Here is a 120,439-nt window from a genome sequence, read left to right as displayed (position 1 = left end):
CATCTTCAATATTTATAAAAATACAATTAAATTGAAAAACTAAATTAGTTATACACTAATATGAATTATTTTTCATTTTATTTCACTTTAAAGCACTTTTTTAAATGTTTACTTTATGAAATTATTCTTCTTCTGTTTTATCTTTAAAATTGGGCATTCACATGAGAATGATAGTTTGTCATTGAATACGAAATAAATAAACATATGAAAAACAAACGTAAAGTTATACAAGCTTTTGTGTGAGATTTTTATACAATCGCTCTCAAATGATGTGGCGCTTTAAAGCGCTTAGAGGATGTCAAATTTTATTATCTCTAGATATGAATGCCACCAACCGTTATAGAAAGAGACCAATACTGAATTAGAAAATCGACATTTCTAATTCAGTATTGGTCTTTTCTGACATGAAGCGGACATAGTCCACGATGCTCCCCGAACCGTAATTACAGAAACATAGTTTCCAAGCTCTTCTTTAATCTCTGCAGCAATCTGTATTATGGACATTTGCGGAATCACTCTCACTTTTTTACTGTTTGGCTGTTTAAATATCTATGACCAATTAAATGTTTTGCATTTTCCAATATTAATGCTTCCTTGAAAAGCAGCATGACTCTCCGAATGAAATCTATTGATTATATCTAGCTTAATCTAGCATTTCTTAAATATATATTTCTTGGTTATGTAAATAAAGACTCATTTTATCCTAGAATTCTGCGAATTCTTTGATCCAGCTCACCAAATATTGAAATCAGGACAACAAATTTCTAAGATATATTAAAAAAAAATAATATTCGGAGGGAACATCAGCATCCCATATTTTGGGGGAACCCTAATGTACATATACATACATACATACATATGTATATATGTATGTATGTACTTCTAAACTGTGACATTGTATCGTTATTTACAGATGTGATTTCATTCGTTTTGGTTTCTTGTAAAAATGATTACTATGTAGTAGCAATTGTTGCCTCAAAATGTTGAGCCCAATTTCACACCACAAATGCACAATGTGTTGGTATATTTTTTTCTTTAGTTTCTTAACACAATCCCATTTATAAAATGTTTTGGGATGAATTGTCTACGTCCGTCTAACAGTCTGTGTAACGGTCTGTTATGTGGTTAATATTTGGTTTGGATGCTCATTTCTTTGTGTTTTTATAACATGTCTACAAATGTACGATATTTATGTGGGTTTTGTATGTATACTAGGGATGTAACGATTGCTCGCATCCGCATATGTTATTTGCTTACTTTTTTACATTCGCATTAGCTTTTCCATTCGCTAAATCTTTCTTAAACTTTAAGATAATTTAAATGTAAACGGTTTTAGAGAATGAAAATTAAAATTCCCCGCGCTGTGTTTTAGTTGTATACTATGAAGTAGAAATGTCGTTACAACTCGATTTTTCATCGAAATAAATAATGAATTTTTGTCTTATCTATTCAAATTTACTTGAATTCTACTACATATTTGCATTCGCATTCCCTTTCGCATTTGCATTCGTAAACAGTTTTGCATTCGCTACACTGGCATTCGCAACTTCCCTAATATATACAATGGGACTGAAGTCGAAGTGCTTTACGTGAGTACCTGCCATGTTGGCCTATCTCACGGTGATCTTTTTCAACCACTGGGTGAGCTTCGTGACGACTCACCACCGCCCCTTCAATCTTCAATGAAGAAATCAGGTGGCAATTTCTGTACATGGCTAAAGCCGGTCCATGTAAAAGCACTTTGCTCAAGTGTTCGAGCTATCTTATCTCTTGCCATAGTAGTCCCGATGAGGAAGAACAGGTGTCATGAGCAAGCTCAATCTAATCCCGACAAGGTAAAACTGTATATATCGCTCAACCACACTACTGAGATGGCTCTGTTGATTCGGTAACAGCACCTAGGAGACGTAATTGGTAGTCCGAAACACGGATCATTTTAATAGACAAGACTTATTTCAGTGGCCACAAAGACCCACTGTGATAAGTTGAGCATGTTTTAGAGTAAACTCCAACATACTCAACCATGAAAGGAAAATCACCGATAAATTAAAGAAAGGTCAATGACGGTTTACATCACAACTCCTCCTCCATCCTGCTAAAATATCACTCAACACATCATAAGCGATCAAATCACTCCATCCGTCAAATCCATCAAAACATCACTACACCAGAAACTCCACACCGTATATCCAATCTTTGCATTATCAGCTCAAATGCAACATTTTATTAATCAACAGTCATGCTCTGTGGTTTGTAGCGCTCCTAGCATCTGGGAGCGATAACAGAAATGTATCTTGAAAATTATATTTCACCGATTTAGGTTTCAACCACAGCCAGGAACCTCAACCAACTGACCAACCAGGACAAGTCCTGTGGACATCTGGCCACCCGTAGTACCAGATTATATGGTGCTCTGGTTAGACCTCTTTTCAATTCATGTAAGGACTAGGCCAGGCAGTGCCCGGGGTGCATACAATGGGACTATAAAATTTATTTAATTTTTGAAAATACAAAAATATATGTATATCACTTTTGACCGAGCGTTAAAAAGTGCCCGCTGAATTTCGCTATTAGAACACTAAAAACGGCTTTCACGTAGCGATATGGTCTTATTTTGGCCATTACCCTAAAATACAATCTATGTGAGTCACGATACCAATATTTTGTATATTTTTCCTTTAGTTTAAAAGTTGTAAAATAATGGAAATTTTGAATGTCTGGATATTGTTTTTATTACATAATTACTTATGTAGAACCTATTTTTGACTTTTTTTAAAAAAAAAGTATAATAAAAATATTGGTTCACCCTATTTCTGGTTTTGTGGTGGTAACAATTGAAGTTAATTAATGAATGTTTTTGAGTAGTATATAGTCTAAGTAGTATACATCGTAAAGAAAAATCATGTTTTCATGTCAACTGTTAAAGTTCTGTTGGTTAAGTTTTCATTGAACATGTCTGAACTAAAAAGATCATAGTAAATTCTATTTTAATGTTTCATACTCCTAGAGGTGAACGAGAAAAATGTCACTCTTAAACCAATTGCGGGTGATTATATACCCAGATCGAAGCCTTTATCACATCTTAATTATTTAATCAGAGTTGGATAACATGATGCGATAGGTTATTAGAATATTTAGGTTTAATCAAATTATTGATCGAAGTTATAATATTATTCGGTATATTGGAGTTCTCGTGTATCATTGCTTATCTTTCTATTTTTTAAATTTGAGCTACGATCGCTTATTTCACACTCTTAATTTCATATATGTTAACTTCATTTAGGATTAAGATATTTGAAATGTTAAAGAATTTTTCAATCACTTGTTTGTTTATAACAGAATAATTAATAGCTACCCTACAAAAATTGATACTACTCCTCAAACACGTGTAAAGAGTACTCCTCAAAGGACTAGGACTAGTCCAAGACTACTCCAAATATATGGAAAACCTACTCCATTTAATATTGTGATGTCCTAGGTGAGGACCACGTCATCCATCAATGTATTACAACGGAGTAATCCCATAACTAGTCCCTTGATGAAATTATAGGAGTACATGATCCGCAACATTGTCCTATGTAATGCATTCTATGGACCATGTTGTTTTCAAAAATAATAAACATGATCCATGCCTGCATTACATAGGACTACTAAACGGATCATGTTCTCAGGCGAGTAGTTTTTGGATTACCTAAATGGATTATGTACTCCAATAATTTTTGCATGGTACATTAGGATAGGTTAGGTTGATAGGAGGATGTATACTACATCAAATCCGGAGAAATACACCTAGGCCACTATCGGGCCTGTTGTGCGCTCCAATTGAAGAAAAAAATTGTTCACTGAATGTATTATTTTTCCATGTTCAGAAACTCAGTTTCCTGGACATAATTCCTAAGAATCTTCCAATCAGTGTTGGTTAAGAATGTTATTTCCGGAATAACATCACTTCCAAGATACTTGGATCTAACTTCGACGAATACCTGGCAGTGGCAAAGAAAGTGCTCCAGAGTTTCACTGTCCTCTCCACATGATCTACATTCGTCTGAATCCGCACGTCCAATTTTGTATAGATGTGCACGTAATCCTGTGTGTCCACTCAGATCACTCTCATCAGGGTCACCCCATAAAATCTTTGTGGTTCTACCCACCGTTTCATTATTCCAAGAGGCCTTATGGGATTCTCTCATCCATATTTTTAATTCAGCTTTTGTTGCGTCGAATGGTTTTGCGTTTGGTAGGTTAACTACATCGAGCTCCCTTCCCTTTAAAGCTATTACATTCGCCCTTTCGTTGCCGACTACTCCCGAGTGGCCTGGTACCCATATGATGTAAACCTTACCTCTGGGAGAGTATTCAGTTAAAGCTTTCTTACAATCCAATACTGAAGTTATTTTATTTTATAAAAAGGTTTATTTATTATAATAACTTCTTTGTACAAAATTTATTTGTTGAATGAAAAATTATAAAGACAAGTTTGAAAATAAAAAAATGTAAAACTTGATTTAAAAACATAATAACATAAAGTAAATAATACAAGTTTTTAAAAGAAATAGAAGTATGTAGTGATACACTACATTACTCCCCCACCAGTAATAGAATTAAAAGAAAAATAACTTATTATTGAATGTGGAAGGTTGTGTTAGGTTTATTATTTGATAGTTGTGTTGATTTGTCAATATGTGCTGGTTTTAGTAGATCAATTGAGTGAGTTTTAATAACATTACCACATTGGATATTAAAAGTGTTTTTATTCTTTTGAATAACTTTAAAGGGTCCTTCATAAGGGCATTCTAAACTGTTCGGTCTAAGTATTTTAACAAAAACATATTCACAATTCCAAAGATCTTTAGGTATAAAACAATTATTACTATTACTATGATGAATAACTTTGCTTTGAACTGTATTAAAATGTGATCTTAATCTTTGGAGTAGTTCATCAAAAGTTGGAATATTATTATTTTTAACTACCATATCACCAGGTAGTCTCAATGTTTGACCATAAACTAATTCAGAAGGACAACATTTGAGTTCTTCCTTTATGGTTGATCGAATTCCCATCAAAATAATGGGTAATTGTTCAGACCAATTTTTCACATTGTTACTAGATTTAAAAGCAGTTTTTAATTGTCGATGAAAGCGTTCAATCATTCCATTCGCTTGCGGGTGATAACTGGATGTATGGATTTTATGTGTTCCTAAAAGCTTCGTTAAATCGTTATATAATTTAGATGTAAATTGTGTTCCTTGGTCAACCGTAATTTTAAGTGGAACGCCAAATCTAGGGATATAATTGTATGCGAAAGTGTTCACTATTGTTTGGGCTGTAATGTCTTTAATTGGGTATGCTTCCGGCCATCTAGTGAATCTGTCAATTATTGTCAAAATATATTTATTTCCATTTGAAACTCGAAAAGGTCCGACGATGTCCATGTGTATGTGTTCGAACCTTGCTTGGGGAATATTTATTTTCTCAATGTCAGATTTGGTATATCTTTGGATCTTTGATTTTTGACAAGCCATAAAATTTATATCTTTTCGCATTGATGGCCAAAAATATTTACTTTGTATCAGTTTTCGTGTTGCACGAATTCCTGGGTGTGATATAGAATGTAAATTATGAAAAACTGTTTTTCTTAAAGAGAGTGGAACAAAGGGACGATTAGTTTTATCTAAAATATCACACCATATTTTAAAATTATGTGATGGAATATCAACTTCTTTCAAATTATTTTTCGTTTTCTTATCACTTATAAGATTTTTTAATTCCTCATCTCCTTGTTGTTCTTTATAAAGTATTTCAAGGTTAATAATTTGGTTAGAAAAAGCAAAGATTTCAGGCGGTCTAGAAAGTGTATCGGCTACAATATTATCCTTTCCATTTATAAAACATATATTTGAAGTAAATTGGGCTATGTATTCTAAATGACGTGTTTGTCGTGGTGATCTTTCAACTTTAGAATCCAACACATATGTAAGGGGTTTGTGATCTGTTAGAATTGAAAATTCTCTTCCCTCTAAGAAGTGTCTAAAATGTTTTACGGATGAATAAATCGCTAAAAGTTCTCTGTCAAATGTAGAATATTTGCACTCAGTTGGAGTTAATTTTCTAGAAAAATATGCAAGTGGTTCAACTTTATTGTTTTTACGTTGTTGTAAAATAGCTCCAATGGCTAAATTAGAAGCATCTACAGCTAAAGTTAGGTAAGCGTTTTTATCAAAATGAGTAAGTAAAGTTTTCTCGGAAAATTTAACTTTCAGTAAATCAAAAGCTTTTTCAGCATCAACATTCCATACTAGTTCTTTGCTTTTCGTTTTAGAAGCTTTGGTTATTATTTCATGAAGAGGCGAAAGAAACTTGGCAACCATTGGTACATATCGATGATAATAGTTTATCATTCCAATAAATTTTTGTAGTTTTGTTATCGAATTTGGTTTCTGATATGAAAGGATTGCATTAATTCTTGCATTGGATGGTTTTATACCCTCAGCCAAAATCTGATAACCTAAAAATTCGAGACTTGATACTCCAAAAATGCACTTTGATGATTTGATATTGAGACCATATTCGTCAAGTCGTTGGAAAACTAGTTTAAGATGTTTCAAGTGTTGTTCTTCATTTTCGCTAGCAATTAACACATCGTCTATATAAGTGAATACAAAATCTATATCAAAGAAAACTTCATCGATAAATCTTTGGAATGCGCACTGTTTCTAAGACCGAAAGACATTCTGGTAAATTCAAACATCCCAAAAGGTGTAGTAATGGCTGTTTTATGAATATCATCTGCAGCCATGGGAATTTGGTGATATGCTTTTACTAAATCAATTTTTGAGAAGATTCTCTTACCTCTAAAATCTGTTGTAAGATCTTGAATATGAGGTAAAGGATATCTATCTGGTATTGTAATGCAGTTTAATCTACGATAATCCCCACAAGGTCTCCAATCGTTAGGTTCCTTTTTTGGAACGAGATGTAGGGGGGAAGATATATATGAATGTGATGTTCTACAAATACCAGATTCTACCAAAAATTTTAATTCGGATTTTGCGATTTTAAATTTTAAAGGATCTAATCTGCGAGGTTTTGAAAAAGGAGGATTTCCTTTAATTTCAATTCTGTGAACTGTATTCTCTTTAATTGGTTTCGAATAATCTGGTTCAGCAGTAATTGAAGGAAATTCTGTTAAAAGTAAATGTCCTTAATTGGTAAGATTTTAAGTGAATGTATTTCTGAAATTCCTAATGAAGCAATAGTAGAAATATTTGTATTTGAATCTTTAATTAGTTTATTTTTTATATCTATAATAATACCGAATTTTTCAAAAAAAATCGGCTCCTAATATAGGATGAGAAATATCAGCTAAAATGAAAATGAATTCGAAAGTTCGATGAAGACCTAAATCAAGTATCAATGATTTTGTTCCATATGTATTAATAATAGAACCGTTAGCTGCAGATAGTACTATATCTGAATTGTTTTTGAATTTACTATATTTAGATGCAGGAATTACCGAGACTGCTGCACCGGTATCAATTAAAAATCTTAAATTATTATGTTTATCAAAAATAAAGAGGCGACGTGATTGTTCATTTTGGGTCCCTTTATTCGTCGCTGCAATATTGGGATAATTTAGTTTAAATTTTTGGTGTTATTCTCAACGAAATTGCAAGGAGAAATGCATTTTGAAGCTTTGTTGCCAAATTTCTTATGGTACCAACAAAAGTTAAGATTTTTATAATTTCTTTGATTTCTATTTTTGCTATTTCTATGATTCCTTATTTCCGATACTTCAAGAGATAATTTATCTATATTTTCTGCTAAACTTGAGGTAATTTTAATCAAATTATTGAAGAGATCTGAAGATAATGTGGAAGTAGATGGACTAACAGAAGATATTTGAGTTTTATTTGACAATTCATACATTTTATCAGCTAAGGCTAATTTATCAGTTAGACATGTTAAAGTCGATGCTGTAAGATGCATTTGAATAGCAGATGGAAGCTTTCGCATCCACAATTTTGTTAAGAGATCATTATTTACCATCGAATTATTTATAGCAAGTTTCTTTAAATCATGGAAAAACTCAGATGGTTTCCTATCTCCAATATCAGATTCGTTGAGAAGTTTTTCAAAACGAAGATCTTCACTCATAGAAAAACGTTGAAGTATAATTGTTTTAATATATTCATATTTATTTTCTAAAGGTGGATTGTGAATAACATCTATCAATTTACTTAGAACTTCTTCAGATAATGAAATAACAACAAGTTGATATTTAGTTATGTCGTCTATAATGCCTTTAAAATTAAATGTTAATTCTGTTTGTATGAACCATGTTTCAGGACAAGAACTCCAAAATTGTGGTAATTTTATAGAAACTTGTGTTGGGTTATGGGTTTGAGTGTTTGTACTTGAAGTGCTATTAGTAAATGGAGTTGATTGAGCATCCTGAAATTCTGTATTATTTGTATTGTTGTTTTGTGTTGTATCTTGTTCTCTCATTGATCGTGTAATAACCATTTTGGAAATATGTATGTAATGAATTACTGGTGAAGGGTTTACAAACAAGAACTTGTTCTATTTAATGTTCACTATAATTGTGATAAAATTACTATTTATAACAACAATTAAATATGTATATAAACAAACGTACTTATTTATTAATATATACCTAATATTTATTCTTTATTTTGTAGACTGATTTAGTGATATCTTCTTAAATTGAATAATTTCTCTTGATAAACAATCTTGAATAGTTTGAGATCTTGAAGTTTTCTTGAATTGAACAATTTCTCTTGATGAAGTATTTTGAAGTTTAATGTTTGTTGAGTTATTAGATTCAAGTGACAAAGATTTGATATATTTCGTTTTTTTATTTTTTATTTATTGATCCAAGTACCACATATATATGTAATTATAAAGCTGGGTTATTCACAATTGAATGCTGAATTTGTAATGATTGCTTGAGAATATTGTTATTTAATTTATATATTTTTGCATCTATTTAATTTTTGCGTTAATTTATTTTTTTTTTAATATTGGTTCGCTATTTATATTTCATATAATTATTTGCAGGATCGCCAATGAAGTTATTTTATTTTATAAAAAGGTTTATTTATTATAATAACTTCTTTGTACAAAATTTATTTGTTGAATGAAAAATTATAAAGACAAGTTGAAAATAAAAAAATATAAAACTTGATTTAAAAACATAATAACATAAAGTAAATAATACAAGTTTTTAAAAGAAATAGAAGTATGTAGTGATACACTACAAATACGGTCTTAGATTTAATTCTATCACCTGATATCGCCCTAATTGCCTTCTGGCTATCGGTAAATATATTAAGCCCTGTGGGCGCCATATTTATTCTAAACCAATTTACACATTCCGTTAATGCTCGTACTTCTGCCTGGAAGCTTGTGTTATGATTAGGTAAACGGTGGTATATTTATGTTTCTGGGTCTTCAATATAGAATCCCAGGCCCACTTTGTCCCCTAATTTAGACTTCGTTTAAAGCGGTTTCCACCGATCGTCCCTTTACATAAGCATGCTGCTTATATTTAAGGTCTTTGTATGGTATACTGCTTTTAACCATGCTATCGACTATCCGTTCCATGATTTTATGTAGGAAGGACGTAAGACTTACCGATCGATAGGACTTAGGTGTCGCATAGCTAGGTTTCCCTGGTTTGGGTATAAATATTACCCTTGCATCTTGCCATTTAACTAGGGTATATGCCAATTTTAAGCATGCTGTGAATATCTGTGACAGATGTACGGAAACCAGTCCCGCCTCCATCTGCAAAAGTGCCGGGAAAATGCCATCCGGTCCTGCAGCTTTATAGGGAGCAAAGCTCTTGATTGCCCCTTTAACCATGTCAGATGTAATTACTATTTCCGTGTTACCCTCCCCTTCCTCCAAAATCGGTTCATCTATGTTATTCGATATACCGGGTGAGAAATGAGAGTCCATTAGGAGTTTCTTTGTCTCCTCCATATCCTCAAGCCTCCTGCCCGTGTCATCGATCATAGATTCCGGTTGGACATGAGTTTTGGATAGGAATTTTGTTATCTTCGATACGTCATTTACGCTATCCACCTGTCCCCAGTTACCCAGGGTTTTTCCTGGGCAGATCTCCGCTCTCGCAGAGGGCAGCTGTCCTCGAACGATTCAACTAGGGCACTTGTGAACGGTTCCACTTTGGTATCTCTTTATTTCGACATTGAAAAGTGTCCTGACCTAAACGGTTCTTTAGCAAGGTCCCGAACATTGTCCAATTAGTTTTAGACTTATTCCGAAACTTTATGGGCTTTGGTGGTGGCCTTAGTATTTTGAATCTTATGTACCGATGATCAGAAAAGGAGTGCTCGTCCGAAACTCTCCAATCCTTAATTTCGTTTATAAGCTTTTCTGAACATATAGTTATATCTAATACTTCTTCTCTGATTCTATTGACGAAGGTAGCTTTATTACCTAAGTTCAATGTTATCAAGTCTTTAGTATTAAGGAAATCCATGAGGGCTTGTCCCCTGCGATTGTTGTTTGTACTACCCCAAGCTACATGGTGGGAGTTGGCATCACAATCTATTACAATTTTCTTATTTTTCGTTTGTGCCTCTTCAATCAGTTTCATCAGATCCGACGTTGGTGATAGTGTCGGAGAATCGAAGGGCAGGTAAACAGATGCAAGGAATATGTTGCCACGACCTTGCTTTAGCACCGTTGCATCCGATGTTGATAATCCTGTTGAGAGGAGAAAACATAAGTTCTTGTGACATAAGATACATGTTCTCGGCCAAGACCCTGTATCAGAGTACAAAAGTTGGAAATTTAAGTGATTTAATCCAGAAACCTTGTTGGTGTTAATTTTAGCCATCAGAGCGTTGGTAGCTGTCTCGCTCCGATGGAGGTTTATTTGAATAACATGGTACATTGATGCTCTAGACTTTTTGTCATTAATTTTCCGCGAGAATATCAGCAATTTAAATTTTAGGGCACCCTAATGTACAGATATACATATGTATGTATGTGTGTATGTATGTATGTATGTATGTATGTATGTATGTATGTATGTATGTATGTATGTATGTATGTATGTATGTATGTATGTATGTATGTATGTATGTATGTATGTATGTATGTATGTATGTATGTATGTATGTATGTATGTATGTATGTATGTATGTATGTATGTATGTATGTATGTATGTATGTATGTATGTATGTATGTATGTATGTATGTATGTATGTATGTATGTATGTATGTATGTATGTATGTATGTATGTATGTATGTATGTATGTATGTATGTATGTATGTATGTATGTATGTATGTATGTATGTATGTATGTATGTATGTATGTATGTATGTATGTATGTATGTGTATGTAATTCGTTGTCTTTTTGCTTTTACATTTGTAAAACCAGTTCACTGTTGATACAACTAAATGTAAGCATTGTTGTCCTGCAAACAATTGTTTACAAATCATTTTCCCAATTTAGTCATTCGCTTTTTACAAAAATATTGTATATGTATGTATGTAAGTATATACACACATTAGGGTGACATTGTGATATATTAAATATATTAAAGCTGTCGCTAGATTGAATGTATCGAATTTTACATCAATAATACTAAGCATAAACAACTCTACAAAAGATACGTTCACAACTATCAAATATTTAACAAAAATGACGAGACCTGTAAAAATCGACAATTTAATTTCCTTTAAATAAATATTTGTTGACTCAAACATATCTTTACTATTAGTTTCGACATTATTTGCAAATACTAGAATGACTAAGATCAAGGAAACATCTACAAAAACATAGTGGTTATCTCTTTTTCGCCAAATACTTGATAGGTGAGAACGTATCTTAACAAACCAAAGAATAAATTTGACTTTTTGGACATCTCGAACAAAAAAAAATAAGTGGTTCTTTGATCAAATTCTTATTATTTTTTCGCTTCCTTTGTAAGTAAAATTTTTGCTAGGAAGATGAACTGGCACAATAACCAGCGCAAATCTAAAAAAAATAACTAGAAATTGTTATTCATAACTTTCATTGCCACATTAATGTTCATAATATGTAGTAAAAGCCAAAAGATGGTAGATTAGATGTGTTAAATGGAAAAATGTAATTAATATGGAAAAAATATATTTTACTGATGGTCACCGATTTGGATAAAATTTGGTGAATATGATGAGAGAAATATTGTAAAGAATATAAATGTTTGTTGAAATAGAAGTTATGGATTGTTGTGTGCAAGATATGTACATAGATATGTATATGCACACAAACATACATATATACATATATGGGGAATTTCGTGTCAAGTGACCCAACTTTAAAAATCGATGTCTTCCGATTTCCTATTAAAAGGTAAGGATCTCTGGATCAAAATTGGTGCTCCTTTCTCCAACCCTTGAAGGTAAAATAAAAAACTGTATTTTGGTCAGGAAAGACATTAAAGTTTTATTTCTATCTAATTACAGTTCTGGTGATTTAACGGTAGTTGCATTAGAGAGACAAGGGCACGGGTCATTGATATTACTTTGGTGGGGAACACTGACTCAGTCAGAATTCTTGATTGGAGTGTATCACTCGAATGCTCATTCTCCGATCATCACAGAATAATTTTTACCATATAACTTACGCTGGCTAACCAGTAATGTGATTGATACCATACTACCTCCAGAAGTGGATGGACTACATGGAACACAAGACTTTAACGACTCAATAGATTATCTATCCAGGACTTTAAGGGAAGCCTACTATGCTTCATGTGGGGAAATTCCGGCAACCATGGTGGAATCCTAAACTGATACAGCTAAGGAAATAATAAAGCGAAGAGGGATCAAAACCCGTTAAACTGGGACGATTATGGTCAAAGCTTCAATACTTTCAAGAGGGAAACCAGACGAGCTATGAAGGAATCTTGGAAGCGTTTCTGTGAGGAGCTGGAGAGTACCACGGAGGCATCACGTCTACGTAAGGTGCTATCCAAAGACCCCGGTACTCCTAGATTCCTGATGAATCCGGATGGTAACTGTACTGAAAGTAGCACCGGAACTACTTATGGAGACACACTTTCCGGGTTGCAGAGATGATGAAAATGAAGGCTCCACTTTGGAGAACCTTCTCGAATCCACATAAGTGAATTAGTCAGTTCCATTCTTAGTATGGAGAAAATTTCGTGGGCGGTGTCATCCTTCAAGCCCTATGAATCTCCAGGGCCAGATGGCATATTCCCAGCACTACTCCAAAAATCGATCACCACCAACATGCCATGGCTAATTATGATATTTAGGAGCAGCCTGGAAACAGGATATATTGCTAAAGCATGAAGAGAGGTTACAGTGGTTACAGTCATTCAAGACCAGAATACCGACAAGGGATGATAGGGCGGCGAACACTGTCACTGAATCTCGAAAATTCAACTATACATATATACTTGGACAACCTTGCATCAATCAAGGCTCTTAACTCCAATGTTATTAAGTCGAAATGTCTTCTCAATTGTATTCAATCATTGGCACAACTGACACAACATGACGTTGAGTTGATATGGGTTCCAGGACATGAGAGCATCCGGGGAAATGAAATATCTAATGAATACGCAACCAAAGGGTCATCCCTAGACTTAACCTTTGTGCAAAAGGACATTCACACTCCCCTGACGACCCTATCAAAATTGATAGATTATTGGTCTTTGAGTGAGACGGAACTCAGGTGGTCAAATATCACCACTTGTAGAATATCGAGACTGCTCTGGCACACTCTGACAGCAGATAGAACTAGGACTCTCTTGTCTCTTAGTAAGAACTCGTTTAGGCTTCTAACTGGTATAATTACTGGGCACTGTATGATTGGACATATGTCGGAACGTATGGGCTACCCAAGCTATAGCTTGGGTATACTCTAGAAGCTGCATGGACGAAGAAGAAGTGGAATCGGTACAACACCTTCTATATAACTGCCCTGTAGACTGACCGGATCTTATATGGGGAGAAACAAAATGTCGGAATCTTGTTCGTCTTAACCCCACAAAATGATTCCCCTTTCCAGATATTTGAGCTCGATTAATAAACGTTAACACGCGTCGCTCAAAGCTTAAAAAATCCAAATTTTTGGCCAAAAAGCTAACATATGAAGCTATAACTCCAGAACGGTAAATGTGAATGTTATTAATAACGTGTCTCAGATCACTTAATTATGAAATGTGAAAAAAATTAACTTATTTTGGAAAATATTCTAATAAATATATTTTATTACATAAAATATATCTATATTTACTCGAATATAAGTTTTTTTCCTTCTTAACTATGATCAAAAAAAAAAATAGTTTTTAAGCGGCAGTTTCAAAACTCTATTTTCAATTTTTTTAAATCTTTGGTAAACAAATTTTAAACTTTTTGAAATATCACCGGGGGATTTGTAGTCAATAGATTAGGGAATAAAACAGTGAAAAAATAGGTCAATACCTCTTATAGTTAAGCTGTACCTGCGATTTGAATTCTGCGAATTTCGCGAAAAACAATTTTTTTTGTAATATTTTAGAAAATATGTCCTAATTATTTACTGTTATACATTTTAAACAAAATATTTACGGAATATTATCTCTCAGATAATATAATATATGTCCCTGAAGTTATATATAAATCGGAAAATCCTAAGGCGTAAAATTTGGAGGTCAAAGGTCAAATTTAGCAATATTTGGAAATTCTCATTAAAACATGTAGAAATATTATTTATTTGTTTGCTATATTTTCTAAAAATAACAGGAATTTATAATATATGTTCCGATATTTAAAATAACAACAACAAAAAATAAAATTAACCCTTTATTTTATAAAATTATATAGAGCATTATTAAAATTGATTTATTGAACTTTAGGAATATATTGGACCCAAGTGCTTTAAAGGGTTAATTTTTATTTTTTGTTATTGTTATTTTAAATATCGGAACATATCTTATATATATAAAATTCTAACGTTACTGACTGACTGACTGACTGACTGACTGATTCACTGACTGATTCATCATCGCACAGCCTAAACGGTTGAAGCTAAAGAGCTGAAATTTGGACAGGAGGTTGGTCTCCCGCCAAATAGATCCACTAAGACGGGATTTTTGGAAATTCGAATGTTTAGGGGGTAAAAAAGGGTAAAAACGGGTAAATTCGGTAACCTTATATCTCCTAAACTAGAAAAGATACAAAAACAGTTTAAAGCTTATCGCCGTTCATTTAAAAAATAAACGGACAGGTGTCTGGTACTTTTTTAAAATTCGGCCCCTTTAGGGAATAAACGGGTAAAAACTGTATTTTGGTACTTTTTTCGCACCCCATGTATCTTTTAAACCAGTGCACATTCAAAAAATATTTTTGACTCCTTCATAACTTAACGAAAAAATAAAAATATGAATTTAGTACTTTTTGGATATTCGGACGTTTAAGGGGTTAAAATTGTACCTATTTTTGGTACTTTTTTCATAAAACATTGTTTTTGGTTTATTAACTTATACATATGAATACATAATAAGGGGCTCCCACTACGATGTTGCAACTTTTTGGAATAGAATTTTTATTTCGTTAATGGGGAGGAAAAAAGTACCAAAAGGGGTAAAAATGGGAAATTTGATTTTATTCAACCACAATGATCGAATTTAGATAAAATTTTTAAATTTAAAAACACTACATATCCTAATGGGGTGTTATTTGGAACCCCGGTACCAAGTGATATTTTTTGGTACTTTTCATTCTCCAACTGGTCCTTTTTGAGTTTTCTATGATATTGAAATAGAAACATGAAATTAATAATAAAGGGACTTTTCGCTACTTTTTCGTTCTACACAGGTACTTTTTTGAGTTTTCTTTAAAATTAAACCTAGAAACATGAAATTAAGCATGTAGAGCTCGGAGTAAATGAGAATCTATAAAATGGGACTTTTTGGTACTTTTTCGGTCTTCAAAAGGTACTTTTTGAATTTTCTATAATATTGAACCTAGAAACATGAAATTAAACATGTAGAGACCGGAGTAAATGAGAATCTATAAAAGGGGACTTTTTGGTACTTTTTCGTCCTTCGACTGGTACTTTTTGAGTTTTCTGTAAAATTTAACCTAGAAACATGAAATTAAGCATGTAGAGCCCGGAGTAAATGAGAATCTATAAAAGGGGACTATTTGGTACTTTTTCGTCCTTCGACTGGTACTTTTTGAGTTTTCTATAAAATTTAACCTAGAAACATGAAATTAAGCATGCGGAGGCCTTAGTTAATGAGAATCTATAAAAGGGGAATTTTTGGTACTTTTTCGTCCTTCCACTGGTACTTTTTGAGTTTTCTATAAAATTTAACCTAGAAACATGAAATTAAGCATGCGGAGGCCTTAGTTAATGAGAATCTATAAAAGGGGACTTTTTGGTACTTTTTCGTCCTTCGACTGGTACTTTTTGAGTTTTCTATAAAATTTAACCTAGAAACATAAAATTAAGCATGTAGAGCCCTTAGTAAATGAGAATCTATAAAAGGGGACTATTTGGTACTTTTTCGTCTTTCGACTGGTACTTTTTGAGTTTTCTATAAAATTTAACCTAGAAACATGAAATTAAGCATGTAGAGCCCTTAGTAAATGAGAATCTATAAAAGGGGACTTTTTGGTACTTTTTCGTTTTTCGACTGGTACTTTTTGAGTTTTCTATAAAATTTAACCTAGAAACATGAAATTAAGCATGTAGAGCACTTAGTAAATGAGAATCTATAAAAGGGGACTTTTTGGTACTTTTTCGTCCTTCGACTGGTACTTTTTGAGTTTTCTATAAAATTTAACCTAGAAACATGAAATTAAGCATGTAGAGCCCTTAGTAAATGAGAATCTATAAAAGGGGACCTTTTTGGTACTTTTTCGTCTTTCGACTGATACTTTTTGAGTTTTCTATAAAATTTAACCTAGAAACATGAAATTAAGCATGTAGCCCGGAGTAAATGAGAATCTATAAAAGGGGACTTTTTGGAACATTTTCGTCTTTCGACTGGTACTTTTTGAGTTTTCTATAAAATTTAACCTAGAAACATGAATTTAAGCATGTAGAGTCCAGAGTAAATGAGAATCTATAATAAGGGACTTTTTGGTACTTTTTCGTCCTTCGACTGGTACTTTTTGAGTTTTCTATAAAATTTAATCTACAAACATGAAATTAAGCATGTAGAGCCCAGAGTAAATGAGAATCTATAATAGGGGACTTTTTGGTACTTTTTCGTCCTTCGACTGGTACTTTTTGAGTTTTCTATAAAATTTAACCTAGAAACATGAAATTAAGCATGTAGAGCCCTTAGTAAATGAGAATCTATAAAAGGGGACTTTTTGGAACTTTTTCGTCTTTCGACTGGTACTTTTTGAGTTTTCTATAAAATTTAACCTAGAAACATGAATTTAAGCATGTAGAGCCCAGAGTAAATGAGAATCTATAATAGGGGACTTTTTGGTACTTTTTCGTCCTTCGACTGGTACTTTTTGAGTTTTCTATAAAATTTAACCTAAAAACATGAAATTAAGCATGTAGAGCCCGGAGTAAATGAGAATCTATAAAAGGGACTTTTTGGTACTTTTTCGTCCTTCGACTGGTACTTTTTGAGTTTTCTATAAAATTTAACCTAGAAACATGAAATTAAGCATGCGGAGGCCTTAGTTAATGAGAATCTATAAAAGGGGACTTTTTGGTACTTTTTCGTCCTTCGACTGGTACTTTTTGAGTTTTCTATAAAATTTAACCTAGAAACATAAAATTAAGCATGTAGAGCCCTTAGTAAATGAGAATCTATAAAAGGGGACTATTTGGTACTTTTTCGTCTTTCGACTGGTACTTTTTGAGTTTTCTATAAAATTTAACCTAGAAACATGAAATTAAGCATGTAGAGCCCTTAGTAAATGAGAATCTATAAAAGGGGACTTTTTGGTACTTTTTCATCCTTCGACTGGTACTTTTTGAGTTTTCTATAAAATTTAACCTAGAAACATGAAATTAAGCATGTAGAGCCCTTAGTAAATGAGAATCTATAAAAGGGGACTTTTTGGTACTTTTTCGTCTTTCGACTGATACTTTGTGAGTTTTCTATAAAATTTAACCTAGAAACATGAAATTAAGCATGTAGAGCCCGGAGTAAATGAGAATCTATAAAAGGGGACTTTTTGGAACTTTTTCGTCTTTCGACTGGTACTTTTTGAGTTTTCTATAAAATTTAACCTAGAAACATGAATTTAAGCATGTAGAGCCCAGAGTAAATGAGAATCTATAATAGGGGACTTTTTGGTACTTTTTCGTCCTTCGACTGGTACTTTTTGAGTTTTCTATAAAATTTAACCTAGAAACATGAAATTAAGCATGTAGAGCCCTTAGTAAATGAGAATCTATAAAAGGGGACTTTTTGGTACTTTTTCGTCTTTCGACCGATACTTTTTGAGTTTTCTATAAAATTTAACCTAGAAACATGAAATTAAGCATGTAGCCCGGAGTAAATGAGAATCTATAAAAGGGGACTTTTTGGAACATTTTCGTCTTTCGACTGGTACTTTTTGAGTTTTCTATAAAATTTAACCTAGAAACATGAATTTAAGCATGTAGAGCCCGGAGTAAATGAGTATCTATAATAGGGGACTTTTTGGTACTTTTTCGTCCTTCGACTGGTACTTTTTGAGTTTTCTATAAAATTTAAATTACAAACATGAAATTAAGCATGTAGAGCCCAGAGTAAATGAGAATCTATAATAGGGGACTTTTTTGTACTTTTTCGTCCTTCGACTGGTACTTTTTGAGTTTTCTATAAAATTTAACCTAGAAACATGAAATTAAGCATGTAGAGCCCTTAGTAAATGAGAATCTATAAAAGGGGACTTTTTCGTCTTTCGACTGGTACTTTTTGAGTTTTCTATAAAATTTAACCTAGAAACATAAAATTAAGCATGTAGAGCCCTTAGTAAATGAGAATCTATAAAAGGGGACTTTTTGATACTTTTTCGTCCTTCCACTGGTACTTTTTGAGTTTTCTATAAAATTTAACCTAGAAACATGAAATTAAGCATGTAGAGCCCTTAGTAAATGAGAATCTATAAAAGGGGACTTTTTGGTACTTTTTCATCCTTCAACTGGTACTTTTTGAGTTTTCTATAAAATTTAACCTAGAAACATGAAATTAAGCATGTAGAGCCCTTAGTAAATGAGAATCTATAAAAGGGGACTTTTTGGAACTTTTTCGTCTTTCGACTGGTACTTTTTGAGTTTTCTATAAAATTTAACCTAGAAACATGAATTTAAGCATGTAGAGCCCAGAGTGAATGAGAATCTATAATAGGGGACTTTTTGGTACTTTTTCGTCCTTCGACTGGTACTTTTTGAGTTTTCTATCAAATTAAACCTAGAAACATGAAATTAAGCATGCAGAGCCCTTAGTTAATGGGAATATATAAGGGGACTTTTTGGTACTTTTTCGTTCTTCGACTGGTACTTTTTGATTTTTCTATAAAATTTAACCTAGAAACATGAAATTAAGCATGCAGAGCCCTTAGTTAATGGGAATATATAAGGGGACTTTTTGGTACTTTTTCGTTCTTCGACTGGAACTTTTTGATTTTTCTATAAAATTGAATCTAGAAACATGAAATTAAGCATATAGAGCCCGGAGTAAATTGGAAACTATAAAAGAGGACCTTTTTGGTACTTTTTTGTTCTTCGATTGGTACTTTTTGATTTTTCTATAAAATTGAACATAGAAACATGAAATTAAGCATGTAGAGCCCGGAGTAAATAAGAATCTATAAAAGGAGACTTTTTTGTACTTTTTCATTCTTCGACTGGTACTTTTTTCAGTTTTTTATAAAATTTAACCTAGAAACATAAAATTAAGCATGTAGAGCCTGGAGTAAATTAGAATCTATAAAAGGGGACTTTTTGGTACTTTATCGTACTTCGACTCGTACTTTTTGAGTTTTCCATAAAATTAAACCTAGAAACATGAAATTAAGCATGCAGAGGCCTTAGTTAATGAGAATCTATAAAAGTGAACTTTTTGGCACTTTTTCGTCCTTCGATTGGTATTTTTTGAGTTTTCTATAAAATTCAACCTAAAAACATGAAATTAAGCATATAGAGCACGGCGTAAATGAGAATCTATAAAAGTGGACTTTTAAGTACTTAAAATTGAGTACACATATACAATCATCATTTCTTCAAATTAGGGAATTACCAATATTTAAAAATTTGTAATCTTTGTAATACATATTATTTTTTCCTTGCTAAATGAAGAGCCAACATATTTCTCATTCTATAAAAACCCTCGCTAACAAAGTAGCGGGTAATAAGCTAGTATTATATATTCCTGTAATTTTAGAAAATATAGCAAACAAATAAATAATATTTCGACATGTTTTAATGAGAATTTCCATTTCAGCATACATATCGGAAATAGTATATGTATTTAAATGTGAACGTTTAAAAAAAGTGCCCAGCTGACGAACGGTCATCGCTGAAATCAAAACATAAGTATGTATAACAAATCAAGCTAAACAAAAATACTATTTTGTAAATTTTTTAGTAAATCTAAAAAAAGTTAAAGACACAAATTGCCAAATGTCAAAACTTTTTCATCTTACATGTTACAGACACCTTAAAGCAGATAAATATGGGGTAATGTGTATATTACTTTATCTTTATTTTTATTAATTTAATAATTTTCCGCATAAAAATGACTGCATTTCCGTTTTTTCCTAAACAACAATTACATATATGAATTATACTAACATATACACATTTCTATATTTCTGGGTTTAAGTAGATTTTTAGGTCAGTACAACAATACTTTTGCTAAAGCAAAACAATATAAATTTTCATCTGTGAAGAAAAATTTATATTGTTTAATTTTAGAAAGTTCACAATTTTCTTGGAAATCATTTACTCAATACTAGGTTAATAGTTAAAAAAATATTTCCAGACTTTCAAACAAGTTTAAACTAGGGCTCAAAAACATAGTTGTTTAAAAATACTTAAAAATATTTTTACGTTAACTACTCTTGTTATAATTTAATTGTCTTTAAGTTTAATATATTTTAATAATAAATGCAGCCGCAGAATCCGATGTATACCTATTGCCCAAATAAACGCAATCCTTGACCAGCTTCGGGAAGTAAAGTATATTTCAACAATAAACCTTACAAAAAGTACTCAATTCATGTCTGAAACTTTAAAACACTGATCCCAGATAGAATATCTTGGTCAAGGCAACATTAAAGCAAATATCCGAAGGAATCCGTTGCACGGATGGCTCTAAATTGGGAGGCTAAGTCGATAGCAGGACGAGCAGCCTCTTCAGGCTAGTATGATAGGTATTCTGAGTGGACAAACAGCTATACAAAATTGAACGTGAGGATTCAGATAATGTATAGCTTGTAGAGAGGACAGTGAATCTCTGGAGCACTTTCTTCGCCACTGTCAGGCTTTCGCTGCAATTAGATCCAAATGTCTTGAGAGTGATATTATTCCGGTTATAACATCCTTCATGAACACTGATTGGAAAATGCTGCGGAATTACGTCCAGAAAACTGAGTTTCTGAACATCGGGCGATAATACAATATAAGGTGTTGTTGTTATTGTATAGCTTTTAAATTTCGATAAAAATTTATTTGTTCAAACAAGTCTTACATATCTAGCACATGTAGTCTGTCCAGAGATCATCCTTATAGACCCCTCCAAAATTGAGGCAATAAATGCGACGGCGACATCAAAAACAATATGGGAGCTTCGTAGAGTCCTCGGAGTAGCCTCCTGGTATCGATGATTTTAGACGAAAATACTCTTCAACTTAGGAGCAGTGTCTGTTAGTCTTATTAAGAAGGATACCACTATACGGACATGGCCGGTCACCGGCCATTTAAAAGATTACAATCGGGAGACCTGGCACGATGGTCACTAGAGTTACAGTAACAATACGATTTCCAAATCGAGTATCGGCGAGGAAAGCAGCCAGTGTGTACAAAACCAAAAACGAGCACAACAAAACTCCAATTTTTGATGAAATTTTCAGAGGTTTACGATTTTTTCTCATATCTCCGATATTTATAAACCGATTTTGCTAATTTTAAATAGGAAACTTCCCGAAAGCATGTTTGACAGAATTGTTGAAGATTTGGATCCTAAAGATGTCTGGGGTCTTCAGAAAATTGATTTCAACAAGCAGACAGACAGACGGACATTGCTTAATCGGCTCCGCTATCTATGCGTCGGAATATATATATATTTTATAGGGTCGGAAAATTATATTATAGAAATTACAAACAGAATGACAAACTTGTATATATCCTTCTCACGAAGGTGAAGGGTATAAAAACCTCTACTGATTTTATTTGTTCATATTTCTGAGCAATTTTTTTTCCAAAAGCGGAATAGTTTGTTATGATTTCAAGTTGAAATTTTCAACATATAATTTTTAAAGTTCGTTATATAATAATTGTATGAAATCGTACTTGAGAGACTGAAAAATAGTTCGTTTTGTCCGAAGATTCGCTATAAGCGAGTTGAGAAGTAGTTCGTAATAACCGAGTTTGTTATAAGCGAGTTTGACTGTAGTATTTTTAAGCTTGTTATGAATGGTAAAATCATTTTCTAAAACGGACCTTAGATGGAAACCATGTTCAAATACAAACCGATTTTGTCCATTTTCAAACTGCAACAATATAGAATATTTAAGGAAATTGTCTCTTTACCTCCTAGGTTTAGGTTCTATCGTAAAAATATAATAAATAAACATTTTATAAAAAGTTCGGTGCTCGGTCAAAATTTCGCTGAACATTGACCGAACTTTACTTTTTGCCGAACTTCGTACCCGAACGTTCTCTTCAATATAATGCAAAATCTCCTAAACTTATATTTTTTTCCTATATTAAAACGTAAAATTTTGAAATATTGAAAAATCTAATTTATTTTTATAACATACTTGTCTATATTTCGAGCCAAAAAAAGTGGAAAAAATAATACAGAAATCTAAATTTTACCCAATTTTCAAGATGTACCTTATACCTTTTATCGTATGAAATCATTGACATAAAATTTTAAAAATTTCAAAAAGTAAATTTTTAGTTAAAGAAATGTCTGACAGTTGATGGGTTCTAAACAGAAATAATTATGATTATGAAAAATAAATTAGTTGTAAAGCTATAAGGTAAAGTATATTTGTACCTTATAATTCATTCGAGGTGTTTTCATAACTGTTTCTATTACTTTTTTTTACTTGGAACTCAAGATTGGGGACATGAGTCAAAATTATTCTGGCAACACTGTTGTTGTGTTTTGTGGATCTTTTAATACACAGTGACATCTAGTAGAGTGTAGTAAGAGAAAGATTACAAGATGACTATTAACTTGACATATAGATGGCGCTGTTTTCATGTTACCTTTTTTTATTTTATTACTTTAATTTTATTATTCTATAAGGCTCACGAATCACAGAATTCGGGATTTTGAAAAATGGAATTTTCGACATTACATAAATTTCATTACTTTATACATAAAAAACTTAAAATGTTTCTTTCCTATGTTGTTTGAAAACGAAATGAATTAATTTTGTGGAAATAACAGAAATGATATACATATATGTATATTAGGGGGTTCCGTGGACAAATTTTTTGTTGGAATAGTTTTTAGTTTTCTAAAAATAACTGAACATTTTCAGAATTTTAAATTAGGTCAAAGTTTGAGTCAATACTTTTCGGCCAACATAACTATGAATTTATGCTATTGGTTTGTGTCCTTAATAAGAGCTAGTGATATATGATGACACAAACCATAAAACAATACAGACATAAACCATGACCATGCAAATTTTGGCATAACATAATTCGTGTTGAATTTAATATTTTAATCAGCACGATTTTTTATTCATCACGTCGAAATGTTTTCCACTTCCCCCTTTTTGGACTTTTTTGTCGTGGGTCTTTTCCTTTATTTTGTTTTTTATTCATTAAAAAAAACTCGTTAATCAATTGTTATATTTTTTAAACGAAAAAAGAATATAGGAATCTATATATATAAAATTCTAACGTTACTGACTGACTGACTGACTGACTGATTCACTGACTGATTCATCATCGCACAGCCTAAACGGTTGAAGCTAAAGAGCTGAAATTTGGACAGGAGGTTGGTCTCCCGCCAAATAGATCCACTAAGACGGGATTTTTGGAAATTCGAATGTTTAGGGGGTAAAAAAGGGTAAAAACGGGTAAATTCGGTAACCTTATATCTCCTAAACTAGAAAAGATACAAAAACAGTTTAAAGCTTATCGCCGTTCATTTAAAAAATAAACGGACAGGTGTCTGGTACTTTTTTAAAATTCGGCCCCTTTAGGGAATAAACGGGTAAAAACTGTATTTTGGTACTTTTTTCGCACCCCATGTATCTTTTAAACCAGTGCACATTCAAAAAATATTTTTGACTCCTTCATAACTTAACGAAAAAATAAAAATATGAATTTAGTACTTTTTGGATATTCGGACGTTTAAGGGGTTAAAATTGTACCTATTTTTGGTACTTTTTTCATAAAACATTGTTTTTGGTTTATTAACTTATACATATGAATACATAATAAGGGGCTCCCACTACGATGTTGCAACTTTTTGGAATAGAATTTTTATTTCGTTAATGGGGAGGAAAAAAGTACCAAAAGGGGTAAAAATGGGAAATTTGATTTTATTCAACCACAATGATCGAATTTAGATAAAATTTTTAAATTTAAAAACACTACATATCCTAATGGGGTGTTATTTGGAACCCCGGTACCAAGTGATATTTTTTGGTACTTTTCATTCTCCAACTGGTCCTTTTTGAGTTTTCTATGATATTGAAATAGAAACATGAAATTAATAATAAAGGGACTTTTCGCTACTTTTTCGTTCTACACAGGTACTTTTTTGAGTTTTCTTTAAAATTAAACCTAGAAACATGAAATTAAGCATGTAGAGCTCGGAGTAAATGAGAATCTATAAAATGGGACTTTTTGGTACTTTTTCGTTCTTCAAAAGGTACTTTTTGAATTTTCTATAATATTGAACCTAGAAACATGAAATTAAACATGTAGAGACCGGAGTAAATGAGAATCTATAAAAGGGGACTTTTTGGTACTTTTTCGTCCTTCGACTGGTACTTTTTGAGTTTTCTGTAAAATTTAACCTAGAAACATGAAATTAAGCATGTAGAGCCCGGAGTAAATGAGAATCTATAAAAGGGGACTATTTGGTACTTTTTCGTCCTTCGACTGGTACTTTTTGAGTTTTCTATAAAATTTAACCTAGAAACATGAAATTAAGCATGCGGAGGCCTTAGTTAATGAGAATCTATAAAAGGGGAATTTTTGGTACTTTTTCGTCCTTCCACTGGTACTTTTTGAGTTTTCTATAAAATTTAACCTAGAAACATGAAATTAAGCATGCGGAGGCCTTAGTTAATGAGAATCTATAAAAGGGGACTTTTTGGTACTTTTTCGTCCTTCGACTGGTACTTTTTGAGTTTTCTATAAAATTTAACCTAGAAACATAAAATTAAGCATGTAGAGCCCTTAGTAAATGAGAATCTATAAAAGGGGACTATTTGGTACTTTTTCGTCTTTCGACTGGTACTTTTTGAGTTTTCTATAAAATTTAACCTAGAAACATGAAATTAAGCATGTAGAGCCCTTAGTAAATGAGAATCTATAAAAGGGGACTTTTTGGTACTTTTTCGTTTTTCGACTGGTACTTTTTGAGTTTTCTATAAAATTTAACCTAGAAACATGAAATTAAGCATGTAGAGCACTTAGTAAATGAGAATCTATAAAAGGGGACTTTTTGGTACTTTTTCGTCCTTCGACTGGTACTTTTTGAGTTTTCTATAAAATTTAACCTAGAAACATGAAATTAAGCATGTAGAGCCCTTAGTAAATGAGAATCTATAAAAGGGGACCTTTTTGGTACTTTTTCGTCTTTCGACTGATACTTTTTGAGTTTTCTATAAAATTTAACCTAGAAACATGAAATTAAGCATGTAGCCCGGAGTAAATGAGAATCTATAAAAGGGGACTTTTTGGAACATTTTCGTCTTTCGACTGGTACTTTTTGAGTTTTCTATAAAATTTAACCTAGAAACATGAATTTAAGCATGTAGAGTCCAGAGTAAATGAGAATCTATAATAAGGGACTTTTTGGTACTTTTTCGTCCTTCGACTGGTACTTTTTGAGTTTTCTATAAAATTTAATCTACAAACATGAAATTAAGCATGTAGAGCCCAGAGTAAATGAGAATCTATAATAGGGGACTTTTTGGTACTTTTTCGTCCTTCGACTGGTACTTTTTGAGTTTTCTATAAAATTTAACCTAGAAACATGAAATTAAGCATGTAGAGCCCTTAGTAAATGAGAATCTATAAAAGGGGACTTTTTGGAACTTTTTCGTCTTTCGACTGGTACTTTTTGAGTTTTCTATAAAATTTAACCTAGAAACATGAATTTAAGCATGTAGAGCCCAGAGTAAATGAGAATCTATAATAGGGGACTTTTTGGTACTTTTTCGTCCTTCGACTGGTACTTTTTGAGTTTTCTATAAAATTTAACCTAAAAACATGAAATTAAGCATGTAGAGCCCGGAGTAAATGAGAATCTATAAAAGGGACTTTTTGGTACTTTTTCGTCCTTCGACTGGTACTTTTTGAGTTTTCTATAAAATTTAACCTAGAAACATGAAATTAAGCATGCGGAGGCCTTAGTTAATGAGAATCTATAAAAGGGGACTTTTTGGTACTTTTTCGTCCTTCGACTGGTACTTTTTGAGTTTTCTATAAAATTTAACCTAGAAACATAAAATTAAGCATGTAGAGCCCTTAGTAAATGAGAATCTATAAAAGGGGACTATTTGGTACTTTTTCGTCTTTCGACTGGTACTTTTTGAGTTTTCTATAAAATTTAACCTAGAAACATGAAATTAAGCATGTAGAGCCCTTAGTAAACGAGAATCTATAAAAGGGGACTTTTTGGTACTTTTTCATCCTTCGACTGGTACTTTTTGAGTTTTCTATAAAATTTAACCTAGAAACATGAAATTAAGCATGTAGAGCCCTTAGTAAATGAGAATCTATAAAAGGGGACTTTTTGGTACTTTTTCGTCTTTCGACTGATACTTTGTGAGTTTTCTATAAAATTTAACCTAGAAACATGAAATTAAGCATGTAGAGCCCGGAGTAAATGAGAATCTATAAAAGGGGACTTTTTGGAACTTTTTCGTCTTTCGACTGGTACTTTTTGAGTTTTCTATAAAATTTAACCTAGAAACATGAATTTAAGCATGTAGAGCCCAGAGTAAATGAGAATCTATAATAGGGGACTTTTTGGTACTTTTTCGTCCTTCGACTGGTACTTTTTGAGTTTTCTATAAAATTTAACCTAGAAACATGAAATTAAGCATGTAGAGCCCTTAGTAAATGAGAATCTATAAAAGGGGACTTTTTGGAACTTTTTCGTCTTTCGACCGATACTTTTTGAGTTTTCTATAAAATTTAACCTAGAAACATGAAATTAAGCATGTAGCCCGGAGTAAATGAGAATCTATAAAAGGGGACTTTTTGGAACATTTTCGTCTTTCGACTGGTACTTTTTGAGTTTTCTATAAAATTTAACCTAGAAACATGAATTTAAGCATGTAGAGCCCGGAGTAAATGAGTATCTATAATAGGGGACTTTTTGGTACTTTTTCGTCCTTCGACTGGTACTTTTTGAGTTTTCTATAAAATTTAAATTACAAACATGAAATTAAGCATGTAGAGCCCAGAGTAAATGAGAATCTATAATAGGGGACTTTTTTGTACTTTTTCGTCCTTCGACTGGTACTTTTTGAGTTTTCTATAAAATTTAACCTAGAAACATGAAATTAAGCATGTAGAGCCCTTAGTAAATGAGAATCTATAAAAGGGGACTTTTTCGTCTTTCGACTGGTACTTTTTGAGTTTTCTATAAAATTTAACCTAGAAACATAAAATTAAGCATGTAGAGCCCTTAGTAAATGAGAATCTATAAAAGGGGACTTTTTGATACTTTTTCGTCCTTCCACTGGTACTTTTTGAGTTTTCTATAAAATTTAACCTAGAAACATGAAATTAAGCATGTAGAGCCCTTAGTAAATGAGAATCTATAAAAGGGGACTTTTTGGTACTTTTTCATCCTTCAACTGGTACTTTTTGAGTTTTCTATAAAATTTAACCTAGAAACATGAAATTAAGCATGTAGAGCCCTTAGTAAATGAGAATCTATAAAAGGGGACTTTTTGGAACTTTTTCGTCTTTCGACTGGTACTTTTTGAGTTTTCTATAAAATTTAACCTAGAAACATGAATTTAAGCATGTAGAGCCCAGAGTGAATGAGAATCTATAATAGGGGACTTTTTGGTACTTTTTCGTCCTTCGACTGGTACTTTTTGAGTTTTCTATCAAATTAAACCTAGAAACATGAAATTAAGCATGCAGAGCCCTTAGTTAATGGGAATATATAAGGGGACTTTTTGGTACTTTTTCGTTCTTCGACTGGTACTTTTTGATTTTTCTATAAAATTTAACCTAGAAACATGAAATTAAGCATGCAGAGCCCTTAGTTAATGGGAATATATAAGGGGACTTTTTGGTACTTTTTCGTTCTTCGACTGGAACTTTTTGATTTTTCTATAAAATTGAACCTAGAAACATGAAATTAAGCATATAGAGCCCGGAGTAAATTGGAAACTATAAAAGAGGACCTTTTTGGTACTTTTTTGTTCTTCGATTGGTACTTTTTGATTTTTCTATAAAATTGAACATAGAAACATGAAATTAAGCATGTAGAGCCCGGAGTAAATAAGAATCTATAAAAGGAGACTTTTTTGTACTTTTTCATTCTTCGACTGGTACTTTTTTCAGTTTTTTATAAAATTTAACCTAGAAACATAAAATTAAGCATGTAGAGCCTGGAGTAAATTAGAATCTATAAAAGGGGACTTTTTGGTACTTTATCGTACTTCGACTCGTACTTTTTGAGTTTTCCATAAAATTAAACCTAGAAACATGAAATTAAGCATGCAGAGGCCTTAGTTAATGAGAATCTATAAAAGTGAACTTTTTGGCACTTTTTCGTCCTTCGATTGGTATTTTTTGAGTTTTCTATAAAATTCAACCTAAAAACATGAAATTAAGCATATAGAGCACGGCGTAAATGAGAATCTATAAAAGTGGACTTTTAAGTACTTAAAATTGAGTACACATATACAATCATCATTTCTTCAAATTAGGGAATTACCAATATTTAAAAATTTGTAATCTTTGTAATACATATTATTTTTTCCTTGCTAAATGAAGAGCCAACATATTTCTCATTCTATAAAAACCCTCGCTAACAAAGTAGCGGGTAATAAGCTAGTTATAAATAAAATTGGTTACGAAAAGACCGCAATTATTTTATGTATAAATCCTTAATGTTTTGACAAATAGATGTCAGTAGTGTTAACAATTTATTATAGCGCATGTTCAATACAATTTTCCAGTAAAACTCACAATGGTATTGAGTGTGGCAACACCGTTTTCTTTTTTACTTGACAGTTTAATAACGTAAACAAAAACAAATAACAACAAACACTTTCTTCTACAACAAGGTAAAACAACTGATAAGAAAATATGTAGTATGTATGTATGTATGTCGAATGTACGAAACAAAACAATCAAATAGGAGTAAAAGCAGAGTGATAAAACAATACCAATCCTTATGGGAATAAGTTGCATGGAATTTGGGATTGAAATGTCTGATTTACAATTGGGAAACGAAAATTGCTACTAGAACGAGTTAGTTGCACATAAGACTTCTAAGCGAAATGTTATTTAGCATTGAGTTCGTACGGTAGCGCGCTTTTTTAGAAAATCAAAATTTACACATATTTCGACAATATAGAGTGCCAATGTTGTTCGCTTTTAAAGTTGGCATAATTAAACATTCGGTTATTTATAATGTATACCTATTTATTCTTCAAAAGAAATGAATTCAATTTGAAAAAATAAAAAAATATTTTTTTTAATATACTGCGGCATCTAGTGTGCAAAAAAAGCAACAAAGTCTATCAATGACACAGTGTATAGTGCTATAAAAAACCAGCAACAACTATTTAATTAATAAATCGGTTTGTTTTGACAAATAGATGTCCGTAGCGTTAATAACAATTTCTCATAGCGCATGTTCAATGCAATTTTCCAATGTCAAGAATCCCATAAATCCCCGAGTTGTATTAGTATGGCATCACTATGTACTTATTTTTTACTTGACAGTTTATTGACAACTGTCAAATACTCTCACGCTCTTGTTCTGCTCTCTGTTTTATTCGTTTATTAAAATTCGGTCGTTTTGCTTGTGATTTGTGAAAAAAAGTAAAAAAATAAAAAGTGGAATCAATTTAAGTTAGAATTTACTCAAACTGAATAAAATTCATGATTAATTATGTGAAAAGAAATTCAGAATCAAATGTTTTTAATTGAAAAGAAGCAAACATTCAGTAGAGTGTTAGAAAATAAATCTGTGTTTATGGGCTAACGCCCCCAGTGCTGCTGCCGCCACTAAACGACCAGAAGAAGAAGATGTTTCGAAAGTATAGAAATTTCTTCTTCTGCTAAGGAAAGCGAAAAAAACCAAAGAAAAATTTATTCAGTGGTGGAGCTGCATCAATGTTATTTTTCCTTGGGAAAATTAAATACAAAAACAAAAATCTAATTGAAAAATGTGCAATATTTGGAATAGATACAAAAAAACACAGCAACTATGTTTCCGAAGTTTCCTGCTTTTCTTTGATTGCTGGAAAATATTACGGATGCCACAAAATGTTTGGCATCCCTTAGATGCAAGTAGTAAAATATAAATTATTCACAAAAAAATATTCAGAAAAAAACGAAATAAATGATATAGTTTTAACAAAAATAATTATAATAAAAGAAAAAAAAAAAAAAAACAAGAATAAAACATAATCAAACCAATGACAGGCTCCTGTCGCATACACAGCAGTGACAAATAGTTGTTAACCCTTCAAAACCGTGTTAATGTGCACTCGTCCCACCTTCACTGGCACCTCCTCACCGCCACCCTACAACCACTACAACTATTTTTACAACTATTACTCCTCAAAAATATATAACGACTGACTCTGTAGCTGCTACTCCTACTACAGCAATTACGAATCGAAACTTTACCTTTTTAATACCACTCACCTACAAACATACAAACAAAAACACAACAACTCACTTAATTTAGAACAACTGTGCAACAACAAAACCAAATATAAACGTAAAAAGAAAACATAATAATAACAACTAAAGTGTAGAAAGAATTTAAATAAAATAATTAAAATAAATTAAAAAAGAACAAAATGCAAGCTAAAAAACGTTACATACTTGTGTTTGTATCCTGCGCATTTCTGGCGTACTGTTATTTTGGTGGTTACCGGCTGAAAAATGCAGCACATCGTCGTCGCGGCTCTTCATCTTCGCCTTCAATCGAAGGTGACAGCGAGTCTCTGGATCATTTGCCTAGTTATCTTTCAAATGAGGCGGTAAATGACTATTTAAGTTCTATTGGTCCAGAAATGGCAGAAACAATCTCTAAATCACGAACGGGAGCAGAAAACTTGCCAGCATCTGGTGAACAAGCACCTGCGAATGCAATAGCAACATCGTTGTCAGCACGCTCCTGTCGCATGGAGACATGTTTCGATTTTAGCAAATGCTACAATGAGTTTCTCATTTATGTCTATCCACCCGAACCGCTTAATTCACTGGGTGCTGCTCCGCCAATTTCACCCAATTACCAAAAGATCATTACCGCCATACAAGAGTCACGCTATTATACGCCAGACCCGGAACGGGCTTGTCTTTTCGTGTTAGGCATCGATACTTTGGATCGCGATTCGCTATCAGAGGATTACGTGCGTAATGTACCGTCTCGTTTGGCTCGTCTACCTCATTGGAACAATGGTCGTAATCATGTTATATTTAATTTGTACTCGGGCACTTGGCCCGACTACGTTGAACATTCGCTTGGTTTCGATACGGGCGAAGCGATTTTAGCTAAGGCCAGCATGAGTGTACAACAGATGCGACCAGGTTTCGATATAAGCATTCCATTGTTTCACAAGCAATTTCCGTTACGCGCCGGTTCTACAGGTCTGGCATCGTCCATGCATTTTCCATCAAACAAAAAGTATCTGCTGGCTTTTAAAGGCAAACGGTAAGTTTATTTTTTATGTTTTGTGAAATATATGTATGTATGTTCTTTTAGTTTAGCGCTTGAAATTGTGGGGAATCAAAGAATGTTTTGGAACGAATATTCGTCTGAAATGGAATATACTCGTGCTTAAGAAATATCAATTTATTAACTTCAAAATTTATATTCTGACGCCTGATAACATAAGAATCTAAATATTTTAATATATTTTAAAAGTTTGCTACAACCGTACATTTTTTAAGTAATTTAACATATAGTCACCTAAAACGTAAACGCCCCTATTTAACATTTTTCAAATTTTTCAGGAGAAGCAAAAAACTACTAAAACTAAACTACTATATAAAATCGATTTTGAATTTTTGGTTAGTTAGAGCCGTTTGCGTTTCAGGTGACGATATTTGAGAAAAATGTATTATCAATTTTAAATTTATACGAAGGAAAATTCCTCAACCTGCTTTGTTTTAAGATTGGTTAAGTTTTGACCCACCTCTCATGCAGAAAATCTGTTTATATTATAAACTTTATAGTAAGTAAATCTTTCAAAATTAAGCATGTATGTATGATAAAGTTCTACAAAAATTATTTGTTTTCGATATTAATAACTTGTTTAAATTTACTAATTAACAACCATATATTTTAAAAGAAAATTTATGGGCTCGATATGGTCTTATTCAAGTTCAATTAATAAATCTATAATTGTTTATTGAAAAAACTCTAAAATGAATTCAAAACTTTTTGAAATTTTATTGAAACACTCTAAAATATAATTAAATATAAAAATTCGTGAACATGTTTTGATGTCGAATATAAACCTATTTAGTAGTCTATTGTACGTAGGAAAATTCGTTCCCCTTAATTGCTGATATTTTTTTTTTGAAGAATACCACAATTATCATTGATTCTAAAGGGAATTTAACGCCAAATTCTTCAATGAAACTGAATGGAATCCATAAAAAAAGAACAGAAAAAAGAAAACCTTAGAGGTTTGGGAGAATTTCTAGAATTGGGCTGAAATAGATGTTACATTTGTCAGAACACATTACCATTTGCTTAGCATAGAAGTTTACTCTAGTTAGTCCAGTTAGAGTTAGTTAGAGTTGGTTTCATAATCTCATAATCTTCTCAAGAAGAAGTAAATTTTTGAGATTTAAAAAGTACATTCGTACTCTATGACAGTCTTTGAGATAATCTTAACGATTACTCAACAAAACCCACAGCAAATCTTTCAAGTCCCATCTGAGAGAGGACATGATATTATTGAAAGCACCTTTGATATCGTAGCAACAAGACCTTGTCTATCTAATCGAATGTGAAAATCATTCTGTGCATTAAAATTTTATTTTTATACCCTACACCACTACAGTGGGGATGGTATTATTGTTTGTTGATGTTTGTAACACTCAAAAATATTAGTCCTACACCCACTTTCTGATACGATTAAACTGCATATGTATGTATTTATGTCCATCTGTTCTACCGTATGTGTGTCCATGTAAACCTTTGCAAGTTTTCAAACAAATTTGATGAAATTTGGTACATACTCTTCTTATGACCCAAGAACGAAAAAATCCAAAATTTTAACATAGTCACTGGTGTAGGGTACCATATGGTCGGCCATACCCGTCTATACTTGTTAATTCTAAAATCGTTCATTTCGTAATCTTGAGACTTTCCAAATGAACTCTTTTTATTTCCAACTACGAAACAAATTTATTTAAAGATTTTTAGAGGTGAAAAGTTTATCATCTCGTCTTCTAAAATATTTGACTGTAGTCTTTAAAGCTTTTGTTTTGCTGTGATGGTGAAATAAAGAATGTTTGGTTAAATATTTTATTCTCATATAAATTTTTTAATTTATGAAAAATAGCTAAAAGAACAATTTGAATTAATGTTAATAAGAAATATTCATATTTATATAAATACATACAAATGATTAAATATGTTTGTATGTATATGCCATACAATTCTATAAACCAACTTAATAAGTACATATGCAGTAAATGCTTGCAGACAAGCAACTTGAAGATCATATAATTTAATAAATTTGTCTTTACATTAAGCTTATTAAGATGGTACACATAAATAAATTGTGTTTATTGTAATATTCCAATTTACAATTGAAACTAGATTCAAATACATAATATGTATTTATTTATATATACTTTTACTTTTTGCCAAAACTACTGTTGAATTTTAAAATATTTTGTGATGCCATCCTAATGATGTTTTTTTCATATAATTTTTCTTGCATATAATTGGATTTTATGGCCATTAATTCGGAGAAACATTATTATTAATAAATAAACTATCAACGAGTTAAAATTACTAAACCCTAAAATGCTTTGCTCTTACATAGTCGATTCAAATTAAAATTGCAACTTTGTGGGCTTTGTATCCTGTTACATACTATGTGATCGACTACAAACTTGAGTTTTACAAGGAAAAATTTTAATTGTTATATATAAATTTATTGTAACTCAAGAATTGTCGCCATTAATATAAAATATTTTCTACACAACATATAGTTTGCATGTTTTAGTTTTTGTCGTTATTGAAATTCTTTAAAATAGAAATTTGTTTTAGATTTAATTGAAATTATTGTACACATCCTACATGAACAAAAAATATTCCTCTTCGTACGTGTTCAAAGCTGGAGGTAAGAGTAAAGAAAGAAAAGAAATAAATAAATTTGTCTGACTTTGAATGAACAACGGAAGAAGAATGAAATTCTTTCGATTAATTTAGAAAAAAAATGAGCCAAAGATTTGCATTGTGTTGTTTGAACATTTCTATTTATATAATAATAGAAATGTTTGATTAAATTACTCACAGCTTGTTGTAGTTTTGAAATTAAGTTGTTAATTTGTATTTATTAAATTGTATTTATACAAATATATAAATAAACTTTTTAATATTTTTAATACAACTATCCAAACTACAACCACCTGTCTTACCATTTTATCACTTATAAAGATTGAACCCACCAAAATCGAAAAATTTTAAATCGTTTATAATTTCAAATCTAAGTAACCAATTAAAAAAAAAATAAATTTGAATAGCCTATAGTCTCCTTATTTAAAGCCAAATAAAATTTTTTTATTGTTTATTTCGTTTTGAAAAAATGGCTTCAGAGCTTAGTCGGATAAAACTTATATTCCTTAGTGCATTGTCCTCTAAACGAAATTTTTGATAGAGTCACAGGTGGTAATTATAATTAAAAAAATTTAGACTAAGTAGATATCAAACTTTAATTTGTTTAGTATTTTTACTTTTTTGAAAATTTAAATATACTATTACTATTATGTATACTTATAGTATTTTATTTGTTTTCTATTAAATATTACTTTTATGGTTTATTGAAATAAAAATATTTTTTTAATATTTTAATGGATAAAAGTAATAAAAAAAATTCCATATTTACGGTCTGCCTCTGAAATTGAGACAATTACAGCAGTGAATGTTAATTTAGCACATATTTATATTTATATTATTTGACATATCAAAATTTATGTAAATTATTTTAGCAAATAATATTTGGTCAATCGAATATTCAATTATCGGATAATGAATCACATTTCCTACAGCTTTTTAAGAGAATTTTAATTGAAATCTTTTTCTGTGCACTAGTGTAATAATGCATACGTTGCATTCTTTTTTTAAAATGTATTTCTTTTTTATTTTTATTTTAATTTATTTGCTTCTTGTTGTCAAATATAATCAAATATATCATATTCATCTATAAAAAAAAACTTAAACGAAATCTTCCGCTAATATTATCTGTCAACTGCTCTAGTATTATAATCTTAAATCATAAACAACTAAAACAATGGGGAAGCAAATTGAACTTTTATAACGATTTTAGCAGACACTGACATACATATGCATCTACATATTTATAATTTGTATATACAAATCTAAACACATTTGCTGCAATAGGGTCATAACTTAAAATCCGGTTATTTTCTTAAGTTCCATAAAATTCTTTCTGTGAAAAAATCTTTGACATAATTTTAACTTTACTGCCCAGGAAAAATTTCAGAACTTGTTCTAAAAACAACTAGTTCTAGAACGAGTGCAAATAGAACCAATTCAGATTCTTAAACAACAACGTTGGAACTTCGGAACATTGTTTTGGTTCTAAAATACTTCTAAAGAGTTTTAAGGAACTAGTTTTTTGACACTAGTTATATATTGATACTACACTAGTTCAATGGAATGCGTACTAGTTCCGAAACAACTTCTTGGAATCAAAAAATTAAAATTTTTTAAACTTATTTTTATCGAAATATAAAATGCATTCATATGTATATTTCTGCATACAACTGAATTATAAGGCTTTAAAAATATTCCCCAGTGAATTGTACCGAGAGAATGGAAAGTTAGCTGCTGGTTTTGTATATCCTGTACAAACAATTTTTGATATACGTGTGGCTGAATGATCATGAATATTAAGATTATAAGACATTGGTATGTAAGTTTTCTTAACAAAATTTGTACAATATTAATAATTCCTTAACAGTTTCTCAAAATTGGTGCTAATCCGCTGAAAAAATAACTGTTTTTAAATTAAATAAGCGTATACGTTCTCTAAAGCTTCCCTAGAACTAGTTCTGAGGTTGACAAATTCGAACAAAAATCATTGATTAAAGAACTAGTTCCAGAACCGTTCCAAAGAATGAGTGTCGACTCCATAATGCTTCCTCAGAACCAGTTCGAACAAAAATCATTGTTCTCAACGCCAAAGTAGAACGAGTACAGGCTATAATCATGCGTTCTATAACTAGTTGTGGAACTAATACAATTTTTGCTGGATATTATTATTAAAAATGTAGCATAAAATCAATTAGAAAATTTACTATATTTTTTTTTGTAAAAGTGTGGAGGGAGAAACTTAGCTCTTTAGCTTCAACCGTTTAGGCTGTGCGATGTTGAATCAGTCAGTCAGTAACGTTAAAATTGTTTATATATAGATTAGAAATTATAAGAATTGTATGAGTTGTATACGTCATATGTCTCATATAATAAACTCTCCGACATTAAACCAAGATGAATTCAAATTAATATAAGAGTTATATATTCGGCTGTGACGGATCTTGTACATATACAGTGCTGTGCAAAATAATAGACTTATTTTTATTTGTTTTAATTATTTACTCAAAAACTAAACTGAAAATACAATATTTACAATAGTTCATATTTTTACTAAAAGTTTATTGTACGTATAAATTTGCAAACAATTATTTTTCTGTTGTTCAAAATAATAGATTTTTTGAAACATCTTTAAAAGAATATTTTTTATTTCATGAAACACCAAAACAAAATTACTTTTTTTATTCATATTATAGAAGTTTAGAATCAAGGTGCTTATCATTCTTGTTTAAAACGCATAGTATACTTCTCACTAAGGAGAACTACCCAGTTTTCTTCGACCGGTTTTTTGCTACGGAGTTTTCGAATGTTAGAAAAAACCCGGTTTGCTGCAGTCGAATAATTCGGTTTATTGTGAAAATGCATTTTTAATATGCGGTCGTTAGTTTTTAAGACTAATATAAACATAAAAACAATTTTCTGGAATGGGCCTTATATGGGCATTGGGTCGAATGTGGTCCGATTTTAAAAAGAAAATTTACAGAATTATTTGTAGATCCTTAAAACATACTCCTGACTAATATTATAACTAGAGTCCGACCGAACTCAAAATTTTGTTCGGTGCCGAACACCGAACCCGAACTTCGGTAAATTTGAAAGTTCGGCCGAACCCGAACTTTGTTCGGTTTTCAAAGTTCGGTGAACACTAACTTTTTTTAAATGAAAAATAATACTTTTTTATTTTTGGTTTTTAAACGATTTATTGACAATGATATAATTATCTGTAAGAGCACGCTGAGAAAAAACATGGTTGTAATAACCATGTTCTAAGAGCAACATATTATGATTAAAATTATGATTGTAGTCTAAACATATTATCGTTATTGTAACAATTTTAAAATATCATATGATTAAATACCGTCAAAACATCATGATATTTTTGTATTTATCATAATATTGTTATACATGATATTATGATCCAATGTGATAAAAATTTCGTTTTAAATATGTATCGAAATCAAAATGAATTTTATCGAATCAGTAAAATTAGTTTTTAAAAAAATAAAATATATATATACAACACTTAACACAATTCGCAAATTTCAATTTGCCAATTTATATGAAATATTGGTTCATAAAAAAATTTAAGTATAATTTCATAAAAATTAAAAATACTAGTATTTTTAAGCCTGTTATGAACGTTAGTAATTTTCTAAAGCGAACATTATATGGTGGCCATGTCCAAATGTAAACCGATTTTGTCCATTTTGAATACCAATCAAACTGCAACAATAGTTTAGGTCCTATCGTTCTTTCAAGAGACTGACAGACTGACTTACTGACAGACATGTCTACAAATCAAAGGTTTATAATCGAAACTAGATAATTCAAATTAAATGTTTCACTTTTCTTAGCTTTTTAATCAGTTTCTAGTTAACAGTTTTTCAAATCAGCCGAAAAAATGAACGGTTACAAAAGCGTTTTGTACCTATGTATATCCGAAATTTATTGTACAGCCAGGATGTATGATAACTTCTGTAAACAGATTTTCAGCATTTTTAAAACTTTTTGATGATATAAAAATATGATAAAAAAACATTTTATAAAAAGTTCGGCGTTCGGTGTTCGGTCAAAATTTCGCCGAACACCGAACATTGACCGAACCTCACTTTTTACCGAACTCCGAACCCATACCCGAACGTTCGGTAGATTATATTGATGCATAATCGGGGCGCTTACGAGTATTTAAGCGGGGCTATGTGGCTAAAAGCAACTAATCACCATCTTTCTTGGGCCATAATAGTGCTATATACCAAATTTTTTCCAGATATCTTTAAGCTTCTGATCTGTAATTTAATATTAATCAACTCCGTAAGTGGCTTTGAGCCTATTGGAGTCCTTTAAGCTTAGTTAAGTACTATTATTTTTGGTTTTTATCCAGCAAAAAAATTTTGAAGCTATTCAAGAAGAAGGGATACTTTCACGATTTCTTTTGAACGTATTCAATATAATGCGTTTTAAATACATTCCTATATTCTAATAAATTTGTCAGAAGTGAGCGCATGAAAAATTTGTATCCAATTCACTCATGTAACTGTAATATAGGAATTGTAATATTTCACTGTAATTTGGTATTCTCTTAGGATTTAAATGAAACGTGAATTTTAAACCAATAAATATTAAAAATAACATTAATTCTATTAGGTTTTTGTATATAATATTTGTTAAAATTAGTAATATCAAGTCAATTTTTAAATCTTACTTAATAAGAAAAGGAAAAAACCAAGTTGACTGACTATTTAACGGATTTGAAAATATAATGGGTATTTTAATGCATTTTAAAATCAGTTATTAATTTTTTATTTTGTTATCATACATAATTTTTATCAATATCACACTAAAAAATTAATTTAAATAGTAAAAATTAATTCATAGTACCTTCAATAATGCATTTTAAAATAAATATAGTGCACCAATGAAAATTCGCATTAAAAACATCGAATGTTCATTGGTTATAAGCACTCATTTTAATGACGAATTATTTTCCAAATACGAACCCATGTCACGCTATGTTAAAATCATGCATGTTTCACCTAAATATGAACCAGTTCATTATCAGTTAAACCCATGCATTTACTACTTTTTTTGCACGTCTTTTTTTGCTGGGTACTAACTAGGGTGATCGACTCGGTTTTTCAACCGGTTTTAAACCCGTTTTTTTCTGCTTTCCAGTGTCGGTTTTTTCTAAATGTTGATTTTTCGAATATCGAATAATTCGGTTTTTTCACTTTTAAAAAACCGGTTTCGAATACTTTTATTTGCTTTGTTTTCTAAGATAACTTAAATTAAATTTTGAAAAAAATAATAATACAGCACGTCTAAAATTTAAAAATATTCGAGTCGAGGAACTAGAGTTTATTTTTCTAAAGCACCTTTGGTTAAACTTTTTTGATTTTCTTAATTAATTAAGAAAAATTATTTGTAAAATTGATTGGAATAATTGTTTGATAAAATTTTACCAATCTTAAGATTGTATTCCAATTACAATAATAAATTTGCGGCTGAAATATTATGGAAGTGTTGGAATGCCTATGAAAATTGCCAGGGACTTTAGAATAAGCTGGGATTACATAGTATCTTATGTTTAACAAAGTGTCCCACTTTTGTCCTAATTTTTTATTACATTAAAGAAATAAAGTAAATCAGACGACTAGATCTAAAGTTATAATCTTTTAAACTGTCAAAAATCAGTTCGGACCATGTTTTATTAATCAAATTTAAACATAAACATTAATTTTTTCAAATTAAAATAGATTTTTTTTAGTTATAATAAAAAACCGGTTAACCGGTTTTTTCCGAATTTGAAAAATATCAACCGGTTTTTTTCAAATGTCAACTATTCGAACTATTCGAAAACCGGTTTTTGGAAAATGTCGAATAATCGATCACCCTATTACTAACATAACCTGACTCACATAATATAAATTGTAATGGTTTAGGGTATAAAATTCAATATAATTCCTGATTTTTCCAGTTGATGATATACAGCGTCTCTCATAATTATTCAAATTTGGGTAAACTATAAAAAGAAACCAAATTTAATAATATATTTTGTGTGCAAAACAAATAAATTAATTTGTTATATTGTCTAGATAGTGCTTATGTTTGATATCACGCTTTTTAAAACTTGAAAAATTTGCATTGACTTAAATTAATTGTGCTTTTTTAAAAAAAGTCCACAAAATTGCCTCACAAACGTATACGTATTTTTCCTGTATTTCATATTTGATCATATTATACGCAACACAAATTTTAGAATCGAATGGTTTTTATGCGTAATATTGTTTTAAGGGGTTACTATCCACGGAAAGGATATATTTTTGGCCCATTTGGTCCACAATTTTGGGGAATTTGTACCCTCTTTTCATGTAATATCATTAAAATGGCGATTTTTGGCCATAATTGTAAATTTTTCTCCTTTTTTTCAGAGATAAAACAAATATTTGATATTGGGACTTAAAAGACCCCAATAGTATTATAAAAATGGACTTAAGTTCCAATATATTGAATTAGCGACAGAAGAATGATCCGAATAATTTATCTTGGAACGTTTAAATACAGATTCTTGTAACAAAAATTATTATTTTTAGATACCCTATGGGTTCTATTAAATTCCAATATTAAATTTTGGTTTTATCTCTGGAAAAAGGGTGAAAACATTACAAATATAGCCAAAAATCGCCATTTTAATGATATTACATTAAAAAGAGGGTACAAATCCCCCAAAATTGTGGACCAAATGGGTCAAAAATATATCCATGCGGTTGATAGTAACCCCTTAAAACAATATTAAGCATAAAACCATGCGATTCTAGAATTTGTGTATCGTATAATATGATCAAATATGAAATACAGGAAAAATTCGCATACTTTTGTGAAGTAGTTTCATGGACTTTTTTTAAAAAAAGCACAACAACAAGCAAAATTTAAGTAAATGTAAAGTTTTCAAATTTTAAGGGGCGTGATATCAAAACTAAGGACTATCTAGACAATATAACAAATTAATTTATTTATTTTCCACACAAGAACTTCCAAAGAAGCGAAAAAGAAGTACTGAAAAAGACCTGAAAAAGTGATGATTTTCACACAGGCTTGTCATAGGAGGGATGTCATATAATATAATTATTTTCGCTTCTTCGGAAGTTTTTAAACATCACTTCCTCAGAAGGTAAAAAAATTCAATTAGTGCTACTTTTGAAGTGGTGATAAATGTTACTCTTTTGGAAGTACTTCGTTTTATTTTTGCTGGGATATAAATAATTTCTTGTTTATTTCTTATATTAAGTTTCTAACTTTAGAATTTCAAATAAAACTTGCTAGAAATTGATGCATCCATATTGAAAGCTAACATATCTCTACCTAAAAAATTTAAGATCATAGAATTAAAATGCTTAAAATTAATTTATTATATATATTTATTATATCTACTTAGAATCTATAATTTCCATTTAACCTAATACAAGAATTTTTAGCGTTCTTCTATTTCTAATCTATCCCCATATTTCACTGAACCTCTCTGCCTTACATTTCTGTGCTTTGATTCGGTGAATGATGGTGAATAATGGTGATGAGTTTTAAGACGTACATTTTTGCGGGAATTGCTACTGCTGTGAATGGACTGGGTTGTGTATTCCGGCAGATTAGGTACTTCTGTTGTAGTGGAAATGTCGTATGACAATGATATTTCAGTATTTAAATAAGTATCTTCGACATCTGGTGGCCATTTCTGGGACTTTGTTCGCTGTGCGTTATTTGTTGAGGTGAGGGGTTGATGATATGGAGTAATATGTCTGCCCCTATGACTAGAATATGTTATATTTGAAGGTAACCAACTATTATCAAGTGGTAACTCTTGTTGTTTAGTGCGTTGTTGTACTTTAGGATTGTAATTGTTGTCTGGACGATTACGAATTTTTTTCAAGAATATAGCTGGATAATTGGGTTCTTCGGTAGTTGTGGTGGTTGTCGTTGGCGTTGTTGTTGTTGTAGTTGTTGTCGTAGAGGTTACTTCATTTATTCGGTAATTTCCTCGTGAGGGTAAAAATCCACGCTGTGAACGATATTCAATATGATAAGGCTTCGTAGCCGTATCGTCTTCTATTTGTGTAATAATATTTGGAGATTCAGTTGTGACTGCAGAATGCTTTAAATTTGACCCTCTTGGCGAAGTTGGACTTCGTTGATTGTAGTATTCATGGGAATAAGGTTGAACAACAGATTCCTCAGCTGTATATTCGGTAACTTCATACGTATGTGATTTTTTTGGCTCTTCTTCGGGAAAATCATTGGAAGTTAAAGGTTCATAAACTTGTTTTTGAGGCTCTGGCAGTAGTTCTCCCACTACACTGGTATGTAAAGCACTCATCATGAAAGGCTTGAATGTTGTGAACCCTGTTGGAGTATCACCCACTTTATAAACTGGTTTCCAACTATCGTGGAACTCTTGTATTTTGCCCCTAACAATTCCATTATCAGAATGTAAATCCATATCAACATCCTTTGCATCCCTTTGTTTTTCAGCTCTATATGCCATATAATTTGGCCTTGCTGCGCCCTTCATGGGCGTTTTACCTTCTGCTATTAATTCCTGCTCCTTTTCTATCTGTCTTAGTTTCTCTGGATTTATCATGTACATAGATTTGAATTTTTCTGTCACATGTTCGGCATCTTTCATATGCATGGATTTCAGTTTATCTGCCATATGTTCTGGATCATTCATATGCATAGATTTGGGTTTATCTGACATCAGTGGTCTTGGTGTCATGGCCATTAATTTTACAACTTTCTTAGAAGGTCGAACTCTAATCACTTTTGTTTCTTTGGTATGAGGATTACGAATAATGTATTTTATTCTGGTTGTCTCAGTGGGTAAATAGTCCATGACATTTGAGGTGGTCTGTTTCGGTGGCATAAAATCGCCAATCATACTTTTCATAACACGTGCTCCTGTCACGACACGGTCTACAAATCCATCGACTGAACTGTCCATTTGTTTCCACATAAAACGGCGTTGTATGCTGGGACAATTAAAATAATTAATAAAAAGACATTATTAATATTTAAAATATAAACACAAAATCCACAAAAGTCTGGAGTTCAATTTCCTGTCTTAATGTTTGTATCTTATAATTGTTAAAATTTAAATTATTACTTATTCGTTCGTTATTTAATTTGGTTATCTCTAAAATGAATAGCATTTTTGTTAAAGATTTAAACTAAACACAATTTTAATTTTAAAATAAAATTGTTATTTTGCACTTGTCACTCTAGTTTATTTCTTGTTGCTAAGGAAAACATTGAATTCAACGCTTTGTGTATGACATTTTGTTATTATAAAAAAAAATAAAATAAGAATATTTCCCACCTGTGATTCCATTTTGTTGGTTTACCATCGCTGCCCCGCTGCTGCTGACTTAACAGAATCAATAGGAATAGCCAAATAATATGCTGCTGATAACTTAGGTCTTTCCACAAGATACGCTGGAAAATGTTTATAAACCATTATATACTTTGGTTAGTTTCAGTGGACTTCCCTTTTTTTATATAAATAGGTAAAGTAAAGCCATAAATAAAGTTGTCAAATTACAAACTTACACAACATTTTCTAAATAACACTTGAAGCATTTTTTTTATTCGTCAGATACAAATTATATTGTTCGAACTCTTACTACAGCTGACAATTGACTTTTTCCGTTGTTGACAAGCAAATGCTGGTCGTAGATTGTGAGTTTTCTCTTTCTTTAAGACTTTCTATGATCCGTTTGTGTGGGTACTTTCCTGTGTGCGTCTTATTATATGGTTGTGGTAACATTGAACCAATGACGCCAAATGTTGGTAGTTTTATATAAAACGAACAATGTTTTTCTATAACATTCAAACAACATTCATACAACAAAATGTACTCTAGTACTGTACAATCAGTCAGCCATATAAATTAGCAAAATTACTCTATGTATGCAGTTTGTAGTTTCCCAGCACACATTTAGGTTTTTTGTCAAAACGGTGAAGTGTTATGTCAAATCCTTGCTTGTGGCTGCGTTGAAATCGAAGCAACAGCATTATTTCCTATGCAAAATTTCTGAATCACTTTTTCCATCTTTTTTGTTCTATGGACGAAGATTCGGCGGTAGATGAATTGATGTTAAAACTAAATTGCCCTGAAATCTTATTATTGATATTAAATGAAATTAAAAATAGTTTTAAGTTTGAATTTGTGTGTGATGGGTTATTTTCTTGCTTTATATCTTTAACACAAATTGGTGTTTCAAGTGATAAGTTACTTATTTAGTTTCCAAAGATTATGTGAAGGAAGAAAACTTGAGGGTCTGAAAATGGTTTACAATTTTAATGAATTGATCGTTTATGGTAACAAATCCCCTTCAGATTCGAATTACCAAAAATTCCATCTTTACCGACTGATTGGAGTGGAATTAATTTTTTCCTTAGGTTAGGTTAGGTTAGGTTGATAGGAGGATGTATACTACATCAAATCTGAAGAAGTACATCTAGGCCACTATCGGGCCTGTTGTGCGCTCTTTATCATAAAAAAAAGTTCACTGATTGAATTATTTTTTAGTGTTCATAAACTCAGTTTCCTGAACGTAATTCCTAAGAATCTTCCAATCAGTGTTAGTCACGAATGTTATTTCCGGAATAACATCACTTCCAATATACTTGGATCTAAGTTCGACGAATGCCTGGCAGTGGCAAAGAAAGTTCTTCAGAGTTTCACTGTCCTCTCCACATGCTCTATATTCGTCTGAATCCGCACGTCCAATTTTGCATAAATGTGTTCGTAATCCTGTGTGTCCACTCGGAATACGTATCATAATACGAACTTCAGACTTTCCCATTTTGAGGAGATTTTTCGTCTTGCTTCATCAGGTTCATCCCATAGAATCTTCGTGGTTCTACCCACTGTTTCATTATTCCAAGAGACCTTATGAGATTCTCTCATCTATATTTTTAGTTCAGCTTTTGTTGCGTTAAATGGTTTTGAGTTTGTATCCCTGTAGTAGTTTGATATTGCACTTTTTGTCCAAAGCAGTCCACCAGATTATTAAAGCATAAGCTAGAAATGGTCTAATTACACTTTTATAAAGATAGTAGGACTAAGACCCCATTTCATGCCCATAGTTCTCCTTGTTGATATCGCTCAGCACCGATGTGCCTTGTTGATCCTATCCTCTATGTGGTGTCTCCATTTTAATTTCCGGTCGAGGATTACACCTAAGTACTTAACTTTGTCTGTCACTGGTATCTTCTTGCCCAGGAAGCAAGGTTCAGTATACGTAAAATTTTTGTCTTTCTTGTGAAAAGACAGATTTCCGTTTTTGCCGGGTTAACATTGAGAACTCTCGGTTGAGCCCAGCTTAAGGCCGTATTCAGAGCCTCCTCAGCTCTTCTACACAAGTAATTTGGATCCTTTCCTTTTAAAAGTATTACGACATTGCCACCCTGTGGTATACCACGAAATACCTTTTTTCTGATAGTTATATCGTACATCTCGCAGTTTATCCATGTTCCTTAGCATGTGGTTGATCCAGTTACGGAGCACCCGGTCAACATAAAACTGGTCTAGGAATTGGATAAGAGTATCAGTGTGCACGTTATTGAAGGCGCGTTCGATGTCAATGCATACCGCTATCAAAGGATGCACCTATATAGTTGACAACTTCGTTTAAAGCGGTTTCCACCTATCGTCCCTTTACAAAAGCATGTTGCTTATATTTAAGGTCTTTGTCTGGTATACTGCTTTTATCGACTATCCGTTCCAATACCGGTACAATTTTCTTATTTTTCCTTTGTGCCTCTTCAACCAGTTTCATCAGATCCGACGTTGGTGGTAGTGTCGGAGAATCGAAGGGCAGGTAAACGGAAGCGAGATATATGTTGCCACTACTTTGCTTCAGTACGGTTGCATCCGATGTGGATAATCCTGTTGAGAGGAGGAAACATAAGTTCTTGTGACATAAGATACATGTTCTCGGGCGAGACCCTGTATCAGCGTAAAAATGTTGGAAATTTACGTAATTTAATCCTGTTAATTTTAGTCACCAGAGCGTTGGTAGCCGTCTCGCTCCGATGGAGGTTTATTTGGATAACCTCAATCATGGTCATCCATTAAACTGTTTTCCACTGAGTTGGTTTTCACCTCCTTAACTTGACTCCTCCGGGTAGACAGAAGTGACTATTAATGCAGTGGGTACTATTGATGGCACTGTGGTGTCCTTATCTGGCATTGGAATATGAGACTGTTTAATCGACACCTTCCCAATTTCCTCGATTTTAGGATTTGGCTCCTCAACATTACCAGTACTTGCTAATGATGCTTTGGGTACCGTCGTAAGTGTTTTAGAGTCCTTATCGGGGCCGGTTTTGATAGCCTTTTCAATCGGCGCCTTCCCAATTTTGGAATTCTTGTCGATACCAATTACAAATAGAGTTCCCTCAGGTTCTTTTTCCTACTCTGCGAAGTGTTTGGTCATCAGGCGAGAGATATTTATTACAATTTATGGATAGAGGAAAGCCTTATGGTGGATTTTGGGTATTAGTCCTAGGAATTCAATGATGTAGTTATCTGGTGAAAAGCATTCCTTCGTGTTATGGGTTGATTCTATTTGATATTGAAGACATATGCGGTTCGAAGTATCGTCCATTTCTGGTAATGCGATGGCTCCAGCTGGCTGGATCATTGACGCAAATCATTCGGTCAAATCTTAATTTCTTTTCCAAATAATTATGATCTGTCGATAGATAATCTAACCGATATGTATATGTTTTAATGTTTCATATTATTGCAAGTACTTATCAATATGACTACCTAAATCAATGAATGATCAAAATATAATATTTGAATTATTTATGTGCATCAAAATACTCGTATGTACTATTGTAGTATATGAATTATGTGCAGCATGTGTTGTGGTATAAAACTTTTGGAACTAACTACACATTAACACCAGAAGCAAATACGAAACAAAACAAAAGGCGTGAGTAGTTCACGCGTCACATGTTTTTTTGGCAGACGTTAAAAAGAAAGAAATTTTAAATTCATATACAATTAAAACTTCTGTGGGAATAAGGAAAGAGTGCTTAATTAAAATTCTGTATTTTTTTAATTTATTTGATATCGATATTTTTTAACATATTTTGCAATATTTTTTTAAATTAAAACTTAAAAATCTTCTCCTGACAATTGTAAAACACAATGATTCCCAGGAATTGTTGTCAATTATAGATGTAAAATTATTAGCATTTTTTTTATTTTTTTTTTTTTTGTTTCATTTCTAACAACAAGTTTAGCTGCTGTTTCTACATCAAAATATAATTGTTCGTAATGTATGCAACAGACAGATTTTGCAGCATAAAAAAGTTTAAATCCTTTGGATTATATGAATGATTCAATCAAATTAATTTGTTCATTATCATATTTGATTTGTCCTTTATATCTGCATTTTAAACAATTCTTGAAAACGTATGTTTGAGTGAAAGCAGCTTTAATTGAAAATTTAGATTATGATTAAACACTGTGGTTAATATTTTTCAATATTAACCATGGCAGTCACAAAAATTCATAAATTTTGTGAGAAACATTTTCCTATTCGAGAAATTTAAATGATAAATAAACTACTATGATTTGTACCAAATTACATTTATATTTTTAAAGAATTAATCTTCTATCCACAAAGAGGATAGGATCAACAAGGTACATCGGTGTTGGGCGCTATGTAAGAGAATCATAGGCATGTAGTGTGCCCTTTGCCATATTATGGCTTTATAAACGGGTAATTAGACCAATTCTAACTTATGCTTTATTAATCCGGTGGACTCCTCTGAACAAGAAGTGTAATACTAAACTACTACAGTGAGTTCTGCGTTCATGCTGCTGTAGTATAAGTGGTGCCATAAGCACTATGTCAATCAAGACTCTGGAAACTTTGCTAGGTTTAAAACATATATAATATATGAGGCAGTTCTTACAGCCGAACGCCTTATAACTTTAGGCGAACAGACCAAAAGCTGTTATAGGACACGTCATCATTGTATACTGAACACATTGCAAGGCTATCATCGGATGTGCGCAATCGCATGCCAGAAAAAGGAAAATGTTGAGAACTTTGAAATACTGTTTCCAGATAGAATGTCATGGTCAAGCAGAACATTAGAGTAAATACCCAAAGGAATCTATTGCTACACGGATGGCTCTAAATTGGGGGATAAAACGGGCCTGGAAACTAAAATATACTACAGTTTATTAAAATAAATATGGCTGCAACAGGGGTTAACATATTTAACGACAGCCAATTATGGCGATATCAGGTGATAAAATTAAATCTATTACCGTATTGGATTGTAAGAAAGCTTTAACCGAACACTCTCCCAGAGATAAGGTTTACATTATATGGGTACTGGGCCAATCGGGAGTAGTCGGTCACGAAAGAGCAAATGTACTAGTTTTAAAAGGAAGGGAGCTCGAGGTAGTTAAACTCGCGAACGTAGTACTATTCGACGCAACGGGTGAGAGAATCCCACAAGGCCCATAAAGATCCTATAGGGTGATCCTAACGAGAGCAGGACGAGAAGCCTCCTCGACATGAGCAATAGTGAAGTTAGTATGATGGTGCGCATTCTGAGTGGATACATAGGATTACGGGCACAGCTATACAAAATTGGAATCCACACGGATTCGGACAAATGGAGAGCATTTGGTGTACTTTCTTTGCCATATCCTAAGTGTGATATTATTCCTGATATAACATCCCCCATGAACACTGATTGCAAATTTCTTAGGAATTAGGTCCAGGAAACTGAGTTTCTGAACATCGGATGATAATATATTCAGTGAATACTATATAAGGTTTTTTCCAACAAACATATCCATGAAAAGGAGCTTTCAACATCCGATAGGGGGCAAACTGTATTTCTTCACGAACACTGATTGAAAAATTCTTAGGAATTACGTCCATAAAACTAAGTTCCCAACAAACATTTTCCATGAAAAGAAGCGCACAAGCGCATAGTGGCCTAAGTGTATTTCTACCGATTTGATATAGTATACATCCTCCTATCAAGCTAATCTAACGAATTAATTCTTTTCAATTAATGTGAAGCTTAATATGTAATTATATATTTTATAATTGTTGTACACTTCGGTTGGTAATATTAATATTTTGTTTGCTATACTATGATATTGTATGGCATATGTTTACATACAATTATAAGATATTGAAACAATGTTAAATTGGTGGTCCTATATATATTTGGTTGGTTGTAATTTCAACAGGGTTATATGGTGGGTCCTTATCCTCATGGTAGTTTATTCTTCTCTAGCGTTTCAGCCAATGGTACTATACACTCAATTAATGGCCTAAAACACTACTTGGAAGCGTTTATGACTCTTATTTAAATTCATTTAGAGTAAATACGCTTTCGTAAAGGATGAATTTAATTCGTTACAGTCGACTGTAGTAAATTTGCTATTATTCATATTTACTTATTATTAATAACCATTTTCTTGTTGGTTGCATGCAACATAAATGTGTAGTAGCAGCTAATAAAATACAAACTTACTCACTCAATCGCACACAATACCCTCTCCTCCTCCATCATTCGATAGTTTTACTTGCAATATTGTTATGGTGTTGCAAGTAGTATGACGAGGAGTATGTATTATGTTTTTGTTTTTGGTATTTTGCAAATTTGTTAATTAGTTCCATCGATAGATGATGATGATGGTGGCAGTGGGCATGTGTTGGTACGAGTATTTAATTCGGTATTTTGCTTTTTAATTTACTTCCTTCCGTTTTAATTATCTTTGAAAATACACATAATATGTATGTATTAATACTTATTATTATATATTACAAATATGTTTATTTTATTTGATCATATTCATATAGTTTAATGGTTGTATTAATATATTTATATGTATTTATTAAAAGTGGCTTAAAACGTATTGTATGTAGTAATTTTTTGAAATTAAGTAAATGGTTATTTAATCATTTTTATAATAATTTGTGTTAAATTTCATTTAATGTGGCTACTTTTACTTAAATTTTAACATATAACATTTTTGTTCGATTTTAAACTTACGTAAACGAATGTTTATGATTTCTATGTAAATTTCATAAAGTAGTTAATAAAAATTTGTTAAATATTAATTAAAAAAAGCAGGGTTTCGCTTAGTAGAATTTCGGAATATTTCAAAAGTTGTGATTTTTTAAATTTTAAATCTGTATAATAACACAAGCCGACAAATTTTTAACCCAGAGACCAACGTATATTTTCTGACGGATTGATCCACGCTAAAACCGAATCTGGCCACAAAATTTCTCCATCACATCTGCGAGTTGAGATATCGCGTCCTGAATTATGAGACGTTATAACATCGCCAAAACAACTTTATTTATAAAATAATAAATGCTTATTATATGAAATATATTCTTCTTCGTGATATCTTCACCTAAATCTTGATATAACAATAAATTGATAAAAACTCTATTTTTTCGTACATTTCGCCTTTATTTTACCAAAAAAAATTGTACGTTCCAATTTGATTTTCAGTCGATTGGTGTGGATCCAATATATTTGTTTGTTATAAATAATATTTACAAAGTGAGTTTTCAAGCTTTAGGTGAAGATATCTCAAAGTATAAAGAAGATATCTGACATATCTTCTGAAGCCATTATTTTAATGCTGATAGAATGGACTTTCAGATGGCATACAACATTTTATAAAAAAAGTTATAACGTCTCAAAAAGCGCCAAAGTTTCAAATTTCAGGACACTCAATCCGATAGAAACGTCTCACATAGTCTCAGGGTTTTGACTTTTTTCAAATATTGTCGGCCTGTGTAATTTCTGGAAAATTTAATTAAATTACACAAATATTTATTATTAAAATATTACTGTTACCGAAAGAATACTAACTAGTGTCCACAATTTCATCTTAAACCTATACAATTGGCCCTCTGAGTACCGTTTAATTTTTCCCCTACTCTTTATGGATTTTTGTAATTCTATAGACATTTTTTTCATTTAAATATGTTTATTTTTCTGAATTTTACGTTCGTATAAAAATTCTGTTTGTAGAACACCAGATTCGGTTTTAAAAGCTTCTCGGTTTTGAAAACGAATCGATTTAAAGAACAGACATGTATATGGAAAAAAATCACAATTAAAAGTAATTGGAACATTTTCAATTACAAGTAAATGTAATTGGAAAAACTTAATTCACAATTACTTAAAATGTAATTCTAAATGAAAATGTTATCAATACCCCCAAGCCTGGACAATAAATAAATGAATACAGCAGAGTGAGTCGGAGGTGTGTGGAGCCGCAGTCCACTAGCACGTCCTTATTAATTTGTACAATGAATGTTTTCAGTAATATGTCAGATGAAAGGTCTGTGTGATTGGTTTAATGGTGATGTGCAACTTTCTTGACTATGTGTTATCGAAGTGCTTAGTCTTATAGTACCTAACCTAACGTAGTGTGTCCCCTGTGTGTCAGGAAGCCACTCCAGATTTAAATACTTCTCATTTCTACATAAACTAAATGTCTAAACGTAATAACACAATAAATATGCATCACAATTACTTGCATAATTAGGTAATTATATGAAGTAAAAATGTAAGGTGACTTAATTTCAATTCGTAGACATTTTTTTCTGCTTACACATGCCAAATAAACAGTTTTGTTCTCTTTTTTATTATTACGGTTTATGCCACAATTAACAATTAATATTTTTTACAACAACTTTAATAATGTAATCAAAAGAAGTATAATATTGAGGTGACTTAATTTCTATACATAGTTTAAATACACATCATAATTTTATTTTAGTTTAAATTTAATTGGTTTTTTTCTTTAAATTTCAGGTACGTGCATGGCATTGGCTCTGAGACACGTAATTCTCTATTCCATTTGCATAATGGTCGTGATATTATTTTGGTCACAACATGTCGTCATGGTAAAAGTTGGCGAGAGTTACAGGATGCTCGATGTGATGAGGATAATCGAGAATATGACAGGTAACTAACTATAGTTTTGTTTTACGTTCTTTTACATTTTCATTCATTTTCCTTTCATATGTATTTAAGTGTAATTGTGACTTTTTATGAATTCATTAAAAAGTTGTTAAAAGTTTTCAACCTGAGGGAATAATTTTAATGATTATTAGCACAAAGTAATTAAGATTCGTTAAAGTGTCACTAAATTAGAATATTCGAATCGTTTAAAATATCACAATATTTTTAAATCTTTTAAACATTTTACAGCAAAATTGTTTGGAAATCCCAAAATATTATACTTACAATTATTAACGTTTATACATGTTGGAAAAGTACTATTGTTTTGACAAGTTATAATGCGAAATGATATTCTGACTGGTTAGAGAATAAATTTAAATGTCATAAGGTTCAGCTTTAATTTTAATGGTTAATGTGAGCCCCATCAAAAACAATTCGAAAAAAATCAAAAATATTTACATATGTATATTATATAAAAATATGGATGAGAGAATCCCATAAGGCCTCTTGGAATAATGAAACGGTGGGTAGAACCACAAAGATTCTATGGGGTGACCCTGATGAGAGCAAGACGAGAAATCTTCTCAAAATGAGCAAGTCTGAGGTTAGTATGATGGTACGTATTCTGAGTGAAAACACAGAATTACGAGCACATCTATACAAAATTGGACGTGCGGATTCAGACGAATGTAGAGCATGTGGAGAGGACAGTGAAACTCTGGAGCACTTTCTTTGCCATTGTCAGGCATTCGTCGAAGTTAGATCCAAGTATGTTGGAAGTGATGTTATTCCGGAAATAACATTCTTAACCAACACCGATTGGAAGATTCTTAGGAATTACGTCCAGGAAACTGAGTTTCTGAACATGGAAAAATAATACATTCAGTGAACAATTTTTTTTTTCTTGAATTGGAGCGGACAACAGGCCCGATAGTGGCCTAGGTGTTTTTCTTCGGATTTGATGTAGTATACATCCTCCTATCAACCTAACCTAACCATATTATATTTATTTATATTTCTAAATTACGATAAGATTTTTTTTTTGCAATACAAATGTATTTATGCAGCTATCATAGAAATGTAGGCATCCAGTTCTGGAATGGTTTTATCCTTAATACAATTTCGTACCCCTAAAATATGAAAAATATATATTACATTTTATAAGATTTCAGTTACATATAATTATTTACGTTAGATTTAACACTGTACAAAAGCAAAGACATGGACAAACAATTTATTTGATGGAATTAATTTTACCTTGATATTTGTTGCCCTCTCTCTTCCTCTTATTAAATACAAAAAATGTATAAAATGTGATTTCTTTGAATAAGAAAAATCAAAAGGCTGTGCAATTTTCTTTTTGTTTTTATGTATTTCAAAGAAGAAATTTTTTATATTTGTATGTTTCTCTTTATTTGAATAGTCCTTGGATATAAAACTTTAAAATAACTGATATTCTCATATAATTATGAAAACAAATCTACAAACATAAACATTGCATATAACCAGCAAAAACTTTCGTAACAAAATAAGTTGTCATTACACTTAGCCACAAATTTGCATTTTAACACATTATATGTGTTTAAATGTAATGTTATAAGCATTACAGGAAAGGAGTTAACCACTAATTTATAATGGAAAGTATTATGTTTAATAATAATTCACAATATTTATTCACTTTGCAAAAGGTATTGCATATTTGAGAAAAGCTAAGTTTTCACTAACGTAATTATTATTACTACGTACAAGAGAATAAAGAATAAAACGAATTCTATCTATCCATGGTTGAACTCCTATGCGTTTAGTTAGAGGTGTCGAAAAGGGGTTTTCCGCAAATGAATTGGTTGTTGTTGTTGTTGTAACAGCTTAAACTATACAATTTTAATCCGGGGGTTCTGTATTTAGGTCCAAGCCAAGAAATTGGGTTACTTCAATAGGGTTAGTCCATAAATCCATTGGGCTAAGTGAAGTAGGGTGGGCTGGACAGTTGAATATGTGGTGGGTATCATGGGGACCCTGTCCACAAGATGGGCATATATTGGGGACGACACGGTCTATGCGGGACCAGTAGGCGTTGAGCCTGTTGCTCCATCCCGATCTCAGTTGTGCCAGAGCAACTCTTGTTTTCCGCGGCAGGTTCTTCTCTATTTCTGCTATGGGCGGTGGGCGACCTCCAAGAACGACATTCATGCGGTAACCTGAAACCGCGGTATTGATGGCGTCTCTATGAATGCCGTTCAAAGCTGCTGTATACGAAGTCCGATCTAAGGGATCCTGAACATAACTTCGTATGCTCTCTTCGTATACACGAAGGTCCTTTCTGACATGCCTCGGGGGAGCATCCAACTGTGTGATGTTAAAGTTGGGATGACTCCTCCGGTGACATCCCAGGAGGAACTTTTTAGTCAGCATGACATTATGTTCCTTGACTGGGAGGACCTTCGTTTCCTCATGTAGATGGTGTTCTGAGGTAGCATTTTGGGAGCTTTGAATATTTCTCCACTGGGTATCACTCAGCGATGGAGACCACACTGGAGCAGCATAATTATAGGTAGCCAACAAGGTTTCTACGACGCCTAGGGCAACAACAACAACTAAATGAATTGGTAATATTGAATACTTTCATAAGAACGTTGAGGGGTAACTTCTCATTACATGTTGTCTGTGAGTCAAGATCATTTGCTTGGCCGTTTAAGCTTGGGTGAAATCAGATTGTTCTCGTGTTTAATGTCACAATTTCTGCGCCAATTTTCGAAACAAAATTTTGTGTCGGGAAGTTTTAGTTGAGTTTCTAATAAAAACGGCTGATGTAAATTCAGCTAAAAGTGAAATTGAGTTTGAGGTTGATCGTTTGTGTGATATTGATATTTATGTCGGATGTTGTGTCGACTTGCAACAGAACGTTGTGATCATTTAATGAGACTGAGTTTATTATTGATAGCATTCGTATAAAAAACTATTTTCGTTCGGCAGTTTGACTGTAGCTTGTATGGCGTGTGGTTGTTTTTTAATTCATAAACTTCTGCGTTTCATAGACAATATAGTCCAAATATGCTGTATCCGTAACATCATTGAGGTATTATAGTAAATGTGGTCAACGTTGAACTGATTTATCTTATATAGTTCACACTGAAGATTCACGCGACAGGCATATTCTTTGAAATCCTCAGCGTTTAATTTTGTGAGCTGGAGGGGCTTGTAAAGTTGGCTGACTTTAGTTTCCGTTTTGCCAAAAAGTTTGTTAACTTTTCAATTGTCTCTGTGAAACCCTCCCGTGGTTTATTTCCTTGATGAAGACCCAATCTTGCAATACCGGGGTATAGAGGTGGTACCTGTACCTTTAGTCTGCCGGGACTATAAACTAGTGATGATCAAATGTATCCTCGGTCTTTCCTTGAAATAATATGATATGGGGTCGAACCAGAGAACCACATAATCTGGTACTACGGTTCGCCAGTTGCCCGCAGGACTTTGTCCTGGCTGGTCAGTTCGTTAAGGTTCTTTCGCGATCTACGTAGTGGCTTCCCGAGAATTTGGGTTTAATCTGCAGCGGTGGTCAGTGGTTAAAGAAATGATACGCGTTGAAATCTATAACTCGGGATAAGTTTGGTGCTGTTGCCGATGTCAACAGATACCCCACAGAGGAGTGACTGTGGGACTAGGCGTTGGAAATGAGTAGGCCTTAAGTGTATATGATACAGGATGAATGTAGGGGTATACGGATCACACCCGCCCTTATACCTAGAGTGAGTGTGTCGGATGTTGTTTTCTATGAGTGTGTCGGATGAATGAGAAGTGTGCTGGGTTGAAGATGGATGAAAAGTATCTTATACAAGTGATACCATTGAATTTTTCTTCCTTGTCCAAGTATGTTCAGGGAAAACTCTGTTCATACCAGATTTACTACAGTGTGTCCTCTGTGAGTAAGAACAAAGTCCTCGGCCTATTTAATGGATTCGTTTTTCGGTCTGCCGAATAAGGTCTCTAGGTGCTATTTCCAACTCAACTGAGGCCATCTCATCTGGATGGTTGTAAACGGATGTGAAGTTCTTGCATCTCGGAAGTTAAGCAACGGGGCAGCAATGGTCAGAGATTGTATAGCTCAATTACTTGAGCAAAGTGCTTGTACATGGACCGACACAGCCATGTACAAAAATTGTCACCTGCGTGTAGGATACAAAAGGAAGCTCACCCAGTGGTTCAAAAAGACCTCCGTCTATCAACACGGCAGGACTTCATGTTTTGTCTCTGTGAAAGTTGTCTTTTGGTTGTTTGGTTTGTTTGACATCTTCCTCCATAGTAATAGTTTTTTAGTTGTTTCATCAAGTATATTAGCCTACCTTTCGAAAACAATACAGTATCGATTATACCACGTTAAAAAATTAAGCCGCTTTCAATCATTCAGTTCGCCAGTGATTCCATGAGAGTATGTTTCGATGCGAATTAGCTGAAAAAATACTTATGTTTGTCTGTCCATAGATTTTTTTCTGGAAATCGAATCTGAACTTTCTCTTTCGAAATTTGAGAGTACAATGTCTAAAAAATGTCTTTTTATATAAAAACAAGAAATACGGTATCAAATTAAAATTCCGAGAATAATAGTTTTATTGCTTAAGCAAAGGTGAATAAATAGGGCAAGGTTCCACGTCTACGTTTACATATTATCAGTATATCATATTTAAACAACATTACTGAATGAACCAACAATATCAATGTTATATAAATTATATACGAATTGTAGCACAATAAGTAATTGGTATGATTTGAAAATTGCTACAAGTTTTTCTTGTGCAAGAGAAAGAACATTAGGAAAAACAGAACAACCATTTAGTTTAATAACATCATAAATGGTTTGATATCTAACTGCTGCTCATTGTAAGCCATTTCGCGTCAATATGAAACTACATTTATGGCTACAGTATTGGCTAAAACTTGAGTGCTGTTTAGTCAGATACAAAATTAATTAGAAAGTACAGTTTCGTTGGGCTGATTAGGTGAATTACTGAATTAAATGGGAAAAATATTGGATTTTAATACAATGATGTTATTTGTTGCTATCTGAAGCACAATGTCTGAATATGACAGTTATTGTCGATGGTATATTATCAAATTGAAGTGTTTCTTTTTTAGTCAACACTGTTTCAAGCACAAGGATATTAGTTCATAGGATGTTTCGTTTGTCTTCAAAGTATTTTTATGTCAAATCTCTTTATTTGTCTCATGTTTTCATCTTATCTGTTCTTGTGGTATTGTTTGTTTTTGTTTTTGATTTTATTTTTGTGTTTTTATTTTAGTTTAACATTTTTAATATAAAACTAATTCTATCTTACATGTAGTTGCGATTTTTTGTAGTTGTGGTTGTATCTTCTTTGTCATTGTCATCATTATCTTTATACATTTTATGATAAAGAGAAAGATGTTTTTGTATGAGTATTTGAGTGTGAATATGTGACTGAACTTATTCCTGTAGATTAAGAAATATCCATAGAAGTGCTGCTGCGTTTATGGGTTTTTGTGTGACACAATTACACAAAGATAAAGTTTGAATTTTGTATTACCAAAGCGTCAAAAACATTTGCGGAAAAAAATCAATTTTATGATTTTCTGTGATGTTTTCAATTTCTTCTTCCTATTTTCTTTAATATAAGACGGTTTTAATATGAAGTTAATATTGAATTTATGACAAAAGAAATCAATCGATGTTTACAAACAAAAAAAATAACACGAATACGATTTAAATATTGTCAGATTGTAATACAAATAATAAAAATGCAAAATAGTTTTAAAAAATGTAGTACGTGTTAAAAATTAGTTTATTCCAATGTATTTTTAATAAATAGGTTTATTATTAAATATGCAATCAAATAATTAATAAGAATAGTATTAGAAAATTGACAATAAAATATCTCGTATTTAACACAATATGGACTTGCGTAAAATTCTACCGATCCGAAATTTGTTATATAGTAATTAATAATCCTCCTTTAGTTTGAGTGGAGTGATTTATATCCAACGAGTTTATGAATATTAAAGTAATTCTTGTAGATTTTTTTAAATTTCAAGATTCTTTAAAAGTAAGAAAAAAATAAATATCTTTTTAGCTTAAACTATTTTTAAATAAACTTATTTTATATACATATAAATAATATTTCAATATATTTCTTGTCCTTCTAGATATGACTATGAATCCTTACTGCTTAACTCTACATTCTGTTTAGTACCTCGGGGGAGACGTTTAGGCTCATTCAGGTATGTTTAGTATATGTTTAAATCAAAATTGTACACCATAACAAATTAATAAATAAAAGCGCTATTAATTTTGTGAAAATTATTAAAAACGTTTTGTTTATCTTATCTTATAGATTCCTCGAAGCTATACAAGCTGGTTGCATTCCTGTATTGTTATCCAACGATTGGGTATTACCTTTTGAATCGAAAATCGATTGGAAACAAGCGGCTGTCTGGGCCGATGAAAGACTGTTACTACAGGTAAAGTACTAACAAACACAGAATTTAATTTAAAAATTAAAATTGAATGATCACATTTAAAATGTATAAAGAAACCAATATGTTTTACTATATTGAGCTCTATACATGTTGCACTTTTATTAGTTTTATAACGAAAATGTTTTGGTTTGGTATCCCAGTTCCAAAAAATTATTTAAAATTTTATCGAAATGGGCTCATGAGTTTGAATATAATAAAATTTCGACCCCTTTGGTGCTTTTTTTCTCCAAAAATTGTATTCCAAAAATGCAAATGCCCTCCTGCGTGGTTCCAAATGAAAATTAATATAAAATTAGTTTTTTATATGGTACATTTAATGAATTTAACATCCTTTTCACCAACGAAGATGTCGTGGATTATTTTACGTCCAAAAATTCCATTCAGGTAGCGCCATTTCATTGTAATACAATCGCGCTTTTAAATTCCTCGACTTTTTTCAAATTTAAGTGGTGTAATTCTTCAAGTATTTCTTGAATATTGAACCCTATCGAATTTTAATTCAAGAAAAACTTTTTTAGATCTAATTCCGAATGTAGTAACAAGTTCCCAAGTATTACATGGAATGCAATCTTTCCTGATTGAGTTCTGTAGTTATGCTATTCACTTCTCTGAAGTCATGCTGATGTGACAGTAATGAAATGCATTTCAGTATGGTTATTTAAATGTTTTGCTACTGGTAAAAATAAGGAGATAATATGATATAGTTTTTACTATTACTTTTTAGCTACAATTTGTGTAATAATTACTACAAATGTTTTTTCTCCATTTTAAGAATATTGCGAAATAAATTTGTTCGGTATTATGACTCAAAACTGCCGTATTTACAAACCAAAATTGGATTAAAAACTGTAGAAATGTAAATATGTATGTAGTGTAATTTTGTTTTTGTATACAATGTATTTGTGTTTAAATATATTAAACAAATATATCGCTATATCTGTAACCTTTAAAACTTAATATATTATAGTACTATGTACATACATTATATGTATGTACATTTGTATACAAACATGTATGTTTAATAAATATGTATGTGCATTAGACCAGATTTTAAAAAATGCCTTTGGAGGATATAATTTAGTTTTTTAGTAAGTTAAACCAGTCTCTAATACATTTTATATACATTGGAACTAAGGGCAAGTCTACTGTGGATACCTGTAATACGTAAGAATATTTATATACATATGTATGTATGAATATACATATATATGAAATACACAGTGAAATCCTAGAGCGACAACCTGTTGCTTAATCTCATTTAAAAATGCTATATATTCTTTCAAATTAACATGACACTATTGCAACTACAAATATTTGCAATTACGATATTTTTATTAAATTATTAAAAATAACTGTTTAAATTAAAAGTGGCCACATTGAGGGAATTTCGAAGAAAGAAAATAAATTTTGTAAACGTCCGTTTTTAATAATATTTCACAAGACTAGAGAGTGTTGTCGTTCTGAACTTGGACCTTATTGGCGGGTTCAGAAGTCACAAAATTAAACAGATAAAATACTTTATATAAGTCCGTGGTAGTGAAACAGATTAGAGTCTCTGGCGAACCTGCAACCCCTCATACTGAGATCTTTTCAAAATGTATCTCTCTTTGTTTTCTGATGTTTCCCAAAATATTTTGAGTCTTTTTGACCTTCGTGAAGGGTGCATATAAGGTAGTCATTCCGCTAGTAATTTCCACAATATAACCCTATTAAAACAAATCAGCGATATACATTTTATTATCCTTTAATTATGATTGCCCATTTGGTAAAGCAAATATATAAATACAATTATGAGAATTATTTAAATGCTTTAATAAAATTATTAAATAGAGAGTTTCGTACATACATACATACATACATACATACATACATACATACATACATACATACATACATACATACATACATACATACATACATACATACATACATACATACATACATACATACATACATACATACATACATACATACATACATACATACATATACATATATATAGGAAACTGACCTTGAATTCGTATAGGACGTCAGCTTATGTATTATTGCAGCAAAAACAGCTGCGACACGTACAGGATGTACCATCACAGTTGTGCAAACATGCACTGAAATAAGGACTGAGTGTGAAAAAGCTTAATATAAACTGACTGACTGATTCATCATCGTACAGCCTAAACGGTTGAAGCTAAAGAGCTGGAATTTGGACAGGAGATTGGTCTCCCACCAAAAAGATCCAGTAAGGCGTGATTTTTGGAAATTCGAATGTTTAGGGGCTAAAAAAGGGTAAAAACGGGTAAATTCGGTAACCTCATATCTCCTAAACTAGAAAAGATACAAAAACAGTTTAAAGCATATTGTCGTTCATTTAAAAAATAAACGGACAGGTGACTGGTACTTTTTTCAAATTCGGCCCCTTTACGGAATAAACGGGTAAAAACTGTATTTTGGTACTTATTTTGCACCCCATGTATCTTTTAAACCAATGAACATACAAAAAATATTTTTGACTCCTTCATTACCTAACGAAAAAAAAAAAATTACGAATTTATTACTTTTTGGATATCGAGGGACTATATTCAATAGTCGCTATCTCTCATTTTTATGAAAATGAGATTTTGATGGCAAAATATTCAGCAAACTATCGCGCATCAGTGATATAAATTTCAAAGAAAAAAAATATTTTTTGGCAATTTTATAGCATTTTTCAAATTTTTCTATCTTCAAAAAAGAAAAATTCTGAATGCAAAACTCTCTATCTTATCCAAAAATTGCTTCAAACTCGATCCCTTTGGATAATTTTCTGTTGCAAAACAAGTCTTCTTAATAATTTGGACATGCTGAACACAAATTCGTCAAAATATTTAAAATCGGTCTAATAGTTTTTGAGATATCGCTCATTATGATACTAATTAAATCAATTTTATTGTCGTGTTTAACTATATAACATTGATTTTGGACCAAAACATTATAATCTGTTGCTTTTTCAACAATTTGGTTTCTTTTCCTCCATTAAATTGTATAAAATATAATATTTATTGATTTTAATTCAAATAAAAATTTTATGTTTCCATGAAAAACTCTCTATCTGTTGGTTGAATGAACATTTTCGTAGAAAAATAAGCTCTATCTGATATAAATTTGTGAATAATTTTGTAAATAATGCAAAAATTAAAATTCTTTTTATATAATGGTTTAGAATATGGTCGTAAAAATATATTGTAAAAGAAAAAATTGAAAAATCTTCACGAACTAGCGAAATAAACAGTTTTTTTGCTCTCCTGAAAACTTGTATTATTTTAGATAGAGACTATTGAATATAGTCCCTCTATATTCGGATGTTTAAGAGTGGAAATTGTACCTATTTTTGGTATATTGTTTCCTATGTATTGATTTGTATTAACATGTGCATGAATACTTAATGATGGGCTCCTACTACGATATTGCAAATTTTTATAATAAAATGTTTATTACTTCAATAGGAAGAAAAAAGTACCAAAAGGGGGAAAACGGAACATTTTATTTTATTCAAACTCAATTTTAATAAAATTGAAGAAATTGACAGATTTAGTAACAGTAAATATACAAATGGGGTGTTACTTGGAACCTATTTTTTGGTACTTTTTCGTTTTTTAATTGGTACTTTTTGTGTTTTTTACAATATGATTCTATAATATGATCCTAGAAACATGATATTAAGCATGTGAACCCCTGAGTTAATTAGAGTAGTTGAGCCCCAAGTAAGTGAGAACCAATAAAATGGGACATTTTGGAACTTTTTCGTTCTTCAAAAGGTACTTTTTGAATTTTCTATAATATTGAACCTTGAAACATGAAATTAATCATGTAGAGCACGGAGTAAATGAGAACATATAAAAGTGGACTTTTTGGTACTTTTTCGTTATTCAAAAGTAACTTTTTAGTTTTCTATAATATTGAACATACAAACATGAAATTAAGCATGTAGAGACCGGAGTAAATGAGAACCCATGAATGGGGACTTTTTGGTACTTTTTAGTTCTTTAACTGGTACTTTTTGAATTTTCTATAATATTAAACCTAGAAACATGAAATTAAGCATGTAGAGTCCGGAGTAAATGCGAACCTATAAAAGGGGAATTTTTTGTAATTTTTCTTCAATAGGTACTTTTTGAATTTTCTAGAGCCCGGAGTAAATGCAAACCTATATAAGGGGAATTTTTTGTACATTTTCGTTCTTCAATAGGTACTTTTTGAATTTTCTATAATATTGAACCTAGAGACATAAGGAGTAAATAAGAACCTATAAAAGAGAACCCTTTGGTACTTTTTCGTTCTTTAACTGGTACTTTTGAGTTTTCAAACTAAGCATTCAGGGACTAATGTGAATGAAAATCTAAAATGGAGTATTTTCTGGTACTTTTTCGTTCTGTAACTGGTACTTTTTGAACTTTCTATAATATTGAACTTAGAAACATAAAATTAAATAAAAGATGTCTTTTGGTATTGTATAAACATAAAATGAATATACATATGTATAAACATAAAATGAAACACGTTGAACGAAAATATATAAAAAGAGACTTTCTGGAGCTTTTTTAATAAAACTTTTTTAATTTTCTATAATATTTAACCTAAATACATAAAATTGGGCACGCAGCTTCCTGAGTGTAATAAAATCTGTATAAGAGGAACTTCTGGTTGAAAATTTAACATGCACCATCCTTATTAAACTAAAATCTAAAAAAGGGACTTTCTGTTACATTTTCGTTCTGCAACTGATATTTTTTGAGTTTCCTGTAATATTGAAACTAGAATTAATCATTATGTATATTGGACTGTTTGAAAATTTACAATAATATTTATTTTATTTCATTACGTCGAGGGTAGCGAAGCACGCTGGGTATAATTATAGTATTGAAAATCGATTTTTGATAAATAAGTTGAACAAGAATAAGTTAAAAATTGCAAAAAATCGATGGTGGCACAAATTATAGTTCTAGCTAGAAGTAAGGCCCATTGCCAAAACAAAAATTAGTTTTATTTTGATCTTTTTATAACTTTAAGTGTGTTCGAGGGTTGCATTCGACATTTTGAAAATGTGAAATCTTTATGAAAATCGTTATTATTTTATATATATTTTTTAACATTAATAATGCATTTCGTATTCTTTATAATAAATGTGTATAAATATTTAATTTTTTTACAGGTTCCTGAAGTAGTTCGTTCTATAACTGAAGAACGAATCTTCTCTTTACGCCAACAAACACAAGTGCTGTGGGAGCGTTATTTCGGTTCCATTGAAAAAATTGTTTTCACAACTTTCGAGGTAAGTCTTATTTATATAAATATACATAAATATGTGTGTTCATATAAAATTTTATTGCATTTAAACGAGTACAGCGAACGTGTAAATATTCTTTTGTTTCTTATTTGTATTAATCTGTATCGATAATGTTTGTGGGCTAAAAATAATGCTTTTCAATATAAACATTTTTCATTCGAACATTAACAACATGTTGGAGTGGAAAAGTTTAAAAGTATATGGCTAAACATCTGTAGCAGGGATGGATAAGTTATTATTGAAAGAATTGGTCTAAATTCCTATTTTAAATTTAACATAATCCATAGCATTTTCTATTAGTTTTAAAAAGCTGGCTTCAGTAGCTATGATATAAGTTGTCTTTTTAAATATTTATATAAAACTTTTGTCCGAAATACAGATTTATGCAATTATCTCTTACAGATTTATCTGTTGACTAAAAAAGTAAAAATCTCTTGTTAATAAAAATTTCCAAATCCCATTCCTGAAGAATTAGCGTAATATGATTTGATACTCAATAAGGTTTTTTTGTGAAAAATTTAATTTAGGTTAATTGTGAATGAATTCCATGCAAACAATAAAAACATGAACAAACAAAAGATGGAGGTGAATTGTGTGTATTGTTCAAAAAATAAGTTATGAGTAAAAATATAGCAAAAAAACAGAAAGTCAAAATAATTTCGCTGGACCACATCAGCCCTATAGCTTCTTAAAGTACTTGCTAAACAAGTTAAACGCCGATAGTGAAACCTTTACAGGTGAAAACCCAAGTCGCTTGCTCCAATATATATACATAAATATGTCAAGTGAGCCAACTTTTAAAATCGATCGATTTTCAGCTTTATCGGTCAAGAACTGCCGTATTTAAAGTTGGACATTTTGATCATACGGGGTTTTTTCAAATGGGTGTAACTTTTTTGTCCAATTATGAACTGTGCTACAATTATTTACACTTATGCATTACAAAAACGTGAGAAAAAAATCCTTATTTCTTGTTTTATGCGTTAAATTGCGTAAATATGCATAAACATTTTCATGACTTTTGAGGTTTTATACATTTTTTTTGTTTATAGTGAATTTTTAGAATAAAAGCGTTAAATGTCGGTCAAGTCCGACCATATTAATTAACCTCCTTTAAGGATTCATTCATTAATTGTTAATATTTATAAAAATAAACATTCAGCTGGCGCTAAATTTTAAAATATAATTTCCAAAAATAGAAGTTTAATAGAATGTTCTATGTTTTCATCGACATTTGATTTATTTTCGGAAAAAACCTTTAATGGGAATTTGGGCTAATTATGGACCAAACTTTTGATGATTACATAATTATAAACGATTTATAGACAAAAATTTATTGACAATAGGGAATATTAATGGACCCTATCTTTAATTTTAATAAACAGGCATTCTAGATTGCCTTAGAGTCTAGTAAACTCCCTAATATATATTGTTTGGAGGTTCTACGACTAATATTTTGATGGAAATGATGAAATGCATATACATACATACACTTTTTTGACATACACCCTTTTAATGTTATTTTCTAAGATTCGTCTAATTTCTTAAATTATAAGGGTAATACGAAACGACAATAATATGTATTTAATTTCTTGTAATTTAAATTACAATCTCTAAAATGTGGACAAGTTATTTTTGCTCACTAATTTTTATGCGAAAACATACATTTATTAGCGATTTTTTTTTTGATGGCGCTATGTCATGTATGTTGTGGCATTATCTGGTCCCGTGTTTCAAGTTTGTTCTCTGATGATTTTTCAACCTCGTTCACGGTGTGACATTATGACATGATGTCAACTTAAGCTCATTCACTCATTCATTACACCCACAAAAATAAACACTCATCCACACAAAAGATTTACACACAAACAAACAAACGAACGCTTTTAAATTAACTATTAAAGGTGAGCTACTTATCCACCTGCTGGTTGCTCTTGTCTGCTTTTTTATCTTGGTTTATAGTATGTTGTACCCAGTATATCCACCGATATACATACATATAGATAGATTTTGGATGGGGGTTAGTAGAGTAAATTTGTTTAGTTGTATTAGTGGTTCTGGTGTAGTTGTGGCAGAAGTGGTTGTTCGTTTATACTTGATATTTATGCCACTTAGGCATCAACAATTTTCCAATCATCGTCAATAACAACAACAACAGCAACAACTATAGCGACATCATCAATATCAGCCAGCACTCATATTAGACATTCAATACTTTCTTGCCGCCTCCGTAGTTGTTGTTGCTGTTAAATTTATTTTCTCTTTATTTTGAGTTTTTGTTGTTGCTTTTTAATACGTATCATCATTACAGGTGATATCAGACTTAACACTACATACAGGTGCAGAAGTATTAAGTAGTAGATGAGCACCGAAGGAGTAGTATGAGAAAATCAGTAGTGGAATTAAATATCAAAGGTGGTATAAGCATTTAAACTTATTGTCGGTGATTTATAGTTAAAACCCTGAACTAATTTACACTCTCTACAATTGTTATGGAAAATGTCGAATAGGGTTTATCTTGAAAGTTAATTGATTTAATGTAGGGATGCCAATCTTCAAATTTTGATACCGAATAAATTGGAATTTTCACATTTGGGAAATCCTGAATTTTTTGAAGTTGCGATATGTACATAAGGCCTATAACTTTTTCAGATTTTTAAAAGTATTAACATGGCCCTAGCATATCCGAATAGACCACTGCAAATTACTAAGAAAAAATATTCTCTTTTTTTGCGCAGTTGTTGAAAAAGTTCACGCACAAATACATTAAATTTACAAATTGAGATTTCTTATTTTTTTATATATTTCCGCAAAAAGTGCGGTAAGTTGAAATAATGGGCCGATTACAGCCATTTTCTATAGGTTTCGTACTTAAGTCTAACTGTGACTTGTAGTTTGATTACGAGGTCTACATGGATGGATAGACGGACGGACATCGATAAATTGATTCAGAGAACTATTAAGAGCCGATTGGGATACTTTATGTTGGGTGTAGAACCCGTATTTCGATGCGTTACAAATATCAGCACAATCCCATAATACACTCTCCACTATAGTGGTGTAGGGTATAACAAATATTTATGAATTATGACTCAGAATCACTTCAAAGTACAGTTCGCAATTTTCAATATAATTTGATGAAATTTGGAATACACGTTTGTTTTGACGATGTCTATTGAAAATGGTTATCGGTCCATTATTTCACCTAGCCCCCATACAACTGAACCCCCCGAAAAGGGCTTTTGAGCTGAAATTTATGTATAATTTAAATGTATCTCGATGAAAGTTCGCACAAGTAAGTTTTATACAAGCCTTGATGACCTTGCCGAATTTCGAAATGATCGGACTTCATTTGACCCTAGCCCCCATACAAAGCCCCCTTCAGAAAGTGACAAAGCCCCCTTCAGAAAGTGACAATTCATTTATTAATACTGTTATTGCAATGAAATTTAGCACAGACAAATATAATATAAATACAAATCTATCCAGCCCATTTTATCGGATTCGGTCCATATTTGCTCCTACCCCCTATATAAAGCCTCTTTTAGAAAATTATTTTTTTTGTCAATAAATAGCTTAAATAATTCGGAATCAAGGTAATATTCAAGATAAATGCTTTATTATGAAAAATATATCACATTTAATATTCATAACTGGTGTAGGGTATCATATGGTCGGCCTCGCCCGACTATACTTTCTTACTTGTTATATATCTTTTAATATAATGTCAATTTTCAAACCCGAAAAATTCGTAATCCCAGAATTTAGGATGATTAATACCGATTGGCATCCCTACTGTTACCATTTTGCAGCACACTTGACTTATTTTTTTACACAACATAAATTTTTTGATTTGCGATAAGCAAAAATTAACTAAATATTGCACATAATCGTAATTGATTTTTTTACCTCCTATGGCCTTGTCCGTCATCATAAACACCTACCTTCATTCGCTTCACCTTCGTAAAAAGTTTGCCATTCTGTTTGTAATTGATATAATGCAATTTTGCGACTGAATCCTTAGATAGATAGCGAAGTAGATTTCGGAAAGTTTGTATATATGTTAAATCGCCTTCTGAAAGCCCTGATATCTTCGAGACCCATTATTCTGTTGTGAGTTTAAACGAAAAGATAGCCAAGAAACCAGTAGCAGTTATACAATTAAAATTTTAAAAAAGTAATATGTACTAAAACATTTGTCAAGTGTTTAGCAAATTTACAGTTTCTACGTCAATAACGTAAAATCCTCACCTCCCGGCACAAACTTAATTGTCGAATTTCCTTTGACAATTTTGAACATCACATGTGTGTTTGTATGTAAGGTCGATTACTTGATGATAAAATGTAACGGCAATAGAAGGCATAAATCAAATGCATTATTTTACAATATTGTTTAATATTTGTGCATGAACGTGTACGAACGTCGAGTGTATTTTATTTATGTTATAAAATGCATAAGAGTATTTTTTTATATATTTAGTATCGTGATATTTAACTAATAGTAGACATAAGTTACGGTCCAATTTTGCCATAAACACTTAGACCTTCTCACTCATCTTTAAACACTCTCATCGATTTCATTCAACTTAACCCAACAGTTTTAGGAGACTGACACAGACTAGTTGTGAGTTATTTTAAGATGTGCATGTCCTGGGCGGAAGTCATGTTAAAACAAATATAACTCCTACACAGAGAAAACAGATTCGTTGGAGTAACCGAATTTGTTTCCAATCGAATTTAGTCGGTTCTAACAACTACCACATAATTCTATTGCAGTAACTGAAAAATTTGATTAGCATTTCCGAATACATGAAACTCCGAATTATTTTAAAAAATAATTCGGTAATGAGAATTGAAACTATTAGTATTTACAACTGAAATATTAATTATTATGCATTTATTTGTGGATTTTATTTATAAACAATAAAATTTTATAAAATATGTAAAATTGCTTTTAGATACACACATTTTAAATACTTCTCGCATCTCATTTAGGGGAATATTATGTACATGTTTGACCTTTGGTTGGAGCGACTTTTCTTCCAGTTTTTGGCGAAATATTCTACGTTGAACAGTTTGCATTTCTTGTAGATTTAAGTTACTTGCTTTAATTCCTGCAAACGCAATGAAATCTCTTAAAAGCAACTACAAAATGGATTTTTGATTGAACATTACCTTTTTCTATTTTATACGCCTGTATCATTAAAAATCAAGCCGCAACAGCAATTCCATTTATCTTTTCCAAATATTTGTAAATAACAATTTTTTTTAATAATATTTTTGTAGACGTCAACAAAAACTACCAAATAATCGGTTGGAAATTTCGAATTTATTTAGACTATTTAACTTTTTCTACTGATAATTGGTTGTGATGGCGGAATAATGTTTATTTACCTAAAAATTTGTAGCTTCAACCTATTTTTCGGTTACAAATACTAATATTTGAAATAATTACATTTGAATGCTAAATTTAATTCGGTTGTATTTACCGAATTAGTAAAAAAAATTATATGAAAGATTAATTTGGTTAATATAATAATTTGGAAATTGTTAAAACCATAATTTGATTACAATCATAGATTTTCAGTTCTAAATATAGAAAATTACTTAAATGTATAGTTTTTTAATAGCGGCGATGGAATTTTAGTTAACTTTACTAAATATTTATAATGGAAACCGATTTCTTATCGATCTTTTTTCTGTGTGTATGTAAGTGTAAATTGAACCAACATTTTATAAATGAGGGTCACAATTCAAAGGGTTACATTGACTACTTGTTAGCTGTTGGGTAATCATGGGGCAAACTAATGCCTACATGTGTATTTATGTATCTCTGATGCATGAGCTATCTCATCACCCACTTTTATACGAAAACATTTTCGTACATGGGATAGACCAATAAAGCAACATTTTTTTTTATAATTTTTCCATTTTTTTTGTTGCTGTATTGGATGTGATTTATGCGAAACGATTTAAAGTGAAAAGTGGCACTTATGCGCGTAACGTGTGCTGGTGTAAATGGACGCTAGAGAATAGAAAAAAACAACAACAATAGTAAAGGACATGAGAATGTGTGTAGGTAACTGTAGAGTACAAACATAGTAGCTGCCGAGGAGTCAATGCCATCACGAACTTAAAGGACAGTGAAGAAAGAGCGAGAGGCAGCAGACATTATAGAACAAAACGGAACCGAGTTGAACTTTATGAAAGCGGACATGAGTAGCACATGTGTCTAAGTGCAAATTAACGGTCATTTGCGAGGTTTATTTGTGCATGAACGTGTTTGTTTTACAACGGAACAACTAAAATGTCTTTAAAGTTGAATAATATTTATTTCCTCATTTTACTTCGAAAAGTAGATACTCATACATACTACAGACATACGCACAAATACAAACGAGTGTACAAAATATGGATATCTTTTTATTAGGGTGCTTATTTTAAAGAAAATGTTTATTTCCTGATGAGATTTTGAAAAGCTTATAGTACAATATAGTCAAACTCTGAACATTAAAAGTTGAACATCATCCCGATCGTAGTAGATTAATATAGAGAGGGTACTATGCACCACGACCCTGTTTTGGATCTTTTGTGCAGCTCGTAGATTCACCATTACAGGTTTAATTCATGCATGAAATTAACGGGTTTGATTGGTGAGATGTTGAATATATCCTTCGGGGCTATTGATGTAGCACCTGAAATTCTTACTCGACGAGTCCTTAGTGTTGGAAAATTACCCAGTATGTGTTCAGAGATTTCTTCCTGATAGCCACAAAATCTACATAGCTTCGATATGGCTTTTCCTAGGATGAATTGGTAATATCTGATACAGTGTCCCGTTAGTATTCTAAAATCAGTTTTGTTAAGCGATAACGTTCTTTGGGATTTTCCCTTTGATAGCATAATTAAGCTCTTTGTCTGTCTAAGCCCAGTTGTAGCTTACCATTGGCGATCAAATTTCGATTCGACCTGTGATTCTCATTTTGTCTGGCGTATCGTTTTAGAATACTAAAGAATGGTCCAGGTCCAGTAAGTGGGCGATGAGCGCCTCTATGTAGTCCTGCCGTTCGTTGCCAGACTGACCTTAATGGCTGGGTATCCAATATAATGTTAATTTGTTGTGTTTACCCAGTTCGCTCAGAGTTGTCACACACTCCATTACAACACCCGACAGTAAGGCGTTGAGCGCTGCTTAGCTGTCTGACATTATGTAAATTTTTAGACCCTTTATCCTTCTCTTCACCCACATTCTAGCACAGATGAAGATGGCGTAGATTCCCGCCTGAAATATTAAGGGATATTTTCCAATGGAAGTTAGGACCACAAATGCCCGCTCCAGTATCACCATAGATGTGTTTGCAGCCGATAGTAAACCAAACTTGATCAGCACTTTGCTGCCACCATGTGTGATTGGTCCGTTGGTTCCTATCAGGTATCATAACCTAGGAACGATCAAAAACCAATGTTGGTGATCCACAATCATGAACGCGAATGTATGGGTCATTGATGAATAATTTGAACATACTTATGTGTATAACCTTCCAAGTCACCTGTTTTTATACTGGCGAATTCCGGTAGGCGAGTTGCCGATTTACAGGCTTAAACTTTAATAAGAATATTCAAAGGTAGAATTTGAAGAATAGCCCCGATCGTAGTAAGTAGTTACCTAATTAACTACTTGTATGTATGTTCATGAACTAGAGGCTTTTGAGCAGTTCATTCGCCACTGTTCTAGAATACAAGATCTTAGGCTAAGATGACTAGGGTAAGGTTCCACGACAAACTGGGGGATATTGCAGAATGTAACCCCTGCAGGGTACTAGATTTTATTAGGGGAATTAGCCTTTTCTTCTATTGCTGACTATACTAGAGGATTCTGATCAGCCTTCATAATTTTCTTCATTCGCGATCTTAATCAATATATTTTCGGGAACCAACTGGCCGTACTCCGTCTAGTGTTTTCTGTTCTTAATTATTATCTATTCTTGATTCTTCGCTTTCTTTGCGATGAATTACAATGAACCTCAGTGACCTAAGAGTGCAGTTTCATCTTTTTGGTTCATAAACCTTTCTAACAAAATTTTTGATAAAAAATTTGATCATAATGTCCGAGGTGCAAAAATGAGCTAACTTGCGTTAGATCCTAATCAATTTGAACTTTTTAAAAAATGGAGTCCAAATTAGTGTCCGTGCAAATTTTTTTATATGTCCCATTATTTGGTCGAGTCATGAACAGATGCGAAAGTTAATGAATTTGTCTTAAGTTTATTATTGTAATTATAAAACTGTATTGTATAGAATCTTAGATTCTACACTTTAGATACATAATATATCTATTTCGCACACCTTGAAATTCTAAATAAATCCCACCTAATGTACTGTACATTATTTTAGTTGTACCATTGTGAATAGTTGTTGTCGTGGGAGAGGAGTAATGTGAATATAAATTTAACTCCTTTATTATTATTTTTTGTTTGAAGAAACATTTTTTGCTTTCTTCCCCTCTGCTGTGTATATTACTACGTATGAATTTGCCATATTTGTTGTTTGTTTGAACAAGTGTTTTTGATGTTGTTTCCCTTTTTCGTAGGATTTGAAATAAAAAGTTTTTCTTTGTCAGAATGGCTGTCGTATGACTTTTGGCCAACTATGCAGTGGCAGAACAACGTGTTGCCAATCTCCAACTTTTTTCATATTTCGTTAAAGTGGATTCAACTTTTTTGTAATAACCAAAGAAGCAATATCGTTTAATAACAAAAGTTTCATAATAAATTGACTAAATATTTTATATATTCAAGTTGTGGTCATGGCTATTTGTATTACTATTATTATTTTAAGTTTTAAATAAATTCTTAAATAATTGTAAAAAATAATAGATGAATAATTTGCTTAATGGTGAGTGGTTTTCAACATTTAAATAAAACTTCTAGTTAAAAATAAATAGGCCAATAAGTTTATGAAATGTTTTTTTATTATTTGCAGTTAAACAAATCATGTAAAATAAAAAAAACACATTTACTAAGAGTAGTGATTCCGGCCATCAAATATTTTCATATGTTTGAACCAACCTTATAACATAAACGGTTATTTCTATAATATTTCAAGTTTATGTTTTTATATTCCCCACTAAAAATATTGTTGATAAAAATATTTGCCCAATACATAATCGGTGTCGTAGTGTTGTTATTATTGTATGTCGTAATTTTTATACCCAACACCAACATAATGCAAAAATTTAGATTACTACGCACAACCATGTAGAGTATTCCTCAAAGGACAAGAACTTGTCCAAAATTAACTAAATTCTTTTAATATTACGATGTTCTAGGAGAGAACCACTTAAACCATCTATGTATGCATTACATCAGACTTGGTCATTACATAGGACCAAGTCTGATGTGCAAGCAATGTTTTCAAACAATTCAATACAAAATCTTGTACTCCAGCCAGCCTGCCGGACATTTCTTAATCGGTGTAGGACCCGTACTTTTGTTCATTACAAAGATCAACACAAACGCATAAGACCCTCCCCACTGTGGAGGTGTAGGATATAAAAATTATGACAGCAACGTTACAATGCCGTTTGTGAATTGGACAATTGATTTCGATATTTTTAAAGAAAAGTATAAAAAAATATTCTCTATTGTTCACAATAAGAGGTTCTTTAGGATTTTCTTTAAATCCCTCGCTTTGATTTAAGTAATGTTATTTAAAGGAAACGGATGTTTGAGGTAAATAGAGATATTTGAAATAAAAGAAAATTTCCTGATCAATAACAAGAACTTATTTTTTTAAGAAAGTCTATGCTACTTAAAATCCTAAATCTTCCCAAAACTAAACGCGTACTGCAATAATTGTGGGAATGAAATAACTATAATCTCAACAAAATCCGTTCATAAATAACGGATATATGAGCAAAAATCTGAGACAACCTCTGAAAATTTAATCAAAAGAAGATGAAAAGTGCGAAGCTTTAAAGGGAAGGGAACTCGAGGTAGTTAACCTGACGAACGCAAAACCATTTGACGCAACGAGGGCAGAATTAATGGGTGAGAGGAACCCATAAGGCCTATTGGAATAATGAAACCGTAGATAGATCCACAAAGATCCTATAGGGTGACCTTAACGAGAGCAGCACGAGAAGCAAGTCTGAGGTTAGTATGATGGTACGTATTCTGAGTGGACACACAGGATTACCGGCATACCCATACAAAATTGAACGTGTGGATTCAGAATATGGACAGTGAAACTCTGGAGCATTTTTTTTCCATTGTCAGGCTTTCGCCGAAATTAGATCCAAATATCTTGGAAAACTGAGTTTCTGAACATCGGACGATAATACATTTTCGATGAAAAGGAGCGCACAACAGGCCCGATAGTGGCCTAGGTGTATCTCTTCGCATTTGATATACATAGATACATCCTCCTATCAACCTACCTAACCTTGTATGTTGGTTTTATTGCTTTGCGTATTTTGTTTTTGGTGTTTTGCTTCATTTGGCGTAAATTGTTGTTGTTTTGTTTTGTTATTGCTAAAGTTTTGGTAGATTCGTGAAAAAGGAAATAAATTGATTTTTTATAAAATGAATCTCTTTTTAAACACTATGGTGAAGGGTATATAAGAATCGGCAGGAAAAGGCTTTCAATTAAGATAAAAATCCATATTTACGAGCATTTCATTTCTTAAGTTTAATTATGCATTTTCATTATTCCCGTCGAAATGTTAAAAAATTGCGAACACCGAATATTACTCGAAATATGAATTTGACCCAAACCAAATTCGGTCGGATTCTTATAAACATCTATGTATGTAAGTAAATTTGCATGTGTGCTTACAGTTTTATTCATCTTTTGTTAAATTTCCAAATATAAAAATCTCAAATCATGGTACCAATCTTAATAGCTTTTTCATGAATATATGACAAATAAGCGTCTACCTTCTGTATGTAATTGTATGTGTAGTTAGTTGAAGAACAGTTGTGTTAATATTTTTAGAACACAATTTTCTTAATAAATTTCAACACCGGAATATTTTTGTCTTGATATCTTGATGTTATTTGGAGTTTAGATGGTTCTGACATTCATAGATGGTAAACAGACATTCATAGTTGGTTTACTTTATTTCTATAATTTTGTACATATCTGTACATCCCTAAAAATATACCTTCTTCTTTTTTCTGTACTTAACTTATTCCACTGCACTTGAAGTTATGTGTATATTAAAAAAAGTTTTTGTTTTGACAAGAGGGAGCCTAGCCCATGTATAAGTACTTATTTTGTCCCTGTGGTCTTATTATTTGTAACTCTTCGAAATAAAACCCATACAACAAACATGTAGTACTTGAGTTTATCAATCTATTATCTATCATGGTGAATGTTGAGGGTAAAGGATACACCAATAACAGACAAACATATAAATCCTAGCAAACACACGCACACACACAAAGACACATGCAAATATGTATACAACATCACAAAGGTTCTATTATATGATATCCCTGTAATAAAGTCATAAACTTGTACTGACTAAAGAGGGTACAAAAAAAAATAACAAGAAAGGCATGGAGCATCACAATCCTAATGTTTTTCACTCACGTAGAAAATTGATTTAAGCCTAAAGAGATCCTGACTCCAATACCAGGAGCAAACTTAAATGCAGAGTGAACAAAAAATATAACAAACACAAACCCATAATAAAATTTTTAAAATTGGTGAAACATTGTATTCTTTGTATACCGTGGGGTAAAAACAAGCACAAAAGACACACTTTCACGCTGAAACTTAGACAAACATCTAGAATTCGGAAAGTTAAAGGGTACGAGAATTGTAGATAGATGTAAAAATGATAAATCAAAATTTAAAAAATACGTTTTGGAAAGCGGATATCAGAAGAAAGGGAACAAAATAATCTATATACATGTTTTATTCTAAAGGATTTTAGTCTGATCGTCATCCTGCCAGATTATTTGAAATAACCAAACAATTAGGCATGTCATATGTAGATATGTGCATATATAGAAGGAAAATATTGACATCATTAAACTGAAACCTTGAAGTTTAGAATTTATGTTTATTTTTTTTCAAAAATATTGCCGACTTTATTCAGAGACCTTATTAATCACATAATTTTCTCAAACAACTTTTTTTCAAATTTATTTTTGTTAAACTATACTATTTATATCCTTAAAACAGAACCCACTCCATATGACAAAGTCAAAGCTCACAGCTTTGACATTTACATAAAGAACAAATAATCCTTACTTAACAACAAAAATGAAACGAAACAAAAGGAAATGTAGGGAGAAATGCAAACCTTCTAAACAATAAACACCATTTTGGGTTTTTTGTGGTAAAACTCCATCCAGCCTATAGTTAGACATTATTCGATTTGAACAAAAAAATTAACATTTTTATATTGTTACTTGTCATGGCTCAGCACACTAAATTACCCACTTCCACACGGTTCGACGTAAGAAAATCACTAAGAACAATATGCTGGCTTTTCAAGCAGGAACCCCAACCTCCTCCCACAAAATATTTAGCTATCATGCATATGAAGGTATAGGCAAACATGACCTCCCTAGCAATACATTAGAAGTTTAAAAGTAATATTGTCCTGCGATTAAATGTTTTTTGGTAACGTTGAAACTGCGAAAGTTGTTACGCTGAAAACGGCATTTAACGTATTTTTCTAAGGAATTTGTTTTCAACATTATTGTTCCGTTGCAGGGATGCCAATCGGGATTGAATTTTAGGAATCCCGGGATTCGAGTTTTTAAAGTTTATCTCGGAATTTTGCTATCGAGATTCATAAATCCCTAAAAGTATATACGAGGATTCTAGCTCTAACAGTTTCCCAGATCTAGGAATTTTGATATTTAATTAATATGGGCGGTTCAAAGGCAGGTTTAATCCTCAAAAGTACAATAGTACACCAATGACCCATTTTGTACAATTTTATTTTTATTTCCTTATGGAAATAATAACCTGAAATGGTACTTCTGACACAAAGTACACAGGCTACCTATTTCGGTAAAATTATCAACTAAACTTCAGAAGAGGAAATATATATATTTATATTCTCTAAAATTGTTAAGCAAGATGGATTCCTAGGATTCCTTTTTTATGCGAAAGCGAAAGTGATGTCGTCTATAAATTAGGGATGTTGCGAATGCCAGTTTAGCGAATGAAAATGCGATAGCGAATAATTAATTTTATTTTTTGCGAAAGCGAATGCAAATAGTATAATTACTATTAATTAGTCTAGAAACTAGTATTTGAATTATTTACCGACTAACCTATCTATTATCTAGTCTTTAGAGTCTAGTTTATGAATATGTCATTGGACATACATTCTATTCTATAAACTAGTCAATACACTACTCTAATATCCAACCTATAGACTATTGTCCAGTTTAAGAATCCATTGACCAATTTGGGGACCAAATGGACTATTAGACTAGACTAATCTATGGGCAAATACAAATGGACTCTTAATTTTTTGTTGTATTTGGTACAATTGGAATCAAAAAAGTACAATTTTTAATGCAGATTTGAACAATTTGAAAATTTTATTTGCCAACACTGTTCAAAGCTCTCCTTAAAGTTCTTCGTTCAAAATTTTAAGATTATAGCTCTAAGAGTTTCCTAGATAAATGAACTTTTATTTTTAATTCATATGGGAGGTTCCACGTCTCTTATTGCCAGTCCGCCCATTTTTTGGCTTAAATACTCATATTGACATTAAAGTGGATCCGACGAAATTTGAGGACTCTGTTATATTTTTTCAGATATGCTAATTTAAGATTTTCATTATATGGGAGATACCACGCCCACTATAGCTAAGCCGCCCATTTTGTCCCCATATGTTCAAATTGATACAAAATTATGTATGCGAGCGTGGCACCTCTCCCACTTTAAATTTCGCAATCAAACAAACCCACAAACAAATATATCGATAAATTTGGAAATTTTAAATTCGCCGGAATTTAATTTTTAATACCGGTATTTTCGGGAATCGGAATTTCCCGTTTTGCATCCCTTATCCGTACTCTATACAAGACATTGACATATTAATTGTCTTATGCTAACTAAGCGTATTGAGACATTTTTATAAAAACTTTTGGTAGAATGTGCACATTTCCAAATTCTATAACCGAAGCGGCAAGTATTGCCATTATCGGATTAAATTAATTAAATAACCCAAAAATGAAATATAGTATAATATTTATAGCATTTTTGAAAAGAAAAATATTGAAACAATAAAGGCACAAATTTGGCATACTATTTTCTAGATTTAATTAATTCGGAAATTGATCAGAAAGCGTTGTTGGGCCGTAAGACGGTTAAATTCTGATTAAGCATTGAACTGTGTAACTGAAATATGGAGGTGGCATTCTGATACTTCTATTAAAGTCAATTCTAATAGAAGTCTAATAAAATTAATCGTAAAATAAAACTCAAAATTTGAAATACATATTTTCAAACAAATTTTATTATTCATATTTTTTTTGTTTAATTAAACATTTAGAATATTTTAACATTTAAATGCAGTTTAAATACATTTTCCAAAAATTTTAACCATAACGTTACTTTGCGTATTTATGTGAGTAATAAAATAAATTTTCAACATTTCAATTTTTAGAATCTCTCACATACGCAATGAACTATTTTTCAATGGTTTTTTGATGCTTTGAACAATTCTTTTCTTTGTGTCCGTCAGATAAAAAAAATAAATTATGGACAGAAATAATTATAATTAAGTATACAAAAAATACATCTTTAATTAAAAAAAAATAAACATTTATTTTATACTTACGCCTCTTTAAAGAATACCTAGTATTCTTAATTATACATTTGATTTTAACAAAATATGAAAAATAATAGATAAACGACTTTGCAAGAACAAAATCCGTAAAGATTTAAAGATGGAAAGAAAAAGTCACAAATTATAAAAAAACATTTAAAGTACAAAAGTCTCATGATATGTACGAGTATCTGAGTAAAACAGTAGGAAATTTGTATAGAATCCTTTGTTTTGGGAGGATTTGCAGAGAATGGAGCTAATGTAAAGACCATCGACTCCATTGTGGCATAATTAGACACTGTGTCAGTCCGTTTGTCCATTTCTTATACTATGGATTTGTATTTTTTATATTGTTGTTTAAGTAGTTTGTCTGGCTGTCTGCTGTAAACATTTGACGATGACCTTAGAAGAGCAAAGAGAACAGACTTCTTACACCTGTTGAAGTGGCGCCGGAGCCGAGTGTGAATCCACTGCTACTTTGTCTGTGTCTGGATGCGTGACTGGAAATGTTTGAACGAACACGCTCGTAGCTGGCAACATCCTGTGAGATTAAACAATTCCATAAATAAGAGGAAATGGAGCAAGAGTCAGGGGGAAGGGTATGGAGAAAGACAAAAAAGAAAGAAAATTATTTTCGATTAATGTAATATGAAAGATATTTAAAGGACATAACTGATCAAGTATAAATTCTAGTTGTTGACAGTGACGACAAATTCTACATTTGTTACAAGTGTTGTAAATCGACAATATTCTCACCTCTTTGTCGGCATTAGACAAAACACTGCGCATGGAATCGGCAACGGGCCATTTCTTCTTCATCACCAAATTGGTGGGAGGTTCATGATTGACGCCAGCGTCTACGGACCAGATGGAAACTGTTTGACCGGCGGTGATTTTAGTGCCGCGGGTGAATTTGAAGGCTAATTCTTCATCACCGGCAATACGGGTTAATTGCCAGCCAGTGAGATTGATTTCATCGGTGCCTTTGTTGTGCAATTTTATATAGCGACCTTCGCTGTCGGCTTCCAAGATTTGTAAATCACCTTTGGCAGCAGAATTGACTGTAAAGTCGGCCAAGCTACGGTCCTCGGATTCATCAATAACAGTGCGGCGGCGTTTGACAGCACTGCTGCTGCCACCAGCACCAGGAGTGGCTGAACGGCGACCACTGGGGGTAACACGACCCGAGCGGTAGGCTGAGCTAGAGCTCACTGACAAATGAGTGCCATTGGAATAACCAGAATCGGCATGAGCACTGCTGCCGCTGGTGTTGGGGCGACCTGGCGAGGTAATGTTAAGACGACGCTCTTCACCACCCAACAATTTGTCGTAGGCGGCAATTTCCAAATCCAACGACACCTTAATATCCATGAGATCTTGGTATTCCTGCAATTGGTGAGCCATCTCATCACGCATACGTTGTAGTTCAGCTTCCAACGATGCAATGTATTGATTGTGACGAGCACGTTCGCTATCCAAAAGATTCTCCAATTCGCGAATGCGAGCCTAAAAAGAAAACAAAATTAATAATTGTTAAATATGAAACAATCTCTAGATGGTCATAGCGATAACACTTACATTCAAACCAGAGTTGGTGTTCTCCAATTCTTCAATGCGGGCGTTCAAGCCATCGATCTTAGTACGCATAACACGAACTTCTTCGGTGGCATGAGCTGAAGAATTGGCAGCACGATTAGCAGCAGCCTGGAGATTCTTGATTTCATTGTCATATAACAATTCAATTTCTTCGCGGTTGGCACGCATCTGAGACTCGTATTGATCGCGCAATTCTTGCAATGATTGTTGCAATTTGGCCTCATATTCCTTCGAGAGACGGCCATCAATTTCACTGATTTCGATTTGGCGGCGGGAACGAGTCTCTGTAAGTTCTTGCACATGAATTTGATCCTTAAAGCTGAGTTCTTCACGCAAGCTTTGGTTTTGATTTTCCAAATCAACACGTGCCAAAGTCTCGGCTTCGAGTTGTTTGCGCAATTCATCCAACTGCTTAAGCAAACGAGCGTTCTCAGCAGCCAAATCCTTGGCTTGATCTTCAGCCTTCTTGCGATCTACCAAAGCGGCATTATATTTGCCATTGATTTCATTATAACGAGATTCGTAAACACGGGCACTGTTCTCAGCAATACCGCATTCCTTGGTCTTTTTGTCAAGTCTAATAAAATAATAATAAATTTATATGATGTTAGATTCAATTCAGGGAGATATTTGGTAAAAACAAAGTTAAATAAAAACATCATTATTCGTTTTTATTTAACTTTGATGAGTTTACATGAATTTGATTTCGAATTTATGAATACAAAACGAAATGATTATGTATTTTAATGCAAATCACATAGAAATTTCACGAATACAAGTTATTGTGGTAAAGCTGACGTCAGCTCCAAATTATGTTCCAAGTTTTATGCTAAATATGAAACGTGTTTTGTGCTCGAGAAATGAAATATTTAAGTGAGAATTCTTTAAATGTAAAAACAAATTTAAATGTTTATTTTAATAGTTATGAAGTATTACTTATTGTTGTTTTTAAAGAAATATCCACTAATTTATTTTTAAACCAACTAAAAAGTATTTAGTTTTATTTTTATTTAAAATTTTTTATCATTTCGTAGTCGTTTAGACATTTTAAAATATTTTAGCATAATTTATGATCTTTTTTGTGATTATTTATATTTTTTTTACTTAATGACGTTGTCACAATTTAATGATCATTAGAATGGAAAATGATGGAAATATCATTTGTTCATTGTCATATTTTCGAAATGATTATGAAAATAAACTCAATATATAAAAATAGCATCGGTAAATACATATTAACGAGGGAATACTTTTCATGCGAACTATTTTGTTGACTGTACTATGTATATTCCCTCGTTCTCTCTCTCAGTTAATATGTGATTAGCAGGTATTCGCAAAATTAATTTTAACAATTTGTTTGTCGTTGTCTTTCTATATTCAGACGCAGAATATTTTGGACGTGTCCGTTAAAACGTTTGCTTTAAATACTCATTTCTCGATTTCTAGCTCATCGTGCTCTAAATTAGCTAAAATAATTGAACGATTTGAAAGTTGTTTACAAATTTGTGAACTGTAGAAAGTTTTGATATACTTAATGCTGGTTAAAAGAAGACAATAATTTAAGTTTAATTTTGAAGATTCAGATTTAATTATGAGTTTCTTTTAATCATATCGAGAGACTTGGGCTGTCACTTCTCCATATGTCCATATTCAGAGCAGTGTGCTAGCACATTTCGCTTGAGAAGTAGATGAAAATATTTCCCCTGAGCTCTCAAGTGGTTACTAAATAAATAACTCATTACCATATATTTACAGTGTCTCTCATAATTATTCGAATTTGGGTAAACTATAAAAAGAAACCAAATTTAATAATATATTTTGTGTGCAAAATAAATAAATTAATTTGTTATATTGTCTAGATAGTCCTTATGTTTGATATCACGCTTTTTAAAACTTGAAAAATTTGTATTGACTTAAATTAATTGTGCTTTTTTAAAAAAAGTCCATGAAATTGCCTCACAAAAGTATACGAATTTTTCCTGTATTTCATATTTGATCATATTATACGCAACACAAATTTTAGAATCGAATGGTTTTTATGCGTAATATTGTTTTAAGGGGTTACTATCCACGGAAAGGATATATTTTTGGCCCATTTGGTCCACAATTTTGGGGAATTTGTACCCTTTTTTCATGTAATATCATTAAAATAGCGATTTTTGACCATAATTGTAAATTTTTCTCCTTTTTTCCAGAGATAAAACAAAAATTTGATATTGGGACTCAAAAGACCCCTTGGGGTATCTAAAAATAATATCTTTTGTTACAAGAATCTGTATTTAAACGTTCCAAGATAAATTATTCGGATCATTCTTCTTTCGCTAATTCAATATATTGGAACTTAAGTCCATTTTTATAATACTAGGATCAACTATTTTCGGGGAAAGTTTTCTGGTATATATTCTTTTAGATATCAGCTTTTATACATTTTAAGTTTTCAATGTGTTGTGGAAGTGTACGACTCCAAAACATGCCTCGAAGAAACACCATTCAAAATAGTAAAATCATTATTTTTATATGCCAATGGCCTCCATGCTGCATGGCACGATATCATTATGATCACATCAAAAATGTTGATATGTGTTTAAATATTATTTACTATGATCAAATTAAAACCAAAATTTAGGACTTACAGTGTTATTGTAACGGGCAACATAAGCGTGAAAGTTACGAGTAGTAAAAACTGAAATCTACTATATAGGATGACGTTTTGTTAAGGCATGTTTTGGAGTTGTATACCGCTATAATATATTGAAAATTTAAAATACATTAGTGCCAATATGTACATGAATATACACTAGACAACTTTGTCGGAAAATATCGTCCCTAGAGGTACGAAAAGGGACTTATGATCCAGATAATTCAATTAGAAACTGCAAAACGATAGCAAAAATACATCTTGGAACGTTTAAGTACAGATCCTTATAACAAAAAATATTATTTTTAGATACCCTATGGTTTCTATTTAATTCCAATATTAAATTTTGGTTTTATCTCTGGAAAAAGGGTGAAAACATTACAAATATAGCCAAAAATCGCCATTTTAATGATATTACATGAAAAGAGGGTACAAATCCCCCAAAATTGTGGACCAAATGGGTCAAAAATATATCCATGCGGTTGAAAGTAACCCCTTAAAACCATATTAAGCATAAAACCATGCGATTCTAAAATGTGTGTATCGTATAATATGATCAAATATGAAATACAGGAAAAATTCGCATACTTTTGTGAAGTAGTTTCATGGACTTTTTTTAAAAAAAGCATAACTAATTTAAGTAAATGTAAAGTTTTCAAGTTTTAAGGGGCGTGATATCAAAACTAAAGACTATCTAGACAATATAACAAATTTATTTATTTATTTCCCACACAAAATATATTATTAAATTTGGTTTCTTTTCATAGTTTACCTAAATTCGAATACTTATGAGAGACACTGTATATTTACTTTTTAACTAATGCAAATGTTGTTATTAAAGAAATCTAAAGATCTTTTTAAAATGTAGCAATTAATAAAATTAAACTAACAAAGATTAAATTAAAAAATAAAATAACATGTTCAAGGTTTCATTATCATGTGCGTTTCCATGCCGGCAGTTGAACATTTGTCTATATTTACTAAAATCTCGAAAAGAAAATTTCTCAAAATTTCATCTCTCAACATTCGTCATCAACTGGTGTTTATTTGTAGATATTGCTTTAGAGGGGGGCGAAAAAAGGCGAACATTTTGCCTTTGATCTACGAAAAACAAACATTTGATTTGATAAGCTAAATATTTTTAAAATTAAATTTATGCTTGTTTGTCAGTCTGTCTGACTGTTAGTCTTTTCGACGTTATGTCTCTATTTTTGCTTTTTGTTTAATTTATATGAGAGAATACGCATTAATTTCGTAGGTATTACGCGTACTACGACGCACATTGTTTATTTTTATTTGTCTGACATCATGCTCAACCAACCCTTTAAAAGTGTTGCTTTTTATTTATTGTTTATGCTGCTGTGATCGACCTTGCGGTGTTTGTTTGTGTGACCAAAATTGTTTCATTTGTTAACGATCTCTATTTTTAAACATTTTGGAAGTTAAACTAAAATAAGCAAAATTATTAACAAATGGTGATTAGAAACCTGTATAATTAAAGTCAAACCATTTGAAATTTGTTTGAGGTTTAGAACCAGTTGTTTTTACTCCAAACAATTATATTAATAGCAACAAATATTTGGATTTGATTGTACTTTTTGCATTTGTTTGAGTAAACAAATGTTGATATTTTCCAGTGGTGCAACTTTTTGGAGATAAATTAATAAGTTTGTTCTAAGACTGGATCTTGAGAAAATTAAATATTTTAATATAAACCGAGGTCTGAAATCAGAAATGTTTTAATAAATTTCGAAAACGGTTTGTTTGATTTTGAGGCCAATAGATAGTTATATTTGAATTTATCATTATAATGATCAAAATCAATATATTGAAGACTTGACGTTTAGTTTCTAAAATTAAAATCTGACATTTTTATCAGAAAATAAAGTTTTCTTAACAAATTTCCTGTCTATTTCTCAAAATGCAAATTTGTATTGCAGAGTCAAGACATGTAAATAAACTTGAAAAAATATAGACAATAACAAAACCATGTGTCATGAATATGCCGAATATTTTTCTCTATTTGTCAATTATTCCCCCGTCCCATAGCTCCTCGTCATTGTTTATAACGATTTTGCGTATCTATTCTGCCTGAATTCGTTTACAATGAGTAGTATGCATATAGAGAGCGAACAAGAGAAAAGCAATAGAAGAAAATGAAATAAAGAGGAATTAAAAGATACACGCGAATTAATAAATACCGAATGACATCATTGCCAGTCAGAGTTTTTATACTCAAATGTATTTTTGTTTGTATGTATGTGTGTTATTTTAAATACTCTTATTATTATAAATATTTATTTCGTTTGTTGTTGTTGTTGCGGTAGTTATTGGTTTAATTTTGGAGAGATGTGGATTATTACTTGAATGTAACAAATAAAAGCATGACATCATAATGTGAAATACCAATTTTATGTGTGTTGTCCATATGTTTGTTTCTTGGTTGTAACTTAGTAATCCCACCGAGAAGTAGAAGAAGAAAAAGCCCTTCAAACATACATACACAACTTAATATTGACAATTGTTCGTAGACGTTTTGTATGGGGGAAAAACAACAATAAAATCATTTTAAGGTGGGTGGCTTTGCCATTGAAAATGTTTGTTTACCCTTATGTCCCACATTCATATTGGACATTATGTTTGTTACCTTCGGTATAATTATGATGATGATGGTTACAACTCTAAAACTTAAGTGGTTAGTTGCTAGGAATATATAGCTATAAATGAGTTTCGATTATTAGAACAATGTTAGAAAATGTTAAAAACTACTTAAATGTAATGGAATTAAAGTTTTGTGTTAGCTTTTACATACTTTTGTTTAAGGTCATCATTCTCTTCCCACAAACGCTTAATATCGATTTCTAATTTGGCCTTTTCGCGAGATGTTTCATCGAGCAGTTTGCGAGCAGCAGCCAATTCTTTTTCATAAAGGGCCTTGATATTGGACACTTCACGGTTGACTGTATCTTGAGCCAATTGTAGTTCTTGGGTCAAGCGATTGTTTTCATTTTCCAAATGACGCATACGATCGATGTAGCAGGCCAAACGATCGTTTAAATGTTGGAGTTCCTCTTTCTCCTGCAGACGACTGGTGCGTGTTGGACTAGTGGGACTGGCCGCGCCAAGACGACTACCTCCAGCTACTGGAGTAGAAGTTGAGGCGCGAGACACGCGTGTCGTAGATAATGTTACACGTTTTTGAGACATTTCTTGTTAATTCAGTAAATAATTGTAATAGGAAGGAATTTAAGTACTATTTTATAATACTTATTATAGCAACAACAATTTCGTTGTTTGTTTATCTTTTTTGAACTTTTATTGTATTTGTGTTTTATTGATTGGTTTTATTATTTTTCTGTATTCTTTTCAATTAAATCTTTAAAGATTTTGTACTTTTGTAGAACACGTCTGTTTAGTTTGACTTCAAATATTAAACTAAACATTTAACCTTTGTGATATTAAAAATGAAATCATCATCATCATCATCGTCGAAATCGTACTACGAAAAAATTAGTTGTCGTTTTTCTTTTAAGTTTACGTTTTCTTTATATTGCTCTCTTTCGTTGTCGCTGTCGTATTCGTTGGCTGTTGTTAGTGTTGAATGTTGTTTTCATTCATATTGTTGTAAATTTATTTTGCTCATTTGCTTCGTTTATTGTATTTTGGCATAAGGTTTTTGTTATTGTTTCGTATTGTTTGTATCTTACTACATTATTGTTGTTGTTCTGTTACATTAGCGCTATTCTTGAAGCTTTCTTTTATCTATTACAGTGTTGCCATTTGAAGGGATTTGTTGGTTGATCCCTGAGTAAATTTTTATGCTGATATTTATTTGTTTTCTTATACCTATTCATATTTTCTGTATAAGGCTGATGTCAGAGTGCCTGCTACAAGCAATGCGAAGCTTTGCGCTACAAACCTTTCCTTGTGTCATGTCAGAGTGAAAACGAAGCTTGATGCGAGAAAATACAAGCAAAAGTTTGTAGCTCAAAGCTTCGCATCGCTTGTAGCGCCCACTCTGACATCAGCCTTACCGTTCGTAAAGACTTTTTCCTCTGGGGTGTATCGAAAACTGGCATAACTAAAAAAATTTTAAAACTAATAAGAACTAAATTTTTATACACACAAAATGCTAGCTACACCTATTGTAGGTGTGTTTTCCTTAAAAATCGTGTTATCATGAAATTAATAATAAAACTAGCGTGTCCAGAGAGTTTCGCTAGCATAATCAAAACAAAATGAAATACAATTTTATTACAACATTTGTTAATTTGAAAGGATATATGTAAAGGATGATATACATATGTTATATCAAATTCTAAGAAATACACTTGGGCCTCCAGCGGTCCTGTTGTGTTCTTCTTAACCAGTGTCTCTGGTGGAAATCAAACCGATCTGACAGACAGGAATACTAAGTACTTACCACATTTTTCTTACATAAAATACATCTATATTCAAAATTTCAGATTCAGACCAATAAGATGAATCAATCTTATATTAACGTGACTCTATATACATATGCACATGTAGATAAATTTTACCATTTAATAATAATTAACCCTAATAGAAAATCGTTGAAGACAATATTGGGTAATTTGAGATACCCACGTGGCAAAATATTTCTGGCATCTCTAGTTCATTACAATTATTCTCACTTCTTCTTCATGTAGTGAGCGTTGTATTTTTTTATTTATTATGGTCTATCAAGTTTTCTATGCTCTCTTTGAATACACTTCCTACTGCCAAATAATGATAATCACAAACTACATGGTGTGCTTAAACCTAATAAACAACAAAAACGTATTTGTTATTGTTTACATTCCATAATACTTATACTTTAACTAACATGACGTCATTGTTTCCCAAACCAATTTATTAATTAGGTTGCTGTTAAAATACGGAAATGTGTAAGTAAATCCTGAACTGAGACCGATCACCAAGGCAACTAAAAATATGCTATAAAAATTTTGTTTTATGCGTATTAAAATTACCCTTAAAATCTAAAAAAATGCGTATAAAAATATATAGAGTAATTTATAAATATGTATGTAAATTTAATGCATTTTTATTGAAAAGAAGATAAAAATCTCGTCATCATAATAATTTTATCAAATTCATGTTATTTTATAAAATCTCTCAGTTATTTCTAATTAAAGTAGGAAGACTATAGTGGAACTTTTGTTAATAATTCTTCTCAAAACATCCAACATTCAATAGCTTTTATATGTATGTATATCACCACCAGTGTTGCCAATTTAGCACTTTTAGTGCTAGACCCAATTAGCACCCAAAAATGTAATCTAGCACCTTTTTTAGCATTTTTCAAATGTTTTTTGGCACTTTTTTAGCACATTTTAGGATTTTTTGTACATATTCTTGTATGCCAATTTTAATTGTTCTTCTGTAAAAATATGGTTAAAAATTAATTAAATTAATTATGTACAACATACAAATTAATGTTTACTGGTTATCTGTAGAAATATCGGTTCATATTTGATGAGCTTAAGTTACATTTTCCTATAGAAGTGGCCCTTTAAACAATATACTCGTATTGATGTGCTTTTTCAGAATATATGGTGATTTAAAAAAACCGATATTAGCTCCACAAATAACAGTTATTTTTTAACGGAAAAATAAAAGTCTGATTGAAACAGTTAAAAAATGAGTTTTATTTTTCCGTCATAAAATAAAAATTATTTGAGGAGTTTTATTTTTTCCATCAGAAAATAAAACTCATTTGGGGAGTTTTGTTTTCTCCGTCAAAAAATCAAACAATGTTTTCATATATTTTTCAGTCTCTTATTTTATTGAGTTTATCTGACCAAGTCCATTAAATAGTTGATTTGAAATGACGTAGAAAATATCTGAATTAAAAACGGCAAATGGTAATTTTCTGTTATGATTGAACACAAGGTTTTTTAATTTCTTCGGAAGGCATTATTATTGAAAATGAGTTTTATTTTCTGACGGAAAAAATAAAACTCCTCAAATAATTTTTATTTTATGACGGAAAAGCAAAACTCTTTTTTTAAAAGTTTCATTTGAATTTTTATTTTTAGATTGAAAAATAACTTTTTCAGATGGATTTTTATTTTTAAAGTCACAAAATAACTGTTATAAATTAACTTTTTTGATATAACTTATAACTGTTACGGTCCCTGCAATATACATTTCCAAAAATTTTTTGAATTGTAATATTCATTACAAAGGATTTCATTTGAGTCTTCCCTTTAGACTTTTAATTAAAAATATCATTATAATTGTAAACTTAATTTCAAAAACATTTTTGCGTTACGCATCAACAAACTCGTTCATTGGAACGTTTCTGGAACTAGTTCAGATATAGTTCTAGAAAAGCTTTAGAGAACATCTTTTTCCAGCGATTTGTGATTCAAATCACAACATTTTTCGACAGAACTGTTTGGAGAATTAATTGCGATATTATTAGTTGCAATGTCGCAGTTCCAGAATCTGGTTGTTTACTTCCGATCTAAAAAATTCAAAAAAAAAAATATTGATAAGCATTTCTAATTCCGTATTAAAATCATCCCATAATAAGTGGATTTGGTTTGCGTATTAAGGTAAAAACATTATTTATGCAGTTAAAAAATACAAAAAAAAAAATAAAGCTATTTTAGAAAAATTCTAGGGCAGCTATATAAAAAATCCTCTTTTTGGGATAAAGTAAGAATCGAAAAACTCTAAAACTAGTTATTATAAACATTTTGTTCTGTATTAAAATCGACCCATAATGGTCCATTTGCGTACTAAACTAAAAATATTATTTATGTAGTTTATTTAAAAATTTAAATATTTTACAATAAAAAACCTTATTTTTGTTAGCACTTTTTCTAGCATTTTTTTCAAAACAATCTAGCACTTTTTCGCAATTAGGTTTTGCAACACTGATCACCACTTAAATTTCGGCTAGCTTTTAAAAGATCGTTAAGTGTTGTTAAAAGTTAGTTTCCTAGTCAAAGTTTGAACGACGAAAGGATAATCAGGATGGACGCTACTTTTAGGGACTGTGAGGGTTTTGAGAGTGTTGACATAGACAATACTTTAGATAGTGGTTTAACTTTGAAATTTCTGCGAAGATCTTGACGTATTTAGAACTGTGATGTGCACGAGATTCTAGAGCGTCGAAAGACCCCTTGGAGAGCATGATGTCTGCTCAATGTTGATTAACAGTGGCAACCCCTTCATACTGACCAGGGTCTATGATGGTTTTAAGATGGTTGAAATGGTCAATACTCTACACAGAGGGAAATATTTTTAAATTTTATGCACATCCGTTGTCTAAAATATAAGAAGCGTGGTAAGCTCAAAATCCGTTGTCAATAGTGAGCTTACCACGTTTGTTAACTTTTAGACAACGGATGTGCATAAAATTTAGATTGCGATAACGAATTGTTGCAATGTTGACAACGTTGCGTTGTATGTATGTATATACTTGACAACGGATGTTATTGAAAAATTTGGTGTCAATTTGGTACCAGGTGTGTATATTTTTCCCTCTGTGTAGAGGGTAGTTTGACTTTGACATTCCTGCGGGAATCTTGGAGCATTATGGACAAACCTTAAAGGACTGTGGTGTGCATGTGCTTCTGGTCTGTCGAAAGACTCCCTTGAAGAATTTATGCCATTCAGAAGTTTGGGGAGATGACGCTGTCTTCAAAAAGAGAGACAGCTGTGGGTTAACAGTGACAATTCCTCACACTGATGTGGCCAAGGGGAGCCCAAGCAGTAAATCGGAAATGTCAAAATGTTTTCAATAAAATCTATTTTTGGATTTGTCAGCATAATCTTCTTGCTCGAATAAACTAAAAATGATAATTACTTAATTTCTGAACACAACTGCAAACAAATGATTTTATACATTTAACTAAATTTAAAGTTCTAAGGAAATATTTCTGGCAACACTGTTGCTGGGTTATCGAACGAATGAAAAAATATAAAAAACAACTTCACATGTATTTAAAATGTATGTAGCTCTGTGTGAATGGCAAAAAATACCAAAGTAGAAAAATAGAAATTTTATTTAGGAAATACACGTTCGTACCACCTACAAAAGAAAAATAACTAAAGAACGAACAAACAATTTAATATTTTTTAAATGTATTTTTAGTACTCTTATTTAGCCCGTTATTTTATTTTGCTCACGATCTACGTAATACTCCCTCCTTAAGAAAACACGTACACAACAAATCATTCGTTTGTTACTCTATAATTCTATTTTCTGCATTCTTGGACTATCTATAATAATTCTAATGAATTCTAATTACAAATACAACTAATTGTTTATATACATATTTATAATTAGTGCTCTCACTCTCTTTCTGCTTCTCTATCTCTATGGCAAATTATCAGTTTTATAAAAATATTTATTCATTTATTTATTTGCATATTTTGATTTCAATTCGATTATATTATTGGAAATTTTAATTGTGAGTAGTCTCCTCTGTCTTGATAATTAAACCCTGTTTTTAGCTTTTTATTACAGTCATCACCATATTTTTGTTATTGGTTTTGAGAGTGTTGATGAAAGCATTAAACTTGTTCTATTCGTCTCTCATTAGAATTTTGTTTGTTTTAAATCGTGTTTAAGCATGATTTTGTTTTGTGTTTGTTCTGTCATTCCCTCCCTTTGTCTTCCCTCCTGGTTTTCCTTCAAAATGTATAATTTATAACAAATTCAATGCCACATTAATGCCATATTTAGGAGTGACATCACAGTTACGTTTTTAATTTCATTTTGTTTATACATATAGTTTACACATAAAAATGTATTCCTAAATTATACGTACAAATATACGAGTGACGGTTAAAACACTGAACAAAAATTTTGTTAGAATAACTTTTTCTGAAAAAAAAAAAATAAATAATAATAAATAAATGTCGCGCTCATCTGATAATGATTTGAATAAAACTGGACTGAAATTTTAATTTAAGAGTTTTTTGGCAATATTTTTTATATTTTGTATATTGTGAAATAACATTTCTAAATAACAAAGTAGAAATAAAATGTATATACTAGAATGACCACAAAAAAGGCGATGTTGGAATCTTGTTCGTCTGAACCTCACAAAACAATTCCCCTTTCCGGATATTGAGATAGCCGATAGCCTTTCCGGATATTGAGATAGCCGTTAACACGTGCCGCTTGTCGCTCAATGTTTGGAAAAATCCAAATCTTCGGGTATAAAGCTAACATATTGAGCTAATTTTTCTGGGATATCAGAGGAAATTAAAAATTCGATAGAAATGTCAATAAGTAATGGTTTTAATTCATTTTGTAATAAATTGAACAAAATTAGTTTATTCAGCATGAATTTAACGTTCTATAGGAATTAATTCATCAGGAAATTACTACATCAAACGTTTTAAAAATTAAAATTACAAATTAAATCTCAGGAAATGTGTTTAAAGAATTGTTTATTATTAAAAAAGATAATTCAATTTAAAATCTAAGAATTAAGGAATTAATTCTTTGCTCTGGCAATAATTTTAATTACTTAAAGGAATTTGATATTTGTTTGGTGAAGACTGATCGGAATATATTAAAAATTTTAAATATGTTGGCGTGCTCTACTCAATAGTGATCACCCAGCAAAAATAAAAAGAAGTACTTCCAAAATAATAACATTTCTCACCACTTCAAAAGTAGTACTAATTTTTACCTTCTGAAGAAGTGATGTTTAAAAACTTCCGAAGAAGCGAAAATAATTCTATTTTTTCAATGTTGAAGATATATTTTTTTGTTCTCACATTTTTATGGGATAAAAATGTTATATTTGGGCTTTTGTATTAATTGTGTCTATTACCCTAATTAATGTTAATATTATTTAAGTCAAATTAGTTGTATTCTATAATACTACGATTTCACTTCCAAATAACTTCCAAAAAAGAGCGTTAAAATTACTTCTTGAGAATGACTTCAGAATTGGTGAATTTGCAATCAAATAAAAATGACATCCCACCTATGACAAGCCTGTGTTAAAATCATCACTTCTTCAGGTTTTTTTCAGTACTTCCATGGAGTAAATTCTATTTCTTTTTTGATTCTTTGGAAGTTCTTTTTTTTTGCTGGGGATATCTGAATAAGTGCAGATTATATTTATAATAATTTTAGGAGCACAGTGTAATTGTTACTGTGCCTTAAATATAATAAACTAATTTAATAAGAAAAAAAAAACACCTTAATGTGACGCACTTGGAATTTCATTTTTCAAATGTTATTTATAGGCTATTTATACCCTACAACACTATGGTGAGGAAAGGTATTATGAGTTTTGGCAGATGTTTGTAAAGACTACAAATAACTCGGTCAAAATTTGACATAATTTAGTTTTAAGTGTCCCTTTAAATTATGGTAAAAATCTGGCGACATCTGACCTTAGCCCCACAAAATCACAAATCGTATATAATATCGCTAACTGTCATGTAGTCTGTAATCATCCATATTGTGATAAAAACATTATAAAAATTCTGCACAAGTCTTATAAATGAGCATATCGTTGTACAAAATTTGGAGACGGACGGTCAATAATTGGACACATTCTGAAATCATTTTAAATAAATATGGTCTCATATATAACCTTCTCTTTTGTAAAAAGGGTATAAACAAATTTGCTATTCCGATTTGCAATTTCTTGTATTAAATTTTCAACCCTATACAGTATTTATATTCTAAATCAGTCAGTCTGTCTGACCGTATGTTTAGTTGTAAGCAAATTTCTAAAGGTCCAAGCTATCGTCGGGATCGAAATGTTGGATAATTCTATAAGAAAATTTATGATATTTTCAATATTTCTAAAGAAGTGTGTTTTTTTTATTTCATACTTAACCATTGATGTACAGTTTTATTTTTAATTAAAAAATAGAATAATGAAAGTTAAAAGAAAAATAAAATGAATTTATAAAAAAAGAAAACAAAAAAAGAACTTATAAAACAATAAAATTTTTGAATACTCTATCAAAATATACAACGGTGGAGAGATTATAAAATTCGGCATAGTCGCACTCTTTCGTGTTTTATATTATTCTGCAACGACTCCACGGTTTAAAAGCAACACAAGTAAGAGAGTATAGTCGGGCATGGCCGACTATATGATATCCTACACCAGTTATGAGTATATTTAAAGTGTGATTTATTTTTTTATAATAAATCACACTTTATATTTGAGAAATTTACTGATGGATATTTTTTATGAATGAGGTATTATATGAGAGCTAGGGTCAAACTCGGGTCGATTTTTATTATAATTAATGGTTTTGCTTTGGTTAGGTTGATAGTAGTGATTGTAAATGAATTATGCATGTTAAAGTGTTTTTCTGAAGGTAGACTTTTTATGGGGCTAGGGTCAAACATTACTAACTACATATGAAACTTTTTTATCGTCAAAAAATGAAGGACATTCCAAATTTCATAAAATTACCTTTAAATTGGTTTACATGGACAAAACAAAGCAGACATACGACATGGTTAAATCGAAATGTCTCTTAGTTACAAACATCAACGAAAACCAATAACACCATCCTCACTATAGTGATGTAGGGTAAAAATATATTTATTTAACACTCACAAATATTCAGTATAGGTATATTTGTATTAAGGTGTGATCACTTAAAATTTGGATGCAAATAGTACATATGTACGTTTTAAAATCTCACAAACCATTTTTAAAATTTTTTCATTTCATATGAATTTTTTATAAATATTATATAAATATTTGTATAAATATTAAATAAATAGCCTCCCAACATATCGTGTAATTGTGACCAAATTACGATAAAAATCAAAGAGGAAATTTCGAAAATCAAGATCAACTTATGAAATATCTTTCATATTATATTTTGCATTCATTATTATAAGATTTTTAAATCTCCAATCCGTATAACTAAAGTTATGTATACACGGTTATCAGATCTTACAACGTTGGCAGATCTGGCAATGTGATGACAATAAGTAAATTGTCTAACAATTTCATTGACGGACAATTGTCAGACAATAAATTAATCTGTCAACAAATATTGTTAGTTCACACTGTTGCATAAAATTCGCACATCTGACAATAAAAATTGTCAGACATTTATCTGGCAATGTCAACGATTGTTAAGAGTCTGGCAATATTATTGTCAGATGTGCGAATTTTATGCAACAGTGTGAACTAACAATCTTTATTGTCGCAATATATTTGTTTTACCATATACTGGCAATCCTTTTTCTGACAACGTTGCAAGACAAAAATTGTATGTTCACATGGTTGTTAGCCATTTTCTGAACATTTCTCTGCCTACGTTGTAAGATCTGACAACAGTGTATACACAGCTTAACAAATTGTAGCTAAAGGTATAGTAATCTATTTTATTTTTTTATTATTTTTTCCAATACTGTATACTAAGTACATATTCTTTTGTTTTTATAAATGATTTCTGCTGTGAAATTTAGTTATTTTCAAGTCTCTCTTGTTTTCCCTTAACACCAAGAACAATAGAAATAAAAATACAAAACACTAATACAATACTTAATTATGATGATTAACTAATGTTTAAAATGTACATACAATGTTTGTGTGAATAAATGACGTCACGTTGAATGAGTGTACACACTCAATGTTGCCAGATTTGAGCGGTTTATATCCATTTTAGTTACATATTTTTAATAAATTAAACATTCCTGCATTGTCATTATAATTAAATTTTCTTTTATAGTTTAAAATAATTTATTGAATATTTTTGGAAAAACTTTTAAAAATAGTTTACTAAAAAATATTGTATTCTTTGGTGATTTTCCTCAAAATAATAAAAGATCTTTTCACATGACTTCATCTGGCAACTAGGTTTGTCGAAATTCTAATATGATTGTATTGTTGCATATTTTTTGGCGAGGTTCATATAACAAATTTTTCAAAAATTTAATTTTGTGTTTTTTTTTAATATCAAAATCTTTTTGTTAATAGTAAAACTAGGGCTAAGATTTTCATCCACTAATAATATATGTAGGTGTATATACACAAAGTATACAGAGGTGTCTCTTTGGCATTTACAAAAGTCTAAAATCAGCTTTTTTGCGGCGTTTGTAAACATTTGTGGAAAGAGATATATAAAATACAGCTAAAAAAATCAGAGTTGGGGGTAGTGCATTAAATATTTAGTGCACTAAGGTTTCCACTAAATCCCACTATAGTGACGAAATTTTGATTTTCCACTATTTTTTATCATTATAGTGGTAGTGAAACATATTTTAACTACCATTAAAAAAATTAGTGGTAGTAAAACATATTTTAACTACCACTAAAAAAAATAGTGGTAGTGAAAATTTTTCCACTACCACTAACCATTAGTGGTAGTGAAAATTTTGCACTACAATAAAATAGTGCAAATGTTTAACAGTCACTACATGAATGCTTTAATATGCACTAAAATCTCAAAAAATAGTGTTTGTAAAAATAATCCAAACAAATTGAAAATACATATGTACATATGTATGTTCAAAATATTTCTATTTTATTATTTTTTATTGTATTAAAGAAAAATCATATACATACATACATATTTATGGTTTTTAGAAAATGAATTCGTTCGTAATAAATGAAAGAAAATGTCAAAAATATACGATAGATAAAGTCCTTAAAAAACAACGAAAGTAATACCAAAATACGAAATAAAATGTGGCCCCTTGATTCCGGATGCAATTTGAATGACAAACCTTTTAATTTCTTGTCACTTTGCGTACAATTTTTATGTTGTTTTTCAAAATATATTTTTTCTAAATTTATTTTTTTTGAGTTCCATTAACATTAGTGAATGATTATATTTTTCCACTATCCTGTTAGTGGAGAAAAAAAAATTTGCACTAAGCTGTAAAAAAAAGGGTTTTCACTATCACTAAATTAATTTTAGTGAAAAACTTTCTTGTACCACTACCACTATTGCTTAGTGAGGCTGTCATTTTTCAACTCACCACTAAATATCTATTAGTGATAGTGAAAAATTTTGCACTATCACTAACATTTAGTGGAAACTGCAAATTTAGTGCACTACCCCCAACTCTGAAAAAAATAAGTGTAAAGTGTTGTACGAAAAAGATAGTAATAGTTTTTTGCTCGTGACGCCACTGTATACCCTGTGCCTGTAACATGAGCTATAAAATGTGAAATATCTTTAAAAATTTGCAGTCAAATAGGGGTTTGTTCCAATTATATAGTGTAAAAGAGAGTAGCCAATTTTTAAGAAACTAAAACCACACAACTCATGATAATTATCTTGTTTCAGATCCCCAACCGATTCCAAATTTCAGTATTTTATTAAAAGTATAAAGTATAACGGTATAACTTGAAAGATTTTTTAAACCGCGTCGTATTAACCATAAATAACAATTACCTTACCAATGTCATATACATATGTAGACCGTTATCATTGAAATAAGACCACGAACGATCAACACTAAACCCACAAATTTGTATGTAACATTATATGACATAACAACGTAAATTTTGAAAATAGTAACTCAAGCACTATTTTTTGTCAGTCGGTCTTATGTCCATATATAGGACCGCCATGTATATAATTTTATGATACATCCCAGCAAAAATAAAACGAAGTATGTATTTATAAAAGAACAACATTTATCACCACTTCAAAAGTAGCACTAAGTGAATTTAAGTCGTATTAATTGTATTCAATATGCTACAATTTTGCTTCTAAATAACTTCCAAAAAAGAACATAAAAATTACTTCTTGAGAATAACTTCAGAAGTTGTGAATTTGGAATCAAATAAAAAGAATATCCCTCCTATGACAAGCCTGTGTTAAAATCATGACTTCTGCAGGTCTTTTTATGTACTTCTATAAAATAAATTATAATTCTTTTTGGCTTCTTTGTAAGTTATTTTTTGCTGGGATGCTTTGATGGTGGGTAAATATACATAAAAGATTCTAAATAGACGAATAAAACACTCTTACTAGTTTTTTGTACTACAAGGTAATTAAAACTCTTACAAAACATATAACGATAAATTGAATAATGAATCTTTTATATTTATTCTATAAATGACATTTCTTTAATTATAATGATATATTTTTTTAAAAAAGAATCATGCAGAAATATGTGTATGTAATTACATTCATATTGAAATGAATTCTATTTAAAAAGTTGTAAAATTTAAGCAGTAAATAAAGAGGCATTTGTAGACATTGCAAGTTTATAAAGTTAAAGAGTTGTAAAAGTTTGATGCCATCCCGCATCTATGTGCAGTTTGTAAAAGTTGTTACACAAAGAAACATGACCTACATCTCACCCATTCATCCATCCATTCATTCATTCATTCATTCAGTCAGTCATCTTTACATCCAAACAAACAGCCAACCAACTAACCATTCATTCATTTATAAATGTATTATATAGATTAGGGTGGCCCAATGCGTAGCGAACCATAAAATTTAACCGATCTTTCCAAGACAAATTAACATTTATATAATATTGATACCAGACTTTGGTTGTGACGACCAAAAACTTTTAGCAGGACCATACTAATATTTTTTATTACATAAAAACATAGGTATTTATGTATGTATACTTGTGGTAAATACTTACTTGTAGATATATAAATTATATACATATGTACATATGTATGTTTGCATATATCGTCATCTTAAACACAAAATATCCTAAAGATTTTTAAGATGCAAAGAACAAAATGGTTGAGTAATTAAAATATATTTTTAAGTTCTTTGTATCATTTTTTTTATATATATTACGGCACTGGGTATTTTTGGTGACGATATGTACTAGTTGTATGCAGATAAAAGTACTGTAAACTTTACTTAAACTGCAGACAAATCCACTTATGTTTATTATTGTAGTTGCTGTGTTTTATTATTCTTGATTTAATGTTTTCTCCTCTGGCTTAATTTGAAAAGAAAAAAAATGTTTTCTCTCAAATCCTACGAGCTCTAAAATGACAGCTAAAGTTATATTTTAATCTAATTAAAATATGAAAATTGTTTTTAAAGAATTTATATTAACCCATTACCTCTTAAAGTTCTATAAATTGGACACTAGTAAATTGTGTGTTCAGGTTTCGAAATTGTCGTTTTCAAATGAAACCTCAAATCCAAATAATTATAAAAAACTAATAAGTACACAGAAAAAATTATTTTAAAAAAATTTTCAATTAAACGATTAATCAAAAATTTTAAAAGGGTTCAATTCATTTTGTATTTGATTCATAAAAATGTATAATCAAATACGTATTTAACAACAACAAAAATAGAAAAAAATAAAAATTTTGTGTACGAAATCAATTATAAGTAGTAATTGAATATACAATTTTTGTTATAGGTTGAACTTCAAAAAATAAAATAATTGAAAACGAGGTTTTGGTAATTGAAATCGTTTTTCAGTTTTTTCTGTGTAGTATCTCCAATAAACTTGGAATTCATTATACTTATGACATTAAGTAATTTAAATTATAATTACTTGTAATGTGTAATTGAGTAATAACCACCTCGCTGAAATGGGGACAATTTTTTTTGTGATTACCTTTAAAGTTATATTTTTAACGATTACAATTAAAGTAATTGTAATTGGTGATATTAAAATAACAAAAACAAACAGTTGTAATTGTCCATTCTTTAATTACAATTATAAGCAATTTTAATTGTTTAAAACATCAATTACAATTATTTCTAAAGTAATGTATTTGAAAATGTAATCTGCATTCTCCAAGCCTGCTATCCAAAATATTTTTATAACATTATTTCTTATTCAGTAAGTCATGTTTTTGCTAAAAACAATTTATTTGTGAAAATTATTTTACATAAAATAACATGCAGAAATCCAAATATATCCGTCCTTGAATCATGCTTTTACAAGGGAAGAACTAATTGTTGAATGTTGACAGTTTTCTGTTCTTGTTTATATTACATAATGAAAGAATTTGTAACTAGTGTGTGTAACAGAAATACAACTTTATTGAAATATCTCCCATAATGGGGGTTAATGCACCCGGAAGACAACATCACGTTTATTTGTTTTGAGTATTACATAGTAATTTATGTTGTACACATAACGCTCATTTGTAACAATAGTGTCATAACTTAAAAATTATAAATTTTTAAAACTATTAAACTTTGCAATTCTTATAAGAGCGGGTTTTTAAATTGGCAATTAAACGCCAATTATAATCAGTTTAGTTACCCTTATGTGAAAACCGCTGAAGAACTCGAATTTGACATTATTTTTCCCGAAAAATGGACCATTTTCTCGAAAATCTAAAAAACTACGATTTCATATGTGTACCATGACGTACCATAATGCATTTAGACTACATTTAGAATGAAATATAATTTTGTGAAATTATTCAAATTTTTATTATATTTTAATTAAAGCTTTTTAAAATCACATCGGAAAGTTAATAAAAGGTATGCTGTATGTAAAATCCACCATAAAAAAGATGGTCCGTGTATAGATTTTGAAATTTTGATCTGGATATGTCTGTCTGACTATTGAAAGCTCGATAAGTGCTAAATGGGAGGAGATAGAGTGTTATATTTTTTCACAAATGTTCCCTATTAACTAGGCTCGTTTGGTATTGAAAATCAGCAATATCGGACCAAAAGAAAAAATATAGAAACATAAGAACATTATGTCCGTCTTTCGACTTTTAAACTAAGTTATTAAAATAAGGTGTTAGGAATGAAATTTTCCACAAATAGTCTTAACCGAAAAAATACATGAGCCAAATGTCCGTCCCAATGTCATCGAAAATAATTTTAATGTTACATGTCCTGAACAGTTGAAATGACTTTTGAGATTATGCGTGTGATTTATTTATTTAAAATTTGATGTCTTCTTTTCGAAGACCAAAATATGATTGATTTAAATTTTTACAATGATATAATTTCAATGCTTAAAGTAACGGTTAACAAGTTTGAAGTAAGTGTAAGAAATAATGATAATAATAAGAATGACATAAAAGAATAAATATTTGATAATTGCATGTTAAAATAAAATATTTGATAATTGTGTATTAAAAGAAAATAGTTGATGATTTTGTATTGAGTATTTACATAACTCTCTTTGAACTTCCACCCAAATTGTAGGAGGATTACAAAATAATACCAGATATACTACATACATATTTATAAAAGGTATTTAAATGTTTTAAAGTGCATTAAAAATGCAATTGCAAATTTAAATACATATAAATAAAAATATTAATTACGCCTTATCTTGATACTCTATTCTAAGAAATTAATTACAATTTGTATTTTTTGTAACTGAAAGAGAGACCAACCCTACTGTGCATAAAAAAATGCAATTGCAAACTTAAATACATAGTGCGCGTCGCCTAGAGGTTTCCGTTGACTGTTCTATGCATGACATCTTTGAACATTTTTTTACATCATCAGGATTAATAAGAAATTCTTTATATCTACAGTTTATCTTTAAATGTATAATTATACATTGTTTTTCTAATTGTAAGTATTTTGTAATATTTTTGTATATAGAAAAATAGTTAATTAATTTATTAATTTGAAAGCGAAGCAAAATTTTGTACCAAACTGTAGGACTGTTCATTTATTTTCCCAGTAAATACTTGCAAGGAGAGAGTCAAGTTACAATTTACAAAATTATTCTCAAAATTAGTAAAAAGTAAATGAACACTTTACTAGCAAAAGAAAAAAATTAAATTTTTACGTAATATCGAAATAATTCACTTCGCAAACATTTTTATTTTAAAACAAACATAAAATCGTTGGCTGACAAATAAGGTAAGCAAAAGACAGCTGTTCAATTGTATATAAGAAAATTATTACTAGTACAAAATAGAACTTGTAAAAGTTTTCAACGAGAGAAAGTGTTTACGCTCTTGTTTTCTTCTCTTCTTGCAAGTTTTTTGAGTTAATGAACGCTTTTCCAGTAACAATTGTTACTAATTTGTACTAACTAGTAACAACTTTCAGTTATTGAACAGAGCTAGTGATTCATTGTGGATTTATGTATTGCTTTTTCAACAATTTTCATTTTTAAAAATAATAAAATATTAATTGTCAAACTTTGTTTGTATATCAACTTAGGGTAAAGATCTTTATACATTTAGGACCAATCTTAAAATGAATCCTTGAAAGTTGTTTTTGAGTACTCAGTTAATTTTGCAAGCTTCGCCCGATGGAGGCGGTTTAAACTTGAGCAAGAATATGCAAAAATGTAAACAGCTGATGCAAAAAAATTAATAACATTTTTATAAAAACAAACATTATGGTGACATTTAAATATAAATTTTTTGTTTTTAATTTAAGTTTTTGTTTATTTTCATACTACACTTACAATTTTCTTCTTCTTTTTATAAAACATGCATTGTATTGATAGCAAACTGTGATGTTTTCTGTTGTTTTTTGTGGCAACACTGCAAAGTTTAAAATTGTACACAAAAACATGAAAGAGGAATTACAAAAGATTAACGGCTGTATTTATAAAAACTTACTTTAGGTTTATTAAACAATTTTAGGCAAAATTCAGGAAAATCGTATTATAAACGTGAAATAGCTTAAAATACCTTCAATAAACCATTGACAATTAGAAGAATTTTATTGTAGGCTCGACCCTTCTTTAAGCCAACAATAAGTTGATTTTTAACAATTTTTTTCTCAGATAAAGATTTTTCCGGTAATTTTAGGTTGATTGCGAAAACTAATTATGGTTTCTTTTAAAACAAAATCTAAAAATTCTACTTTTTAACGTTTACAAATTTGTAAATAAAATCCCAGAAAATTTTTAAGCGATTATATTTTGAGGAAAAAACTCAAATCTAGGCATTATTGGATTAATGCATGAATATTTGACAATATTCCAATTGTCCAGCACTATTTTTAGGCAATTTGGAAATGCCCGTCTGTCAACCAAATGATGGACAAAATCATTTGATTTGGCTTTTTCAAAGTTTGTTGGTTAAATATAATGCCATAAAGTAATTAACCATGTAAATTATATTGATTAGTGTTATACTAATGCAAAATATATTCGCCGGCATTAAAATTAGTCAAATATCAAAGAAATTTATCAATATTTGCAAAAATTTATCAAAAATTACAAGGAAAATAAGTAAAAATAAGAAAATGTGTCATAGTGATGTATATTTTGTCGCAAAATATCCGTTATTCGGATACTTTTAATAATAATTAGAAATTATATGTTATATTTATACATCTGAACTAAATAGACATTTATTAAAGCCATATATATATTTATTTTTCTTAAAAGTTTGTTTTTATTGTCAAAAATCTATTATAAACAAAAATATGAAATTAAGAAAACCGAATCAACGAATATTTTATCCTAATTGTACGCAACACTAACACATAAAATGACAGCCATATTGTACAGTACTGCCAACTTAAACATAAATCAGCACAATAGTTAATATACGTTTATTATTTGTTTATGAATATCACAATTTTATTAATGGTTTTTAAGGCTAAAGTGTGCTTTAACTATTGAGTGCATTAAAATCAAAATAAGATTTTTTTATAAATACAAGCGTAAATTTATTATTAGATTAACTAATCAGTTTATTAGTTGGCATTTGCCAACCCAAAATCCCGTTCTTATAAGTAAGTGAAGCAAATTTTGATATTTAAAATAAAAAAATATTAAAAACAAATTTAAAGTTAAAAATTTATAATAATAAAACATAAAAAAATGTCACTGTTTATTGGGTAATTGCATTCGTACAAAATGCATGTAAATGTAAGTACAAATATACATATGTAAAACTGAATGAAACTACGCTTTTATAAGCTAAACATGTTCGTTCAGTCACTTACGGCTCACGGACACATTTATTCTCAAAAAAAAGAAGGATAATTTTGTTTCTCTTAGTATGTATCTTAAAAATAAAGTTAAGAGTTTGAAATGTTATTTTTTTCTCCTTAAGCAAAATCCTTTTCAGATTGGATTTTCTTGTTTACATTTCCTTAGCAGTTCCTATTCTTGCATTTGCACTTCATATACTTACATTTTTCGAAATGTACATTTGGGTGGTGCCAATTTTAATTGTATCTGTAGTATATTTTATAAAGAAGATATTAGGATATTAATTTTTCAATTTAGTTCTTTTATAGGAGCTATGAGAATTTAGATCTAAATAACTAAAACAATATTTCGATTTGTTTTAGTTAAAATTATGGGTCGTCAGATTTCTAACTGTATTTTAGTCACGTGATTTACTTAACTCAATACTCTTTCCCAACACTACTGCCTTTCCTAGTTTATGTTTGGGGTAACTAGATAAATTTCTATTTCGATCCAGACTAATGTATATACATGTATAAAGTATCATTCTATTTAAATAATTGATACCAGCCTAATGCAATCACGTCTATGAATTGTATCTGTAGGAATATTTACAGTAAGTCGATGTATCTTTGAGACACAGTCGTAGTTTATTCACTTGTAAACTCAAATGGATTTACAACAGACTAAAATGTACTTGAAAATATTTTTTCCTCAAAGGCATTTTAATCGTATTTGCTTTGAACGAGTTCATATGCTAAACGCGAATTGCATAGAGATGGACAGTTATTTATACATATATTGACATACATATCTTCTTGCATTTTGTTTGCTATAGCAAGTTTATCCTTGCAAGTCTGAAAATGATGGAATATTATTTGATATCCATGAGTTGTGTGAAAAATAAGTAAAAGGGAAAAAAATACGTAAAATAAATGAGAATGAAAAAAATTTTATTAATTAGAATTTAAAATATTTAAATTAAAGGATTATTTAAATAAATTTGCTGTATTTATTTCTTAAGCTTGCAACTTAAAATACACTTCTTTAAGGCGTTATACTAAATCGTACTTTTTTTGACGTGTAAAACACTTTTCCTATAAAAACGTTTAGCTGTAGGCAAATGAATCTTTGATTTTTATTGCTTTTTTCCAGTATGAATGGCATCAATGACATCTTCGTTAATCTTTTGACACAATAACCATGTCATTTGCGCACTTGACATCAATTTTATTCTTTCATTTAAATGAAGTATTTTGTCATTTTTAGACACTGAAAATAGGCAAATAATAAAATAAAATTTAAATATATAAATTACACTGGTCTGCAGTGAAAACCTCCTTTAAAAGAAAAATATTATTGTTTTGCCCACATTTTAATATATTTAAAACATTTAACCCTTTCAGGGTCAAAAATAATTTATGTCTAGAAAAAAACTTGAAAACTTATATTTAAGATAATTTGAGTACGCTGAATCCGGGAAAAATAATATTTTTTGAATTTGAGTTTTCCCTAGTGAGTTATAGAAGATCAAAGTTAAATGTCGAATATATTCGACATTCGAAAAACAGTCTCCAAAAAGTACCAAAATTTTTTTTATAAATTTTTTTTTGTAAAATGTCTTCTTAAACTTCTTTCAATACAATACAATTTAAATCTGCATAGTCCGATCTCCTAAAATACAATTTTTTTGGCCATTTAATGAAGCTGTTTTTTAACGTTGTTAAAAAGCACTTTTTAAAAAGTAGTCATAAGTGACAATTTCTAAAAATCTGATTTTTAAATACTTTTAAAATACTGAAGATCTTTCAAAATCTCAATTATAAATATAATAAAGTCTTCATTTTCATCTAAAAGAAAAAAATTAAAACTAAAGTTAAATATTATACCCAAAATATGCTTAAAAACAGAGTCTATTGTAATGTCGAATATATTCGACAAAACCACGGAAAGGGTTAAGGTTGTAAACCTGCAAAAATTCAAGACCAAGTGTGGTTCCATCTGGAAATTTCTGAACATTCTTAAATACTTGTACAATGTACAAATATTGAAGGTGCATAATATTGCCACTGTTTTTACTTCTTTTAATGTGAAAACATCATGAATTTTGTGGTTATAATTTTGGTTTTCCATTTCCGGCCACTTTTCGCAACAATAATTCATAATGTTGTCTACTGTAAAGTTGTTTAATAAAGTTTAGAACTTAAACGGATATTAGAATAGACAATTGTACAAACAGTACAATTTAATAATGCTTTTATGGACTACTGAATTTATGACATATTCAAAAGTTAATTTGTTTAGTAATTTTTCGTCAAGGTGACAAGTTTGTCAAGGTTTTACTAATTAAAGCAACATTTTCAAAAGAACGATTGTATGAAATGTTTTGCTTTTTAATAAAATTGTTAAATAATTACAACAAATAATAAAATTTTTTATATATACATTGTAAGTAAAATTCGGACATTTGCGCCTAAAATTTATTTTCCAGGAAATGACTTTTTATAAATATAAAATAGTTGAGACTCCCTTAGAAAGTATATATAAATTTCGTCTTAAATATTGTTGTGTTTGACTCAAGTACAAGGCACATGTATCAGATACAAACTTCCAAGAGATCTAGTGCGATTGTTAATTTTTTATATGGAGTTTGACTTTCGTACTTTTTTATACATTCATACGTTTTCTATATACAAAGAAGTCTATGGATAAAAGAACTTGATCAGCTAGACTAAAGATTTTATCTGTAGTTATTTTACCCTGCCTAAGCACCTACCACATCTGGTGTAGGGTTATCATATCATCGTCGAGCAATAATTTTCTGTTTCCAAAATTTCTAAATTTTGTTCTGTTTACATGAAACAAATAAAAAGTTTTAATTTGTTTAATTTAAACAAATAATGACAAGAGGATAATACTGTATTTGATCAATGTGAATGAAAATTAAACATAATTCCACTTTACATACATACCTACCATTTCATTCATACTCAGAAAGCAAACAATAGAAGGGGGTCCTACAAATGTACAAATGTTTATTTATTTCTGAGCCATAAGTACCAATAAGGCGAGAAAAGGCTATATAAACATATACATTTATATACATATGTATGTAATTATGTAAATACATATATAAGTATGTACGTATGTATGTATTTGTTTCTGTTCTTGTATGCTCCACTTTTATGTATTTGTACGTTTATTTTGTTTGGCTGTTTGTTATGTACTTGAATAGTAATGAAGTATTTTCGCTTGAAAATTCACTTATTTTAGCTTTAAAGTGCCTCTTATATCCTTCATTAAGCAATAAGTTTATGTTGCTTATTTTCCCTAGATTTACTAGATCTACTGCATAAAATTTATAGATAATATTATATTTATACATACATACTGTAATACGTTAATATACTACATATAAACACACATGTTTATAAAACTATTTAAATTAGGGTATTTTTCTAATTTTTCTTGAATTTCGTAGAATACTAATCGGATTAATATGTTAATTGGCATATACAACAGCAAATAAATTTAAATATATTCTTCAACTGTTTAACAATTTTATTAAACAAATGGTCGGAAAAATAAATATGATCAATATCTTTCTGAATTTCAATAACTAGTCCAATAATTGTTTAGTTAATAAATAAATTTAGTGAGAACACTTGGAACCATTTTGCTAATTTGTTATAAGCTCTGGTTATTCCTATGGTCCCATAGACAACCATCAGTTACTTACAAAGTGATACACCTTTAAGACAGTTCAACAAATTCCCCGAATGACTGGGCCAGAGTGTTATGGATATTCTGTAACAATCTACCTATCGAGAATCTGATGTAGACAATCGGTGTATACTGTTCACGTCTCGTCCTAAAGAAGTGTATATGCAGTCTAGTCTTCCTTTGTTAGTACAGTTCACCCAATTCTGCAGGATTGTTCCATAACCGATACAATAATATTTCAGTGCACCTGACTCACTGCATCTATAAGCCGATTTAGCAAAAGTTCTTTCAATTAAGGACAAGTTCGTGAACAATAGATTAGAATACGTCTTTTTATCTCCTTGTACACTTAGAGCAAATTATAAGGTTAAAGATCTCATCTCTTTTCCAACGTCTAATTCAAAAATAGAAGACACATATCACCGCACTACAAGAGGATACGAGAGGTGATTGTCTCACCTAGCGGCTTGCCTCTAATCAAAACTTTACTTGTTCTACCCGAATCCAAACTGAAATGAATATCATTACACATAAGTATATTTCCCGCCCCTTCAGTGTCTCGGGCCCCGATTATGATCTACAGTCGTCTCATTTTGATGTTTGTAAAACCCAAAAATATTGGTCCTACACCCTTAAAGTATACCAATCGGCTCAGATCCACTTTCTGATTCAATTAAACTATGTCCGTCCATCTGTGTGTCTATCTAAACCTTGTGCGCACGCTACAATATTCAAGATAATTTGCCGATTTTGCACGATGTTGACCCAAGCACAAAGCCTATTGAAAATGGTTGAAATCGGTCTATTATTTCACTTTGACCCCATTCAACCGTACCCCTGAATAAGGCTTTTGAACTGATAATTATGTTAAATATTTTGGTATCATATTTATTAAAACGTATTACTCTCTATTAAAATGCTTTAATTTCAAGTTGAAACTTATAAGTAAAACTACTACAAAGTACTAAAGGGCCCTTCACACGGTCATACTTTACGTACGACAAGTCTAATGAAAAAGTAAAATGAAATTCCATCCGTATGACAAAAAAGAGAATGAAAGTCGTATGATTTATATTTTTTGTGTTTACACGATTGGTATAAAACAATAACAAAGTAAGATGGAACAGCTGTTTCATTTTTTTGTGTGTGTTTACATAAAAATACATCCCTGATCTAATGCGACTTGCTTGTTTTTTTAATCATTTCCAAAAATGAAGAGAGCTATACGACTGTCAAATTTTCCACCCGTATTTTCTCTCAATGTGTGATGGTTTCATTACATATTGCGTTTAGACGATCCCATCCGTTCTCTTCTACAAAAATTTTGACAGATCATATTACTTGTGTGCTCGTGTGAAGGGGGCTTAATTTCAGCTTTTCACTTTTTTCATGACACCAATTACTAAGTATTCCTTTGAAATAAAATGCAAAACATAATTTAAATGTTTGGAAACAAAACCAACAATTTATAAAAAGGAATTTATAAATTTAAAATTACAAATATCTTATCTAATTAAATGATAGGATTTAATCTTATTAAACGATTTACTTTCATGCTTGGATAAAGTACAACAATACTCTTACATAGCATTTTACATGCATCTGAACATTATTTAAATATTGTTATTAATTTCGATTATACAAAACATCCCAGCAAAAAACATGGCAATGACTTTCAATTGTATTAACTTACCTAGTAACATACTTTAACCCCTTACTTTGTAATGAAAGTTTTTGCAGGGATTAGATACCAAACTACACAAATGTTTGATGAAATAATAATTCAATTATTTAAAATTATTTAATGCTTAAATTAATGAATAAAAAAATGATGATTTTATCCTTTTATTTCTTTTTAGATTATACGAGAACGTTTGCCGGATTACCCAGAGCGAAATAGTATAGTTTGGAATACAGCACCAGGTGCTTTGCTGACGCTTCCAACATTTGGTGATAGTTCGAGGTATGAAAATCATTTATCATTTTTTTAATCTAAAAATGTATGTTTTTAAATGTTTAAAAAGTTCCACCGATTTTGTCAATGTACCTCAAGAAAAAATGGTCACAAACTATATGAGTACATTATAAAGATTAGAAAAACTTATGCAGCTTGTTTAATACATCTTTTGTGAAACCAGGAGGCCAATGTATTTTGGATCAAACTCCAATTCAACTCACCTTAAGCTATTTAAATGACCATTTGGAAGAAATAAAAATAAATACAGTTTTAAAGTGAGGTTAAGTTGTTAAATAAATTTATTATTTTCTTTTTTAATTTTAGATTTATGCCCTTCTTATTGGATGATATGAATTTGAGAACAAGAGACAATTATACAGCCGTGATATATGTTCAAATAGGTGCGCCCTTAGGTCCTAACAATGCACTTTATAAACTAGTCAAAACGATAACAAAGAGTCAATTTGTAGATAGAGTAAGTTTAATTCAATATATAACAATATTTAAATTTATCTGGAATGTTTCTTAAATTGTGTGTTTCTTTTAATAGATTATTGTTTTATGGGCGGCTGACCGCCCGATTCCATCAAAAAAACGTTGGCCTCCAACATACCATATACCATTCCATGTGATATCACTTGGCAGCTCATATCAAACAAAACCGGTTGTAGCTGCTGCTGCTGTTTCTGCTGCTAGAGGAGATGCAGTTAAAGTAGGAAACGATGGTGCCTTAAATGGTCGTTCAGCTTCCCAGCACAATAATAATAATAATAACAATAATGTTAATAATAATAATAATGCACAGAATTCACCTGATGGCGATACGCCAAATGACAACGACGCTGAAACGACCACTGAACGTCCCAGCATATCCCAACGATTTTATCCTTATGACGAAATACAAACTGATGCCGTACTATCATTGGATGAAGATGCCATATTAAATACGGATGAATTGGATTTTGCCTATACAGTGTGGCGTGATTTTCCCGATCGCATTGTAGGGTATCCTGCTCGTGCTCATTTCTGGGATGATTCCAAGGTTTGCCAGTTTTCTTTTAGAATGAATCAATTTTATTGTTTAATTTTATATTCGTTTATTTTAGAATGCTTGGGGTTACACATCAAAATGGACGAATTACTATTCCATTGTTTTAACTGGCGCAGCTTTTTATCATCGCTACTACAATTATTTATACACCAATTGGTTGTCGCTATTACTTCTGAAGACTGTGCAACAATCTTCCAATTGCGAAGACATCCTAATGAACTTTCTTGTATCGCATGTTACACGAAAGGCACCCATTAAAGTAACACAGCGCAAAGGTTATAAGGATCGTGAGACCGGTCGTTCACCCTGGAATGACCCTGATCATTTTATACAACGTCAAAGTTGTTTAAATACATTTGCAGCCGTTTTCGGGTGAGTTGTGTTTTTCTACAGACATATTTTGTGATAATAGTTGGACAGTAATACCATCAATGCTTTTCTTTCAAATATTTTTTACATAATATTTCCACAGATACCAAAATCGACTTAATAGTTTAAGAGTCTTATTCATAAACTTTTGTCAAAAGTAATTTTCACACAAAATTTCTTCTATAAACCTATGATAAATGTTTGTGAATATGACCCTTAGGACCTTTAATATATAATTCTTATTTTGTTTTCTTTCTTTAGTTTATATTTAAAATCTAATCTTATTGTATTTGTTCTTTTTACAGCTATATGCCACTTGTACGTTCCAACATGCGTTTAGATCCCATTTTATATCGCGATCCTGTATCAAATTTGCGTAAAAAATATCGACAAATCGAATTGGTCGGCAGCTAGCGTTCCATAAATAATAGCCTATAAATCTTCTATATAAATAATATCCAAATCCAAGATACGTTAAATAATTGAATAATAATAAGTTTATTAAATAATGTTAGTTAAAATATTAAATATTTTATTAGTTTTCTAAGCATAAAACAATAACAAACCAACAAAATGAAAACACAAATAATAAACAAAATAATTATAAAAAAATATAACATAAATTATAACAATAATAATTAAGCAAAGCGCGTCATAATGAAATAAAGGTGCCGTAGTAAATATTAAGAGGAAACCCCCTAAAAACATGCAACAAATTATAGAGAAATTAAAGACAAAAAAAAACGCTTAAGAAGAGATTCATTATTAAATGCCATATCTTAAAAGAATTAAAACAAACAAATAAATAAATAAATTATTATAAATAAACAATAACACTCACACAAACATACATATATGAAAATGCAAATAGAAAACAAATATTAAAATGATACAATGGATAATTTATTTAACAATAATAACATTTGCAATACTCTATACTACATACACACCTTCTGTCATCAGTTTCCCATTATTCGTATCATTGTTATTTTTATGTACATACACACATAAGAACACAAGGTCCACAAATGACACAATCAAACATACACAGAGACATACATACACACATTCTACTAAGTTCAAACAAAAAATAAAATAAACTTTATCATTTCTATATAAATTTCTATATAAATTATAAAATAAACTTTATCCTTTCTATATAAATTTTTATATTTCCCATACCTACCCACCACCTTAGATACACTTGCCGAAATGCAAAATTTTATTTAAACAAATTGTACTGTAATATATTTTTGAAAATATTTTAAGATAATGATTTTAAATTTTTAAGGAGTACGAATCAGATTAGTTTAAAAATTAGCTTCGAAAGTTGTTTTTGAGTACCCGATTAGTTAATTTTGTTTGCTGAATTAAACATGTTCAAGAAATGCCAAGATGTGATCAAATGATGGATAAATATAAATACAATTATGAAAATAAACAGTAAGGGCCAATCTTTAGGTGAAAGATTAGGGATTAAATTAAAATTAATCCTCGAAAGTTGTTTTTGAGTACTCAGTTAAATTTGTTTGCTAGTTTAAGCGCCCAATGGAAGTGATTTAAACTTGAGCAAGAAACGCAAAAGTGTAAACAGCTAATGCAAAAAATTCATAAAATTTTTATATAAATAAACATTCAAATGTTTGATTTATTGATTAGTATAAATTATGGAGTCTTCAAAATACTTTTTTTTTTTGTTTAAAATTTAAGTTTTCATTAATTTTCATATTAAATTTACAATTATCTTCTTCTTTTTTATAAAGCATGCATTGTTTTGATAACAAACAGTGACGTTTTCTGTTGTTTTGTATGCCAACACTTTCTTAAAATTTTCAATATGTTTCCACAGCTTACTTGTTCTTTTTTATAAAACATCCATTGTATTGATAGGGAGTAGTATCATTTTCAGTTGTTGTGTTTAAACCATATACCGGCGGATAGAGAGGCAGATAAAAAAAACCACCACTACACACACACTATTGGCATTTTTTCAATGAAATTGCACTGAAAAAAATATTTGGTTATTTTTAATTTTGAAGATTAAATTGCATTACTGTAAAATGCGAATATTTATAAACAAAATGTAATCAATGTACTTTAAAATGGTAATTTCTTCACATAGAAACAACATTTCTAATTAAAATGTACAAAAAAAGTATGAAACAAGATGAACTTATTTACTTTCATTGTTATGCATTCTAGAAAATTATTAAGGGTGTACGTTGTTTTTGTAAATTATGCTCTTGCTTTTGCAAGTTGTTTTTGTTTTTTCAAGTTGTGTTTGCAATTTCTTTAACAAAGCGACATCAACCTGCTTTGTTGAATGCTGCCAAGCAACTAAATAAAATATTTGTATTTTTGATGCTCTTGTTTAGAGGTTCGTATGCGATCGTGTTGTGTACATGTAATTTGCCGAAAATCTTCGTTGTCAGAACAATACTAGCGCCGACTTTAAACTAGTACTAAAAAAAAAAAAAAAACAGCAAAGATTAGATTAAATTTGTTTTTGGATTAACTAATCTGACTATTAATTGGCGTTAAATCTACAACTCGAAAACCTGCCCTAAATCATAAACCTAATGCAATTTGTTTTAAATTTGACAAATTTATTAAAAAAAATCCTAAGAGACGACATACAAAATTTCATAAACAGCAACCATAACATTGACTACATATTTTCTTCAACTGTTTTTAATAAAATTTTCCCGAGTGTATTGTGCAAGCTGTATACAACTTTAGTTGAATGTCATCATCATCAGTAGAATTTTCATAGTTTTTTTTATTGTTTTGCATCAAAGTTTAAAAGTACTTTTTGGTCCACCATCTTAAAAGATAAATATGTTTATATGAGTCTAAATATAAAGCAAAACAACAAAATCCAAAACTTATTCTTTTAAACGAAATTTTGCTCTAAATTAGCTCTTCACAACTAGTTAAGTTAGCTCAATTGGAAAATAATGTGTCCTTTTCCTTTTTTTATAATTCATCTCATTTTTGCACGAGATTAGCATAATAAGGGGAAAATATTCAACACTATTTCACATCTGAATTTAAGGTCATTTTAAAAGCAAATAAAAAAATATCTTAGAAAACTTTCTGAATCAGCTGTTGAAAAGCCATACTCGAAACAAATATAAACTCCATAGGAAACCTCCCAAAATAGACCAACTGGGGTATGTGATAATTTAAAAATAATCACAATTTACCAATCTAATATCAAAGTTAGTACTATATATGAAATCTACTAAATAAGGTCTACTAAAAAAACTTACCAAACTTTCAGAAATTACAGATTTAAATCTCCCTTTGATTGTTCAGACTTTGAACTTCTTCTCTAATTCTTCTACGACTTAACTCTATAAAAATTTGTGTTTTTTTACACCATAGGGTGTTCAAAATCTTGTCAACTACTAGTGCAAAGAAATTGGAAATTATTTAGTATGATTAAAAAAAATCATACTAAATATATCATTTAACTACTCATTCTCAAATATTTTCGAAGTACAACTTAAATAAAGTTGTAAGATACTTTCAATTATGTGTTTAAAAGTATGTTTTCATTAAAAATAGATTACAAAATTCTTTAAACTTATTGCATAACAAATTTCAAAATTGCAATTTTAATATTATGTACCAGAAGTTTAATAATAAAATATTTTGTTATTGCAATACTCTTTGCACTTTTTAGCATTAAATTAGGTATTTTATTTTCTGATACTAGTACCTACCATGTTTATATGTTGTTTTATTTTTATATCTACGTATGTTTGGATCTGTGTATGTATGATTTTATATTTGTTAGTCTCTATTGTAAATATTTACTTAAAATAGTAAGAAATAAATGTATAATTTTATTTTATAAAAAAATATTGTTACATAAGATTATATACAATGTGCTATTATAATATTACGAATATAAGAAAAAAAGAAAACAAAAGCATAAGCAGACTTTTATATTTAAATGTTATAATTTTTAATATTTTTTATAAAAAAAGAAATTGTTATTTTTAACTCCCTTTTTATGTGACTTTAGTTTTATTACTTACTATTATGATTCTAAATATCATTCATTCCATAAAAGATTTATTAAAAATGTAATTTTTGATCGAAACTAAGTCAATGGATTTATATCATATTCACTATGGAGTCATGTTATTTCAAAATTTATAAAAATAATGTTACTAAATTAAATAAATATATGTATTTGAAATAATAAAACAACTCAACTCCATAGGGAATATTAGTGTCGCACAAGAAATAAATCTAAAGACCTTGGTATATTCTTGGGCAATGTATCAGGGAATCAATGATATATACCTACATCCTGTTCTGTATTACGACTTAAATCAAAATGTTAGACATTGTCCAGAACATCACAATAATTTTTAACATTTTGTATTCTGTCTGAATACGAACAGCACTTATAAATACATATTTTACAATTATAAACAAATGTATGCAATTTTTATTTTTCTAAAAACACAATACACTATTATCTATACATAAAAATGTATAAATGTAATAAATATGCAGTCTGAGTTGCCATTTAATGCTTTAAAAGCAGATTTTCCTAATATAATAAAATAATAAAAAAAAAGAAAACAATATAAACAAAAAAAAGCAATCAACAACACTTACGCGTACATATTAAAGTTTATACATACATATATAGTTAATAATTATACCGTAAACCTTCCTGTACATGTGTAAATTTAATTATTTAATTATTATTTGATTTATACAACATGTTTAATGTATGTATGTCGTATGTAGATTTTTTTGTTTTTGGAAAATACATAAAAAAAGAACATGTCTGCGGACATTTTTTAAATAAATAATTTCATTGTTTTGTTTTATTAATACTTTTACACGATTATTTTGTGGTTTTATTATTATTTGTTTTGTAAATATGAAACCATTGGTCTGAATAAACATTTATGTAGTTTTAAATGTTTTTAATATTTTAACAATTAGTAATATTTTAAAAATTTGTAAAAAAAAAATGTCAAATTTAATTTTGGACTTTACTCAGTTACTTTTTAATGTTGTTTAGAATACTTTCTTATCATTTAAAGGAGTCATCTTTACTTTAGATTTTCATAGTTGAAATTTATCTGAAGCATGAGAGGAGAGTACTTAACTATGTACATATTTGGATTCGAAATAAAAAAAATTTTTGACATTCAAATTCAATCCTTTTTGTATTCCAATGGGGTTACGGAGTATCGCCTTTTTGAATGACCTTCATACAGAACATACAAGAGATATTCATGTAATATATTTATTATAAGTTCGTATAGATTAAATTGGAACGGATTTATAAAGACGCCATAACAAACGCAGGTCTCCATTTGAAACTCCCGATTGCGATCAAAATATATCTGTGGTAAAAAGGCAAAAGCACATAAATTGTATTTTTATACTTTTCAGTAGAACGTTTTAAAATTTTTAATTCCAATACAGTACTAAAGTAAAACACATTTAAAAAATTCGATATTTTCAAAAGTTCTGATCCGATCTTTATGAAAAATTGGCACAATATAGAGTTAAGTACGGAGATTTCAAAAAGTTATGTTTTTTACATAACTTGAGATATGTACTTTTTCATTTGTGCCACAGATATACTGTTGAAATTTGTTGAAATTTATCAAAAACATTTTCTTTTGTCTTTCTTGGAAGTACTGTAGTTATCGTTTAACGGACAGATTTTGATGTTATATTCTTTTTGAAAGAATATTAAAAATGTAAAATATTATTTTTTAATAAATATCTTAAAACAATTTAAAGTTGTTTTATATTTATAACACCCTGTAACAATTTTGAAATAAAGCTTTCACACATAGAAAAGTTAATATGCATGTGAAACTAGATTCCATTTATAGCAATTCTGCGTACTCCGATTTTATAATCAGCCCTTATATCCTTATAAAAGGACTTGAAAGTTTAAACGATATGATTGTATTGATTTCGTCACTTCGAAATACCGATTCAATATATCATTTTCTGTCATTTTAGAGCAGGACTATGCTTATGCTTTATTAAAAGAGTTGTGAATCAAAATGTATATTTACTAAATAATTTTAATAAAATCGTTTTTTAACGTTAGATGTAGCTTTTATGTAAATAATGATTCAAACACACAAATTACTGCAGTATTCCGTTTCCCATTTTATGACAACACCACCTCAAAGCTTTGACATATCGCCCATTTACTACAAGACTGTCATCCAAAAAAAAGTCGTTTCGAGAAAAATCGCTTTGAATATTTTATAACATATTAATATTTTTTAAATAACTTTTAAATAAAACAAGGGATTTAAATTCATATAGTAGAACTAAATATGTTTCTCATCTTAATTACAATTTAGTTTTTATTTATGTAATATTCGCGAAAACATGAGTTTTAGTTTTTACGTTTACAACATAAAATCGATGTCACACCGAAAATAATGGACATATTTGAAATGTGTTAAATCTATATAATAGACTTTAGTGTGACGCATATTTTTCAAAACCCGTATATTGGATTATGCCGGTCTTGTAAGATTTTTTTACGGGACAGCAAAATGATTGAATTAACTAATAACAACAAGTAAGATTGTTATATTCGCATATGCCGAATCTTATATACCCACCATGAAAGCATAAGTATGCTAATAGGGTTTACTTATTTATTACATTTATGCTGAATTTTATAGTCATTTATGAATACCTATTAATATGGTAATGATTTTTGGAATATGATTTTTATGGGGGTTTGGATTATGGACCAATCTCTTAAGAATTTGAGAGGGCATAAAATACAAGATGTGTCATGTTGGGGAGACTCACATATGATTTTGAAAGAAAACTTAAAGATAATTTCATCGCATTCTGAAGTATTTGCCAGAGAGATTAGTTTTCCTATAAAACTTGTTTAGGTCGAAATTTATTGTTATACTGGTATGGCTAGTTAAAAGCGTTAAAGGACTTTATGTGGGAGGTAAGGTCAATTATGCATTAAATATGAAGATTTTAGTTCCTATATAATGTCTATATTGAATACCTCTAAGTATGGGGACTATTTCTCTGAAAGGTAGATCCGAGTAGAACAAGAATCTATTTTTGAAATTTGCCGAACACCTCCAAAATCTTGAGATAGGGTAAAATACCGGTTTTTCGTACCTTTGAGCACTTATAAGTCAGTAACTTAGTTGAATCTCAATCGATTTTAAGTTTCTCAATGGATTAAGAAAGCAGAAGCTTAATAATGACATATATAATGTTTAGATAACCTGGAGAATTATGTTTGCATTTCATCGGTATTGCACCGTTTTAAAAGTTTGGAGATGTTTTTACAATGTATTTTACATAGGAACCGTACTATTTATTGATGAATTAGAAAACTATGTCTGTTCATAAGTAAAACGCAACTTTTCTTTTTAAAATGTATTAGCAACTGAGGACATTATTGATCTTTTTCTTTATACAAAATTGTTTAAAAACTGATTTTCTGAAAGATGCAAAAAAAACTGGTTGACATTTTTCAAATTTAGAAAAAACCGGGTTTTCTTTGTAAATAACAAAATCTGAACTGATTTTTAACAGTTTAAAAGATTATCGGCTGTATTTATAAAAACTTATTTTAGGTTTATTAAACAATTTTAGGCAAAATTCAGGAAAATCGTATTTATAAACGTGAAATAGCTTAAAACACCTTCAATAAACCATTGACAATTAGAAGAATTTTATTGTAGGCTCGACCCTTCTTTAAGCCAACAATAACTTGATTTTTAACAATTTTTTTCTCAGATAAAGATTTTTCCGGTAATTTTAGGTTGATTGCGAAAAGTAATTATGGTTTCTTTTAAAATAAAATCTAAAAATTCTAATTTTAACGTTTACAAATTTGTAAATAAAATCCCAGAAAATTTTTAATCGATTATATTTTGAGGAAAAAACTCAAATTTAGGCATTATTGGATTAATGCATGAATATTTGACAATATTCCAATTGTCCAGCACTATTTTTGGGCAATTTGGAAATGCCCGTCTGTCAACCAAATGATGGACAAAATCATTTGATTTGGCTTTTTCAAAGTTTGTTGGTTAAATATAATGCCATAAAGTAATTAACCATGTAAATTATATTGATTAGTGTTATACTAATGCAAAATATATTCGCCGGCATTAAAATTAGTCAAATATCAAAGAAATTTATCAATATTTGCAAAAAATTATCAAAAATTACAAGGAAAATAAGTAAAAATAAGAAAATGTGTCATAGTGATGTATATTTTGTCGCAAAATATCCGTTATTCGGATACTTTTAATAATAATTAGAAATTATATGTTATATTTATACATCTGAACTAAATAGACATTTATTAAAGCCATACAGTGAATCAACTAAGTTTTTTGCCTACCTTTTTTTAAGAGAATTTTGTTTTTTGTTCATAAATAAAATTAAAAAAATCAGGTAAAAAGTAAATTTATGTTTTCCAATTGAAAATAGAGATTATGTAGAATGGGAAAACCAGGAAAAAAATATAAAAATAAAAATTTTGGTGCATTTGTTGTTGCATTTTATTATTTTTCATCAGAATTTGCACGTCAATAAAGTATTTTGCATATTGAAATTTCCAGTTAATTTCGTTGGGTTTTTCAAATTATTTTTTAATTGCTTTTTGGAATTTATTGTTTTATTGTT

General features: G+C 30.5%; 2 protein-coding genes across 3 annotated transcripts; one reads left to right on the top strand and one right to left on the bottom strand.

Moving 5' to 3' along the window:
* The first annotated feature begins 29,919 nt into the window (after positions 1-29,919).
* On the top strand, positions 29,920-112,511 carry LOC119614574 (exostosin-1). Its single transcript, XM_037970690.1, has 10 exons — positions 29,920-32,305; positions 52,835-52,987; positions 59,159-59,233; positions 59,347-59,473; positions 64,677-64,796; positions 110,234-110,337; positions 110,656-110,806; positions 110,882-111,373; positions 111,438-111,754; positions 112,057-112,511. Exons 1-10 carry the CDS (start codon positions 31,449-31,451, stop codon positions 112,163-112,165), a joined length of 2,505 nt encoding a protein of 834 aa, XP_037826618.1. The 5' UTR covers positions 29,920-31,448; the 3' UTR covers positions 112,166-112,511.
* On the bottom strand, positions 79,492-87,298 carry LOC119614585 (lamin-C). Of its 2 annotated transcripts, none has more exons than XM_037970698.1 (4): positions 86,664-87,298; positions 81,196-81,790; positions 80,291-81,123; positions 79,492-80,158 (listed from the first exon to the last, which is right to left on the bottom strand). In XM_037970698.1, exons 1-4 carry the CDS (start codon positions 87,056-87,058, stop codon positions 80,047-80,049), a joined length of 1,935 nt encoding a protein of 644 aa, XP_037826626.1. In that variant the 5' UTR covers positions 87,059-87,298; the 3' UTR covers positions 79,492-80,046. The 2 variants fall into 2 exon arrangements, with proteins under 2 accessions (XP_037826626.1, XP_037826634.1); XM_037970706.1 differs by having other exon boundaries at positions 80,374-81,123; positions 86,664-87,297.
* Positions 112,512-120,439: the final 7,928 nt, after the last annotated feature.

The sequence above is a fragment of the Lucilia sericata genome, unplaced genomic scaffold (genome assembly GCF_015586225.1).
Source record: "Lucilia sericata isolate MDLA Ls3-8-SP2 unplaced genomic scaffold, ASM1558622v1 Contig000042F_arrow, whole genome shotgun sequence".
Lineage (NCBI taxonomy): Eukaryota > Metazoa > Arthropoda > Insecta > Diptera > Calliphoridae > Lucilia > Lucilia sericata.
Note: the sequence above shows the minus strand (reverse complement) of the source record. Positions and strands in the feature narration are given on the sequence as shown.

What these genes read in the sequence shown, in the direction of transcription:
- LOC119614585 (XM_037970698.1), bottom strand. Translation starts at nt 87,058, where the DNA reads ATGTCTCAAAAACGTGTAACATTATCTACGACACGCGTGTCTCGCGCC. An exon ending in AATGATGACCTTAAACAAAA is followed by an intron (nt 81,791 to 86,663) that starts GTATGTAAAAGC and finishes TTATTTTATTAG; the next exon opens with ACTTGACAAAAAGACCAAGG. An exon ending in ACACCAACTCTGGTTTGAAT is followed by an intron (nt 81,124 to 81,195) that starts GTAAGTGTTATC and finishes TTTTCTTTTTAG; the next exon opens with GCTCGCATTCGCGAATTGGA.
- LOC119614574 (XM_037970690.1), top strand. Translation starts at nt 31,449, where the DNA reads ATGCAAGCTAAAAAACGTTACATACTTGTGTTTGTATCCTGCGCATTT. An exon ending in AGACGTTTAGGCTCATTCAG is followed by an intron (nt 59,234 to 59,346) that starts GTATGTTTAGTA and finishes CTTATCTTATAG; the next exon opens with ATTCCTCGAAGCTATACAAG. An exon ending in ATTTCTGGGATGATTCCAAG is followed by an intron (nt 111,374 to 111,437) that starts GTTTGCCAGTTT and finishes CGTTTATTTTAG; the next exon opens with AATGCTTGGGGTTACACATC.